The 117895-nt window shown below is 42.0% G+C and overlaps 6 protein-coding genes across 12 annotated transcripts; 2 read left to right on the top strand and 4 right to left on the bottom strand.

The window, feature by feature from the left end:
* Nucleotides 1-20868: 20868 nt before the first annotated feature.
* Nucleotides 20869-30977, bottom strand: LOC146717325 (progesterone receptor-like). 2 transcript variants are annotated; one of them, XM_085474374.1, is made up of 9 exons: nt 29989-30977; nt 28866-29002; nt 28495-28611; nt 28201-28347; nt 27864-28070; nt 27129-27273; nt 26094-26224; nt 25793-25944; nt 20869-22075 (listed from the first exon to the last, which is right to left on the bottom strand). In XM_085474374.1, exons 1-9 carry the CDS (start codon nt 30864-30866, stop codon nt 21911-21913), a joined length of 2079 nt encoding a protein of 692 aa, XP_085330500.1. In that variant the 5' UTR covers nt 30867-30977; the 3' UTR covers nt 20869-21910. The 2 variants fall into 2 exon arrangements, with proteins under 2 accessions (XP_085330500.1, XP_085330508.1); XM_085474382.1 differs by having other exon boundaries at nt 28204-28347.
* A 1748-nt stretch (nt 30978-32725) lies between these two features.
* Nucleotides 32726-47661, bottom strand: LOC146717324 (moesin a-like). Of its 3 annotated transcripts, XM_085474394.1 has the most exons (16): nt 47593-47645; nt 44717-44821; nt 43505-43552; nt 43213-43296; nt 43038-43133; nt 42810-42932; nt 42228-42379; nt 42041-42124; nt 41790-41936; nt 41259-41355; nt 40538-40701; nt 40251-40381; nt 39893-40053; nt 39540-39632; nt 38565-38798; nt 32726-33569 (listed from the first exon to the last, which is right to left on the bottom strand). In XM_085474394.1, the coding sequence occupies exons 2-16, from the start codon at nt 44723-44725 to the stop codon at nt 33405-33407; spliced, it is 1788 nt and encodes a 595-aa protein (XP_085330520.1). In that variant the 5' UTR covers nt 44726-44821; nt 47593-47645; the 3' UTR covers nt 32726-33404. The 3 variants fall into 3 exon arrangements, with proteins under 3 accessions (XP_085330520.1, XP_085330529.1, XP_085330538.1); XM_085474403.1 differs by lacking the exon at nt 43505-43552; XM_085474412.1 differs by lacking the exons at nt 43505-43552; nt 44717-44821 and having other exon boundaries at nt 47593-47661.
* A 35-nt stretch (nt 47662-47696) lies between these two features.
* zc4h2 (zinc finger, C4H2 domain containing) lies at nt 47697-60378 on the top strand. The gene is made up of 5 exons (XM_085474444.1): nt 47697-47867; nt 48516-48687; nt 48899-49071; nt 58015-58177; nt 59658-60378. Exons 1-5 carry the CDS (start codon nt 47812-47814, stop codon nt 59769-59771), a joined length of 678 nt encoding a protein of 225 aa, XP_085330570.1. The 5' UTR covers nt 47697-47811; the 3' UTR covers nt 59772-60378.
* A 287-nt stretch (nt 60379-60665) lies between these two features.
* On the bottom strand, nt 60666-61468 carry LOC146717322 (uncharacterized). The gene is made up of 3 exons (XM_085474456.1): nt 61181-61468; nt 60946-61090; nt 60666-60836 (listed from the first exon to the last, which is right to left on the bottom strand). The coding sequence occupies exons 1-3, from the start codon at nt 61466-61468 to the stop codon at nt 60706-60708; spliced, it is 564 nt and encodes a 187-aa protein (XP_085330582.1). The 3' UTR covers nt 60666-60705.
* A 1167-nt stretch (nt 61469-62635) lies between these two features.
* Nucleotides 62636-66998, top strand: asb12a (ankyrin repeat and SOCS box-containing 12a). Of its 2 annotated transcripts, none has more exons than XM_085474426.1 (4): nt 62636-63177; nt 63379-63702; nt 64513-65041; nt 65742-66998. In XM_085474426.1, the coding sequence occupies exons 2-4, from the start codon at nt 63418-63420 to the stop codon at nt 65885-65887; spliced, it is 960 nt and encodes a 319-aa protein (XP_085330552.1). In that variant the 5' UTR covers nt 62636-63177; nt 63379-63417; the 3' UTR covers nt 65888-66998. The 2 variants fall into 2 exon arrangements, with proteins under 2 accessions (XP_085330552.1, XP_085330560.1); XM_085474434.1 differs by having other exon boundaries at nt 62679-63182.
* On the bottom strand, nt 66707-115269 carry arhgef9a (Cdc42 guanine nucleotide exchange factor (GEF) 9a). 3 transcript variants are annotated; one of them, XM_085474355.1, is made up of 15 exons: nt 114991-115269; nt 111970-113651; nt 109669-110007; nt 108748-108874; nt 108551-108660; nt 89144-89323; nt 88136-88225; nt 86934-87134; nt 84763-84942; nt 84287-84519; nt 83025-83154; nt 81076-81207; nt 78937-79180; nt 76482-76550; nt 66707-72182 (listed from the first exon to the last, which is right to left on the bottom strand). In XM_085474355.1, exons 2-15 carry the CDS (start codon nt 113575-113577, stop codon nt 72007-72009), a joined length of 3819 nt encoding a protein of 1272 aa, XP_085330481.1. In that variant the 5' UTR covers nt 113578-113651; nt 114991-115269; the 3' UTR covers nt 66707-72006. The 3 variants fall into 3 exon arrangements, with proteins under 3 accessions (XP_085330481.1, XP_085330486.1, XP_085330488.1); XM_085474360.1 differs by lacking the exon at nt 88136-88225; XM_085474362.1 differs by lacking the exons at nt 88136-88225; nt 108551-108660; nt 108748-108874; ... (1 more) ...; nt 111970-113651; nt 114991-115269 and adding an exon at nt 94112-94176.
* Nucleotides 115270-117895: the final 2626 nt, after the last annotated feature.

The raw sequence follows: 117895 nt of genomic DNA, 5'->3' as shown, positions 1-117895 counted from the left end.
TGACAGTGATGTATACACAGCACTGATTAGAAATGTACAAACTGCTACATTACATGCATTAGAGGAGAAATAGAGACTGATGGATTGCTGTTTGGCTTACGAACTACAGTGAAGCACTGTAAATACAATGAGCTGCGGTCCAGAAGAAACAGGGCTATTTTTTAAAAGCTATTTCTTCACTTTTTTGGCACCAAACATACCCTACAAGAAGATAGTGGGAAAAGATCTGCAGGCTTTACACAGTGGAACAAGATATCTTAAGCCAGGACTTCCTATATAGTCATGTAACACTATCTAAAGGGGAATAAGTGTTTTTGTTATCATTTGCAGCGCACAAAAAAATCAGTGTATTGCATAGATTTCGGAAGTAAAACAACTTCCTGACCCCATATTCACCCATGACCCTGATGAAAAACATTTGCAGGCTTCCAAGTAGAACAAACAAAGTGCTGTAAGCTTAACTAACACTTACAGCCTCTGACTGAGTGTTACCTGGGATTTGTGTGCTTGGCGTGGCACTGCGGCATTATGGGTCACTACTCAACAACTTGGTTGAAGCTCCCATTTGTTGGGTTGGTTGAAATGCACATTTTCCTGACAAGCATCCTGCCTCATGACTGCTCCCTCTCTCAGAGGCAGAGGTGGAAATAGTGTGACGAATCAAAAATTAGACTTTGCACCAAAAATTGCTATTTCCTGTCCGCTACCAACAATCCGTGTCGGTGTCTGTTTAACACTGAGCACAGCCTCTGAACGCTTGTTGTGTTTAAACCTGGCCAATTCTTTATAAATGATAATCTCACAGAGGTGACGGATCAGAAAACACAAATAGGCCGTGAATGTTTTTAAAAGGGAAGAAAAAACAATTTTGGAGATGTTGGAAAGTGATGGTAACGGGATGGGAGCGCTATCTGAAAAGGCAAAATGAGAAAAATCATACGTACCCCAGAATTCAATACCAAGGGTGGCGGATCAGGAAAATAGCAGATGTAAGAACATGTCGAGCCACACTCCAAACAGCTACCAGATCAGCCTTTTTTCTTCCTTTTTTTTAGCTGTACAGTGCTTACAGTACAATACCCTGCATCAGACTTCTGGAGGTATACACTGAGTATCGTAGCCTCTCAGGGTCTTAATGAGGACTCTGACATTACACCATTTTTCGTAACTGAATACTTCATGACATGTTTCCAACAGTAACACTGGTTTTATGTCTGTGGAAGTCTGTGTGTTTCACTTTTGTACGCTTCATTTTTTGCCTATTGTGTTACGCCTTAAATCCCCTATCAAAAAAGATAAAGAGACCAAGGCTCCACAGCCTACAGGGGCTTTTTACAGAGCACAAAGCATTTGGGAAACACGATTTTACTATATATGTATATATGTGCACCTTGTCTATAAAATATTACTGGGGTACATTTATTTATACGCTTACATATTTCACGTGTTTTCTTGTGCTTGTCCTCCAAACTTTACACAGCTAATAAAATCCTTCTATTGGAGCTGTTTGGTGAGGCACCATCTGAAAGCTTATGGAAGTAATTTTGGACAGATGACAAAATTATACAAGCACCAAATACCTTTGTATTGCATTCTAATTGTCTAGGTATATTAAAATCTTGATCCAGTTATGATATATATATAAATCATAGGACTTTAAAGAGCAATTTTAAATGCTCAACAGATAAAGTACAGTTTTACTCTTATGTAGTGCAGACTGGGGTTTTTAATGGTTTAATTATAGGGAAAGCAACCCAACTCAAGAGTGACGACAGTACGTTTTTAACGCCATTGTCAAAAATAAATAAATAAGTAATAATAAATAAAGAATAAACCACAGATAGACAAAGTCAGGCTGGCTGTATTATATCCACCAGTGAAGAAGGTAAAAAAGAGGACAAAAGAGAATTAATCAACCTAACACAACAAGTTTTTCATTTGAAAACTTTATAATCCATCACAAAATCGCCCTTTGCTTGACAAGTGGAAAAGAAAGCAGGCGCTGAAGAAATATGACCCCTGTCACCGCGCAATGTTTAATTCTCTCCTCCAAGTCGGAGCAGAGTGGCACAGACACCGGTGGTCCAGAGGTGTGGATATTGACCAACAACAGCAGACAGATGAAAGAGTCCAGCTCGTCTGCTGTCCTTCATTAGGACTTGTCCGGGATGCAGCTGGATGTACTTACCTTTAATAGTGCTGATAATTAGCCCTGCCATTCTAACATTCCCCCCTCGACATAAACACACCGCCACTCACACACTCGCTCACACAGCAGAGTTTATTACTTGGACGGGAATCATTATCAGGGATAATTTGAAAGCAATTTTGAGGCTCACCTATTACCTCTGTTTTGGTTCCTTCTGGTCATTAGCAGAGCTGTCAGGAAGATTGAATATTACACATTTAGAGGGGGGTCCCTGACTCCAGGTGTCAGGAAAGGTTAGGCAGAGCAAACGCAATGACACACAAAGCCGCTGCACCGTCCCGTGAACTCCATCTACGTTTGGGCTTGGAGCTGAAAAATGAGTTTGGTTAGTAGTTTTGCTAGTTTGTGTATTTATCGCATGGGGATCGGGGGATGAGGGGGGTGTATTATGACTCTGGTCAAGATAATTCAGGATTCTGCTCGGTTAAGCCAGTCGTACAGGAGGAAGTTAAGCACGTCTCGCTTTTTTCTTACCGCGAAAGATTAATCACTGTTTCAGGTGATGTGCCAGAGAGGCTGTGGAATATCAATAAAGGGCCTAATTATGAATCTGAGGTGCGGCCATTGTCTGCAGAAGACTTCCTCTTTGCTGGATTAATTATGAGGCCGCGTTTTACCTGCTGATTTTATTAAACCTTTTCATGTCTCAACTTCCATCGACTCTTTGGGCATTAATATGCAGATCAAAAAGAGAGACAGACTTTCTCTGGCAAACAGTGAGGTCATGCTTCAAATTAGCATATAACTAATCTACATAAAATATCTCCAAAGACAGAGCCTTGTTAGAGACACAGCTCTGGGTGCAGTTTCGCGTCGACCGAACCATGACAAGGTTGAGCGAGCTTGTTATTCTAAATGTAACTCTATTAACTTTACACTGGTACATTCCATGCTGTGCGCTTGCATATATTTCGCTTTAATGGTGACGCATCCACAGTATGTTATTTCCAGCTTTTGCGTTGGGTATCGGTGTGTTTTAAACTTCGCTCACTCTACTGTTTCATCCGAGTGAAATCAAAGACAGAGAGAGATGTCTTTGGCAATGTCTGAAGGATTAGTGAGAGACACGTGTGGAACAGGAAAGTCTAAACCTATGAATAATCTGCCTGAGTGTTGTTGATATTTACAAGCTGAATGCAAATGTCATCGTCTCTATAGATCATCTTTTTACACCCCCCGCCCGTGCCTGGTGCTTTGGTCTGTTTTGTATTCTCTCAGCACTTTAAGGTAAAGCCAGAGAAAATTAAATCATGAAATCATTACTGAGAAAGGTCAGAACATAAATATTTCATAATCTGATATTTTCTGTGTAAGATTGAGTTTATGCATGGCGACGTTAAGGCTGGGAGAATACCGAAATATCAGGCTACTGTGTCTTAATCTCGGGTAAGCAGCTTCGTGGAGTAATGGAGGCAAATATTTTTGGACAACGATAGGCGGAAACCATAGTGGCAGTGCTTCTTTGTAGTCGCTGCTCCAGCTGCCTTGCATAAGTTGGTTCTTTTTACCACTTCAGGCAGATCAATAGGGCTATACCTGCTGGGCGGACTAATAAAATGGTCGAGTAACCCAAGTCTCTGCAGCCTGTCCTGGAGTGTCGAGGCCCACAAGTCTGCGCGCTCTGGCTTCCACACACCCTTTCCTTTCTTAATGATCAGGATTAGAGAGGCTGGGGCCTCTACTGTAGGAGGAAGCAGCTGCTTCCATGCTCATTATAACCTCACAACTCCGGAGAGTGGTAACAGCTGGAACACACGTTTTGGAAGGAGAGGGCTGGGATACTGAGAAGATCTCATGTGGCAAGGAGCATTCCACATCGAGCGGCGAGCCGAGGCGTCGCACGACAAGATGACAAGGCAAACAGAAGTGAGGCTGACTGATGCATTCGCTTGAGCATTTGTTTGGAGATTCTGCTCAACTTCCCATTATGTTCATGCCGTATTATAATCACCCAAATTTCTGTATAGATGAAGAGATGGATTCATGGCAAAATAACAACAGTGTGTCAGTTAATGGAGCACTTTAATCAAGGGCTGCGGCGCGGTTAAATGACAACCGTTATCTGCAGCAGACGATATCTGCTGCTGATGATAATAACAAGACGAGGTGGGCTAATGAAAGGGACGGTGGAATACGCCGATAAGGCTGCATATCCACGGTCCAGGCTCAAACATTACTTTAATGACTTGATCATCCTTTGCATTTATAATGGGATGGAGCTCGTCTGCCCTGGATTGATAAAACAGTTACAGTTGGCAACAGTGACAGGCCATTTGCTGCACGTAAAGCCTCACAGCCATACCTGCAGGGAATGTAGACGTATGAGTGCAGCTGGAGGAGAAAAAAAAGGAGTCAGACATTAGGCTTGATGTGCACACTTCTCACAGTAATGTTTAAGATTTTGAAAGGCAGGAGCCGCCTCACTCGACATCTCCTAAATACCTGTAGAAATGGAGTTTGCTCCCATTTAAGTACTCTGAGAGCATCCATTTTCTTTCTCCTGCCAGCGACTTTGCAATCTCCCCGCTGTGCAAAATGTGTAATATCCTTCCACGGATGGCAAGGCCAAGGCTGGGGCAGAGGCGAGACGGACTCTGTAAATTACCCAACGTCTCCCCTGCTATAATTCTCCGCTAATTGTCTGGAAGGCTCTGCATTCAGGTGTGGAATAATACTGGCCGAGTGGCGTATTGAAATTCCGCTGCTCTGCTCCCTGGGGTCACGTTCACAATATCCAGCCCTACAGAGCTGTGAATCTGGAGTTTAGCCTTTCTGCATGAGGTAATGAATAGCAGCATGCATTCAGAGGAGTTCCTCATCCGCCACGATGAGGCAGTGGCACCAATGGGCCTATTATCGCAGCACCGCTATGACAGGTACGTACGCCTCACACCCAGACACCCTGAACTTTCATTACAGAGAGACTCAGAAGAGATGCGGGAATCATAACAAGGACTTTTATGTTCCTACATTCATCGAATCAAGCCCGGGATAGAGAGCTCTAATAATAGGATGACACAGAAGGAGAAGAGAAGAGAAGAGAAGAGAAGAGAAGAGAAGAGAAGAGAAAAATAAGCAAGACAATAACAGAGAAGTGGGGAAAAAAAGATTTTGCATAATAAAGTAGCTCGTAACAAAGGCTCCACAGCAGACCTAAAGCAAGCCTCCTTTCTATTGTAACCCTGCCATTCAATGCATGGGCACCATGTGGGTATGCATACATCCTCCACCACCAACTCCCCCGTGATGACTAATGAAGTTGACACAGGGCTTTCAACTATTCATGACTTGAGGCCTGAATTATTTGTTGGGTTGATGTAAGAAGGCAAACTGTGTTTCCAGCGATCAGACCCTGGAAAAAAACAGAAAAGAGAAAAAAGGGGGAGAAAAAAACTGTCCCCCTCTGTGGGAATCTTCTGACTAGGCGTGCCTTTGATTTCAAAAACACTGTCTCTGTTTCCTACATCAGCCCCTCACAGTTTACAGCAGCTCCTTGGGGGTGGACGTTCTGTGCAGCTGTGGGCATAAGAGAGAGAGAGTGAGGGAGATGGAGAGACAGATAAAAAAGAAGGAGAAGAGGCAGAGCTAAAGCTCATTATGCATCTTGCTTACAGGCGTTGTGTGGATATTCTATTAGCCACATCTAAAGTGTAATTGTACCATTGGGGGGGACAGTGTTGTAGGGGTGCCAGGCTTTCTCTCAGCGACTAGCGAAGTGTGGTAATCTCACACACCATCTCATTACAGTTTAAACCCCCAGCAGCTGCTCGCATTAGACTTTTATTACACGCTGCCGCTCACAGCTGTGCTGGCATAGCCCTGGACAGGATGGTGAGAGACAGGAACAAAGACAGACAGACACAGGGATTCCAGCACAACATTTGGCTCCCATCAAAAAAAAGGGGAAAAAATTGAAATATCGAAGCAGAGGGTTGTAATGACCCTAACAGCCTCTCAGTGTGATAACTCTACACCCCTCCCTTCTACCCCAAAACCCTAAACCAAGGCCAAGGACAGTCGCACAGATGGACCAAGTCAAACTCAGTCAGATTGGGATTCAATCAAAACTGCCAGAGTGGTGGTCACGCAAAAGCTTCACGCAGGGACAGCTTTCATAAGCATTTGTCTCATTCTGAAAACAGTATGCGGCATCGCTGCTCTGTTATCTCAGCACATCACATCTGTTTTACGCGAAAGTGTGCATGATTAATGCGTCGCTGTCCTTCCGCACAGGCCACGTTCACGGAAACAAGAGCAACTCGGTAACATGCTGGTTTAGCAAAAAATACTTCATGTTCTGAGACTGAGATCCTTGAAAACACTGTTAATTCAGTTTTCTTTTTGGATGATTATGGGATTTCCCAGTATGAGGTAGAGCTCTAGATTAATACAAGTCAGATATGGGTGGGGTATGATCAGCCTGGTTTTCCTTCTATTTATCCAACTCTGTGAAATCCAACTACTCAGTTTTACAGCATTAATACTAGGCGAGCTATTTAAAGTAGACCAAATTTAATTCAACCTTTATTTTAAAAACTTTTGTACCATGGCGACATGCTGCAAAAAGGACCGGTAAAGGACACCTGGAAGAGTAACTGACCATGTTTTTGGTACACTTAGAGCAATGATAGTGTTTCTGGCTCTTCTTAAAAACATGGAGACATACCCGTGGAAATGGTTTCTCTGATAAAAACGACAGCATTTTATCCTGACATCCTCTCACTTGTGTTTCTGTAGTAATGCAATCTAGTCTCCTCAACTTTAGCTGGTTGGTTGTGGCAGATGGCTGCTGCTGGAAGTTTCTTCCTGTTTAAAGGGAGTTTTTCCTTCCCACTGTTGCCAACTGCTTGTTCATTGGAGTTCGTTTGATTGTTGGGCTTTTCTCTGTAGTATTGTAGGGTCTTATAGGACCTAGATAGGGCCATGCAGTATAAGGCAACTTGAGGTGACTGTTGTTGTGATTTTGTGTTATATAAATGAAACTGAAATGAATTAAAGCACAAAAACATACAAGTTTTTTGGATAGTTCCACTTGTCACGTCCTTCTCCCTGAGATTCTGTATATTTAATTTGAAATGAAATAATTTCAGCATTGATTTGAGTGGGTTTGTGTCAGTGATGAAAAAAAAAAACTGTGTGGGAGATATAGCTATTTTAACCACACGGTGCCCAGACGGCAAGATTCAAAAGTAATTGGAAACTGCCACAATATCCCTTTGAGCCAGGTGTGTGTTTATTCAAAGTTTCCTTCATGCATAAAAGAGCTCCGAAGTGGCTCAGAGAGAGAGAGAGAGCGAGAGTAAGATGAGATAACATGGCAGAATCTGTCAGAGAGAGATATCAAAGGTAAAATCAACAGTTGGTTTCCTTCTACAAAAAAAAAAAGAAGCCTGTGCACACAAGAAACTTGAAAATGGCAACCCATTTGAATAGTTTCGAAAAAAAAACCCATTTATGGCTGCACAAGTCCTCGATGGTCTCCAGGATGAAGGCATGCAACATCTGGTAAGACTCAGAAACAGATAGGCCAAGCATCAGTTCACAAAAATGTACAAAAGTGAGGCAGTGTTGTGGAACAAAGTTCTTTGGTCTGATGAAACAAAACGTCACCTCTGTCAGGCGGATGAAAAAGAACAGCGACATGATTAAAGCACCCCCGTCATCATTACGGCTGCCACTAGCGCCGGTACGCTGGTATTCATTGATGATTTCACTGACGCTGCAAGCAGCAGGATAAATGCAGAGGTTTGCAGGGGGATTTCTGTGCGCTCAGGTTGAGCCAAACGCATCAAAACATATTGGACGTTTCACAATTCAGCGGGACAACAATGCTGAAGCACACAACGGAATCGGCCTTAAATGTGTAGGCGGGAAATCCTCGTCTGCTGATCTCAACCTGATTGAGCTGCATTCCACTTTCTTGGAGCAGACTAAAGGTGGAGAGCGCCCACAAAAAAAAGCAAAAGCTGAAAACGTGTGTGCAGTAGAGAAGGTGGATTGAAAGGATCTGCAGATGTCTTTGTGTCAAAGACTCCAGGCGGTCACTGACTGCAGAGGAATTTACACAAACCTCCAAATATTATTTTAGTTCATCTGGTATAACTTTGGCCACACTTGTTTATATTGACATAACACTCCTCTAAGTGCTATTTGATGTAAAACTGGGTTGTTATAATTCAAATTGACTGAGCCTGCAGAACAATGCCAGCTTCTGCAAGCTGACTAAACTAAACCTTTGTCCCAAATGGAATTCATGCTACTTTGTCTCTCTTCTTCTATGCAGGGGAGATTCTCTCTGTGTGGATTTGAATGAGCCCCAGCACCGGCTCTGTGTGTGGGTACACTCATCTTTGTGTCTCACCTTGACTTTGCTGAAGGTGGCATACTTGCAGAGGACACTGGGACACAGAGCCCAGCTGGGGAGGGAGATGAGGCACAGCTGGGAATAATTAAACCCAGCACTGTCTCCATGAAGGGGCCGGGCAGCCAGGCTGGCTTGGTGTCCCCCCCAGACAGAGCAGCTTGTACAGAGACTGCATACACAACAGTCTCCCTTACTCTATTCCCCAGTGAGGTGAAAAAAAGGCACAAATCTGACAGTGACTCAGTGGTGGAATCCCAGTCACACAGCCAAGACACAACTTGACTCTAATGTTATTTCCCTAAAAGAAAAATACTCCTACATACTTATTGGCTCTCATCTGTGCCCCTGGAGTGATAGACAAGCGCACAAGTGGAGGAATCTGTACAGATAATTGGCCGGAGCTGTGATAACGCAGAGGTTCTCTGTAACAGACCTGGCCAACTTTATCAGCTCTAAATTTGCCTTGGCTCTAGAATGCAAGCTGGCCATATCACACAGCCAGGGTTTGCCGGCATCAAGCTGGGGCTGGGGTTTGTCTCATTTGAGGAATGCTTTCTTCCTCTTTCTCCTCCACAAACCTGATTAATTTACAATGGCATGGCTTTCTGTCTGTGCCGCGCTGATCCACTATCATTGGAAGTGAAAAAGGTTTACTTTGGATGTTGCGTTAGAAAAGTGAAACTCTCCCCAGATCACTAAATATCTTTTTAAAAACCTGCGCCGCATGCCAACTCAAACACTTTTAGGATGAATGAATTGACTTGTGCTACATTAAAAAAAAAAAAAGCCTGCTCTTGGTGCGATGATAAACAGCGCTTTTTCCAAGAGCCATCCAAGTCCTTCTCAGTGCCAGAACTGCTGAGGTGAATGACCCAGCGCGCAAAAATTCTAGCGCGATTAATCAGGAAAGGCTTGGGAAGAATGCACTGCCGGCTGTGGCTGTGCTATCACCGCTCTTTTCACTCCCTGCTGTTTGTTTGAATAAGTTAGGCCGTTGAATGGATTCATTTGATTACAAAGGCATTGAGTTGGTTCATTAATGATGCTGTTAATGGCATCCTCCATCATTCTGGGATCACTATGTTGTTGCACAGGCAGTCAATGCACCATGCATTTCACCGCCTTTATTAAGTTACACTTTACTGGTCTGTAAAATTTGACTGCAGACATTTTATTTGCCACTTCTTGATAGCTGTGTGTGAAATATGGGCCGTGTGGAGCATGTAGGGGCATCTCTTCAGCCCGTCTTACGCCAACTAAGTTGTAAATAATGCTTGGCTGGTTGTCTCCCATCTCGCTTTACCAACTAATGGCTGCTTCATTGCAACCTTCACCTGTGTGCAACTTTGTTGCCTTGGTTGTAAAAAGAGAAGAAAAAACTAGTCCAGTGGGAGATTATTAACTGTGGCTTGGTCAGTCATTTTCCTGATCCGAGCCTCAGCAGTTAGCATGAGAACATTCAATATATCTCCCATACAGAAATCATTATAATGTATTCCTCTGTAGTGGAGAGCCTGATCTCAACACTTGTAAGCGAACAGCTAAAGGATTTTTGATTAAATCCCAGGGTGCAGACTTAGATGAAATGAGCTTCATTGGCAGCAATATTACCGCTTATTGCCCGAGCTTTCACAAGAAATTAAATTTATAACAAAGCACAGCTCTTTTTACGTTGCAATCAATTCCACCAATGCGAACAGCTCTCATTGGAAGATACATCAGTAGCTCTGCTGTAATCAACACACACACAGAGACACAAAGACACGTGCACATACCATGACCAGTCAGGCACGGGTTGCAAAATAGACTCTGGATTCATTATCAGGTGGATTAGAAACAATACTGATAAACCCTGTGAGCAGAGCAGTTCACAAACAACTCATCTGTTTGTTCATTTGGCCTCCATGTTTACTCCGGTCTCTGTAACCGGGAGTGAATGAGTACAACACTCATTTCATATCTGGTAACTATAGAGATTAGCAAACACGCTCTCTGGCTTCACTTGCAGTCGTAGCGGTGATAACAGGGCTTCTCGCCTCAGTTTTACACACGACACAGCGCAAACCAAACATTTTAATTTAAGTGCATCTCCATGTCCACGGAAGGATCATTAAACTAAGTCCTAATAAATGTGTATAACCATGATGGATGGCTGAACAACACCGTAGTCCTTCTCCCCTCCCCCCCCTCCCACTTCGATGGATATAAGTTGCTGCTGCGTTGCTTCGTGTATTGTGACGTCTCCTTCGGGGTTCTTGCAATGAGGAGAACTCACTCCACCCATCGAATCCATCAGGCTTTGGAGGGAGGCTTTATTCAGCTTGTTAGAGTAACACGTATGACCATGTAGGAGCTCTAATGAGTGGGGAGCTAGCCGGGAGAACCGTGTCTGGACGACAGAGAACATAAATCTCCTGTCCTGCTCAGCGCCCTGGGGACTGCACGAACACCAAAATTGTATGAGCCCACAGAATGTGTGTGTGCATGTGCGTGTCTAGGTGGATGTGGATGCATTATGTGTGAGCATGCAAGCACACACATAATGCAGATGACTACAACAGTACCCTCCTGGGAGACTCATCCACCATAGTTGAAAGAAGCAGGTTGTCTGAATTATGATCTAACAATAGTGCTCCACTCCCACTCTATAAAAGAATCCAATACGGGCATATCTATCATTACTGCAGCCCTTGCGCTCAACTCGCTTCTTGTTATTTGGAATGAGTTTTGGAAATCAATCCAGCCAAACTTTGCTTTGCACAAACGCCCTGCAGGTTATGATAATTCTTTCACTCTGTTTTTTAGATTCCCTATACATAAACTGCAGTCTGTGGTACAGATCAGACTCGGTGCGTCTGACTCACTTCCTTCCTGCTTCCTGACAGAGAGAGCTGTGTCTGATATGCTTATCAGCTGTATCCAGTGATATTGAGTAACATATACACTGGTATGCTCTTCCTGAGGCATGCCTTTCTTCACCTTGCAGGACAATTAGCTGCAGCAAGAGGTGTGTAATGAAAGTACGAAACTCCATCAGAGTATTGATTTGTTGGCGACATTTATCTTCCCATGGCGGGATGTGAACTCAAATGCAGTTTTAAATAAAAGTGTGTGCTCATGCCTGGATTTTTTTCCCTTATTAATCCCCCTAGGGGAAATTGATTCTATGTATTTAACCCATCCTAACTGTGAGCAGTGATGCCTCTCTTCTGCAACTGCTCCCACACAATTCAATTTAGTTTTATTTATATAGGGCCAAAAATCACAACAAGTCGCCTTAAAGCCCTTTATATTATAAGGTAAAGACCCTACAATAATAAAGAGAACAACAAGAGAACAGCCACTAACAACTCCAACATCATTGTGAAGTTTGCGGACGACACTACAGTGGTGGGTCTTATCACCAACGGTGATGAGACGGCTTACAGGGAGGAGGTCAGCGCCCTGACCCACTGGTGTCAAGACAACCATCTCACCCTCAACGTCGCAAAGACAAAGGAGTTGATAGTGGACTTCCGGAGGTGCAGAGAAGTACACACCCCCATCACCATCAGCGGCGCTGCTGTGGAGAGAGTGAGCAGCTTCCGGTTCCTTGGTGTACATCTGGCTGAGGATCTTATGTGGTCAGTACACATAAACAAAACAGTGAAGAAGGCGCAGCAGCGCCTCTTCTTTCTCAGGAGACTGAAAAGATTCGGCATGAACCCCCACATCCTCAGGACCTTCTATCACTGTTCCATTGATAGACTGGATTCATCACCACCTGGTATGGCAACAGCACCGCCTACAACTGCAAAGCTCTCCAGCGAGTAGTGCGGTGCTCTGAACGGATAATTGGAGGTGAGCTTCCCTCCCTCCAAGACATCTACAGGAAGCGGTGCCTGAGGAAAGCGGGGAGGATCATCAAGGACTCCAGTCACCCCAGCCATAAACTGTTCAGACTACTCCCATCAGGAAGGAGGTTCTGCAGCATCCGGTCCCGAACCAGCAGACTGAGAGACAGCTTTTTCCATCAGGCCATCAGACTGCTGAACACGTCATAGACACCTCAGCTTACCTACTGGAACTTCAACATTATGCACTACATACTGTACAGTAATGCCACTGTTTTGCACATGTCTCACTCTGTATATTTTTATATATTTTATTTATTGTTGACTCTATTTAATTTGTAAAATATTTATACACACACACACACACACACACACACACACACACGTAGAAAAACATTTAGTATACACATCCAGAAATTATTATTATTTTTGCATATACTATTATATATTGTACATATATTTATTAGTTTCAGATTTAGCCATTCGTATATTTTGCCTGTTTATGTTATTGTATTTTGCACAACTCTGTTGCTTGTGAAGCTCGCACACAAGAATTTCACTTGCATGTGCTGTACCAATGTACCTGCACATGTGATGTGACAATAAAAGTGGTTTGATTTGATTTGAAAACAACAACAATCAAATGACCTCTTTGAGCAAGCACTTGGCGACAGCGGGAAGGAAAAACTCCCTTTTAACAGGAAGAAGCCTCCAATAGAACCAGGCTCAAGGAGGGGCAGACAAGAGACACACTGTGGAAGACAGAGATTAATAATAACTAATGATGAAATGCAAAGTGATGTAAGGATTTTCTGGACTGAAATGATGATGTTTTTGTATGAAAAATGTATTAGCATCACTTTACAGCACAGCTTTATACTATTTGACATTTGACAAGTGTTCCCAAGAACAATAGTTTGCATGCTGTTAAATGATTGTCTGTTTATATAACTCCCATCGTCATATTTGTACTTTTTGTGCCTCTTTTCTGTAAATTATTTATAACAAAATAAAGATTATTCAAAAAAGAGTTTAAGGAGCAACAGGCAACCACAACGAAGTGCCAAAACTCCAGCTGTAAGCCAGAGCCTTAGTTAAGCAAATACAGAGAAAATATTGATCTTGGCTTAATTATGGCGGAAATGGAGCCCCCAGATGAATCCGCACCAGCGCTAGGTTCAAACCCAGGAGTGACGTGCTGTGAGGTAACAGTGCTAACAGCCGCTGAGCCACAGTGCAGCTTGGGTCTACAGAATGTGCTATTAGAGAAAGAGAGCGAGACAGAAGTATGGACAGTGCGTTCCCATGTGTGCCACAGGAATGTATACCAATGTGTGTGTGTGTGTGTGTGTGTGTGTGTGTGTGTGTGTGTGTGTGTGTGTGTGTGTGTGTGTGTGAGAGAGAGAGAGAGAGAGAGACAGTTTATGTAGCCTCAGGGAGCTGCTATGGTCATATTTTAATAAGTTGCAGTATGTTGGATTATGTACTGCGAGCTTGTAATATCACACCGTCAGGGGCAAAGCCATAACAGATTCTCTGTTAGCTGGTCCTTAGCACAAAAACACACACACACACACACACACACACACACACACACACACACACACACACACACACACACATATATATCAGGGGACTCTCCAAAACATTGTTTTCTGTTCTGCAGCACTTGTGAAAATGTGAGCTCCCACATGATTCCAGTTCAAAGGTACGCCTTTGCCGTTTTGTCTGCCTCAGCATGCAGTAGGTCTCTCTCCCAGCCACAATGAACAGAGCTCCAGGTTTAATAGGCCTTAAGTAGCACACCCCTTTGCTGCCTTTGAAGAGCAAACACTTTGCTGCTCTCTCTCACACACACACACACACACACAGAGTCATATATGTACACGCACATTGCTGTGTGAGCAATAAAAAAACAGTGGAACAGTGGCTAGTTCTCTCTCTGACACATCAAAAGGGGAGCTGAAGGGAGTAATGTGTGGAATGATGTGTGTGTGGACCAAGGCTGGGATGCCATTCATGGTTGTAGTGTTGTGGTTTTAACTGCCTGAGGAGACTTTAAGGCTGTGACTGGCAAGTTCTTTACAGTAGTTTTAACACATGGCCTGTCGCAATCTCAAACGCTGTTTGCGTCTAAAAAAAAATGCTGCTTGCTTCAGAATCTTTTTTTTTTTAAAAACAAAATTTTATTTGAGCAAAGTGCAGAAGATATAACTATATGACTATCATGTGCTTGACAAAATAGCTGCAGTGTCACTTACCCTCATTAAAGCCACGTGCCTCTCTCTATAAAGCAATAAAGACCACAAACAACCTTGGGAATTGTCCCCGTTTTTGAGAAACTGAAAGTGAAGCTCGGTCGGGCGCACACGCACAGCATGGGTGCGTACGTGCGTGTTTAGGAGCACATATGCGTGTTTTCTGGGTCTCGAAGTGAGCGATCGCATAACTCAGGCACTGAAGGAGAAGGGCAAAGTTACAATTAGCCTGCTGCCGAGAGCGTAGCCTCATTGTATGTGGCATGTTTATGCTTTGCTCATGCTGTAATTACATATGTCTTCTTTTGTTTTCTATTCCCATAAAATGAGGAGCATAATGAGGGAAAAAGCTCATTTCTACACAGAACCGTGTAACGCTACACAGTGCTCTTTTTGTCTTCAAGCTCATTTAGGCCTAGGAGAATGTCTATGGGGTTTGAAATGGGAGGAGAAGGGAGGAAGAGAGGACTGTAAACAGCGACATTGCTTCTCCAGATGGGAAACTTCTGTTAAGCTGTAATGAGAATGCATAATGACACAAACGAGCTTGATTAAGCTAGACATGCCTGCGCCTTTGTTGGGGAACATGAAACCAAGAAACCTATTACAACTTTTCTTTTTCTTTTCTTCTATTATTCTCTGTGATATCCTTTTTCGAGCCATAAGAGGAAGAGAGATGTCTTCATTAAATGTTTGGGAACATGTTTCATTTCTCTCTTTTTTAAAAATTAAAAAAAAACAAAAAAAACCCACAGCCATACCCAATAGGGAGAGACGATGAAAAGGCAAGAACAAATGATTAAAAAACAAAGCAAAGGAGTGACTGCTCCTAATGGGACTGTTTTCAACAGCTGCATTAACAAGCCTGCTTGATTTCCTTTGCCTAAGTGAAGTTGTCAGCCCATGTGTCCAGTGTGCTATGTTTAGGATGTCTAAAAGAGTTGTGTTTTCTGGCACCAGCAGATAATAAATGCGAAATGGTTGACCTAACGTCTCTTTCCCCCGTGTTGCTTTACGGTCATTCTCAAAACAGACCCGAGAAATCCTCCTGAGTCGAGGTCAAGAATCCATCACCATCCCCCCCTCCCCTTTTCCCTACATGAACATGCATTTCCATACCGGCTCTGTGTGAGAAGCAGGCCCGAGGGAAAATGATAAGAAGTGCTTCTACTTGCACTGAGCCCCTCTCAAAACATCATAAAACCAACATATTGCTTCCAATTGAATCTCTTGTGCTTCAAATTAGGTTAAAATACTTGTACCTCTCAGAGTGTGGATCTTTACATATGCAAATGCGGGAATACCGAATTGTCTGCCTTCATTTCCATAATGTGAATCATGAATAGGCCTTAGATTTGCTTGGTTGATTTCCAGCTATGCTCAGAAACAAAATCCATATTTGGCACCGCAAAAAGGAACAAAGATTAGAGTTTTTTGAAGGAATGCTAGATTACGCACCCTCATACTGTATTAGACCCAGTGTATGCACAAAAACATACACTTTTCATAGAGCAGCATGTTGTGAAAGAGTCCTACGTCACGGATTACTTTACCATGACTCCTTTGATGAAAATGTATTGCTTTAACCTTGGAAACATGGCACGGCAGTCGATATGGTTTGAGAGACTTGGAAATACTCGTGCCTGTGGATTCAACAGACTAAAGACGCTCTTCGACTGATGAAACAATAGCAGGAGGAGGAGGGGAAACATTCTTCTGCCGAGTCGGCATTATTGGATTTGGATTGTAACATAGTAAGTCAGGCTGAGAGGGGGCCTGTGAATATCACGTTGGAATCATAATAGACAAGGGCCGATTGTTATTGCACCACACCTCCATTAATAATTCAATCATTTGACCCGTGACATGATTTCCCGTAAAACAATCTGATCCTCTGAGGGCTGATGGAGATATTCGAAATCTATGAGTGTGTGTGTGTGTGTCTGTTTTTGACCTTCCCAGTATGACACAGAACTGATGCCCGGGGCGGCCACTCTTAGTCTAAAATTCAGAGGGAAGAAAAGACAAGATACCAGAAAGTGTGCACGCTAACTAAAGTGTGCTGCAGCATTCCCCCCCCCCGAACTAGATATGTGCCCGCCCCAAGGGTGCGCCAATAAGCACGCCACAGGAATGGAGGGTCTCGCACGAAGCGTGCACTTAAAACTGAGCAGCGCTCTGAAAGTTAAGCGCAAAATCAGAACAACGTATGCAGAGTCCATTAGATATAAAAACACTGCGTGTGAGTAAGTGGAAGCAAAGCCCGGTAATATCATAACACATTGTTTCAGCGATTACTACTGACAGGGGAAACGTTGCTGTTCTAAGTTCAGGCCTGCTGCAAACACAAAGACTAACACAGGTGCAGACGTAGATGAATGTAGGGATGTAAAAGCACACACAACTGTGTGCACGCCCACAAAATAACAACACTGGAGCATGCACGCGCAAGAAAAAAGCAGGGGTACCATTTATCAGGCTGCAGACGGGAGCCTTGGAAGGGGAAATCTGTCCTGTGATGGCCCTAAATGAGGGCTTTGGCGGCGCTGTCACATTGTATTTGGCTGGGACATAGGCGGTATGAGGGCCTACAAGAGATGGCCTGTGTGTACAGATATAATGAACTTGGGAGGTGTGTGGAGCATGGGCAGGCAGTGTGATTCTGTCACAGCTAGCGGTGCTCCGTGCCTGCTGTGAGGATGGAGGGAGGGAGAGATAGAGAGAGCGGCGGAGAGAGACGAGACGTAAATTGAGTGCGGAGAGGGAAAGAGTGAGGAAGAGGCGAAAGCAATGATCAAGACAGAAAAAAACATCAGAATGAGAGATGGAGAGGGGCCGGGAATGAATAAGCAGCCCTGCAGAAAAACACTAATCGCTGCCGGATTGGTGAGGCAATACCGCTGTTATACCAGAAGAATATTTGCTCTAATTAGAGCCAGCTAATGTGTCTCCAGGTATAAAAGCTGTTGGCGTTTTCCTGAGAATAATGAGAAACACAAAGCTCGCAGTGTCCTGGAGAGAGGTGCAAAACTCCCTTTGTACATCATTAACAGTTCACTGACAACAAAAGTGGTCTTAATAGAATGTAATGTGGTCTCCTCACCTATCTGTTTGTTCAAATGTCCATTAGGGGAATGCAGAATAATTCTCTCCTTCTGTGCTTCAACCACAACCCATTTTATTTCCAAAGTTCTGCCTCCATTTGCTTCTCTCACCTCTGTCCTCCACATTAAGATGATAAACATGATTTCACGGAGCACTACAATCATCAGTCTTTGTAAAACACGCCAAAATCCTCGATAAAAGAATTAAGCTCGCTTTGGAGAGACGGGGCCAAACGTATAGATTTACAATTCCACACTCAAGTTCCCCGCCATGTTTTAATGCATCATAAACACTTGGTGTTTTTTGGTCTCCGTTCCAATAAAAACAGGAGTGCGCGGGGGTGTAATATCTGGAGCTGGGGGAAATTAAAGCCGAAGTTCCTCTCGTCTCCTCCTCCGGTGCAACTCCCGGCTCGCGCGCTCACACTTGAGCACGCGCGCACGCAAACACGTACGCACGGCTAATCAGCAGCCCGGAGAGAAATCTAAGACCACATCTACACCCAGTGGAGGAACCTGATACAACCACGTCGCCTCCTCCCCCCTGCAGCCCCCCTCCGCCACCTTCCCACATACCCGTCTTTCTCTTAATCATCAGCTCACACACACTAAACGCTCCCGCTGATAAATTAGACGCGAGGTTCAGTATGATTAACTAAAGTTAATGAAGACTGAAAGCGATCGCAGGCGATGTAACCATAGAAGGGAGAAGCATTTGAGAAAACATCAAGACTACATTAGAAAACCAGCAGACATTCTTTTTTCCCCATTTCTGCTGCTATTTCCAAAAGTCCTTTCAGTGCGCGGTGACAAACATAACCCTTCTGACTGCTGGAAAAATAAATCATACTTTCAAGTGAAGACAAATGCCTTATCCGTTGGGAGTAGCTGCAGGCTATAGTCATAATGGCCTTTCTCTCTCTCGCTTTCCTCTTCTCTGAAGGCAGGGAGTTTCCCTGAACTAGTTTGAAATGTCCACAAAAACCAGCGTTACGCAGCATAAAGCAAGTTTAGGGCTGATCGGTAGCAGGAATGTTGCTCTTTAAGACTTATTTTACGATGAACCCCGTGATGGTGAGAAGCACTTATGGTCCTGGAAGCAAAACTGCTACTCAGCCTCCCCCCCCCCCCCCTTCTCTTCTTTTTTGACCAAACAGCAAAAACGCTCATCGCTGACATCTTTAACCGATAAAACACGCTTACGCTCAAGATCATTACTCATCATGTCTGATGTGGTGTCACAGTCTCAAAATTCGTGGATTTCCTATCACTGCAACCCCCCTCTACACCCTCTCTGTACGTTTGGCCCTGCTCAGGCTTGGCTCGGCTCGGGGCAGACCAGCTGCAGAAGTCTGTCTCCTCTCCTCTCTCCCCTCCTCTGCTCTCAGTGCTATCAGGTTGCCACTCCTCCTCCTCCAGCCCATTACACAGGCCTCTTTATGCTGCGCTAAAAGCTGCTCATGTTCAAACACTCCTGGGAAAAGCTCCTTAAAAACATGTCAGGATGAGAGGCCCTGTCTGGTAAAATATTAATAGGAAGTTAATTGGTTGTTAATGGACTGGTGCTTGGGTAGGAATCACCCTCCATTAGATAGGCCACTGAAACACCCCATTCAGGGGTGTCATCTTACCACCTCCACCATCTAATTGGTTTCCGGTCACCGTAGCAGTTGAGTTGCGGTAACCTGGTGTTAAAGACATTATCGCTTGAGTTTTATATAAGCTCTGGCAAAGAAAGTATTGTACCAAGCGCAAAGCGCGTTTCCCCACCACTCTGGTATTGTGGGTGTTCAGTTACTTTGGGGTCAAGCTCGGCGCGCCCTTTCTCTTTTAATTGGGCGCCCTTTTTGTCTTTCCTCGTGTTAATCTTTCCTTCTTCTACACATAAGGAAATAGTTTTAACTTTTGTTGTTTGTGGTCAGAGTCACTGCGCTTTCTGTGGTCGTCCTTACCCGAAAGAAAAAGAAAAAATCCCCTCCTCTCTCAGAGCAGACATGTAATATTGATGCGGAACAGACTCGGAGAAACACAAAAAAAATCAAATGGAATCCAAACTAAGTTCAAATGTCGACTTCAGCGCATACATTTTTGATCATTGCAAACCTACCAGATGCAATTCCCTTCAAGGGAAGCCACAGGGGCACGCCGAGCAAGGGACGTATTTAGAAATAAGTGATATTTCAGCGTGTCTTTCAATCCCGACTTCGTTCAGCTCCGATTCATTTATGAGAGGGACAAATACTTGCTGAAAGAGGTGGTTCAGGAAATGGGACTAAAAATGGCGGCAGAGGTTACCCATGTTTTTATGGATGAGGCTTTCAAATGTACCACGTAACTAAAATGAGCCAGCTCTTAAAGTAATCTCATTGTTTATCTAGACTTACAGACGTTATGTAAATGCTTTATATATACTGTTTATAGTGTCTCATACCTGAGTCTTTCTCTGGAAAAGGAAAGAAAAACATTTTTTAAATCAGTTATTTCAACATCACAGCCTGGTTAAATGTGAGGGTCCTACACTCAACATTTATATTAAGTTTTTCAATCCTGAATCATGCTTTTCATGCAGCCTTTACTTGCTGTTACTCTTTAATGCACTCAAGTCCACTCTCGTGCCTCGGTCTATTTAATGGTAACCTCACTCAAACATTGAGTGAACCCGTGTCCAATTACATTACAAAGCAAATGTCAATGGATCCAACAGATGTTGTGCTACTACACAACTTCCAAGTTTCATTTCACTGGTGCAGGTTATCGCAGCCGCCACTAGATGGTAGCGAAAGGCTGGAGTTACTGATTGGCAGACAGGCTCAACTGATGAAAGAAATCCTCCAGGCCTGCTATTAAATATCCAGCTCTGTGCCGTGTTCTGCTGTAATGTATTACTTGACTGGATGGAGAATGTGTGATAACCCCGACTGTGGGTAATGCAGTAGTAGAAATGTCTGCCTGATGTTTCGTTCGCCCTGCTCAGCCAGTTAAACTCCTCGCGGGCTTGAATTGAATGAGGCGGAGGGGAAAAACTGGAATATTCACCCGTATAATCATCAAGACAATGAGATTAGCAAAAAAGAAAAACCCATCAGGTATGCACTCAGACTTTGGCTTTATTTTGTTTTATTACATGTCAAGCTGTAAATGTTGCAACAATAGAGCGGGTTCTTGGCTGGACCTTTAGCAAAAACTGTCATAAGCTACGAGGATTACATGGTAATACACAACAAAACATTTGCAAAGAACACTTTAGGAAACTGTAGAAAAGTTACAACAGTATGAAACGTCCACTGTGGAAAAACTTTACTTTAATAATATTTGGCACTGAAAAACCTTTTTTTTTTCCTGATAAAAAAAAATAAAATAAAGTCACCCGTGGTGTTTCTCGACTAATGGAGTCATTTTGTCCAATTACGTCCTTCACTGTGACTGCTGTGACCTTTTTGGCATCAAAAATGGATAAATATACATTTGAAATTTGGTGACGCTCCAGTCGCACCTTGAAAGTGCTTTCATTTTGACAAAACAGAAATCTAGTAATAGTCCGATATTTTTTTAATAGATGATGACAGCTGTCAAAAAAATGTTTTTATATGCCTCCGGGCCAGATAGCTTTGCTTCCAAGCATGAACGTCACAACCGCTTATTAACTGTCAGTCACTGATTTATTAATTTTTTTCCTTTTTTCATCTCAGGTGCACACAGTAACATTCATTGTGAAAAATAGCTAGTTCAAAATGTCATGCTAATGCACACAGACAAGCTACCGGGATGTGCTGCCTTCAAACTTGGCCCCCTGCACCGCACGCCCCAGAAGAGTTTGTGATTATCCACATGAAGAGCCGAAGAAGTTCACATGCCATGAGGTTCACCATTAGTATGTGGACAGAAATGCATGCAAGTATTTTAATCAGCCCCCAAAAAGCATTTGTGTATGTGCGGGATACATTCAAACAGGCAATAAGAAGAAGAAGTGAGAAGATGAAATCAAACTACATTAGACTGGAAGAATGTGCTGTCTGCCCTTCTGTTAACATCTGCTTACACCTTGACTGCACCCTACTCTCAGGACAGAAGTGTAAAAATCATTGAGAACTCTTTCCGGTCGGTGTGGCTGATGAAAAGACAGTCTTGGAGACTCTCACTCACTAGGCCGCGTTGTGGAAAAGGATGGGCTTGACCATCCCAGAGAGGATTTTGGGCACGTGGACGCTCACAATCTCCGAGATCATCTCTGGGAAGCTGACGTGCATTTGCATGGACTGAGCTTGGATGAACAGATCGTAGGTGAACTGGTGTAATTTCCTCACAACCTATGTCAAGAGACAAACATGATACATACATGTGTTGGGGTTATTAGAAACAAAGAGATAAATAAATATGTAATGTGGAAAACATGTAGATGCTGTCTATTGTCCCTGTATAATAAAGACTAAAAATGCCCAAATAATAATACGAATGAACAAAAACAAACGAGACTTTCATGGCACAGCTTAAGAGGCGGTTTTAGGAGATAACACTTATTGTGACACTAAGCTCCACAGACAGGGCAAAGCTGAAGGAGTCCTCATCAACTCTGATCTTCTTCCTAAAGGGCCCTTCCAGACAATCTCTGGCTGCCCTCCAGCTCAAAAGCCACAAAGCCGAGCATTTAAAGGTAAATCCACAGTGAAAGACAGGAGGCTCAATCTGTTGTGGCTCCTCTCCACATAGCGCTTTAACTCTTCTGGTCATACTCATATAATGATGTAAGGGGTTTTTCCTTTGATAGCTAATTGTTCTCATCATTGAGATAAAAGTACAAAAAGAAAAAAAAAATCCTAAAAAGGGTTAAAAGTAGTGCATTTACACCCCCTAGTGGTTGCACATCTACATCAACACACTTCCCCCTCCTAAACCTCAGTAAGGATGAGATGAGTGATTAGTGTGTATTACAACAACAAAAGAAAGTTCACCAAATAAAAAGAAAATAAAAATGCAAGAAATGCACATCGAGAAGTCGTAACAGGAAAACTACATGTGTTTTTAAGTAGATACACCTGCGTACCTACAATACCACGTCAGTCTTTTACGGCTTAGAGGTAAAAAGGAAAAAATATTATTAACAAAATAAACAGAATATAAATCTAGAAATACACTGATGGCTATCAGCGTGTGTCTTATTTAGGGTGAATTTAAACTAAATTAAAGACCTTTTATTACTCATTCAAATCTACCTCAAATGCCTGGACTTGGACTTTTATGCCTTTTTTTTTGGTTCATAATCTTTCCATTTTCTTTTTTTACTGAAGGTCACAGCACAACTTGACCTTTCTATATTTTGTTAAAATATAATAAAAAGCGCTTTTAAAAAATCTTTTCAGGTGTTGCTGATTTTGCTGGTATTGGGTATATATGTGCACAAATGTTTGACAGAAATAACAATGAAACTCGTTAATCAACCTTCTGCATGGTCGCGCATATGAAGGCAAATCTTATGAACCTGCTTTTTTATTGCTTATGCATTTGTTTCGAGGTTTAACACTACTCTTATGACATCACGTCAAAATTATGGCCACAGATTAAAGTGTTTGGTGTGTGAATAGGTACATGTGGCTTGTAGTGAAAAGTGTTTTGAGTGAGAGTAGAAAAAGCAGTCAGATGCAGTCAAATTCAGTCAGAGGTTGGAAGTAAGGAAGTACAAATACTTTTTATACTTAATACTTTTTCTAGCAACTTTTTACTTTTACTCACTAGATTTTTAAACAAATATCTGAACGTTCTACTCCTTACATTTTCAAAACAGGCTCGTTACTTTTGTTTTAAAATGATCATTTATAGCATTTACACTCGGGGTTAAAGTGGACCGATAGAAGTGCAGGTTCACGGTACGCGGTACAGCATCTAGCTAGCGCTGCAGAGGAGGACAAAGAAGGAAGGAAGTGACATGTTTTTTGGTTTTCTGGTGGTTAAAAGGTGGTAATTTCAAATTCAACGTTTCTATCAGCTAAGATAAGAAAGACAGGACAGGAAGAAGAGAGGTTTGAAGGTAAGGACTGCTCAGTAATACTTGATAAACTGCAAATTTAAAGCTTCATTTTAATCACATATTGGATTTGCATATGATATGTTTTGATAAATTATGTGTTTTCATGTTGTGAAATGTCCTGCAACACAAACTAAGCTAAACTCATTTTGTGTTGCATGAAAATATTAGGTAGTTTCGACTTTTAATTCCCTGTCACTGCACAACAGATTGAAACTGAGTGGATTTCTTAAAGTTAGACTCTAGATTCAATAGCATTGGTATTCTCATGTACTAACATTATTTTATTATATTATTATAGTGCAAAGTTCAGTTGCCTTTGTCCAAAAATGCTTTTTCACATTTACTTGAGTAAAGTTGTTTCAGTGCTTCAACTTTTACTGTTTTTTTGACAAATGTATCTGTGCTTCTACTTAAGTAAAGAAAGTCTGTACTTTTTCCACCTCTGTATTCAGTCATGTGAAAACAGCCCATAATTTGGTAGCTTGCAAAACCACATTAAGCAGCAATAACTCAAAATAATAATTTTCTGTATGAAGGTCATATGAGAGAGGCTGATAAAGGTTATCAGCCTCTCACATAATTCTGGAGGAATTTTGGCCCTGTGTTCTTTGCAACATTGCTTCAGTTCTTTGAGGTTTGCAGGCAATTGTTTAAGCACAGCTTGCTTATGTCCTGCCACACCATCTCTGTCAGGTTAAGGTCTATACTTTGGCTGGGCCTTTGCAACACCTTGATTATTTTCTTTGTGAGCCATTCTGTTAGAGATTTGTTCCGGTGCTTGACTCTAGAAACCTTTGGTATACTGAAGAGTTCATGTTGAACTCAATCACTGCAATGTGTCCAGGTCCTCCGGCTGCAAAACAAGCCCAAATGAGTACTATGCATTATGACCAAACATCTCCAGTTGAATTTTTTTGACGTTGAAAACATTGTTTCTCAAAATCTCCAGAAGCAAAATATTCAGTTGCACCTTTTCAAATTAAGTTATCCTGCCATGTTCTTTTCAGAGAGAAGACTTTCTCCTGGCACCCCTTCCAAACAAGCTATACCTTTTCAGTCTTTCTCTAATTGTGCTGCCATGAACTTTAACATTTAACATTCTCACGGAGGTTTGAAAATTTGCTGGGACGTCCACTCCTGGGAAGACTGTGGCATTGTGTTAACACACATGAACACTTTCACAGAGCTACTCACAAAGCAGTAAAGGCCTCTTTAAACTTTATTTTTCACATGACTGTAGTTAGCAGTTCATTTACTGTGTCTGGGTTATTCTTCAGTCCATATAAATAATTTACAAATGGAAATCATCTTATTGGCTTTAATACAGCAGCATCTGGCACCACTATTCTTTTATAATTGTTAATTATCATGGTAGGCTGTTATGGATTAGGCGTTTCAAGGAAGCAAATCTCAAATCCAGGTTATCATATAATCCGAAACACAGATACACAGTAGCTAAAAGAGAATAAAAAAATAACAGGCTTAAACCTGTGGAGAAAACAAGGGCTTAGATATTAAATGCAATGGCTGACAGATTCGGTTGAATGAATCCAGCCGTGAAATTTTAAAACAATAAAAATCTTGCTTGTGTGTTCATAATAAGTTTACAGTTGTATTGCAAGCCTGTATAGTGTTGTGTCTGTCATTTTGTGCGAGAGGAAGGAGCATTATTTTAAGATAAGATAAGATAAGATAAGATAGAACTTTATTAATCCCTCGGGTGGGTTCCTCTGGAAAATTCGATTTCCAAAAAGCACGGCACCGACAGAAGTTACAGTTACAGAATATTATATATATATATATATATAGACACACACACATACACACACATATATAAATACAGAGAAAAATATAAATAAAATATACGAAGGGGATAAATAGAATAAATAGGAATAAAAATAAAAATACAAGTGATTTGCGCTCACTCTAAAAAAATGACATGTGCATCCATGTCCAGTGTCACAGCATGGTGCATTTTTTGGAATGCGGTTGTGTGTATTACCGACTGGAGGTAGTCCAGCAGCTGCGTGAGCTGAAACAGTCTCTGCGTGCGGGTGGTCTCTCCGTGGTGGCTGGCCAAACGGTCTAGCTCCTTGATGTAGGAGGTCCGCAGTTTGTCAAAACAACTCTGGCTCTTCAGGCCCTGCACTGGCACTGTGACCACAAAGCCAGAACACAACAGTAACTCTCACAGACTTTATCCAGCCCATCAATTCTCTAAAGTATGGCTGTACTCTATTGCAGTTGTATTTCACATGTTGAGTTGACATTCGCGTCATTACTCATGGTCCCGGGTGACTCACTGATGCTGAGGAGGACCAGGGCCTTCATGCAGAGGAACTCCTCCTGGGTAACCTTGAGCATGCACAGCCTTTGGGATAGTAGCTTCATCCTCACACAGTGTTCATACATGCTGGACACTTGCATCCGCTGGCTGTGAGGAGGGATAAAAAAGAAAAAAGGGGAAAAAAAGCGTGACGCAGGAGGAGGGTCACGTAGTGAGAAATGTAGAAAGGAGTAGTTATTGGGGACATGAAGGGGAAAAAGGGAGAGAAAAAAGGCACCAGAGGTGAGAAAAAACGAGTTAGATGGATAATGGAAAATAGAGAACGACAGTGAGGCACTGAAAAATGAGGGTCAGCAACAAGGGCATGCGTATCCATTACTATGCAGGTCAGAAGCAGCCTAATAGAGTGACATGGGTGTAACACAGACAGAATGAGTGCTAACGTCACGCAAAACACTGACCAATTCAGAGCTGCCATGAGAGTTGGCGAACATCGTCATACCTTCTTTGTTCTTGACACAACAATTTACTGATAACAGCCTGGGGGGGGGGACTCATGTGCAGTGATTTTTGTGACACAAACTCTGTTGTCTGGGTTTCTTTTGGGAGTAGAAAGAAAAAGACAAAGGCTGGAGTTGAGGTGTCAGAAACATTTTGATAAGGGGCCGAGGGGGTGAGGTTGGAGTGTAAATTAAAACTTGTCAGAGTGGAAGTTCTTGGACACTGATGAATGGTTATGCGATGATGAAAAAGAGCAAAGCATTTGAGACGATTCCCTCCGCCAGCCGCATTTATCAAATGCAAAGTGACGGGTTTGCTGGTGTGCCCGGAGAGACATTCGCTGTTTGTTTTCCTCCTGCTGAAAAACACCAGAAAAGTGTCGCACCGTGCCTTTCATCGCATTTCACGATGACAAGTGAAGTCTCATGGCATCGCAGCAAACCCCATGCCACAGTGATAATTTCTCGTTTCTTAGTTTGATAAAGATTTTGTGTCTCCTTTTTTGTGAATTCGTTGTTTGATGTTAAATTGAATATTTGCTGAAACTCACTCATTGAAAACCAGGTCTGGAGCAAAGTACAGCATAGAGCTGTTAGTCAGCGTGTAGGATCTCCAGCCTAAGGCAAACACCATCACCCCCATCCATGACAGCTGAATCAGTGACATCTGGTCATCCACATACAGGTCCCGAAACCCTGTTAACAAAAGTCGCTGTTATCAAGCTCTCCTCAGGGTTAAGCATTCACAGTTTTATTATTTTTAAAAAAAATCAGCTGATTTGGCTTAATTAAATAACTGTTGAGGCAAACATGGATACAATGATGGCCATTCTCAGCCTTCCTCTATTTTATCTTTTTTGTTTAAATGGGAAACATCCCCCTCTAGTGGCTAATATTTGAACAACTTTGTTTGTTTTGCATGGACACTAAACCAGCGCAAACTTCTGGAAAGGTATCTCATCTTTTGACCTAGGTACTGAGGCCTTGCTCAGTGCTGGCAGATTAAATACATTTCCTAACAGTGGTACTGCTCATCCAAACCGCAGGGAATTCTAATGTCATTTTTGATTGAATTACGCTTATTTCTTCTCAAACTGCCCATTTACCATCCACTGTCTTAGTCAAAGTTGTTTACAAGTCTGATCTTTCAGGGTTTTGCTTAACAAGGAATGCAAGTGGTATGTTTGACTAGAAACCAAAACGGAAGCAGCCATGGAAATGTGCTCCCTACCAGATTCTCTGGAAGAGCTACTTGGAATTAATTACCTTGGCTCAGATTAGTTTACCTGGTATTGCCTTGGCCCAGTGGACCACGGTTACCAGCTGCCGTTCTCCCAGCTCGTTCAGGCTGGTGAGCAAGGACACGGGGCTGTCTGGCTGGGCAGGATCATGCCCGGCATTGACCAGTGCTGGCTCAATAGCCTGTAGGATGCTGAGCAGCGACAGGCAGGAGTGCAGGGGTGGGGGGATGGCCGCAACCAGGGCCTGGGAAGCTGCTCGAGATATGTAGATATGTAAAAACAACATGAAGCAGAAAGTGTGGCAAGATCGAGTCTTTTCTGGCAAAAGTAAATTTAGCGTTGAATAAACGTGACATTTGAGCTCTGTGCAACTAATCCTTACCACCTTGAGCCCTGACAGCTGCATTTCTGGACTCCAAGACTGCATCTTTCTTCGCTGCCCTCTCTTCTTTTTCTCCGTGTCCCCAGCTAGCTGGCTGTTGCTCCTCTTCTCCATTACTCGCCTGCCCGGTTCCCTTCAGCCTGCGACCTAGAGAGATGATTCTGTTAGAATTCAGATGGAGGGCTTCTAATCTAATAAATGTAAGGAATCTGACCATGCTGACCTATTTTTTTAAAACTGCAAAATACTTTCCTTTATTTATGTCTCATTATTTCCTCGTCTCTGGTAGCTCACCTTTAAGGCTCATTCCCGACATGAAGCATCTCTTTAAGCGACACGACGCGCAGTTCTTCCGCCTCAGTTTGTCGATGGTGCAGTCGTTTCGGCTGGCACACAAGTGGTTCTGCTTACCTGGAGGCACACAAGAGTGCTGGGGGATGAGGAGTGCGAGTTCAACAATGCCTAGGCTTCCACTCATAGCAACGATATGTGGGCGTTTACTGATAACAAATAACTCGACCTCATAATGTCAGGGTCACTGTGCCCTGTCTACAGGAGAGAGCAAGTGGGTGTAAGAAATTAAAATCAGTGCGTGAGTAATTGTGTGTGTGTGTGTGTGTGTGTGTGTGTGTGTGTGTGTGTGTGTGTGTGTGAGTTGCACCCACCTGCAGCGGCCCTCTTGAAGAATACTTTGCAGCTGCCGCAGGTGACTGCTCCATAGTGACAACCCGAGGCGTCATCTCCGCACACTTGACACACTCTCCTTTCTGACAGATACACACCTGGAAAAAAATCCTCATGCCTGGGCGCGCGCGCACGCACGCACGCACGCACACACACACACACACACACACACACACACACACACACACACACACGCGCACGCAATGGTGTTGTTTTAGTGTCTTCCCTCAGTTTTTAAACCCTTTTACTGTAAAAACTGAGGGAAGACACTGATGAAGAATTGCAGCAGACATTAAAAAGCACTCACACAGACGCTATCGGTTTTGGGTGTGGTTGACAAGTTGTCAGCAAAGGGAGTCAGTTTGCTCCAAAGTAAAAGTTGTGATTAGCACATGCCAGAGTGAAGTTTTTTTTTAATGAATCCGTAACTTGTAATAAAATAGAAGGTTTTCTTTCTAGAAGCAGAAACAGCAACAGGTGCTGTATCTCTTCTTTATAGGGACACTGATACATTTCCTACTGCTGCAGTCCCAGGGCTTATAAGGACATTTCTGGAAAATCTTAAGAATAGGATAAACTTTAAGTTGCTGTAGCTGCATGCTATAACATGATTTAGAGAAAGCCAAAACAAACAAAACAAAAAAAAAAAAACCCCCACACCATGCTGTTGGAGGACAAAGGGTTCAGTGCTGCTGAACATTTCAGGACTCCACAGAGTATCAATAGAAGTCATGGCTGATATAATATAATAATCGTGTTCGCTGCCTTTGATTTATTTGTGCTGACACTTATCCAATTAGCTTATGCTTTGTGGCTCTCACAGAAACGTCAAGAAACTAAGCATGAAATCCGGAAAGACAGTGCACCGTTAAACATCTGCGAACTTACGTCTAAACTCATTACAGCACTCCTTTTAGAAGACAAAATGACCAAAGCCCGACTGCATTGAGCGCAGTTACTGGCACGATGCTCATGCTGTGTGTTTCTCATTAAAGAAACGTGTGAGAGATGGGAGGGATCGGTAATACTGAATGTACTGTACTCAGTATGAATGGGCTTTTGACCTGACGCACACAAAACAAATCATTCGAATCTGATCTTTACCTTAAACTGCGATCTGTGCAAGTCATCCACACCGAAGGCTCGCTCTTGATAGTGGAGAAAGTGCTTTGCCCCTGAGGAATCGCACTTGGGTAACTTTCCATTTGGCCATATCCTTGTGCCGTCGCTCGCATGCGACCTTTGCCACCCTTCTCACCTCTACCGTACCAGATACAGCGGCATTCCTGCCTGTTTCCGCGAGGAGCTTGCCCACAATTACAGTATTTGCACAAAAAATTATGTTCCCCTGATTCTCCCCTCTGTGGCTGTGGCTGTGGCTGAGGCTGGGATCGGTCGATGTATGCGCGCTCATTTGCGCACCACATTTGCGGTGGGAAATCCCTATATAGGTCTGAACTGGCATAGTAAGACGAAGGTGGTTTTAAGGGTACGACCTCGGCCACCTGAGGGGTCGCGGGCAGCTCCAGCGTGGGGTTCATAAACACATTTGACTCCCTGCAGACGTATCTGGATATCACCGAGCCACGCGTCACAGTTTGCGCACCGTCCATTTCGCCCGATCCGAACAGATCCATACAGCTCACCTGCTGTATGCCCTGGCACACTTCTCCAAAGTCGTCCTCTCTAAGGCTGCTGTCACCCAGGACAAGCAGGCTGCTGTCGGAGTTCATATTTCCAGTCCTTCTCAACTCTGGCACTCCCCGAGAAGTATCCGCCACAGTGGAGTCGCATTCTGCGAAGGCGCTGCTGGAGCTCTGGTTCATATTATTGGGCGGAGAAGACACCGAATCCAAACCCAAAGACACCGACACCGCTTTACTGAGCTCATAAGCCGGACACGCATAGATGGTGGTATCCAACCGATCCCCTTCATTCATCGTTAAAGAGTTTGTTCCTTCCAAAACCGAGTGAAAGGACATTTTCGGCTCCGGTTCTCGGAGTTAGAGTGCACTGGGTGCGCGGCGAGCAAACAAAACAACACTTTCCAGGCTAGAAAACGCCTACCCAGTGACACTACTCTCGTGCGTCTAGGCGGATGGGAAATGCACATCAGTCGTCGACGTAAGTTACGAAGGGGAAGGGACGTCCCGCCGGTATGATTTACAAATGACGGGGGCTTTTCGACACTTTTATAGTAACTTTCTTTTTTTTTTTTCAACGCAGGATTAAAATTCACCTCACGAATTACCAAAAAACAAAAACAAAGAAAGAGAAACACCAGCATAGTGAGAATTGGTTTTCGCACAGACTCTTCTTTATACAGTGATTAATGAACCCAGTGTAGGTTAACTTTTAGCAATTTTAAAACCCAGCTGCGTGCCTCTCACTATTTTACGTGCAAATCTAATGGCGTCTCAAGAGCATAGCTGCGATTAATCATTACATGTATTAGTACGTTCCATGTGTAGCTCAGGCTCAGCGTCGGGTTTCTCTGCAAGCACTCTGTGCAGTAGTTTGTTTTCCTACTTAGAGTTATATAAGCTTGCTTGTGTTTGTCGGTCTGATTCACACAGAGAATCAGGTTAACAACAAACCAGAATGCACAATCATTGATGTGTTTAAACCATATTAAAATAACAACTAAAAAGAACGGGGTGGTCAGTGGAGGCTCTGATAGGTAGTCACGCAGTGCTTTCAACTATTTATTTTTGGATAGCTTGTGATGACTCAGCACACGACAGGAGCTGGGGACTGCAAATTAATTTTACCCAGTATATAGAAAAGGTCTGGATTGGGTTGGGGCGTTTGTGGAAAGCTTCCTTTTTGGATTGCAGGAGGAGAAGAAGTTAGGCAGACCCTTTTTTTTAATGGGGTGACACAAGAGGGAGTGAGTGGCGCACACTCACATTCAGGGTGGGCACATGGGAAATGAGAAAATCCTATCAAAAATGTTGTGCTTTGCAGGACAAGACAAGATAATTTTGTCCGGTTTTAATCAGAAATATGGTTTATCGTACTGAGTTGGCGAAATAAAAAAAAAGTCTGTGCACTCATCTTGTTTTAGGTTCCTCTTTGCAGAGTGAAAGACTTAATGAACACTGTAAGAAAAACCCTGTAAAATTTAGAGTAAAAATATTGGCAGCAGGGTTGCCTGCCCTGTAGTTTTTGTAAACGTTTTTTTTACAGGATGATGCTGTATTTGTTTTACAGGACAATTATGTAAAATCCTAAAGATGCTGTTAAAATAAATATAATGAAAAGGTTTGGTATTACTTGCTGAGCACATCAACTTTTATTAATTTAACCATAAACTAAATTCGTGATTTGCAAAATTATGATTAATGCTGAAAGCTGACCTTATGTATCAGTGCCAACAGCTCCTCTGTATTCACTTATTATTACATCAGCAACAATCAAGCTAACCTTAACCTTGTTAGCAGAAAATGAGCGGTGATATAACATTACTTTCAAAAATGTCGAATTTAAAGCTGCTAAACACAAAGAGTGAAATATTAAAATTAAGAAATGAATTAACTAAGTCACTTACCACCACTAGAAATCCCTCCACGCATTGCTGGAAATTCTCACGACTACTCTAAATCCCACAATGCATCTGTAAATATGGAATTTTACAGTAGCCTATAGACTTTATCCAAGCTCCCAGAATGCATTGCTGTTTACAGAATATTACTGTATTTTTTGAAATACTGAAAAATTATGTTGTAAGATTTTTATTTTTACAGCAATTTGTTTTCATTTCTCATATCATAAAAATCAAAATCATCAAATAAAGTTGTTGTTTTTTTATTTATAAATATGCTTACAAAGGTGCATTTATACCAAAAAGGTTCATTTCTTCCCTTGTTTTCATTGACAGGGCCAGTTGAATTTAAGCCCCCTTCAGCCACATCCCTGCTCCACAGTGGCAAGTTAACTTCGCCTATATCACATTATATTACACAAACATGCATTTAAAACTGATAACCAGCAGCAGATTTACTCATTAGACACCCAATATTGCTCATGTGGAAAATAATGCACCCAACCCACATCAGTTGTGTCTCTCTATTTTATTTTTTACTTCTATTTCCAAGATAAAGAAAAGATGATTTCACATTTTGCTAGAATAAAAACATTTGCCTTAAATGTCACTGCTTCAATTAATCAACATTAATAAGGTTTTCAATAGGACATATTGGAAGTGCAGTAAGATGTAATCAGACTGATAAGGGCAACAGCAAACCTGTTTATAAATGAGAAGTGGGAATGTGGGTGTGTGCAAAATTAAAAATGCATCTAGAAGAACAGCTGCTACATTCTCACTGACTTGCTTACTAAAGAAATCGTCAACATTGTCTATAATATAATTTGTTTTCGGGTTCACACTGTCATTCTTAAGCTAAATTTACGATTAATGTGATAATGTTTCGCCTACACTTCTAAAATCTGTGTGTGTGTGTCCAGCTCATCCGAACTTAGTCTCTCCTGCAGGCTGAGCCAGCCGACAGCACTCCCGCTCACATGGACTCAAACTCATCGATGCGTTGTTTAGTGTTGCCCTGACGAATCTGACGCAGGGTCTTGTATTTGTCACGGCCCGCCCTCACATTCTCAGCGTGGATCAGGTCATTGGGGGTCTTTTTGCTCTCGTCTACAGCTCGAGCCAGTTCGGTGCTCAGGAACTGGGGAAAAAAAAGAACACAAACACAAAGTGAATAAAATCCTCTTACCTCAAAGTACAAGACTGTTCACAAGCCTTACCCCACTCCCCTAGACTCCCCCTCAATCCCATCTAAAAAACACTCTATTGTGCCCAGTTATAAAGTCTATTTTTGTGTTGCGTTGTCTATGCAGCATCAATTCTCGTCACGTCTGTGAGATAGGGGCACAGACGGGATTTGCAACTTGAATAAAAACAAAAGAATGATAATGTACCGACCCACCAATGTTTAATTATGTAAAGTGCACTTAGCTCTGGTGAAACACAATTTGTGGCAGTAATTATGTGGCACGTCTTTACAGCAGAGTCAAAACCTCCATACAAATGTGTCAACAAAATGTACAGAAAATTTAACAAACTAGTTTAAATGTTTGTGACAGCACAACAGGACAGCAGGAACTAAAGATGCGATTTTCAGACTGTAGGAAAGAACAATCAGCTGGTTGGCGGAATAGGTAAGAGTTCACAACTCCAAACCAGATTGCAATGGTTATTTAAAATGAACATGACGGCTAGGTGAAGAACAACAATCTACACTAGAGGATGAGGCTCACTGAGGATTGGCTTGATATCTATCGAAAAGCATGACTAAGAGAGAATTTGGGAGGGCAAGTGGAACACGGAAACGAGAAAAAAATGGCTGCGGCGGACAGTTATGCATTCGCTGCTGGAAAGGGTCGGTTTGAGGTGTGGTCCCACTGTTAAATGTCAAATAAATAATCTCTAAAAATGTAACTCAGCCACTTACTACAAAGTATGTAACACCAATACAAATTTAATAACAGATTAGAATTCGTTTTTTTTTCTCGCAAAGTTAATAGTTGGAGCTGGATGGGTGTAGGCTCTGGGGAGTTCCCATGATGCAATGAGTGTTTTTTCTTCACTCACCTTTTTTAACTCTCTGTGTGCTTTCACACCACTCTGCGTTTACTCATTAGTTATTATTAATCTCTGGCTCTCTTCCACATCTTGTCTTTGTGTTGTCCCCTACCCCTAACCAACAACTTGCAGCTGCAGATGGCCCCGCCCCTCCCAGAGCCTGGTTCTGCTGGAGGTTTCTTCCTCTTTAAAGGGAGTTTTTCCTTCCCACTGTCGCCAGGAGTTGTACGATTGATGGTGTTTTCTCTATTTTCTGTATTATTGCAGGGTCTTGACCTCACAATATAAAATTGTGATTTGGGTCAATATAAATAAATCTGTATTTATTATATTTTATTATATTCACCAAGTGGCACTTACAAGTTTGCAGTTTTTCTCAATCGCTTTCACACATTTCTTGAAACATGTTTGAAAATATTATAACTGATACACAAATTAGTTAAACTACAAAAGCCATAACTTGCTTAAAAGCTTATTTTCATGCTTCAGAATCCAAAGTTGTGTCAACAAATAGAGCAACAGGGCAAGTAACTTTAACATGACACCAAAGTGGTAAAACAATTGCTGATATTCTACGATAATGACAGTGTACTCCTATCCTTCCAGTCTTGTCCTACACTGACATTGAGCGCTGTGTATCAAAGGAAATACTGATGGTTTGAGATGCATATGATTTTACATTGTGTTTTGTAAAGCAAAGGAGCCCTTTGCATATAATGAGAGGAACAAAGTGTTTATTTTGGAGGCACACAATGCAATGGCCACTCAACATATTGCGATGCAGTAAAGAAAAAACATAAAAAAACAAAATAAAATGTGCAAAAAAAAAAGTGGACAGAACAAAAACATTTAAACTATTAAGACTAAAAAGCAAATAAATAATAATCGGCACACTCTGTGCTACACTACAGCTGCTTGTTTCGGTCACAGAGTCCCAGTGACCTGACCTCTAAAGCTGTCCATTGCAAGGTTATAGTTGGTTAAGTAGAAACTAAAACTAGATGTGAAAAATATTTGATGGAAGTTAGAATGAAAATAAAAACTAACAGAAGTTATTTTGTAAAACTTGTAAAATTAACTAAAATAAATGTATGTATTCAAAAATGTATGATTTTATTGCTATATCTTGTCTCTGCCTCATGCTTTTATAAAATAACTACAAAAGCTAAAAGTAACACTGAAACTAATTCAAACTAAACTAAAACTAAACATCCTGAAAGGTTGGTTTTGTTCATCTGAACGTAACGTTTTCAGAGGGAGAAATGTTTCATCACTCGTCCAAGTGACTTCTTCAGTCTCAGCTGACTGCAGGTGTCTCCAGCCTTATAAACAGTACATTTGCACAATGACTGAAACTAGCACCGAATGAATGAACAATGAGGTCAGTTCCTTGATTATTAATATGCAAACTGTCATGTCCATTGATAAACAACATCAGATCAAAGCTGACTGATCATTGCTCATAAGCTGCCAAAAGTGAACACCCTTAATGTTCCTGTACGTGTCAGGAGTATCGAAACGGCTGAGACGCATTTTTTCTGAAAACAGCGTTTCCGTGGATTTTAAACCCCAAAACCTGCTCCACCAAAAACTGTTCCAGCCCAAGGATCGGGTCACCTGACACAAACAGAGTAACATAGTGTACGCTGTTAAGTGCCAGGAGGATTGCCAGGATTTATACATCGGGGAAACCAAACAACCTCTGGCGAAGCGGATGGCACAACACAGAAGAGCTACCTCGTCGGGCCAGGACTCTGCAGTCTATTTACACCTACAGGCCAGTGGACACTCTGAGCGTACACATCTTGGACAGGGAGGAACGCTGGTTTTAGCGCGGACTCAAGGAGGCCATTTATGTGAAAAGAGAAAGACCATCTCAGAATCGAGGAGGGGGCCTAAGGGTACATATTTCACCATTGTACAATGCTGTGACTGGAGCCATTCCCCAACTCTCTGTGAATGGATCTCATGGGTTTTGATTAGTGGGCTTTGATCAGTGGCTGTTGATCAATGGTCATGACAATTTGCATATTAATAATCAAGGAACTGACTTCACAGCCTGTTGCTCATTCAGTGGGCTGGTCACTCATTGTGCAAATGTACTGTTTATAAGATTGGGGAAACCTGCAATCAGCTGACTGAAGAAGTCACTTGCATGAGGGACGAAACGTTTCTCCCATTGAAAACACTACATCCAGATGAACACCACTAATCGTTAACTGTGTGGAGAGGGTGGCAGACTTTTGCTTCTTGGGGAGTTAATATAGAGGAGAACCCTTCCAGGAGTGTGAACACCTATGAGTTGCTGAAAAAGGCCCAGTACAGACTGCACTTCCTGAGAATTCTCAGAAGGAATTACATCAAACAGAGACTGCTGGTGTCCTTGTACAGAGCCTCCATCGAAAGCATACTAACCTACTGCATATGCACCTGGTACACTGGCTGCACAGTGGCTCAGAGAAAAGGACTCCAGAGGGTCATTAACAGCGCCCAAAGGATCACTGGCTGCCCTCTCCCCACACTGGAAGACCTACACAGCTGTCTGTCTTAAAAAAAGCCCAGAACATTACAAGAGATACTACTCACTACTCACTATGGCCACTTCCTGTTTGAACTGTTGCCCTCTGGCAGACAGTACAGAGCAATCAATGTAAGGACAGACAGACTCTAACACAGCTTTTACACAACTGCAATAACAGCTCTTAATGTTGCTACAAAATAATGGTCATTATGCAGCTTATATGGTTTATGCACTGAGTGAGGTATGTGTGTTTGAATGTACGGGAATTGTTTGTTCAAACTGCTATATTATTCTTATTAGCACTTTAAGTTTTTTTTAATTTTTTATCTTTATTGTTTTTATTTAATTTTAATTTTATGGATGATGCACCGATCGGAGACCACTTTCATTGTACCTGTGACAATGACAATAAAGACATTCTATTCTATTCTATTCTATTCTATTCTATTCTATTCTATTCTATTCAGAATCAACCTTTTGGGATTTACTTACCTGGATGATTGAGCATCCATCAAGCCTAAAACTAAACATTTTCAACCTGTAAAAACTAACCTGAAACCCCTTGTGGAAACGAACTGAAACAAAACTGAACCAAAATAGAATGTCAAAACGAAATTATAAAAACTAATTAAAAACTATTAAACTGTAATAACTGCTCACATGCAGTCTAACAGGAGGATGGCCACCTGCATGTCTCTGCGTCTTCACTGTTGTCTTCCCCTTTCTTCACTGTCACACCCTTTTACTCCTCTTCCTTTTCTTTGGGCAATCTGTTTCCCTCCTAAAATCTTCATCTGAGCAGTCCGTGCATGGTCCCACACTGCGACCGTGCTCTCTGTTGTGCATATGCTCTGTAAATATGTTTACTTTGGGGCAGATTTTGACTGTTCAGTAGGACTGCTCTGAATGTGATGTCTAACACTGTGTACATACACCATTACATAATACCAGCATATTTGAGAGTAAAGACATTAAACTGAGAAAAAGTACATAATCTATTTCAATCACAAAGGTTTATACAACCGACAGTTTTTCACCCTGTAAACAATTACGCTGAGTCTTTTACTTAAATGTGCTAAAATTTGCAAACGGTAACAAAGAATGAGAAATGCTTTAGGTTGTGCAGAGGACAAAGGGCTTTGAAAGACTTCAAATCCTGTCGTGTCAACAAGAAAAACTGTAACATTTGGATTTACTAATTAATGCAAAAGGAATTAGAATTGATTGCATGTGTGTGTTTGTGTGAATTGTTCCCACATTGGTAGAATGGGCTCATTTTAATCCAGACTCATTTTGCAGGAACTGGCCATTTACTCATTGTCACATTAGTCTCAGTATTCAGCTTGAGTGGTTTCTAATTTACAGAATATTATTCAGAGAACCTAAAGCTTTTCAATTAAAAACAACAACAACAACAAAAATCGAGGGTATTTTGTGAATAATTTGTCCGCTCTCTTAAACAATCCATGACTGCTAACTTCTAGCTGAATAGGACCTCTGGCCAGACTAGGTGATGTGTTACTAGACAGACATTTGACTGTGTTCAGCTGACCTCACCTTTAGGTTTTTCTGTAGTCTCTGGTTCTTCTGGGCCTCTGTGACTCTTTCCTCCTCGCTGCGATCTCGGACCATCCCCGGAGAAGTCAGCTCAGCGCTCGCTTCTGCGCTGCTCTCATCCGTCTCATCGTGGTCGAGGATGTTAGAATGGACCGAATCCTGGATGTGGACACCCATGAGTTTAGTCTTCAGCTCTTCTTTTGTTTGCTCCAAACCAGCTTCTACCATCACTGCCTGTTGACAGACATGACTTGTACTGAAGTGCTGGGTTGGAATGTTACATTAAAAGTAACTGAGTAATTGAAGTAATTATTCACTATTATAATATAACTAACATGGGAGTCCCATTCTTAAAAAAGGTCTTATGGATGTACAATCACTGAAATAGCTGACCATGACATCTATTTATTATTTTGCTTGACATTTATGATTATTTTTATTAATGATATATAAGGGGGTAATGACTGATAATTGTTAATGCTTCAGATTCCCTCATCAAACGAATTTTTTTTTTTTTTTAGAAAAAAGTCGCTAAGGGGTCTGAAAACTCGCTAAATATAGCGACAAAGTCGCTAAGTTGGCAACACTGATATCAACATATTTTTAGTATTAAGGCATGGGTGCTATGTGATAGTAGACTATGTGGACTCACAGCTAGTTTAAAAGGTTTTTCATAGAAGCTCTTAGGTGATCAAAGAAGCCAGACCTTAGCAGAATAAATAAAGAACTATGATGATGTACAGTTTATGGTTTGGATTATCTGTTTCATGTTTTCGTCTTTCATGCAATTACATTATAGTATTTGCAGTATAGCATTTATAGCTAGATAGAGAAATAGATAGATATACTGTATATGATAGTGCAGTGATGTGGGTAACACTGTATTTGTCTTTTGTACTCAGGTCTGTTGACAGATATGTGTATAAGCTTGAAGCCCTTCTTTATTTCTCTCATGATTCTTTAATTTACCCTCACCCTTTTCTGCCATCTTTTCGCCTCTTCATCCTTTTTCTTCTTTGCATCTTCCAGCTGAGAGATCTTAGAAGTAAGGTCTGCCAGCTCAGTGGCCTATACAACAATGGTTAGGAATGGACAGAGAGTTAGAAGCCCTCCTGGTATTAGGTCATTGTGCTCTTTTAGTGCAACGTGTAGGAGAGAACGTATGCTTGCATGCACTTTGCATTTAACTGAAATTGAAATTAAAAATCAGATTTTATAAAATAATCTCTTTCCTAGCTTCACGGATTGAATCTGTATGTAGGTTCGTCAATATAGGATTCTGTGAATTTGACTGAAAATGAATAAAAGGCTGCTGTGTGCAGTTGTACCAGGTTTTCCTGATTTTTGATCTGGGTCTCAGAGTGGTGCAGCAGGGCTGCTTTAGCCTCTACTGCAGCTCTGCGGTCTTTGTCCAGGCGCTCAGCCTCCTCCAGAGCAATTTTTCTTTCCTTCTCTAACTCAAGCGCCCTACGAGTTTGCTCCTCCAGCTCTGAAACAAACGTGCACGTTCACACAGACACATCCAACACACATCCGTCCCAGCACACCCAAACATGCCCGTTTAAACTTTACAATCACGAAATATAAAGTGTTTAAATTCGCACAGCCATGCTTCAGTGTTTTGTTTTTTTAACAGAAAAATAAAACCAAAGTTAAGAAATATTTGCATTCAGAAAGTCGTCAGACCATCTTGAGCTCGCTTTGTCTGTTCCTCAATCTGTCTCAATCTCTCCATCAGCTCCATGGTCTCCCGAGCAATCTTCTCTGTTTCCTTCTCAGCATTTTCTCGCTTTTTTTTCTCACTCTCGAGCAGAGCCCTGACAGGAGAATTGTGCATAAATACACATCCAAAGAAAAAAAAACATCATCTCCTGACAGTCCTTTCTTAAAGCAGAGAGAACACACTGTAAACTGTAAAAATAAACTTTCATTATTCACTCCCTGCCCCCCAAACACCACCACCACTTTCTTACCTCTCCATTTGTCGCTTGTTTTTCTCCTCACGAGCTTGGGCCTTCATCTGCTGCACCTCAATGGTGTCGGGCTTGCGTCTGCGCATGTACAGATCATGATTCCCCATGCACAATGCCAGGATGCGTTTGTTGATGCGAAGACGAGGTACATAGAAGACAAAGTCCTATACCAAACACAACGCAGCAATCGTTGAATGTCCAAGGGTTGGTTTGTGATAGGCCCCTAGCACATCAAATCCATTTTACCATCAAGGATGGGTTTAAATATTCAAAAAGGATAGTTTTGTTTTTGAGGAAAGCATTAGTTTTTCTAAACTCTTGGGCACTTTCCAAGTCTCTGCATGCAGTCAGAAGGCAAATTGGACTGAGGGTCTAAACTCATGTTTGTAAATGAGATCAAGCAGAAGCTCATTACACTACTTGCTGTAATTTATGCGTTTGCAAAGTTTTTTATTTTGGCAGTAATAAAAATATGGGATTCGCTCACACCTCCTGTTTACAGTCACAGCGAAATATCGTGAAAAAAGCCTATGTTTGAATACTAACATATTATGTACCCTCCCTGGTACACAAGGAAAGACTATTTAATACCGTCCATGAGCATCTATGAAGTGAGTTACGATAAGCACACCATCAAGCTGAACAGAGAGGTTGTTGCCAGATTTTAGTTTAGCTTCATGGAAGGCGATGTTGCCACCGTTAACGATACCGTTTCGCATACCGGAGCTTTCCTGTCGATGGGCTTGATGACAAATTTCTTGTCGTTGAAGGAAATATTTCTGATCTCACTCCAGGGAAAGCCAATCTTTGGAGTCAACCTGCAAAAAAAATGGTGTGTGGTTTTTCATTATACTGTGGTGTACAGGGAATGTAACAGATGTTAGCATGTTGAAAATACAAAACAGACGGAAACTGATTGCCTACTGATAGGAGCTCTGTGACTTTAGCACTAACATCAGCATGTAAATATCTTCACAATCACTTTAACATATTAGCATGATAGAATTTGATAATCAAACAAGAACCAAACTACATGGTAGAGCCTTTTTCAAGCACTTGATTATATGGATAGAAAAATCGACAAAAAGTAGCTCATTTCATTCAAATGAAAAAATGGTGTCTCTAGGATAAAGAAAAGCAAAGTCATCTGGCCACCATGAATGCCAGTGGTTGTGATCCACCAGTGAACAGAAAGATTTACAGACTGTGATGTATGTAAATGTCTCAGAGGCATTCATGAATTATGACTCACTTGTCCTTTTTGTCATAGATGTTTAGCCCCAGTGCGTCCACCCCTAACCACAGCTCTGAGCCTTTCTTGTTCTTGATGTTGAAATAGTTGACCCCATACATCTCCAGATCCTGTGCTATCTTCAGGTACTCTAACATTGCATCTTCTCTGTGTGGAAGAAAATATCATTATGAACAAAACACCAGAATGCAAAAAAAGTGTATTCAAACCTTTTGTTTTGTTTTGGTTTTTTTGCAGTAAAACTGTAGTACCTGAGTATCCCTTTATGCTCTTTATGCCACACCTGGATTCTTTCCTCCCACTGACTCTTGTTCAGCTTGTGCTGCTCCAAAACCCTGGTTCAGTCAGTAGAGTAGGTACGCCAGTTAGAGTTAAGGTTGCAGAAACTCGAAATTAAGGTGAACACTGGCTAATGCTAATATTCACAGGATGTACTACCTCTGTGGCAACAGCTTCTCTTTTGCGAGATATCCCGGTACATGATAATCGTCCCTGTAGTCTCCGAGCTTGACCTGAACAGCGTATGAGGCCAAGAGCACCGCAGTCTCAGGTGGACAGTATATATCATCATTTAAGATGCTCTCCTTTACCTAAAATAGAGAACAAAAACTCACGAATAACCCATTTTATAGTAGGACAAGGATTGCAGTATTGATGTATAAATACACAGAGAGAAACCCTGTGTATTCTTGTCTTTAACTAGTGCACCCGAATGCACATTTTCCAAGGCAAGCACTCTCTTATGGAAACAATGCAAAACCTGCTGTTTCTTTTTACTGAAATTTGTATTATTCCTATTGTTGTTGTTTTTTTTTTTTATCTAAATGCAAATGTTTCTTATGTTTCAGTAAATTTGCCATTTGCAATAAACTGACAGGTGTGAGTCGTCTTAATGGAAAAAACAAATGGTTCCACATGAATTAGAATGACTAGGAATGCTCATCATTGCAATTTTTGGTGCAAATTTACATAACCTTCCTTTCAAAAGCTTGGGTTTTTGTAAATGTGCTCATCTCCAACCTGCAGAAAAAAGAGCCGCTGAGTTGCCTCTTGGATCAGCTCTTCGGCGACATCCTCGGGGTAAAACTTGGCCCTGAACTTGATCAACAAAGGGTTGTCCCGCTTCACATCTTGAGCAGTCACCTGATTTATTTGTGTTTTTTTTACAAGCAGAGGGATGAATAAGTAGCTAATAATTAGCCTCACAATATGACACAGTGGAAACAATTTACATCTCGTTCACCTCACCCTCTTGTTCAGCTTGAGCCAGGTGGAGAAGCCTTTGCTGTCCTTATATTGAAGCCCAAAGAACCACGTCTCCCTCAGCCCGATTGTCTTCACTATCTAAATACATGAAGGAACACAATCAAAGTCATGCTTTTGCAAGTCAGATGATGTCTTTGACTGTACTTGCACGGCATACCTGGTCAAAAAGCTGTTTGCCAGTTGTGCTGGGCAGGATGGCAAACTCCAGCTCTGCATCCATGGTTGTAACTCGGACATTTATCTGCCAGAGAAAAACACTCTCACTGAGATACAGGGGGAAATGCTCCCTGCTGTGCATTCATCTGCGTCACTGGAGAAGCATCAAGGAGCATGGAGAGCAACTGGGTGGAAAAAAAGAGCACTACAAAATCTGTACTAACATTGTTCGTTAAAAAAATGCTAAATTTCTTGGTTCTTTTACAGCAAAACAAAAAGAGAGTGTTCCTTACATTCTTCTGTTCAACCAGGAGCATCCAATCGCAAGAGGTTGGTGGGGACTACAATCAAAAAATGAAGCCCACAGTGTATTTTAGACTTAACTTGCAACATGTTGGGTTTTTTCCATGATGCATTAGTAGTATTTATAATGACGGGTCAAAGTAGCGACACCATATATATAGCACATATTTTTTGCAGTTGTTGATATAGACCAGGGGTGTCAAACATGTCGTTTGGGGGCCAATAAAGATCCCACTCTGGTCCACTAGCTGACTTTGGAAAATGTGAAGGAGTGCATACATTTTAAAACTTAACTGTATTTTCAGACGTTTTATGTTTTTCCTCCTGATAAAGACATCCCTCATGTTACACTAAAGTAGTTAAACAACAGGTTTTTCACTATCTACTATTGAAATGTCTGTTTTTTCCAAATTTGTCGACAGTAAAAACAACATTTTCTGTGACTTAACAAAAATTTTCTGCTTTATAATTACAGCACAGTCCGGCCAATGAGCTGCTAGATGCTTTTCTGTAATTTTGCACATGTATTTCTCACAATTTAAGCACAAAGAGCTGACAAATTTCTCTCACTTACTACAGCAGCGTTTCTTTATCATGTAGCAAACAAAGATAACTCAGAGATTAAATGTGTAGTTAAATTTCTTTAGACCCACAGAAAGGGGAGTTTCACTCTTCCAGGCCAATCAAAGTGGGGTGTATGTGGCCTACAATCTAAAATGTAAGTTTGACATCCCTGGTATAGATTGACTTGTAAAATAGCGAAAAAACAAAAAAACACCAACGTGGGGGGAAAATTGTTTGCGCTGTTCCCCGTAAGGCTTTTTAAAGCTTTATTAAGCTTCCATTAGAACCTGATTTAATTATGACAGAAACAATAACAATGTCGCACAGCTGATAGTCTCACCGAACACACTGTTTCAGTGAATAGGCTACACATGAAAGAAAGAACAGAAAGCTCAACTTTGCAACTGTTTTGTTTGTATAGAGAAAAAACTGAAACAATAAGCTTCGATACATGCAGGAACACAAATGCAAATAATCAGAAACACCTTTTTAATATCACAGCTTGATAAGAGAAGCACTAAAAATACCTCTAAGAATCTTGTAGCTTTTACAGACGAGGTCCAATTGCCATACTTAAACCACTTATGTAGCGCAGTATAATAAAAATATAGAAAGATAATAAAAGTCAGATTACTTACAGTTGACATTTGTATTCTGTTTTAACCTATAGTCAAAACACTTCTTCAGAGAGGTGCTTGTAGTTGCCTTTTTGCTGCCGAGTCATATGAAACTGCTTGCAATACCTGCAAGGATTATACTGAATGAGAATGGGCCATTGTATTATTCCCAAGTACTTTTCATTTAGTTAATCCAGTGGCAGCCCTGGCCCACAGGTTTTAAAGTGGCAGCCTTCACCCACTGTCTACGCTTTTCTTCAGGAATCATTGAGGTTTTGACCTTGTATCACTCGCAGTATCTCAATGAGGCATGATGTGCGTCTGCCAAACCTGTCTGTAGACGGATACAAATCACCAGTAACTAACCACAGGCCATTATTTCTCAGTATCAGTGAATGCGGCAGTGCATTCCTCTAATCTATTAATCCTCTCAGAAATGTTCAACGCATATGTTGTTATGGCATACAGTTTAAAAAGGGATGAGTGTTTGTTTTTTACTTCACCTGGAAGTAAACTGCAATAAGCCCCCCCCCCCCCCCCCCAAAAAAAAAAGTTATACTAAATATTCCTTGTTTATGCACTCCATAGACTCTAAGATCATACATTTTCAAAAGTACATTTTTCTCAGCTTTACAAACACACACAACCAAGTACAGAAAGTTTGAAGAGTTAGAAACATCTAAACTTGTGAAGTGAAAAAATTATGTTTCTGCAGTATTTAAACACCAGCAGTGTGTTTTTAAGTAATTCTATGGAACTGATCCCTCTAACCGCCTTGTGCACATTGTCAGAAGTTACTGATTTGCATCCCTTTTGCTGAAGCAGTGTTCAGATTACACTCGGGGGGATTCATCAGAGTGTACTCATCAGAGCCTTGTTAAAGAAAATGAGTTTCCAGCCGTTGTTCTTGTGGTATAACAAGAGAAGTCTGGGACTGCATACCTCCTCCAAGACTGAAAATTTCCTCCATAACATGAGTTTAGTCTCCCAGATCCAAAAGGATATCTTGATCTGGATTAGTTTGTGTTATTTCTTGAAGACATCATGATAATGTCTCCCATTTCCCTCCGTATTTCCATAACTTTTTGATAAAACCTTCTCTCAAATTAGAACAGGCAGCTCAAACTAATCACACAACCTCCTTGGCTAAGGTAAATTTGGTTGTCCTGCCAGTTTACAGCAGAAAATTTCAAAGGGAAACCATGAGCAATGTAGAGTTTGACAAAATCAGCGACAGTCTGACCAAAGAGTAGCACTCAGTTATTTAGGGACATGCTCCAACTTCTGGCTTGCACCTTTGTAGAAAAGGATTCATACTGCAGTGCCGTAATAAGCCCAAACACACTTCCGAGCTGTGCAAGAACTACTTGAAAGAAGACCAGAGAGTGCTGTCTTTTGTGCGCTTTTCTTCCACAGTCACCTGACCTCAACCCCATCACACTTTCATGGAGCATAACAAGCATCAACCCCGCGGGAGAGCTTGGGAAGTACAATAGAGAAATTCTTAATTTCATGAACTAGTTTTCAGAATACTCTCTTAATTTAAACTATTAAGCTGGTCTTATTTGTAAAAACTGTGCATGCTATGGATTCAGTACTGCAAATTAATGCTTGGAAATAGCACTTTAGACTTTGACATTTTGGCTTAGATCTGATGCTATGTTTCCCACTGCCAGTGCTACTTCGTAAGCTGGAAACTTGAGGCACAGCCATATTTATAACAGGTGGTGAACAATGACAGCATGATGATTTAGCTGAATAAGACTCTGATGAGTACATCAAATCCATCTGAACCTCAGTGAAAGGTTACAACTTAAGGAAACGTGATCTGTTGCACAAAGCACTTAACACAGTCACAAGTATATATATATATATATATATATATATAAGAATACATTGGGAAGATGGCCCCAACTGACCGAGTGCTCAGTGAATACCTCAGGCAGCAGAAACCCAAGAAAGAGGAGGGAGACGAGGAACCATCATGGAAGGACAGGCCCCTGCACGGTATGTACCACCGGCAGATAGAGGAGGTGGCTGATATCCAGAAATCCTACCAGTGGCTGGACAAAGCTGGACTGAAAGACAGCACAGAGGCACTAATCATGGCAGCACAAGAACAAGCTCTGAGTACAAGATCCATAGAGGCTGGGGTCTATCACACCAGGCAAGACCCCAGGTGCAGGCTGTGTAAAGATGCCCCAGAGACAATCCAGCACATAACAGCAGGGTGCAAGATGCTAGCAGGCAAGGCATACATGGAACGCCATAACCAAGTGGCCGGCATAGTGTACAGGAACATCTGTGCCGAGTATAACCTGGAAGTCCCGAGGTCAAAATGGGAGATGCCCCCAAGGGTGGTGGAGAATGACCGAGCTAAGATCCTGTGGGACTTCCAGATACAGACGGACAAAATGGTGGTGGCTAACCAACCGGACATAGTGGTGGTAGACAAACAGAAGAAGACGGCCGTAGTGATCGATGTAGCGGTTCCGAATGACAGCAATATCAGGAAGAAGGAACACGAGAAGCTGGAGAAATACCAAGGGCTCAGAGAAGAGCTCGAGAGGATGTGGAGGGTGAAGGTAACGGTGGTCCCCGTGGTAATCGGAGCACTAGGTGCGGTGACTCCCAAGCTAGGCGAGTGGCTCCAGCAGATCCCGGGAACAACATCGGAGATCTCTGTCCAGAAGAGCGCAGTCCTGGGAACAGCTAAGATACTGCGCAGGACCCTCAAGCTCCCAGGCCTCTGGTAGAGGACCCGAGCTTGAAGGATAAACCGCCCGCAGGGGCGTGCTGGGTGTTTTATATATATATATATATATATATATATATATATATATATATATATAGTTCTTGTGCTTTGTTTGTTTGTTAAATAGCTTTTATATAGTTACTTTAGAGAGAGGGAGTGGACAGTTTGTACTTGAGTGTCTCGCAGGTTGCTTGGAGCAGGGGGCTCGCGGTTCCACTTGTCATTACGTAGCCACGCTTTTACAGTACGGACGCGTGCTCGTGTGCGCGCTCGCGTTGGCTATTGTGTTTTTATCAACAAGGGGACCACCCTGGCCTCGCGGGTAACTGAGCTGGCCAGCTGAACGACTAGTGACTGGTGAATGATGGCAGACGAACAAGAAATAATGTGCAAACTGGAGAACATCCTGGAGATACGGTAAAACTCAGATGTCGGATACAGTTAAAGGTTGCCTGAATGTTTGGCACGTACTAAGTATACGCTATGTTAGCTAACATTAGCCGACCAAGGTAAAAGCCCCTTTGGCTTCGCTTTTGTTACTGAGCTAGCTAATATTAGCCGACCTGCTCTGTGTCCTTTCTTTAAACAGGTTTGAGCGAGTGTAGCTCTGTGTTAACTTGTTTTTGACCGAAGTGGCAGGCGGGCTGAATATGACACATATAAGCAAGTTGTAATTTAACCGCATATTTGAGCCATGTGCATCCACATTCCAGATGTGTGACAACAAGATGCCAGATGTGCGTTGCTAATTGTTACTGTCTGCCAGGTAGCTCCTTAGCTTAGCAGGCTGTCGGTGTAATGTAGTGTAGTGCAAAGTAATGTTTCCCTTGCTATAACGCTTTGATAAAGTAATTATGTATGAATTAATTACAGTGCAGGCTCACTTAAATAGGTCATAACATTACTGCAATTAGAGCTTAGAAATATGCACAAATTCAATACCGCAAAGCAGATGGAAATGTGTTTGTGTTTGCTTTTATGTTTAAAATCTTTTGCGCCGTGTGCATAGGAGTGACTGAGACAACCTGGCAGCTCATGTCTTTTTCCTTGTCCCACTGCCTGCAGGAATAAGACTATCCAAATGCAGAAGATTAAGTCTCGTCTGAAGATTGAGTTTGAGGCTCTGGAGTCTGAGGAGAAACATTTGAAAGAGTACAAACAAGAAATGGATCTCCTGCTTCAAGAAAAAATGGCCCATGTGGAGGAGCTGCGCCTCATCCATGCAGATATCAATGTGGTGAGTGGGTGCTGTTCTCTAGTAAGTGCCACTAAATCACTGGTGAACTTTCATGTGATTTTACAACAACTTCTAGTCACTGCAGTGTCTGCTGGTGTAATGTAGCAGGATGAAAGATTCCAGTGGTTATATGTTACTACAGATAGCTTAGGCTGAGTATATTACATGTGCATTTCTCAAAAATCAGCCCCTGCTTTGCTTGTGCTTTTAGATGGAGAGCACGATCAAGCAATCAGAGAATGACCTCAATAAACTGCTTGAAACAACTCGGCGCCTGCATGATGAGTACAAACCACTGAAGGAGCATGTTGATGCCCTGAGGATGACTTTAGGTCTACACAGACTCCCTAACTTGAATGAAGAAGAGGAGAAGCTCTCCTTGGAGTCAGTAAAAACACACACACACACACACACACACACACACACGCACACACACGCAGTGCATCCAACGTCATAATATTTATGCAGTAAATCTCATCAAATTTTCTTGTCAACATTAAGTAGTTGTGCATACTACTACTTGTTCAGTAGTTCAGCTGTTGAGTTTGTCTATTGCCCTCTTGAGATATTGCTGTCTAGATGCAACAGGATGGAAATGATAACAAAGAATGCAGTGCTGTTAAAAGACAATGTGATCTACAGTGTGTCATGGGTAGAAAAAATACAGCAGTTTGAAAAACTGAATACAAATTTAGTGAGAATGTTATGACTTCATATTGTTTTAGTTGTGCAGCTAATATCCACCAACTTATCTCCACTTAGAGGGAAGCTGCATCACGTAAACAACATTAAATATGATTTCCTGCTGGAACAGTAGACTTGAGTGACCTCTTGTTTCTTTAGTTTCCTTTCAAAGACCCAGACTTTCTTGTACTTTTTGTAAAGTGGTATTGAGCAATAGTTCTCCAGGTTTTCAGAATGTTTTTCAAACTTATTCTTTGGATACTGGCTGAATTCTAGTCCTTGTACATAGGGCTGGACAACTGATTGAAAATCAATCAAAGCTGTCATGGATGTGACTTGTGACTTTTGATTTGTGGTCATACAGCCCAGCCTTACCTGCCCATTTTCAAAGGACTGTTGTTTATTTTTTAGTTAAGCCACTGAACACTGAATCATTCAAGCATAGACACCTAACCCAACCAGACAAACCAGTGCTGTATCTACACATAATAGATAAATTAGCAAAACAATAATTTTAAATGATTACTAGCAACCGATTCTTTTAGTTGAATCTACAAAAATACCATCGTTACCACAGTTTGACAGGCATAAAATAGCATTTTTGTACCGACAAGCTGATTCCTAGATATTAGCCAATAACTTAGCATATTTGTGTCCTTTAAAAAAATTGAGGAAACTGATTAGTGGGAATTGCATTTGGCCCTTTGAACTGGTGCCTTGTATGCCCTGTGTTGATCCACAAAACAAGGCACAGAAAGGCAGCCAACAACCAAAGAAGAGCTTTGGAATGTCCTTCAAGAAGCCTGGAGAAGTATTACTTTTTCAAATTTCAAGGAAGTGATTTCAGGCTCTGTTGAAAAGTAAAGATTTCCATACAATATATTGACTTTAAAGCTAGTTAAAGTGGTAAAAAAACGTTTTGTATACTTGCATGTTTCATTAAATCGCTACACTTATTTCCCATTTCCCAACAAAATATAAACGAACAAGGCACAAAACAAGAGTTTTGCACAGTACTCTATATGCATACACCATTTTTTTTATGCTACATGTGGGAAATAAATGACCAGATGTTTCCAGTCTCAAGTATCCAAATCTGAACAGGCAGCATTTGAATAAAACTTCAGGAAAAGGTGACAATCTCACTTTAGCTGATGTATTTCGGTGATGTTAACAGACTGACATTATGTTTTGTGGAAGTGCTACCTGTTTACCTTTGGATACTTGACACTGGATTGCGGCTGATGGATTAAGACTACAGATGAGTATGCTAGGAAAGCTCATCCTCTTCAGAGATTGAATTAGCAAATTCCTTGGTGTCTCTCTTTGGCTGCTTTTCCAGCATTCAGAAGGACACATAGATCTGACCAACCACAATCACTAAACCTTAACTCCCTTATCACAGCCATCAGGTCTAATAGAAACCCTGTAGTCATTTTACTATAATGAAATAGAAGTATTTACACATTTAAATGTTGTCACTTGCAATGCCCAAAGGTAACCAGAATCATAATTAGTAGTTAACTTTATTATTGCATTTGCAAAAAAAAGGTCCAAAAGTGGAACCTTGTGGAACACCTCGTGTAATCATTGAATTTCAAATGGATGCAAATTTCCATTTGGTAAAAAAGAAATAAAAACACTCCAGTTCAAATCTAAGAGTCTGTTGCTTCAGGTAATAATGATACACGGGTGTTCGACATTAATCATGAAACACAACCAAGCAGCAGGTTCTATTTCTCAACAGGCCCCAACTTGTAATTAATGACCCGATGACAGGATCTGTTTCAGAGACACTGTGTCAGAGGGATGAAGCAACAGCGGAATTCATACTTGAAATTTATTATTGCATTATCCAGTCACTAATGGAAAGTGGTTTGTGCAAAGGCATGTTGTTATTTTTTAATTTTTAATTTTTTTGGCAAATGTGGCACATAAAAATATTCACACACAACCAAAGGACAGACAGCAATTTGGTTTCTACACAATTTTAAATGAGCGGGATTCTGTTGAGGTATTGCTGACGGGGCTAGAGGACTTGTATATTGGGATGAATTAATTCACACAGAGGGATCAGTCTAGTGCATCTCACTGTATTTTGATAAGGGTAGGGAATGTCAATAAAGAGATCTAAAAACACACTCCTAAATTTCTAAGATTAGAAAAATTTCGCTGTCAGTACTTAAAAAGAAAATGACACCAGGATGAGACATAAAATAGTTAGCCTTTAAAAACGTTTATTGTTCTTGTTGCTCTATTGCTCTACTTTTGCTGTAATTAAAACAGAGATTGCAGTAGTTACAGAAAGGAAGATTTACTTCTGGCTTTGGATCGCAAACAGCATTATCTAAGCATCAGGCTCAAAGTCTATTCAAGTGATTACAAAGTTATCAAAGTCCAAGACGTTATCTTTTGAGCAAACAGGATAGTATTTCAACAGTTGTGATGTAATGTTCATGAGAGAATCTGCCTGATCACGAAAATGAAAATTTAGTTTGCCCCAACCATGGTGAACTTAGTACAGTCAGTGACTTATGTGGCTATAATTGGCAGAGTAATGGCTCTCCTGTGACTTCTGTGCCTTGGCTTATTTAGTACCATCACACAGTAGTTAAGTCATTGGAGAAAACTGCTGAGATGAAAGACCATTGGATTGGATAAATATCTACAGAGAATGACAGCTGCCTTTCCCTCTCATCAATATGGTGGAGCAGGTCCTTAAAGGAAGACTTGACAGTGCTAAAACACAGATGCGAAAAAGGAGAAAATTCTTTTAAGAGCAGAAATTTGGCATGCTCCAGTGGCGAGGCAGATGATTTCCTGGAATACTGCTTCATTGTGTGGTCTCGTGGCCATCTCTGGTGTGTTGGATCCCTTAGTGTTTTTAATATTTGGAGTATTTGGTTTATACTAAGTTTAGTTTACAGTGGGGCAAAAATGTATTTAGTCAGCCACCGATTGTGCAAGTTCCCCCGCTTAAAATGATGACAGAGGTCAGTAATTTGCACCAGAGGTACACTTCAACTGTGAGAGACAGAATGTGAAAAAAAAAATCCATGAATTCACATGGTAGGATTTGTAAAGAATTTATTCGTAAATTAGGGTGGAAAATAAGTATTTGGTCACCTCAAACAAGGAAAATCTCTGGCTCTCACAGACCTGTAACGTCTTCTGTAAGAAGCTTTTCTGTCCCCCACTCGTTACCTGTATGAATGGCACCTGTTTGAACTCATCATCTGTATAAAAGACACCTGTCCACAGCCTCAAACAGTCAGACTCCAAACTCCGCCATGGCCAAGACCAAAGAGCTTTCGAAGGACACCAGGAAAATTGTAGACCTGCACCAGACTGGGAAGAGTGAATCTACAATAGGCAAGCAGCTTGGTGTGAAAAAATCCAGACCTCAACCCCATAGAAAATCTGTGGCGGGAGTTGAAAGTCCGTGTTGCTCGGCGACAGCCCCAAAACATCACTGCTCTCGAGAAGATCTGCATGGAGGAATGGGCCAAAATACCAGCTACTGTGTGTGCAAACCTGGTAAAGACCTATAGTAAACGTTTGACCTCTGTTATTGCCAACAAAGGTTATGTTACAAAGTATTGAGTTGTATTTTTGTTATTGACCAAATACTTATTTTCCACCCTAATTTATGAATAAATTCTTTACAAATCCTACCATGTGGATTCATGGATTTTTTTTTTTTTCACATTCTGTCTCTCACAGTTGAAGTGTACCTCTGGTGCAAATTACTGACCTCTGTCATCATTTTAGGTGGGGGAACTTGCACAATCGGTGGCTGACTAAATACTTTTTTGCCCCACTGTATATACACTGCCAGTCAAAAGTCTTAGAACACCATATTTAAAAAAATAAATGGTACAGAGGTAAGTGATGAACTAACTGAAGTTTTTTTGTTTTTTAGTAGTAAGGTTATCCAAAACTGAAAACGATGTATATTTCAGCTATCCAAAAAGGTTTTTATTTCAAGGAACAAGAGATGGGTTAACAATTTATAGCTGTTCTGCAGCAATGGAGGTTGATTGAGCTTTCAAAGTTAGTGCTAGCGATTCCTACAGGTGTCCCAAATTTTCTTGATTACTTACAACTCCATATGTCTCCATAAAAGTACAAACACTGTGGTGTCGTACCTGCTTGAGCATTATTTGAACAGTATTGTACTGCAGAAAGTAGTGTGTTATAAAAATGGTGAGGAAAAAGGCAATTACCAATGCAAGAGAGACAGACCATCATAACATTTGAAAGTGTAAGTTTTTCCTACAGAGAAATTGCGAAGAAAGTCAAGGTGTCAGCGAGTACGGTTTCCTTCACCATCAAAAAGCACTGAGAAACTGGGGGAAACGATGACAGGAAACCACAACAGAATCAGAAGACAGGTTTTTGAGAGTCAACAGCTGGTTTGCTAGGCGGCTCACAGGAACACAGCTTCAAACACAGCCTAATAGCAGTTGTAGGCACATCTCAGTTTCATCTGTGAAGAGAAGCTTCATGTTGCAGGTTTTACAAGTCGATTTGCAGCATGAAAGCCATCAGAAACCTAAGACATCAGAATGAGAAAAAGAGGCTTGTCTGAGCCATGAAACATCACCAATAGACTACTGAAGACTGGAAGAAGGTGTTATGGACTGATAAATAAAAATTTTAAATATTCAGTTCATCACTGAGGATTTAAGCAAAAGGATGGTTCCACACTGTGTGACATCAGCTTTCAAACATGGAGGAGGAAGCATAATGTTCTATGGCTGTTTTGCTTTGTGAGAGAGTGAGAGGCACACACTGAAGATGGCTACCACAGCATTCTGCGGCGCCATGCAGTTGCCTCTGGAATGCGCCTAGTTGGTGAGGAGTTCATTGTACAGCAGGAAAATAATCCAAAACATAAGTGCAAGCTATGCCAGGACCACCTTAGGAAACAAGGATAAGGTAGTAAGCTTGAAAACGTGGAGTGGCCAGCACAGTCTCTCACCTTAAACCCCATCGAGCTGGTTTGGGATGAACTGGAAAGAAGAGTGAAAGCAAAGCAACCTACAAGTGCCACACATTTAACATAAGCCATTGCCAACATTGTAGTCTATGAAAATAGTGGATACCACAGCAATTGTGCCAGCTGTCTCAAACAAAATGGTAATATGAGGTGTAGTCCTGCTTTGGATGTTCATGCAAATCAAACTTAGTTACAGGCTTTTAGGTGCTTCGCTAAATTGGAAGTATTCCTCTCTTGGTTCTCGAATTACAGTAAAGAAGTAACAGTAACATTTTTTACATATTACGTTTTGGGAACTCAGTTAACAGTTCTGCAAAATATCTTTGTACCCCACTCTGCCTTTCTTATCAGTAAGTCTGGGTGGAGCCATTGCAACACATCTTCCACGTGTATTCCTATGCCTGAGCGTGTCTGCCTCCTTCTTCTTTAACTTGTACAGATAGATTCAAACACTTAGGCCTGTGCTACCTACAGCACATATGGAATTGGGGAAGGAAAAAGCAAAAAAACAAGTTCCAGGACATTTTCAGTCTTTCCATTTTTTAAAGTTGTTGTAAGTATTACGTCTGGTGACATCCCTAGACTGTATTTGGATGGCAACAGAGAAACAACTGCAGTTATTTGTAAAGACTGGCAAGTTAAATCACCTCAACAGAATCAGCATGACTATATAAAGAGTAACTGGGGAAATATGTGCTATTAGAAGCTGGCACCTAAAATAGGGGTTATTAGAAACTGGCATTAAAACTCTAAAGACCAGTATTTACTTTTTTTTTCACACACTTTTAGAGCCTCTGGCAAATTTTCTTGTCTTAGCAGGAACCTTTGAACACTTAGGTGTTTAAACATCAGATAGGTATTCTTGTGATCAACAGATTTGTTAGCCTGTTCAGACATTTAAGTCTAATATAAAATAATTCCACTTGTCTAGATTCCAGTTTCAGCTGCTGACAGAAATTTCTTGCTTCAAAAAGTTCCTGTTATCCACAACACCAGAGGTACATCTTTGCGGGGTGGGGGGGCTGATAAGTAGACTCCCAGCAGCACAAACTGCAGGCTGACATCCATCAACAGTAGGTGATTGTACATTTTACGATGTGGAGGAAATCATAGTTAATGGTCCTAATAGTGCAGTGGATCCCATTTTTGGGCTAGGAAGTGAAGTATTCCACAGCTTTGGCTTTGTTTATTGTATCCTCTACATTTTGCTGTATAGGTGCAAATATTTTAAAGTGATTAAATTAATACTGCAAATGCATGTTGTTTTTTTCAGGTCTGTGCTAGCACAGCTGTAGAAAAGCAGTCTTCAGTGGAGATATCACACTTGTGTATTTTCACTAATGATTCTACCAGACTGATGATGATCTGGGCCTGTATCCCTAAAGAATCTTTGTGCAAAAAGTGGCTCCTAGCGGCCAAATTCTAAGAAAATTCTCAGAGTCATGACGTTTTCTTAGAATTTCCCCTAAAAGTGACACGACAATCCCAGTTAATATAAAAGCTATTCCTCAAGATTCCTAGCGCTTAAAAGGGCTCCTAAGGCGAGATCTGCTAAGAGCAGGGAAGAGGACTTTTAGTGGCTTAGGAGTTCCCCTAAGCAGCTGCACAAAATGGCCAACAGAAGAGGCAGGAGAGATGTCCTGCAAACACTGGATGACAGAGAATTATTGAGACGCTACAGATTGGATCGTGCAGGAATCATGTTTGTGGTGGATCTCCTTAGAGATGCAATTACTTCACCAACTCGACGCCACAACACTATTACACCGGAGACGAAAGTAATCACAACCCCGAGGTATTTGGCAACCGGGAAAATGCAACAATGCAGCAGTGATGACTTGGGTCTGCAATCACAGACATTGCTAAAAGCTGAGCCGTGTTACCCTCGTTAAGACCACACTGGACTTGTAACGTTGTGATTTCTACTTCATTAAGGACAGCCCCTTGAGATAGGCCATCTTGTTTTCAACAGGGTCCATATGGGAGTGAAAGTACAAAATATGTCAGCTAGGATATTAATATGAGCAAATAAGACACAAATCATTATTTTAACAGGGTGTAATGAGTTTAAGTTTTCACATATTTTAGATTCTAATGGCTATAACCCCTACAGCTTACTATTCATTTTCCAGATATTTTCTTGAATGTGAAATATTATTTACAATTACAGTCAGCATAAGATTAGAGTGTATAATTATGTTTATTGATTTGAGGGTACATCCTTTGCTCATTATCACCAAAAGCTCATTTCCATCAAACTTGTAGGATCAACCAATCACGGCTTTTGAAATGATGACTCATACCTAGCAACGGGGTCAACCACACCTCCTCACTAAGATAGGATTTTCCATCCATTCCTTGCTCAGAGTTCACTGAAAATGTTCTGGAATCACTTCTAAGCTAAAACTCCTGGCAAGGAATTTTTAGGTTAAGTTAGGAGCTCTCTGAGAGGATTCTCAGAATCTTTAGGGATACGGGCCCTGGTATTTCTCTCGCAGTATGTGACATTCCTCCCTATGCAAGGAAAAACTTTCTAACTTGAAAGCACATTGGGGGAAAAAAAGAAAGAAAGGGGTGTCAATATATTTGCTGTTGGGGAAATTCGGCAGGCTGACATTGTTGGCAGTTTGGATTCTTAATTTGGCCGCGTGCTATGAGGAAGCTTAGCTGATTAATTCATTTTTGGCCAGGTGGTAATCTTCCTTTTTTCTTAGTGGCATGCTCCTTCATGTTCATCCTGAATGTATGAGATACTTGAATACCAACTTTAGTACTTGGTAAATGCAAGTTCTGGCTTATACCGCTGTTGTTCTTAAGTGCTTTTCATACACACAAGTCACCACAGTGAGAAAAAGATTCATGAGATGTCGGAGGAGACGTTTGAAGCACCATTTGCTCGAGTTTCGTTGCGTAACCGTACTTAGTAGTAATAGTAGCCACTGTAGTTGTATCACAAGTTGTGTTGGAGCGGTTTCTGAGAAAATTAAATCACACCTCACAGGCCTGTGGGGTGCTGCTGGGTATTTTTTTTTTAAAGAGACCGTATAAGAGTGATGTCTCAGCACACAAATGAGCACGCTACACCTCCATAAGAGCAAGAAAACCTCACACTGAGGTATTAACTTGTATGAAAACAAAAATGGCACATAAACTTTTAGCGCATGAATCGATGTGTGTGTTAATGTGGTGCTTGCAAATGATCTTTATTGTTCGGAGCATTGGTGGATCATCGAGTTTGGTTTGTGAATGCTCAAAGTTCTGCTCTATCGCAGACTTATTTTGAGAAAAATCAGAGCGTAATGAAATAGGATATCACTTTTTTTTTTTTTTGAAAACGAGCCAGTCAAGCATAAAGTCCAAGGCCACATTTCTTTTTCCAGCCCTCCCCTGCCCACACACACACACACGTTTGTATGCATGCAGACAGTCTCACATGACTGTGCTTTTGCTCAAAGTTGTGCATAAAAAGAGAACGTGTGAGTTCCACTATAATGTTCAATTTAAGTCTTCCTTTTGTTCAGTTTTTGCCGCCCCTCGTCTCGTGGTGCACGGTGTAGATGGGGTAATCTCAACTGGAATATGATTCATAAGCATTAAATAGGACTCACTGCTAGCCAGGTTTCGCTTTTCCTTTTGAACAGTTACTTTGAGAAGCAGAAGGCAGAGTGGCAGAAGGAGACGCATGAGCCTGCCATTCCAGAATCCCTTGCTGCCGCCGCAGCCGCAGCACAGCAGCTTCAGGTGTCCAGGAAGCAAGATGCCCGTCAGACAGCCACCTTCAGACAGCAACCTCCACCTATGAAGGTATTACCTACACACAGATAATGATGCCAAAGCACTGTGAATTTAACTGACATAAACTTCAGCTATTTATACACCAATCAGGCATAACATTCTCACCACCCGTCTAATATTGGGTCGGTCCCCCTTTTACTGCCAAAACGGCTCCGACCCTCAGACCCGATCCGCAGACCCTCCACTAGACCCCTGAAGGTGTGCTGTGGTATCATAGCAACAGATACTTTCACTCCTGTAGTTGAGAGGTGGGATCTCCATGTATCAGACTTGTTTGTCCAGCACGTTCCACAGATGCTCGACTTTGGAGGCCAAGTCAACACCTCAAACTCGTTGTTGTGCTTCTCAAACCATTCCTGAACTATTTCTGCTTTGTGGCAGAACACGTTAATGGTCTGCAACAGTGGTAGGTGGTACGGGTCAACCTGGCAGAACAATATCCAAAGCATTGCGCTGCTTCTGCTGGCTTGCCTTCTTCCCATAGGGCATCCTAGTGTCATGTAGTCCTTGGGTAAGTAACGGACATACACCTGATTCATCAGACCAGGCCACTGTCTTCCATTACTCCGTGGTCCAGTTCAGGGGGGCAGGGATAGCTCAGTAGGTAAAGTGGTCGCCCCATGATCGGAAGGTCGGCGGTTCGAATCCACTTAACGGCTACCCTGAGGTACCCCTGAGCAAGGTACCGTCCCTACACACTGCTCCCCGGGCGCCTGCTTAGTGGGCTGCCCACTGCTTCACTGAGTGAATGGGTCAAATGCAGAGAAAAACAAGTAATTTCCCCATGGGGATCAATAAAGTATCCATTATTATTATTATTATTATTAATGCCAATCTTGGGTCTTTCGGTGGTGGACATGGGTCAGCATGGGCAGCCTGATTGGTCTGCAGCCCTGTAAACAACAAACTGTGATGCTCTGTGTATTCTGACACCTTTCTGTCAGAACCAGCGTTAACTTTTTCAGCAGTTTGAGCCACGGGACCTCGTCTCTTGGATCAGACTAGACAAGCCAGACTTCACTCCTCACATGCGTCAGTGATCCTTGACCGTCTATGACCCTGTCAGTAGTTCACCACTGTTCCTTCCTCGGACTTTACATAGATACTGACCACTGTAGACTGGGAACATCCCACAAGAGCTGCAGTTTTTTAAACTCTGACCCAGTCATTTAGCCATCAGTTTGGCCTTTTGTCAAACTCTCTCAAATCTTTACACTTGCCCATTTTTCCTGCTTCTAAAATCAGCTTTGGGGACAAAATAAGGACAAAAGATAAATTTAATTTGTGACCTGCCCACTTTTCATTGCTTGTGGCTATTTCTGTACAAGTTGATGAGTTTCACTCGTGTCTTTCTTTAGTGGTGCTTCAGTCAACAGACACTATCCGATGGATTACGTAGCTGCATGAAACCTGTGGTGCTTCTTATCTGTACAACACAAGAAAGTCCTCAAATTAAGTTCTCGCACTAACCACCTCCACCTTTCTCCAGGCTTGCCTGTCCTGCCACCAGCAGATTCATCGTAACGCTCCCATCTGTCCATTATGTAAGGCTAAAAGCCGCTCCCGCAACCCAAAGAAGCCCAAGAGGAAGCCAGATGAGTAGACTCCCACCTTTAGCTTCAGAGGAGTATAAAGACAACTGGTCCAAGACACTGACCTTGAATCAGCCGTGTACAGTCCACGACTGGTCTGACAGGTCTGTGTTTCCAGTTTCCACACAGTCCCTCCAGTTTAACAAACTGTCTTAGTAACTTGCTCCTAACCTGTCAAGATTTGGTTGAGCATCTAGTAATGTTATTTTGTAGTTTTTCCAGTGCTTTGGATGTGTTTATATGTAATGTACGATTTCCATGGTAGTTTATTAGCACCTGACAATTGTAATTGTAATAATGCAGAAAATTTGAACTTGTCTGAATAATGTTGCCCGTGTTGCTATTGGTTATTGCCTTGGATATTTTACTGTATTTTCTCGTTTCTTTTGCAGTGCATGCCTGCTGCCACGGCTGTCTGTTGTGTTTTTGTTTTGTTTTTTTGTGCCAAGATAAAATCGAATAGGTTTAAAAGTGAAATGCAACACAGTGTTGTTTTAATGTTTACAGTGTTTCAGTAACAACCAAAACTGGAGGGGAAAAAAGGCCAGACTCATTTGCTTTGAATAGTTTTGTGTGTTTAATACAATGATAAGAAAATAAACTGCTGTTTTGTACTAACCCTGTTAGTGTGCATTTCCCCCCCCCCCCCCACCACTATTACACTCAAAACAAAGGCTGGACATTTGTGTTATTTAGGGGTGTGAATGTAAACAGCTGCTGCCGAGCAGTGCAAGTTGGTGGGTTTAGCCTGTGTTTGAAAATAAAGAGGCAAGAATATGTTCGACTGCACTTACGCCACTGTCCCTCGCTCCATTAATACCGCAGCTGTCATGTCTGCAGCTATCTGTCTGAAAAAGGACAGCGAGGTCTCCTAAATGAGTTCCTGTAGCTTTTTTGTCAGGGTAACCCCTCATTTCATCTGTTGCCAGGGCAACTCCACGTTCCTTAGCGGTTGCTAAGGAAACCCAGGTTGCTGTGACCTGCATATCTTTGCCAAGTAGTTCCTCTCAGATCCAGAGAGGGGCATTGGAGGGCTTTGAGAGATTCTGTGCCAACTCCCCCTAAAGTGTCCAATCCTATAAGAAAAAAAAACCCAGAATCAGATAACAGATGTGATCAGTTACTCTGACATGCATGTAAGCTGGCGGGTTAGCTTAAGATGATCACCTCTTAACAGTCACTTACCCAAACGTGTGTTTAGTCTGGACTTTAGGGCTTGGATCTGCAGTTGTGTCTTTTTCCTCCTGATAAAAGTTTTCAAGGCCAGAGAAGCCTGTTCCTGCGCGCACACGCTGCACACAGCGGGACCGTGCAGCTCCACCTCTGCAACCTGTCAACAAATAAGAGCACATGAAGGCTGAAACAGCCGTAATGACATCCAGACAGGGCGAAACAGAGTCACACAAGGATGTTTCATAACCCGTCTCATCTCCTCCTTCAAGGTTTTGATCCTCAGCATCGTAACTAGTTGAAAGGGGGCGTGTGGGACAGCGGGACCTTGACCCACATGAGGGGAGGCTGGGTCTATGTTGCGTTCAAGAACATGGAGGTTACTCCCTCTGTGCGCTGATGCAACTTGTCTCTCAGTTTCGGACCAGTTGCTCCCTTTGGCTCCTCCATGTTTGTGCTCCCGGGGGCACTGGCGCTTGTTCCGGACACGAGAAATCATTGTTCTGCAGTAGTTTCTCAGCGCTTCCTCCTCTTCCATTCTGTGCCAAACAGACGCAGAGCTTCACTGTTATCTATTTAAACGATAAAGTGGCATTCAAGAAAATGAATACCGCAACCGATTAACCTCGACTAAGTTTAGCTTATGGCGCTAAATTAAGTGTTGGCACCAAGTGTTTATTTTTTGGGAGGGATAACAGAGTATCGAAACCAATCGTTGTTGTTTAGCTAAACCAGGCCCTAGTAAAACAATTGAAAACGTGGCACACGGCTCATTAAGAAAGTGGCTTTCCCAACACGTCACTCGCTTCTTTAGTTTTTACTACAGCTGCACTTCCTGCCATCACTGCGCCACTACCTCCATCTGGCGGTCGACGGGGGAATTTAAAGGGTACCAATAAAGCATATTTAGTTTTTTTCTTTTCTTTCAATTCAATTAAATTAAGAAACTATTTCTAGACTTTAATAAAACAGAACATTATTGTTCTTGATGTTATTATTATTATTACATTATTGTTTTATTAAGGGCTAGGTGAAGTTTCTTAAATTTCTTTGCAAGCTCCTTTGACTACGATGACCTGGATGACTGAGAACCTTCACAGACTTAAATTAAGAAACTTCTTACTTTAAAAAAGAGAGCGATGTTGTGCAGTTAGTTACACATATGTTTATTTAAAAGAAATTTAAAAATGGGACTGTTGTGTTTAAAATTTGGTGCTATTTTGTGTGCAATGTATTAATTATAAAAAATTATAAAAGTAGTACAGTCAAGTTTAGTGACACAATACTTTTTTGATGTGATATGTCACAGCAGGGAATGTGACGTGAAGGACTAAACATTTCCAGCAACCGCATTGCTTTCATGGTCTGCATAGTTTATTTTCAAACTGTCTCACTGATGTTATTAGTTTGGCTGTGGTCAAAAAAAAAGCCCACTGTATTTCTTATTGCATTTTTATTCCAGCTTAGAGATTGCGCCATTTTTCAGTCCGTGTTCTTGAAGTTTGCATTAAAAGCCAATTCTCCATGTCTGTATTTAATTGCTCTTTGTGCTCAAATAAATTAAAACCTCTTCGTGGGGTTTGAACAATGCTAGGAATCTGGTATCTTGTGCCATCTGCTGAAAGAGTGCTGTGTGTCAGAGCCTCCCTTCTGAACGTGGGACAGCATGAAGACATGGGTGGGTTTGGCAGGGTAACAGTTGACTGGCTTCCTCTCTGAAGACCCTGACAGTCACACAGCTGACACTCACCAAAATGGCTCCCTCAGTGTGAACCAGGCAAAGCGGGGTGATGACAGGACACATGCAGCAGAATAACCACTCTTCTTAGAAAAGAAATATAGAAGCGCAGCACCTTCCAGCTTAACATGCCACACACGCTGACCTGTGGCAAAGAGACAGCAATGTCCCAGAGATAAGTCACACTGGGCAATCGCTAAGTGTCACAACTCTATCACCTTTCTAATTTTAAACATGAGACTCAAGTCTCCAAGAATGGAAGTTTAGTCAGGCCCATCTGTGGCCTAAAATTAGCCCCCAAACACCCCCCGCCCCACCCCAGAAAGGAGCTCTGGCACCTTTGTCAGTTTAAGCACACACATACACACACTGCACTTTTCTCAACTCGTTGCACCAGTGGAAGCATTGGGCATTCCTCAAGGACCTTTACTTCACGTGACTTGTGTTTTATTGGAGCTCTGAAAGGGTTTCGACTTATCCCGTTGGAAACACCATCAACAAGCAACAAGGTGAGGTAGGTGTCTTCCCAGTGTAAATCCCACACTGCTGCAGTTGCAGTTGGCACAAACTGATTTATCTCGTGATTGCGGTGTATGCTTGTGAGCCTTATTCTTTCATGTTTCTGCTATTCTGATGTTAAAAAATGAGTCTTAACAAAACATAAGCCGATAGACAAGTTATGGTGTTATGGTCTTTCTCTGCTGTTGCAGATGAAAGGGTTTTAACTTGAACTAGCCTGGAGTCCCAGTATGGTTCTGGGCCGAGCTGCCAACATGAGTTTGATGGACATTTCTAAGATCTTCTCCCTGCTCCAGCCCAAGGAGGAGGATGAGGACGGCGAGCAGAGTCAGGCTCTGAACAACGCCGTGAGCAGCGACGATGTAGCTCTGCTCTCAGAGCTTCTGTCTCAGGAGGATTACAGAAAGTCTATCAATGCTCGAAGTGGGTGGGGGGTCCCCGTAACTCCCTTGCGCACTGCTGCTGCACTGGGACATCTGAGGTGCCTGGAGCTGCTACTGGGGCATGGAGCAGAGGTGAGACTTTGTAGAGAGGATGATGAAATGTTGAGGGTGTAACAAGTTGCCTTCATTTTTTTATTAACAAAAATGACATTTTGGACTTGGACATCATGGATTTTCTTTCTTTTTATTTTGTTCAAAGGGAAGAGTAATAAAACAAGGTGTGATATTACAATATATTGCATCATTACATTTTACAATTTGGGCATTAAAGCTGGCGTAATGATTTTTTAAATTCGAACAATAGATCAAATTTTTAAGTGCAGTGTGGAAGCAGTTACTAGGAGTCACAAGACCAACACAGTCCAACTTCGCAGCACGTCTCAGTTCTGCAGAGCATCTATTAGATGCTTCTTTGGGTTTTTCAAGCTATTAACAATGTTTCTCTTTGTTTCCAGTGCATTCAGTGCACAAGCCAGCAGACGTCTATCAACAGATTTGCAGAATGAATTGATTATCTTCAGTCAAAGCCTAATCAGTAGCCTTGGGGGGTTAGATTTCCCACAGCAGCAGAGCAGAGTCAACATTGTCAGTTCAGCATTTCACTTACAGTGAGCTACAGAGCTGCTAACCATATCGTACTGAAGTAAAGGTGACAGCTTGCGGTGGCACACATGTGGATGTTGGGTTGTGCAAATGATACCTTCACTTAGAAGGGTGTTAAACTGTGATCCAGTCACTTACTCGCATGCACACAGGACGGTATTTGATACTTACTCAGGGGAAAAGTACTTGCGGTGATAAATCAGTGGCGTAATTTCTTGTATCAACAAACTTTGTTTCTACTTTTAAAAAAGCCTGTTGGTTTCTTATGTCTGAATCCAGGTTGACAGCTTGGACGTGAAGGCCCAGACGCCTCTGTTCACAGCTGTCAGTGGGAAACATCTGGACTGTGTAGTTTCACTGCTGAATGCTGGAGCAGATCCCAATGGCAGCCAGTACAACAACTGCTCCCCGGTGCTGACCGCTGCCCGAGAGGGTGACGTCGACATACTCAGAGAGCTGCTTCGGTTTGGAGCTGAGGTAGATGTGAAGCCCAAAGTCCCCGAATGGGCCTCCAACGCCACAGCGTGCAGAGGGCCCCTCTACATCTCAGCTGTGTATGGACACTTGGACTGCTTTAAACTGCTCCTTCTTCACGGTGCAAATTCCAACTACAACTGCACAGATGAGAAAATGTTGGCCAGGATCAAACAGCCGAAGACAGTTTTGGAGGTGTGTCTCCGCTACGGCTGTGGGGTGGAGTACATTCAGCTTCTTATAGACTTTGGAGCAGACGTCTATCTGCCGACACTCATCATTGACAAAACCACTAAGCAGAACGAAGCTCTGCTTCTTCTCCTCAAGGAGAGAGGTGAGAGCGAGTCACACCCGAATTTAATTTAAAATCCTTCTCCTCACATACAAAATCTTGAATGATCAGACCCCATGATGATAGAGCTTTGCTTTCACGCTGCAGCCTAACTTATTGTTCTTAGAGTTTCTGAAGTAGAATGGGAGACAGAGCCTTCAGACCCCTCGCCTCTGGAACCAGCTCCCAGTTTGAATTCAGGGGACAAACATCCTCTGTGCTTTTGAGATTAGACTCAAAACTTTCCTTTTGGGTTTTTTTAAATAAAGGTTATAGTAAGGATGGATCAGGTGACTTTCAACCATCACTTAGTTATGCTGTAATAGGCTCAGGCTGCAGGGGGCTGTCCCGTGATGCAATGAGGATTTCTTCTTTACTCTTTACATTTCACATGTGTTTATACACCACTGCTGCATGCCATTCAATTTTATATTCTCTCGTCTTTCTTCTTTACACGAACCAGTCATGGCAGAAGTGCTGCCCCTCCCTGAGCCCGGTTCTGCCAGAGGTTTCTTCCTGTTCAAAGGAAGTTTTTTCTTCCTACAGTCACCATGCGCTCGCTCATAGGGGATCATCTGATGGTTGTGGTTTTCCCTTTAATACTCTGTGGGGTCTTTACCTAAATTGTCATAAAGTGCCTTTTGTTATGAGTTGGTGCTATAATACCTCAGCATACAAATGTTGTTTTCTGTTTCTTCAACAGTTTGCCCCAAATCTCTGATGTCACAGGCTCGACTGGCAATCAGAGGATACCTCCCTTTTGCTAACAAGGAGCCTGCAATTGACAGCTTGGACATTCCTCTGATCCTGAGAAATTACTTGAAACATGAAACCTCAGACGCCATGTGATGCTTTTCTTCTTTTTTAAAAATTTTCTTTCTTTTATACATTTTTTACATTTTTACCAGAACAAGCTAAAGGACTGTTTTACATCCGAATTGTTTATAGCTGTGAAGTCAGATGATTTTCTTTCATGTCTATGAAGCTTTTAGAAGCAAAAGGAGGGCTCCATGTTGGAAAATCCACTGTATCTTTGGTAAGTGTAACAACATCAGTGGCCACTAGAGACCACAGTAACACCATACGTTGTGGATATCAAAATCTGAGGCTCCTCACAGGCACTATTGTTATTCTGATATTACCTCACTAAATCCACTTTGGCTCACTCCTTCACTCGGGTAACATTACACAGACACATGTAGTCACCTTACTTATTTAGACACACACACACACACACACACACACACACACACACACACACACTGTCTGCACCACAACAGGATGTCTTAGATCTTGCCTGAAAAACATTCTTGTGTCTTTGGACTTCAAAACACCAGGAAGCAGAATGAAAAGCCTCCACTTCAGTGCCTCCAGCTGGGAGAATATATTTCCATAACGCTCATTACTTATTGATTAGAGCATAATTATTTTCAGGATTCAATTTTAGTGTTTAGAAGTTTGTTGATTTAAAAAAAAAAAGTTTTCTTTTGTGTGTGTGTGTGATTAGTGATTACCACTGTAATATTATTTATCGTACATAATATATCCTGGAGTTAATGTGTCAACTGTTAGGAATGGGCCCTACAAACAAACAGGAGATGATGTCACACGACAGGAAGGCCAGCACAATGCTCTCACTCACAGACTGATGCCTCGAACCCTCCCCCCCGCAGTTCTGTAGTTTTATTTTCAACAAAAAGTACAGCTATATCAGATATGGATTGATTTTTTTTTACAGCAAAGTACAACATATTCCCAGTGCTTCTGATTACATCAAAACATATAATGTACATACAGTTGACATTTCCACTCTCCCATTCACAGTTTCTGGATTGAATAGGCATTATTTTTCAGGTTTTTCATCTCTACAACAAATAATCAAACTCAAAAGCCAGCAAGAAAGAAAATGACAAATGTTTGCATATGATGACAAAGGATATGGATTCTGTGAGTACATTTTTCACTTGAGAAAAAAAAAAAAATCCAGACACCCCCCCCTCCCAAACCAAACCCTGAAACCAGATGGTAATATACAATGAATAGTGTCCAAATGTGGGATGTCAGTCTTCTGTTTGTTGCCATTGAACACCAACATCGGCATATGGCTCATTGAAGACTTTTACCCTGACTATTCTGGAACAGCACAGGACTGCATAACCGACTCCAAGGAGTTCCTACTGAAGATGTTGCTATGCTAACTGTGAGTGAACGCGTCTACTGGCTCACCCTGGACTAGAAGGAATTACATAAATCTGTGCAACTTCTGATGCATTCAACTAACTTGGCCTTAGTTATATGACTGGAAAGAGAAAGCGAAAAAACAGAAATAAATTTGCACAGAAGGCTATCCTCTCAGCTCGGAGCACAAGGTCAGATTGATAGCTTTATAAGAAAACTCAAACCAGCGTATATACATCATTGAAACCATGTGGCCAAAATGGTACTGTTTAATACTGCTGTCAATAAATACAAGCGAGGAACTGCTTTGTAATGTCAAGTCATTGTACTTAAAAGGAACAAGAGTGTGATATGAACAGCTGTGAAATACTGTGTGTGTGTCTCTTCAGGATTATGTTTATTTTTAGCCCGTCCCAAGAGGTTTCGAATTTATTCAGCTCTAAATCTATACACAAACACCCAAGATCAGTGCTAACTCATATTTGGTTCACTGTTGTCGTAGAAAAATGATTACCCGTTTTGCCTCTGCACATAATGGCACTCCACAAAAAAATAAAACAAACCAAAAAAAGTCATATATTTAGGAAAAAAATATTAACCAGCAGTCTGTAGCATAGCAGTGTGGGTTTAAAACGATGCTAGAGTTTATAGTACCCATCATATCTGGGCTAAGAGAACATCAGTGCCTTTGATTTTCCCTATCAGCAGTTCAGTGTTTTATTCAGGAAAAGATGTTCCCCTCTTATGTGTCAATAAATAATAATAATAGTAATAATAGTAATACAAAAAACAGAAGCTACAACCTGTAATGCCAAGTGAGCAGGAGACAGGTGGACAGAGAAAAGAACTCCCTTTAGTGAGATGGTATGGGTACACACAAATGAATGGTTCTGTGTTGCCGGGGGGAAAAAAAAGAAAAGAAGATTCAATTGGAAGTTAAACAAAACTAAATGATCTCGTTAAGTGTTGCCTTAAGTCTCATGCAAAATATTGGATGCCACAAGCATGCAATTACCTGGTACTGAGATCTACCGCACGCTAGAACTGGAACAACATTCGTCTCCAACGCAAAATACCGATATCCAAATATATGATCTGTTCTTTTTACAGTATTTACAGTGTGTAGCTGATAAAGGTAAAATAGATGACTCTTGATTCATAACTCACTTTTAATAATATAGATCGACACGCGAACCTAAGTTGACCAATGGAAATCTGCTTCCTACTATATATTCAAATTAAACTGTTTTTCAGCGTGTTAAATACACAATAAAAGAAGTCGATGTTTCTAAACATCTGAAATTGGAATACATTTCTAATGTGCAATAAAACTGCTCCTATGTAAATGTGCGATAATATATGAAAATGAGTCGTCTTTCAATTTTTAAATGGGTCGCAGTCAAACAGCACAGTATCTACTTATATGGAAAAAGTGGCCTGACCTCTAAGGCTACGTTCACACTGCAGGCTAAAGCACATCAAATCCGACTTTTTTGACCCTATGCGACCCATATCCGATCATGGTATGACAGTGTGAACGGCACAAATCCGATATTTTCAAATCCGATCTGGGTCACTTTCGTATGTGGTACTGAATCCGATACATATCCGATGTTTTAGAAAGCGACTGCTGAATGGTCATTAATTAAATGGTCATGTCGCATTAAATCTGTCTTTTATGTCACTGACACAAGACAGACACCAATTATCAGCGCCCGAGAAGACATCGCGAACGCTTCCTGGCCATCCAGTGTAGATGTCAGTGAAACTGTTGGGAAGACAACGTTGGAGAAATGTGAACATTTTATTAGTACTGTATAATCTGCAGATTCTGACAGAAGTCTTTAACTATCCTTTGAAGCACCGCTCCTCTCTAAAACAGCAATAAGGATAATTATTAGGCCAAATGTAAATAACAAAATAACTTTATAACTTAAAGCAAAAATGGGAAACGTAAAGTCTGAAACAGTCAAACAATACTGTTTGCTCTGGGTCTAAACAGAGCGCGTTGTGTGTGACGTCTTCTTTTGTGCATGCGGCCGCTTTGAGGGTTCACACTAGAGCGCGTTTGCTGTCGCATTTTATTTGTAGTGTGAACGAGCAGACAAAAAAAATCGGATTTGATCAAAAAATCGGAATTGAGCATTAAGACCTGCAGTGTGAACGTAGCCTAAGTTTCTGTCCGAGCGGCTCTCGTGCACTGGGGAACGAGGAATTCCCAGTGTGCATGAGGGAAGGGGCGGGGGTTGTGGGAACAGAACGGAAGAGAGAGTGAGAGATGCACTGAAGGGAAAATACATGACTAATTCAAATCTGCCTGTGAAACTGAATAGATAATCACTAGTGGAATGCTGGAAGGCACTGTTAGATAGCATCTCTCCTCTCCGCAGCAGAACGGGCCAGCAAGTAAGCATGATTATTAGTGTGTGCGTTTGCCTGCATGCTTGTATCTGTATGTTGGTACTGGTGGTAGTGTTAAGCAGGGAGTTGGAGGGAGCAGGGAAGGTAGGCAGAGCGGGCCATAACAAGGGACCTGAGGTTACGATAGCCTAGGAACCATATCTTTTTTTGCCGTCCCAGCCAGGAGAACTATCTTCCAAAACAATCTCACTGGGAGCCATCTCTACAGACACCAGCAGCCAACTCACCCAATTTCTCAACTTCCTTTACTGAAACAAAACATAAATTACAACATACAAAGCAATTGTAAGGTCTGTTTTTTCTCCAACAGGTTATAAGGCCTATAAGAAGGCAAACAAATGACATAGAACAATATAACTCTTTCATATCACGCTGTAGTGAATAGTGGTAGATATAGAATGATATATCACATTGCACAAATTGTCAAACTGTATATGTACTGTCCATCTGGTGATATAATTCAACACAAAATGTACTCCTGTGTCTGAGGTCAAAACGTGGTCACAAACCGTGGACAGATGTTTCACTTACATTCCAAGTGTGGGAAAAAAAGAATACGTCTTCACGATGCATGTAAGATTTTCCTCTTCACTTCCTCAGATCTTCTCTTTTACTGCTGAAGGACTCTATAATGCTAGGATCTCTCGCAGACCACGGCTTCACACACGTTTTTGTTGATTAAACAAAACCAATCTGATCACGCCACAGTCCTTTGGAAATCACTTAAGCAGAGCTGGAGCTAACTGCCAGATCTGGGGGGAGTGGGGCAACGTGAGGAGGGGTGAGGCAGAAAGCAGAGGTTTGGAGCTGGAGTCTATAGAGATGTATGAATGTGTCAGAGGAAACCTGCATGCTACAGATTAAATTCGCCTTTCTACCTCCGTATACGGTATCGACTTGCGCTGCTGCGGTGGACTTTTTTGTTTCCCCAGTTAGTTTTGGTCCACTTCACAAATCATTATCACTTTTTTAGACACCCCCCACCCCCTTGAATACTGGATGGGCTTCTTACTTATTGGTCACACTGACGTGTTGATATTTGTATCGCTCATACTCAAAACGGGAGTACGTGCTGTGCTTTTTTACAGTGGGAGTGACACAAAATAATCAACCGAAGTCTTTTCTTTGACAGCTGACATGTTATTCTTTTGGCCAATGCATCACAACTTCACTTTTACCGCTCGTTTTCTGGAGGTAGGCTGTGCTTTTTTCTCTCTTTTCCACCCAGGTGCCAGCACAGTGCTACAGGGGTGGTCTCTAGGGAGGGCGGGATGGGAGAGGGGCTGTGGCACAAGGGAGGCGGACCGTTGCTGGCCTATCTCCTGCTCCCAGCTGCTTCATCTAAGCTCACTGCCAAATCCAGCGCGCGCACACACCCTCTCAGCGCGATCGGACATGAATACCCTGTCACGAGTGGTTGGTGAACGGATGTAAATATACTATTGATGTTCCGCCTATTGATTTGTTCCCTGACCCATCATCACATCACGGCCAATGGCAGGTTTACAAAAGAGTGAAACTCTTCCTCTGAGAGCCACTGACTCACAGAGGCAGAGCAGGTGGATGGAGAGATAGAGAGGACGAGTGGGATGTGGAGAAGGAAGGGAACACCTAATGTCAGACTGTGAAAAGAAAGAGAGAGGAGGGGGCTATTATATGCAAGCTGCTACAGAGAAGAGAATGAAGCTCTGAGTGCGAGGAGGAGGTCCAGACGCAGACATCAGCAGCGCAGAGATGGCTGGATGGGTGCATGATCAGTGGCAGGATGGAGCTAACTCAGAGGTGAGGTTGACAGCCGAGCTTGGCAAGTCCTTCACAGGCCGCGGCGATCGGCTGAGGTCGTCGTCTCGCATTCAGAAGAATGCATCAAACAATCTCTCATAGCAGCACAGCAAGATCTCAGCTTTTTTTGTAGTTTTTTTGTTTTGGTCACAATCATACTACTGGGAATGACTTGGCTTGGCCTCGTGTTTCTATCCAGAAGATGGATTGAAAATGATCTCATGTAACAATCTCGATGACTTCAGGACATTCAGATGGCGTGATTATCCAGAAAGGGGGGAAGAGTTTGTGACAGTTGACTCAGCCGGAGAAGCATGATAACTAAGAATGTTACTAACATATATGAACTGTAAAGTTGTGTTTATTTTTTTATATGTTTTTTCTTTGTTTTAAATCCAAGTCTTCAGTCCTCTCGCAGCTTCCAATCACACTCTATATTAACATTGGTCCTTAACTTCAAAGTCTCGTGTTTGTGTGTTGTTTTTTTTTTTTTTTTCTTCATCATGGGGGGGGAGGGGGGACATGATCATCCAGTGTTTAGTGCTTCTAAGAAAAATAGCTGGTCCATCGGAAGAGTCTGTGTATCTCTATTTCTTAAATGGAGCTAATCTACTAAAATTCTGCCAGAAAGGAGCCTGGCCTCTTTTGGATTGACTGAATTCAAAAACCTCTCCTTGTGCCATGTCCTCCGTTACCTCATACTGCCCCACACTGAGGGGGTCCTGTGGGGGCGGGTATGAAGGGGGCGTGCACCTGTTTACACCTGGGAAGGCAGGCGCCAAAAAAACAAAACAAAAAAAAGAGCAAGAAGGTTTTGTGGGGGAGGGAGAGGGGACAAGGAGGCAGTGCAGGGCACAAAGCAAAAGAGAAAAAAAGAAGAAGGAGGGAGGCAGATAGCAAAGAGGAAACGTTATCAGTACTGCATCTGGAACAGGCACAACAACACAACATCAAGTCATGCTTCCACAAAAACAGGCACATAGACATACAAAATGGGTCTTCACTGTTAACATTCCTGCATATTAATCCCGAAAATATGATGAATATATGATGAAAGCTGAATTGGGAGATTCAGCTCTAGCAATGACACAAGGGAGACTAAGGATGCTATTCAATCAAACTCTGTGGCGGGCAAACAAGAGAAGCAGCAGATTACAACTGATACGCCGATGAAATCGAGCATTTGGACAAAGGGGCGCTGTTCCACCATGTTTGTTAACAGCACGTTTGTTTGAATAGCACCCTCGACACTTGAGAACACAAGAGTGGCGAAAATAGAGCCAACAGAAAGCTGTTAATATGCATTTAACTACAGTCTACAATGTCGTCGAGCTACAGTCTACAAGCATCACAACTATGCTACTGTCATTATTAAATACAATCGATATTTGGAGATGAAATATTCAAAAGTTGCCATGGCATCTTAGGAAAAGAATATGAGAAGATGAGAAACAGTGTCTTTTGTTTTTGGCCAGACACTGTTTTAGCAGTTAGAAGGGTTCGATCTCTTTGTGTTAGTGGAACCTGTTTATCTGTTTATAGACAGCATAATGCTTGTAAACAGATTGGACAGTGACCGCATGCTCCAATGCCAACGTTAGACACAACACCTCCCAATGCTGCTTAGCAGTTGCCATGGCATCTTATTGTGCTAGCTCTAAGGAGAACTCTAATGCATATACCTTTATCATTTTCAAACCATGTCCATACAACATGGCCCTCTTTCTCAAGATGAAATCTATAAATGAATCTGAAATTCAAGAGAGTACTTCACCTTGTGCCAGCCAATGTACACATATAGCACTTAGAAACAGACAACATTTACTTCTGACAGACATCTACTGGGTTCCTAATGTCAGAGAGAACATTCCAGCAGTGGTCATTAGTTCATTAATACCTTAATGGATGGTCATGCTTATTGTGAAACTGGCAAGAACATCAGTAATGGTAAATGTACAAACATCTAGCCTAGCACTAAAATGGCTAAATAGTAAAGGATGATACCGGCAGTTTGGACATGTGGGTGCTTTGTCGCCGATGCTTCGTCGAGAATTATCATTCTGAATAACTTGTTCAACGTCTTCCTTCTTTTACCGAGATAAGTGGCAAGTGTAGGTCTCTATGCAGTTTTTGATACCACACATGTGTCATAGATTTTTAATGTCACATATGTAGCATTAAAACAGAACGCTTTCAATCTGTAAATTAGAAGAAAAGGCATAATCTCCCTATTTTATTATAAATCATGACCAACTGTGGAACATGTTACGAGATATCACAGCGTTCAGTGTTCATCAAAACAGCTATTGTTTTGTTTCTGTTTGCACCAAAAGCACCAACAACCACTCTCATGGCCAATTCCCACTGAATGCAGCATTTGTCTTATAAAATTGCATGAGACAGACAATAATGTCTGATCATTAAAATCAATTGGATGTCACTGTTTGCATTTCAACAATCCTTTCGGTAAATATAGGATGAATCAAAAAAAATCATATGATTTCAAAATGCTTTAGTCGTTCACTATCAAAACACGTACTTTTAGAAGGAGGAGATTCGTGAGTCTCACATGGTTGTCAGTAGAGGCTGCAGTGACTCCACACATGCTAGTATGTAAAGAATGGGATAAGTTTGACTAATTTACACACATATGTATTGTGTCTGGGGAACAAAACACGTTTTGTATGCAAAAACTTTAAATCAAGCCATGTATTTTAAAAATCACTGCAAGCTTGTGTGTCCATTCCTTAAAAAAAGAATTCTGATGATTCTTCTCATTACATTTTGTGAATACTGTGAATACCCAGTCTGTTATTCCAATGCTACACTCTGCAGGCTTTGCATATTTAAGCTATTGTATAACCTCTCGGTCACATGCAGCATCTACTGCAATCAAGTCCCTCTGTGATGATATAAAAGTGTGGATAGGAAGTAGGGAAGCTCACCCTATCAAACAAAAGAAATCAAATAAGCTAAGTTTTGATCATTTTATTAGATTTTCTAATAATACTTTTACTCATACATAAAAATTACGTAATCAGGTTGCCCTTGTAGTTCCAGTATGAGCTTTGGGATCAGCAACATGTGAAGCATCTAGTAGGATTGGTGAGGCACTGTTATATACACTATATTGCCAAAAGTATTCACTCACCCATCCAGATCATTGAACTAAGGTGTTCCAATCACGTTAATGGTCACGGGTGTATAAAATCCAGCACCTAAGCATGCAGACTGCTTCTACAAATATTTGTGAAAGAATGTGTCGCTCTCAGGAGCTTGGTGAATTCCACCGTGGTACCATGATAGGATGCCACCTGTGCAACAAGTCCAATCGTGAAATTTCCCCACTTCTAAATATTCCACAGTTAACTGTTTGTGTTATTATGACAAAGTGGAAGCGAAGTAGTAGGCCACGTAAGATCACAGAGCGGGGTCACTTGATGTTGATGTGGGTAGAAGTCGCCAACTTTCTGCAGAGTCAATCGCTACAGACCTCCAAAGTTCATGTAGCCTTCAGATCAAGATCAGTGCGTAGATTGCTTCATGGAATGGGTTTCCATGGTCGAGCAGCTGATGCGTCACATGCAGTGGTGTAAAGCACACCACCACTGGACTCTAGAGAGCTCGATCAGTTCTCTGGAGAGACAAATCACGCTTCTTGGTCTGGCAATCCGATGGACGAGTCTGGGTTTGGTGGTTGCCAGGAGAACAGTGCATGTCTGACTGCATTGTGCCATGTATAAAGTTTGGTGGGCGTGATATTGTGGTGTGGGGTTGTTTTTCAGGAGTTGGGCTTGAACCCGTAGGAACTCTTAACGTAGTCCAACATGACTGTGCACCAGTGAACAGGCATGAGCGAGTTTGGTGTGGAAGAACTTGACTGGCCTGCACAGAGTCCCGATCTCAACTTGAAAGAACATCTTTGGGATGAATTAGGGTGGAGGCCTTTTTATCCAACCACACAAATGAGCTCCTGGAAAAATGGTCAAAAGTTCCTATAAACACTTCTAAACCTTGTGGAAAGCCCTCCCAGCTGTTAAAGCTGCTAACGTTGGACCGGCATTAAACTCCACGGATTAAGAATGGGATGTCACTCATGTTCATATGCGTGTGAAGACAGACGAGTGAATACTTTTGGCAATATAGTCTATATCCTCAATTGTAAAAAACAGGTTTCAGGATTTTTTGTATAGGGGGACTCAAACTGGATCCGGATTAGGATCACTTTTCCTTCAAAGAGGGATCAATCCTGCTGTTCCCGAATAATTGGATAATAATTCACTATACTACAGTGTGTGCTTTGCTATGTTATGAGTCCTGAAGTTCTTATATTCTATACTTAGCAATGCAAATTAACTTATTAGCCCATGCTGTGCTGTGCGACACGGTTCATGCTATGTAGTCCCTATTCGAATAAACAAATAAATAAAAGGTCTGCATTGAATAAAAATAGACAAAACAGTAGTTGGCTCAGAAACCAAGCAGTTTGTTTAAATCTAAAACAGGGTTTTGAGTGTTTCAGCATTAGAATTACAAGTGATAAAACGTTTTTCGGCACCTTCTGCGAAACATGTGCAGTGGGAAGAGGCCTTTCCTCAGTAAGAGAAGAAAAATTCAAGCTCTGTGCGATATTTTAAATCACTTTCAAGGCAAGCGTGACACAGGACCCACATGTCATGAACACCGGCATCCTCCTTTAAACTCAATACTTCATGCAAACAGCCCTCTGTCTTTTCATTGATGCTTAACAGCTGCTTTACAACTCATATCAGGTCATATCTTCAACGTAGTCTCATGTATAGGCTGACAGACATTTAACTTAAAAGGAGATACATCTGAAGTAATATAGCGAGAACGCGTGAATGCTCATGACTTTTCTAGCTTACCTAGACTTACAAGGCTAGTCTAGGTCCATCCATAAACAAAGTATGTGTCAAAAAAGGTGTAGAAAGCAAAAAAACAGAGCAGGTAAAGGGAAGAGTAAACAGCGATGAGAAGACAGAGCACACCAGCGAAGAAAAAAAAAAAAGGGAAATCACCTGATATCTTCTTGTTGCCTCACCTTTCTGTTTGGTCACTTTTCTCACTGTCATGGCTGCCTGTCGCTTCTGGTACTCAGAGATCTCAAAACCTAAAAGACAACAGCGTTATGTGCTGGAGAGAAGTTTCACACAGGGTCTGCAGATTAAAAAAGTTTTATTTAAATAACTTTAAAATACAGTAAAACTTCTTTAATTTGGAATTCACAGAGCTCCTGAGAGCTAATTTTACTGTATGTGGAAACTAGAGGAAGCATCATTCAGTCCCAGCAATAAACAAAATCCTGTCCAGTCTGAAGAACACTTTGTAGTTTATCACCTTCTGCTACATTTTGATCACAGCCCAGCCAGCCGGAGAAAAAGCCCAATTATCACTTTGGTCTTTCAGATTCAAAATCTATAAACCTCAGAGATAAAAAAAGGTGCATCACCCTGCAGACAGCAATGGCCCTGTAACCATCACAAGAGGCTCATGCTTGTGACAAGAAAACAACACTGATGTCTGCATCTGCTGAACTGTAACGTTACCTACAACCACGCTCCTTTTGGTTGGAAAGAACAGGTCGCACATGAAACTGCTGACAACAAGGTTTGTAGACATTGTGGGCTATGCAGGTCATGATTTCTAGGAAGGGGCGCTGCTGCAATGTTTTCAAAAATTGTTTGATTACCTGCATCTCCATTCAATTCAAGTGAAGGCAGATAGTTCTAAAACTTGTATTTTTAAAACTAGACAACTTGCACTGAAACGATCTAAATGGTTAAATGGCCGAGGAAGAAAAAATGTAACTTTTTGGGTGAACTGTCCCTTTGATGTTAGCTCATGTTTTTTGCAGTGAATTCCAGCAAAGTATTTGCCCCTTTCTTATTTTCTTTCTTATTTTTTTGCATATTTGTCACACTTTCATCTTTCAGATAATCAGGGAAATTTTAATATTAGACAAAAATAACCAGAGTAAATACCAAATGCAGTGTTTAAATGAGCATTTCATCTATTAAGGGAAAAAAGTATCGAAAGCCTACTTGGCCCTGTGTGAAAAAGTAGTTCCCCCTAAACCTAATAATTGACCGTGTGACCCTTGGCAGCAAGAACTGTAATAACGTGCTTGCAATAACTGGTAATGACTCTTTCACATCACTGTGGAGGAATTTTGGCCCATTCTTCTTTGCAAAATTGTTTTAATCCAGCCACAGGGGAGGGTTTCAAGCATGAATGGTCATGCCAAAGCATCTCAATCAGGCTGAAGTGATTAGGCCACTCCACAACCTTAATTTTTGTGTTTTCAGAAGTGGACCTGCTGGTGTGTTTTTGGATCATTGTCCTGGTGCATAGCTTAAGTGCTATTGAGCTTCAAGGCATGAACTGATGGCCAGACATTCTCCTTCAGGATTTTCTGGTAGAGAGAAGAATTTATGGTTTCATCAATTACGGCAGGTCATTCAGGTCCTGAAGCAGCAAAGGTAAATGGCCTGTATTTGTATAGTGCTTTACTAGTCCCTAAGGACCCCAAAGCGCTTTACACATCCAGTCATCCACACACACATTCACACACAGGTGATGGCAGCTACATTGTAGCCACAGCCACCCTGGGGCGCACTGACAGAGGCGAGGCTGCCGGACACTGGCGCCACCGGGCCCTCTGACCATCACCAGTAGGCAACGGGTGAAGTGTCTTGCCCAAGGACACAACAACTTAGACTGTCCGAGCCGGGGCTCGAACCGGCAACCTTCCGATTACAAGGTGAACTCCCAACTCTTGAGCCACGATCGCAAAGCAGCTCCAGACCATCACACTACCACCACCATGTTTGACTGTTGGTACGATGTCCTTGTTAGCTCCTTGCCAGATGCAATGGGGCTCAAACTTTCCAAAAAGTTCCGCTTTTGAAGATATTTCCCAGTTTTATGGATCATCAAGATGGTTTCTGGCAAATGCAACAGAAGATTTTGTGAACTTTTTGGTCAGCAGTGGTTTTCGCCTTGAACATTTTGCCGAGCCTCTTTCTTATTGTTGAATCATGAATGCTGACCTTAACTGAGACGAGTGAGGCCTGCAGTTCTTTTTGATGTTGTTCTGGGTTCTGTTGTGACCTCCTGGATGAGCCGCTAATGCATCCATCCTTGGAGTAATTTTGGTAGGGCAGTCACTCCTGGGAAGGTTCACCACTGTCACCGCTTTCTGAATATTAGTTCTCACCATGGTTCGCTGGAGTCCCAAAGCCTTAGAAATGGCTTTGTAATTACTTTTTCACACAGGGCCAGGTAGACTGGCATAGCTTTTTTCCCTTAATGAATGAAATCACCATTTAAAAACTCGGGATTTACTCAGGTTTTCTTAGTAAAATATTAAAATGTGCTTGACGATCTCATCTATGTAAATGTGATAAATATACAAAAGAATAAACTGAAGTTCCAGCATTTTGTGAACAAAACTAATAGTTTTCAAACAGGGAGGTGTAGAGCGGTGTGTGACTAACCAATTTTCTCATCCTCCTGCACCATCTTCCTCTCCTCGGCGAAGGCCCTGAGCCAGCGGATCTTCTCCTCTGGCTTCTTGGCCAGGAAGATGTGGATCTCCTCGCTGTCTTTGTTGCACAATTTAAAGGCATTCTTCACACTAACGTTGAAGTCTTCGTCACGCCCGTCTATAGTGTCCCGCACCTCGTAGCGATCCATGTCAATGCGGCCCTTATAGTACAGGATGTCCCGGCGTATCAGATCCTGGTGAAGAGCAGATAGATTTTTGTCATTGTGTGTGTGCTGAATCATAGAGGAGCCGACAAACACGGTATCTCGAGAGTCTGCCTTACGTGACACCTTTCACTCACACGCTGCAGAAAACAGCCCTATTTTTCAGTTCTTTGCCTAATATCACAAAAAAGGACGCATGGCACTAGATTATCAGATACACACTAAAACCAGACGAATGACTGTAAAATGACACCGCCATGAATCGAATATTTGTATAGCAGGGGTCTCAAACTCATCTAACATCACAGGGTGCATCCAGTGTAATTTCATATTAAATGGGCCACATCAGTGAAGGTGCCTAATAACGCCTGATAACAGTGCCTAGTAACTTTTTAAAAAATGTCCATTTACTAAGCACATGAAGACGTTCAACTATAAATGTAATTCCTGAGCTATCTTAAGATGAAAAAGCTTAATTTTAGCAATATCTTTGTTTTTTCGCATGAAAAGAAAATTTTATTAAATCAGAAATGTTTCAGGACGGCCCATTGGGTTTACACTGTAAAGGAAATAAAGAAATAAAAGAACCTGAAATTTAAAAAATACATCTCATGTGAATTCATAGAAAATATCATATTTTTTTTTACTGTGTAAAACTGAAAATTCTGTTGTAAATTGTGAAAAGGGCCTTTTTTTGGTGTATGTCAGGTCATGGAATATGTCCTTTTTAGTAAGAAGAAATTTCAGTTAAAGGTTCAAAATTTATGTTCTGAAATTTCAACTTTCTATCTATTAATTTCTGAGCAACATGATTTTTGAGTACCTGAGCCCAACACACCAGCAGCTATAAAACACATACTGCAAAAGACACAAACACAACTAATGAATGAGTATTGACTGACATTGTTATTGCTTTGCATTTCAGCTCTCCACGCGCGCACACAGCACAATAACTGTAACCCTTCTAACTTTCATCATTTGCAGGAACAAGATGGCCACGTGAAAAATTCTTCGCCGCGACCCCTCCCTCAGGAGGAAATGAACATCCCGTTACGCTGCGAGGTCGACGAAGGTACAAAGAAAGGATCGGGGCGTCTTTTAATAAGCATGCAGAGGCAAATGTGCATCTTTGTGCTGATAAGGAAGAGATGAGAGGAAAAGAAGGCAGGCAACATGTAATGTGCTCCTCACGCATCTCGAGGGCTCTTAGGAGCCGATACATATGTAGCACTGAGGATGCTGGATAAGCAAGAATAAAAACAAAGACTGGAATTTATAATGTAGAATGACTCGGAGCAGATTTTTGTTAGTGGACCAGAACAGCAGGCACACAGAGAGGTCTGAGGACACACCTGAGTTCATTTCTGGTGCCATAGATGTTCAAATGTGACAAGTCAGGGGAGGGCGTGTGTGTGCGTGGAAAGACAATATAACTCCAAGTCTTTGTTTTTTGTTTTGTGTGTGTGTTTGTCTGTGTAGTGATAAAACTATTGTTCCTCTGCTTCCACACGTGTGTGTTCGTGATGTAGTTTTTCAGCCTCTGTGTGTGTTTGTGTCTAAGTGTCTGCCTGCATTTGTGTCTGTATCTCTGTGCGTGTATTGAGTCAATCCAGGCGTGAACATTCGTCTGACAGGCGAGCACAGCCTTGGTGCATTAGAGCCTAAACTACCAAAGCTCCATTTTGTGAAAGGCACTGAGGATTTGAACGCATCTTCAGCGAGGGCTGGTGCGTCTCATGCAGCATTATATAATCTGTTTTCAGGTTGTAAGAATTCACATTGTCTTCAAGCGTCTCTGTCACCAGCCATGTGATCTTGCAACTTCCAAGAACACGAGTGGAGGCTACATTTTAGCTTCCAAGCATGTTTTCACTCAATAAAGTCTTTAAATAAAGGGAAGACGTTGAAGAGAGACACAGCCTTACCTTCTTACAGAGGACCAGCTGGTGATCAAAGAGGAAGAAGACTCGCTGCTGGCTGCGTCCATACGGCTGATAGATCCATGACAACTCCCCAGTGTAGATGAGCTCTGAGCTCCTGTCCAATATATCATCCCCCTAGACATAAACACAACAGTTAAAGAGTTAACGAATGAAAAGAATACTCCTGCTACAGCAAAAATTTATTTACTCATCACCGTTAGTCGCACTCAGCCTGTGGAAACAGTTACATAATATATTTTGTGGTTCACAAAGAAGTCTTGGAAATTAAACCTGATAATGTCATAATCATGTCATCAGGGATAAATCGGAATTATGGAACGTTTTTTACAGGCTGAAACATCTAAATGTCTCTCCAGGTTAGGAAGGGGGAGTGCTTGAAACCAACCAATCTTGAAACCAACTAGTAAATAAAATAAAATCTTATTACAAGCTGCCCAACTTTGCAAAGTGCAGTAGTAAACTGCTGGATTAATCCTTTGGAAATCAGTCAACACACAGTTACGTCCTGCTCTGAAAATCAAGGTGTCTTTTTCAGTTTTTAAACACTCGCTTTCCTGCTGTGTGTGTTTCAATCCTAGCTCATCTGTTTTTTGGTATGTTAGTAAAAAAGCACTCGTTGGCCTACAGGCATTTAAAAAGAGACTAAGACAGTCACATCATTTAAACATAAGATGGCGGTCCAGAGTGTTCAGCTGGCAAAGCAAGTCAAAACAAACTACCTTATTTATGTTATTTACATTACTGCAGTCATTACTTTGAAGGCCAGCGTGAGAGTCTCTGCCTTATTAGTCTCCTCTGCTTTGTGTTTCACCGTGTCTCGACTATGTGTGTAACAATGAAAAAGGAGCAGAGGAAAGATGTTACTCAACTTCAAGTCAAGCCACTACGTTACTGTAAGTACAACTAAAACTTCCCAACAGGAGATCATCTGTCGACTAAAATGCACCAGGATGCCTTGAAGTAGTTATAAAGACATTATTTTGTTTATTATTTCTTTATTATTTAAAAAATTACCGGCACAAGTAAATGTTTAAATTTAAGATTAAATACAAAGGACACATCTGAAATGCAGCAGGAGACTATAACGTAACCTTTGGATTTTATTTTTTGCGTTTTTGCTCATTTTCTTCTGCTTGTTTATGAAAGAGAGAGCATAAATATATTATGATATATTCTTATTGTTATTATTGTATGTTACTGTTTTTGTTGGTGGTAAAATAAAAAGTATGCTCTGAGTAAGTGTGTGTCGCAGTGTGAATTTCTGCAAGTGAAACTACTACCATCAGAGTAAATTAATTATTATCAACGAGCAGCACTGTTGCCCCCAGGAAGGCCTGTGCTTGATTCACAGAGTTTCTTGAAAAGAGTCTGCAGATCAAATCATCTGCATTCATTTGTTTCCCTTTCTCAAACAAACACTTTCTCACACACGTCAGTCTCGAGCACGTTAACGGGCAATTTAACCGCTTTAATCTCTCTGTATCGCTGTTCTTAACATTTTTTCTCCAGTTTGACACCTCATAGTTAACACTAAACGTCTGAAAATGCCGCCAAAATATCTCAGTATTTTAAACTCACTCGACCCGAATCTGCCATGAAAAAATTAGAGAAAAGCCCACAGGGAAAAGCAGTGGCGGGGGAGCTTACTGTAGCATATCACAACCATTCAATGTAATTTACATTGCTACTACGGGCTGCTGGCCATGGCTGGATTTCTTTTATTGCCATTTGTGCAAAGACCCTTTCTGGTGGTAAAATGAAAACAAAGGCATAGGTGTTGCTGATGGACCCTTTTCTTTAGTCTGAGATGCTTTGGGTGTAAATGCTGTCTACGCCCCACATTTTAGGAATTAATGGCACCATTTGAGAAAACATAAAAACATAAACATTAAGCTTTTGTTCAGTACAGTACGGTACATTCATACACATACCTCCCAGTCCAGAACCGAGGCTTGCCACTGGGCGATCTTGTCAATATTCTCCAGCCGTCTCTTCCTCTCGTTGATTTGCTGGGTGACGTTCCGCATTACTGCCAGCGCTGCTGCCACGTATCGATAGTCACTACAGACACAGTGCACACATAATTACTCTTGGGTGTTTAAGAGGGTTGTAGTTCTTGGTGGTTGGCCACTCAAAGGCATGTAATGTTGTAGTAGTTAATGATACAGAGTAGCCTATTAAAGAGCGGGGTTATAAACTCAAGTAACAGTAGTAAATCTGCTGGAACACACTCAAAAAAAGGGAAAAAAGACACTGCTATTTAATTTTAATCAGCCACTTTCTCTATTCACAGTTAACTCCGGCTGCGTCTTTGCTAACTGAGCTGGATTTATCCCTCTGGCTTAGATGTGCTGCAGATCCAATCCTCACTTTGGAAGATAATATGTGTGTGTGTGCTTGTGTGACAGAGAGAGTCCTATATCTGGCAGATTCTCCACTGCTCCTAACAGTCAAACACTGCGATCTGGCAGGCCTCGCTGGCAGAGCTGGCACTTGTCCCTCTCTGGCTGAGAACGCGTGGTTTGTGAATGACCTGGAGCTGGCTGAGACATGCTGAATCACTTACACCATGTTTCCGTGGGTTTGCACGCATGAGTTTGCACATCTGGATGCGCACATATGCGTTTAATGCATGAAAGCTCATCAGCAAATGTTTAGATTACATACTCTGCTTCTGTGCTGCAAAAACATAGATTGTTGTGTGTGTGCCAACACCCGAAGAAAATAATCCTCAATTCATATTTAACCTGTTATCTCTCTCTCTACATATATATATATATATATACACATATATATAGCAAAGTTATTTGATGTATATATATACACACACACACATATATATGTGTGTGTATATATATATATGTGTGTGTGGGGAATGGAATACTGTATATATGAACAGTGGAATTTAGTATTTTCAAGACAACTTAGAGTTCGTAATGAGATGTTTTCTTCAAAAAAAAAAAAAGGAAAAAAAAAAAAAGAGTACAAAACAACATTTGCTCCAGTTCATGCATGGATAATTACCGCTTCAGTGGTTTAAACCCAACACCTGCAACAGCTGCATTGCAACACAATGCATCTGGAACAAAATGATGCATCAGTAATGACTTCACTTTTAGAAGCAAATGCATTTCTATGAAAGGGCAACAAATGAAACAGCTGAAAAGTTATTCGTGGCCTTGGCGTACTGTACCTGTGCTCCTGTGCGGTGTATTTAAGAAGCTCGGCCAACTGGAGTGGATATTTGCAGATTTTCTGGACGGGCGTGAGCAAGAAGCCATCTATGGCGATGTCAATCATTTGCTGGAGGAGGCGACAGGCTTCGAAGAAGTGCTGGTACCTGCCATCCCTCATCAGTTTGCTCAGCTCCATACAGGCATCCAAGTGGTTGTTACAGTATTCTGAATAAATCCAGAAACCGTCTTGCTGTAGTGCAAAGGAGTAGAGATGGACATCGTCAGGATAATTAAAAAGAAAAATCATATAAATAGGGGAGTGATTATGGTTTCTAAAACATTAATTTCTTCTTATCTTAGGATGCTGTTAGCTGGTTAATTAGCTCCACAATTTAAATATTATCTCAAGATAACGAGACGAGATAAAAGAAAAATCTATTTTCTTCTTCTTCTTCTTTCATTTTTGGTCGAAGTTTGTCTAAAATATACTCACGTGTTCTAAAAAGCACGGCCCGATTTCAGAGAGGTGCGGCTCCTCTGTGTTGTACTGTTTCTCCAAATCTCTGACAAAACCCATCTGAAAGCGGTAGATGTCCTCGATGTTTCCAAAGATGACCTTCAACTGGTCGTCGTTAAACATGTCCACGCGCTTCCTGCACTGGCGCAAGTAGCCCTGCAAACAACACCGGTTACAGCTACAGTGAGGCTTTGACAGAAGATCCTGTTCAGATGAGCACAAGCATTTTTCAAAATGAGTATCAGGTCTCGAACTGTGCCATGGCTGCTTGTAGTTAATTAAATGCCCTGAAGCTTTGGCACTTTGGGAACAGATCTGATATAAGATAGCCAGACTTCTCCCTGCTGTCATTGTGAAATATGCATGCTAATCCTTTTTGTTTTGTTTCTTAAAGTCAGGCTCAGTTCAAATATGCATAATCACAACAGGGACTTCACATTATTGTATCTGAGAAATGTGACATTTCAACGATCAAGTCATTTACTGGTGATGAATTAAAACATCTGAGAAACATAAAAAACATTACAGGCATCTAATAAATAATTTTTTAAATAACAAAAAAAAATATCTTAGCATCATTTTGAATTCAGCAGTGCAAAATTTCTTCTTCTTTGTAACTTTTCTAAAACACTGAAGCAACTTACTTTAATGAACTGACCGGCTTTTTAAATCCAGAATATTCTACATCTGTATTTTTGATTGCTTGGTCTGGTTTTTAGCTCTTCAACTTCAGTTTTTATTATTTAAAAGTGAGCTTGTTCAAATCTGTTCCTCAGCTCAGAAAATCCTTTGCCCGTGCATGTCCTTGAATATTTGGAAGATCAAAGTTGCTTACATTAGCAAGACGTGCAGAGGTAAAATCCACGCTTTATTGCAACTATTCTTAAACAAGATGCTTACCTAGATATGATCTGGAATACAAACATGTATAGAGCAGTTTAGGGAAAGATGATTGGAAAATATGTGATGGAAATCGTCTAAGTTCAAAACTGTTTATTCTAGCATAGAGCACTGCTGTGTGCTGTGCATTACGGCCAAACATCTCCACTTTGGTCTTGTCTGTTCAAAGGACATTGTTGCAGAGGTCTTGTTGTTTTTTCAGATGCTTATCAAAACATAAGCATGTTCTTTTTAAAGAGAAGAGGCTTTCTCCTGGCAAAGGTTGCAAACAAGCCATACCTGTTCAGTCTTTCTTTGATTGCACTGTCATGAACTTTAAACATGCTAACTGAGGGCTGCAGAGTCTGAGATGTAGCGTTGGGGTTTTTACGAGCATCACGCAGTCTGATGATGGAGTGAATATGCTGGGACGTGTACTCCTGGGAAGATTGTGGGATTGTGTGAGCACACACCTGAACAGCAAAGTGCCAAAACGTCTTCCTTTAGGTGCTCACACTTGCTGATGATTAATCAGTCAAGTGCCTTTTATCATTAGTGTGGTGGCCAGTAAATAACAGTGATTGTCACTTAGATTAGTGAGTTAGATACCACTGTTTAAAGACCAGACACATGCCAGGGAAAAGCAGGCTGTATGTAGTGTATGTTGTAAAGACATTTAAATCAAATGATGCAGCATATAGAGGCAAAATTGTACTAGCTCCAAATATTTTAGAAATTAAGTTATTAATATATTCAAATGTTACAATGTGTGCACTTTATAGAGGATACATGCCTGTTTATTATTTATTAGACTGAGATTCCTGGCTTGGGAGCATTTTTAAAGAGCTGCAATTCTAATAATATAAAAATGGCCAGGGTTTTGTTTATTTTTATTAGGTGTGAATTTTAGCTTGTCACTTCAGGATGATTCATAATATAATGACAAATTTGGTCTGGACTGCTGGGACCACTGTGTACAGCTGACATATTGCGGTTTTGCATTTAGCTAAAGAAGCATTATTTTTGGCCTGTTTAGCAAACGAGAAAGAAAAAAAATGCCTGGAATAAAAGTGTGAATGTGGGAGTGTTACGAATTTATGCAAGATACTAGATGCGTAGCATCAAAAAGACTGCTGCTTTTTAATTAATTCAGCTTCATACCATATAGTTTATAACCTGCCCTGCTCTTACTTGACATATTAAAGCAAAGCCGGGAACAGCAGTGTATATAGATGTGTGATTTATGAATGTGTGCCGGTGTTTAGTACCTCACAGATGTCCTTGAGGTGTTTGATATAATGTCTCTCTGTGCTCATAATCTCATTTATAACGTTAGCCCTCATCTGGTCTCGGTTTTGGAGGGGTGAGCCCAGACATAAGCAGTCATTGGTTGGATCCAGGTGCCCGTTCTGTACCTCGCTGGTTCCTTCAGCTGGCTCTGCTCCACTGTCTTCCTGGTTCACCCACAGCTGAGGACAAATACATTCATGCACACACAAGAGCCACATGCATTCGAATGAGTAAAGAGCTTTCTTAAAGGTTGGGTGGGGAAAAAAAGGATTAGACAACATATTTATATATAATGATTATTGTTAGTATTAACAAGTAATATTAGCTCTCCTAATGTGTTACCAGTCACACATGAAAGCATACACACCCAAACATCCCACACATAAACACAGCGCTTCATTAAGAGGTCCTCTGGTAGTTTAGACAGTGAGTCGCTCTCCAGCATGTCAAAAAACACACTGCCAAACACTCCAGAGTATAAAAAAGCCTCTCTCAGAGACCGAGCACATATTCTGAGGGCATTTAATGTGTGACTCAAAATCTGCCCCCTACACATATGCATGCATGCGCTCAAATACCACCTCGTGATTTCACCGACACTCACGCACACACATAGAGATCCACATACATCGTGTATTCCACTCTCGCTCGTAGAAAGGGCCAAGTGAGCGTGTTTTCAGATGCCCAGCAGCCAACACCTGATGACACACAGTTTGCCAAGAGAACATCAAAGAACCGACGGGTAGAATGTCAAACACAAGATGAGGAATGTAGCGCCACAGACAAGCAGAGTGACGGGTGGTAGAGCACTGACTGCAGACGAGAACTAGTAGCACAGCATTAAGACTGAGAAATAGTCAGAGTCAATAGTAAATAGAGTACTGAAGAGAATGATCCATAATTGAACTATAAAAAAAAAAACATGAGTAATTTTTCCCAAATCCATCTAATTCTACGTGAATACATCTGTACAATTTTTTTTAGAATGGCCCTTTAAGGAGACATTTCACATTAGCTTTACTTTTGACTCATCAGTTCTGCCTCTCTATCGAGCCCGTTGAGGAATGATGTGATAACGTTAATGTTTGGTAATGTCGAGGGCACGTTGCGTGGACAGACTGGAGCGGGCGGGTGGGCGGGCAGGCTGGATGGGTAGATGAAGCTGGGAAAAAAAACGCACCTTTGACGTGGTGTTTTGGAACCGTGGAGTTGCTATGGGGTTGATATAGAAAACCTGTTTTGTTTGGGGCTGAGGAGGGTGGGGTTCCACCTTGGAAAGAGAGAATGACAGAACAGAAAGATACTTTTTGGTTGACAGTCAGTCAGCCTGTCTGCCCTGCCCTCTCAGGAGTGAATATGGAAGGGTGGACAGGTGGGAATGACCATGGAAAGTGTCTGGGTGGGTGCTCTGCTGTGGGATCCCTTCAACTACAGCAAAGATGCTAATTCTTCCTTCCTTCATAAAGACACTAAACCATATCAGGAATGTTCAACGATATATTCTACTTTGCATCATAAATTGTGTCTAATTAAAATATTTTTTATTATTATATGCCTTGGACTAAGACTTTAGGCGAGAAGCCTTCTGCTTTCATCCAAAGAAATTTCAAAAACATATCGCAGAGTTAAACTATGAATATACATCTTCCTGTACAGTCACGCTTCACCATTCCAAGAGAAGTGCAATTACAGAAAGCAGAAGTAAAAGTAGTAGGGAAAGGCATTCAGCGGCAGCGTGCAGTTTTTGGATTCAGCTGAACTAAGACATGGGTGCTATTACATAATCATGATGTAATGCGAGGATGTTGTAAATTTAATTGGATTTCAAGGATAGAAGTTGAAGGTGATGCTACGCTAAAAAAAAAAGAAAAGGGGGCTCATCAGCATCTTTGTTTTCTTGTCCCTGAACATCCGATAAAGGCACCTAGCTAGCTGTTTTCTCCTCTCTTCAGTGTTATGTATTATTAAAATAAAGCAGCACTTAACAGTGGAACTGTGGAAGAAGCATATTAATGTGTGTGCTTTGTGAAAGTGTGTTTGTGTAAGGCGGAATAATTGTGCATGTGTACCTTCCAGTATGTTTATTTATCAGCTCGGGTGCATATGTTCATGTGCCTCCATTTGTGTACGTGTGTGGGTGTCTGTTGTGTCTGTGGTCGCTGGCCAGCCATGGCTGCAGCTAACTCACCCGTACAAAGCTGGCAGGGAACCATCCTTCCTCCTCATCAATCTGGCCCCACCACCAGTCCTTGTTGGAGGCGTCCAGCACCTTGATGACGTCACCGGCCTTAAACGCCAACTCCCGGTCCGCCATGGTCACATGGTCCCATACCGCCTCAGCGTTGACGATTGAACCTCCACTTATCAACTGTAGGAATTGGAAGGAGAGACAAGAAATACCTTATGTATTATTCTGATCACGTGAAGCTGTGAAGCAGGAGTAAACACTAAACATTGATCAACAGAACACAATCCAACGTGATCCAAAACGGTAAATGAATCAAATCTGAAACTGAATGCAGTACAGTAATATGCCAGATTTTGGCTCCAGTATGTGTGAGTCCTTGTTGTTAAACCCACTCAGATTTCTAATGGAGTTAAACATAGGCCCTCAAAGCCAGGGCCCGCTAGCAGCTCGGGGACTGCACAGCAAATAGAACGGCACAATAGCCAACACAGATCATAGAACAACACAACAATAAAACAACGATACAAAAAAGGCAGAGCCGTTAGTGGGGAAAACATTCTGTGTTCAGTGGCACAGCACCAGTCTCCACACAGGGACGGTAATTGGCCCATTATGACATTAGAATAATTACATGTGTTACTGTAATATAAATGCTAAGGAGCAAACAAATGTGAAGGGATAATCTCCTTTCCTTCATGCTGTCACTGGGGCTTGTTATTTTATCTGCAGCAGTCTTCTACCAAACATGAAAGGATGACTCATCAAATCTTTTCTATTGACTTTAAAATCATGAATAAATAATGTGGACATTATGCGACACTAAAAATAAAGATTGAATTTGTGCAACGTACATGAGCAAAGTTATTTGATGTGCATCAATTAGAGATTGTAAGGTGATCAGTAGTCTTTAAGGGGAACCGGAGAAGCTAAAGGTTGTTCTCATTAAAAGACATGTTCTTTAGTGCCTGAAATCATCAATCTAAAGCGTCACCATCTGTCACACTGATCACTTAGCTCTGTTACCTTGTGAAGCACAACCCCATGCATGCGTGCAGCCCCACGTTTTTACTCTGTATGCATGAAACCTGTGTATGCATCCGTGGAACAAATCCAACTGTTTGTCCCAATTGTTCTCTCCACAGTAGTGTTCATCAGCATTCTCCAGTCCGGAGCTTAACCACGCATCCAGTCCCTGGGGCTGTGGGCAGAGCAGCCAGCGCTAACCAACCCTGACAAGGGATGCTGTGGCTCTAGGTAAGGACTTATCAAAGGCCTGCAGAAATAGCTGTCACAGGGATGGCTACAAAATTAGTTCCTTACTTCTCTTAAGGCCTTTGCATAATCCTATTGAGCTACTTTCATTTTATACGTTTAGCTAATTGTTTTTTTTTCTCTTTAATTATCTAAGATTATTTTGTCTATTGTAAAAGACAAAAATGACCCTCCTACCTCTACCTCAGTCTAGCACAAAATTGCTTTTCTACCTTCCTGCCGATGCAGTGAGTTTGCAGGGTGTCTATAAGAAACAACACAGTGTGTGCATGTGTCAAACTCAGAAGCTACATGGGCCCTCCAACCTGTAGACAAGACCACCACCCTGATGGATTACTGAGACAGCTACAGGGGCTATAAGCCAATCAGGGCAGAGAAGTGAATACAGGGAGGGACGGACTTCCATGCCTGGAAGTGAAAGAACAGCCGTCGTCATGGTGACAGATGAGGATGCTTCACTGATATTGACAAGATGATGGGATGAGGCAAGGACATTTCAGGGTGCACCACAATATTTCCACATTTAGGCGCGTGTGCGCGTGTGAGAGAGTAGTCACACACAAAGAGTGACCACCGAATAACTGCAGTGTCACTCAGCTATTAAATATTAAAATCAATCACAAACTGCAATTTCAAATTAAATCTAAAAATGCAAAGGAAAACAGCACGGGCCTCTGCAGACAGTTCGGAGATCAAAGATGTTTAGCCAGGCATCACTTTGGACAGGTAGCTGGGGTAACAATAGCTGTAGCCTATATCTCAAAGCGCTCCACTTCAGGAAGAGAGGAGGGTTACCGCAAAAACATGTGTCACGCTGCCATGGAAACAGGATCAATAAGTAGTGCTCAAAAACATTAAAAAATCATTGCTGGTTCAGGAAAGGGAATTTAAATGATCTATTAGGGAAAAAACACCTGAAGGAATAACTAGTGGAAGCCAAATCAGCTCCACTTGACTTACACCATAAAAAGAAGCCCATAGAAGAGATGAGCCTTGGCACTGAGGTCAGCCTTGCTTCTTGCCCTCCCACCCCCTCGTCGTCCCTCCAGCACCACTCCATTTTCAGCCCCATTCACTACAAGTGCAATCTCTCTTGTCCCCATCAATCTGCTGTAATACGGGCAACAGACAGAAAGAGCAAAGGAAAGAGGGATGGAGATCCATTCACAGTGTTCCTCCCTCCTCAGTTCTTTCCGTTTATCCCTCCATCTCTCTAATGAGATCAGTACTGCCCTCTCCAATATATTGCATCCTTTTTTCCCTCTACATGTCTGAATAAATTAAAAGCATTACATAATCAATCTTCCCCCGTTCCCGCCTAAGCACGGCCCCATACCTAGCTGGATAATACAGTAAACACACAGAGCCAAGCACAGAGAGGGCTTGCTCATCATACTCATCATTACATGTGTGTCTATCAGCTGTCATGACCTATGTCATCATTATGGGCACACTGCAGTTCCTACATGAAAGATCAGAGGGCTAAGCAGATATCTCTGAACTGCAAAACCCGTATTTGGGTCAATGCAAATGAATGCAGAGGAATCTTTCCCTTTATATAGGCGTTTGTGACAGGGCTTTCTGTTACATGTCAGAGCACAGACATGGAGCCTGACACGGAAATGTGTATGAATAGAAAGCAGATTCACTTGCTTATATCATCTTTGCAGCGCAACACATCAGCATTCACTGCACTGGCAAAGCCACTGCATTCCAACATCCTCCTCTGTATCCAACCTTAGCACAGCTGCACCAAAGTACCAATAGCATCCCTGAACAAGCACGCATACACACACACACATACGCCTTTAGCCAACCTTACCATGTTTGTGGCATGTAACTGTTCGGAGAGTGTATGCATGGAGAAGTCCGGTTCATACGATCATGATAATCGAACTCCTGTTTTGGAATAGGTGACGGTCCTCCGCGAGAGCCTGAGCCGTAAAGTAACAAGGTAGTGTATTCCAATGCACCGAGTGAGTCTCGCGGTCCGTCCTCCCTGTGTCTGCCAACCCTGTTATGTAATACACTTATACCCCGAGTCTGGGAGCCAATCAAAGATGCTCTGCTTAAAACCGGTGAGAAATGCACACACATCCTCACACACGCCGCTGTCCCACTCGCGCACACCATCTGCACATTGACACTTCTGACTGCACAGCATTTAACAGAACTCTATTAGAAGGCACCTGCCCTGGTGGAATTACAAACGTGTGAATGCTCGGGATGTGCGCAGGATGCAGACTGAAAAGGCACAGCACATAACACCCACTCGAGACTACCTCTCACCCACATCACTTAACATGCTCGCATACTTACATGTGAGCAACACATCTGTAATTAGCACTCCGTTTGTTGGCCATGTGACCCATAACCACTGCGGTGCACGTTACGATCTTGTGACGTTGCGACGATTTGCATGCTTACAGTCCTGCGAGGGTCTCCGAAAGGGGGATGCTGTTTATGCGTTTGTACCAGCCACAGAGATGAAAACACCAGCCCTCATGCAACAGCATGTGATGGAGGTATCTGTGTTCATAATACACATCTCACAGCACCTGCAGTCCAACATTTATCACTTAACTGCACACGCACAGAAAACACACAGCACTTAGCAGTGAGTGTGAGGAAGCACATACAGTATCTTCAGAAAACCTGGTGAGTCTAACATCCCTATTAATAGGACTGTCATGGACAGCTCTGGGATAGGGCTTTCAGAATATCTATTTCAGACGTTCATTCAACATTCATGACATCTGCCTCCAATCCTTTATTAGACTATGGCGATGCACTTGGAAGGGAATGGAAGGAAAAAGACTTTTTTTTTGTCATCTCCAGCTGACAAGCCTTTTCACTTGGACTGCATTGCATCTGAAAGAAATATATAATGATGCATTTTTTATTAGTCACCATTTAGTGCCTGGGTGACATAACGTGTGGGCTTCAGAAACAGGTGCTACAAGTGCAAGAGAGAAAACAGGGCACAATATGGGGTGGGGGGGGGGGGGGGGGCTGTGAAATGGGAGCTCAGTTTAGCTGAATCTAAAATGGGGGAAACCTGGAGTGATGAGGCCCTGCTTTATTAGGCCTACCCTGCCATGCTGTTGGTTACTGTTCAGCTGAGACTACAATGATGCTCTAGAGTGTGTGATCAGCAGCACAAACCTCTCACTTGCACCGCTATTTGCTACAAATATCACACTGACTTGTGGGGAGATATCACAGCACAGCTATTAGCTGCCATATTGTGGATGAGGCTACAGTGGATCACAAAAGGGAGGAAAAAAAACAAGTCCTTATGCAGCAGTAGGACGTTGTTAGAATAATTTTTAAAAAACACCGTCACATTCATTTCCCATCTAAAAGTCATATTATTATAGAATAAAATTCATCAATGCGCATAATCCACAATATTCAACATGGAGGAGAGGGGAAGATCGACGTGGGGTTGGGGAAGGTGGGTTGGAGAGGAGATGTTTATACTATTATGCGGGGAAAATGAATTTCCAGTCACCACAGAAAAAGGTAAGCGCATCACAGATCTGTATCCGCACAACTACGACCACCACCAGACAACACTAGCTATCACAAACGGGGGGGAGGAGGACACAAAACATAACGAAGGATTGGAAGGAGGGAGAGGGTGGGGGGTGGTGGTAGGGTGGTGGGAAGAAACAGAAATACATTATGTTGTACCAACGTCATTCATTTCAACGCGTAGCCGTGATGGAGCGCCGGGTGTCCCCGCTCTCGACCAACGCGCACTGCTGTTCTCTCCTCTCCTGTGTGAAAGTGCGCTGCGCTGCGAACCGGGCCCCAAGCGCAGATCCATTTAACGAGTACCGAGGATGAACATCAACAGCACGTTCACAAGCACCAGAACCGCGATCACCGTAAACACCGCGCAAGTCTGGACGTCCAAGGCCATGGCGCAGCGCTGCGGGCCGATGCTGAGCTGTGCTCTCAGTTACGGGCGGTATTCAGCTCTCCACACTTAGACACGCAGCCTCAAAGCAACCAGAAATCCTCCATTACAGTTAGGCAAGAAATGACGAAAAGATTCCCCTACTTCTCTCCACACAGCGCGATGCGATTCATAAAGATAACGGGAAGAGATGCATCATCCTCACCATCATCATCGTCATCAGTCTGCACCGCGATTTCTCCCCGCTAGTCAACACCTGCCGGTGTTTCGCCTCTTCCCTCAACCCGACCGTCTCTCAGGCCAATAGATTCTCAGAGCACACAAGAGGGAGGCTGTGCGCAGGCTGTTCGCAGCTGCTGAGCTGCCTTCCGGTGAGTGGGGGACCAGGGAGAACGGCTGTGAGCCTGAGAGGCGGTCCTGTGTTAATAGTGATCAGCTCTCTGCCGCTAGACTACCGGCGTCAGCCATCACCTACAGCCGGGGGAGGGGCACAGCCAGCCCCTCGCTGACTACATCGACCACTGAGACCAGAATCATAACCTCATTCATCTCCCACCCCATCTAAAAATATCGTGGTGGTGCCGTGGTGATTTATCATTTACCATTAACAACCCCGGCATGAAGGAGAATAAATGTCAGAGTAATGGATGCATGTTCCTCAAAGTGATCACCATCTTATAATTTTATTGGCATAATGTCTGCCAATTTATCAGTGGCAGCAGATTCATCGACAGGAGCTGGTTTGATATTCAAATACATGCACTTTCTGCATTACCACTGGTGCACCGGGCGCACCTCACTGATGCAAGAAGACCGTTTAAAGGTGCCATCTCTCGGACATGCAACGGTTTCTCGGGGATCAAAGGTGTCCAATTCAGTCCTGCTGGAGTGGATGAACCTCAAGTTTTAAGTTCTAAGTTCGTGTGAAGACCGGTCCAGCGTGCACTTAACTGGAGAACTTGGACTAGATGTACTCTGTGGAGCTAACCTTAAAAGTTATTTCTTTCATTTGCAGTGCAACCTTTTTTGCATATGCAGTTCAAAGTCCAAGCCACATCTATGCTACAATAATTCTGCCTGATGCAGACTTACCTTTGCTCTAGTATCTAATAAAGTGCTCCAAAAACAAAGGAAGTGCATCCATAAAGAAAGAGTTCCTTACATAAAAGGACACTGACACTACTCTCTATAGAGGGCAGAGATAAAATTAAGACCACCATTTCCTTGCAATTATTTTTTTTTTCAATTTCTGTACAGTTTTAATATTACCTGTTGCTGTTGTTGCTTTTTTAAAATGGAAGATGCCTCCACAAATGTAGTATTAATCAATTAAGTTGCAACAAAGTAAATTTTTTTCCACTAAACTAGATTTTTTCTGAATGACTTTATTGTTACATCATACACGTTTAACCATGTACAAGTCTTCAGTAGTCTCACTATTTCTATGGGGTTTGTCACGTCTCTTGGGTGGACCCTTGCACTCCTCACTGGTGGCAAATTTCTCACAGGATATCTGCCCCCATGAACAGGATATCTGTTCATGGGGGCCCAGGATTTAGAGTGGGTTGCATAGTTTTCAGAAGATTGGTGAGTCAATCCCCAGCTCCTGGATCTATATGCTGAAGTGACCGCGGGCAAGAAACCGAACCCCAAGAATCCCCTGATGTGTGTTAGCATTGAAAATGTATCTGTGGATGCAGCCTGCAGTGTAAAAAGTGCTTTGAGGGGAAAAAAGGGGAAAACTGGTACTACATGAACGTTAATGAACATGCTGTATGTGTCATTGCCATCATTTTATTTTACTTGAAAAGAAGAAGCTCTTAGGTGCTTAGGTTTCTAAGTTATAAATTTGACTTCATAGAAATTTTAAATCAAGAGAAATACCTGTGAAATGTATCCAGTGGTTGAAATTGTGTAATAAATCAGTTTCCTTAGATAGAAGTGATGGGTCAGTTGGAAAACTTTGAAACTTCAAGCAGCTAATGGGATTTATAAAACTAATGGCTCCAGAGGGACAAACGTGTAAATTTCAGCACTGGTATCCACTTTTGAAAAATTATTTCAGTTGCCTGCTGCAATAAAAAGGCTGAAACTGATCTCACGGAGGAAATGTCAGTTCCAAGCGGTGCCTAATTAAAAGAAATCACCCATTGGACGTTTTTACATTTTAATATCTTAGACATCAAATGATTGGGTATTTGATGTGCTTTGTTTGACAATGATCTATGCAAACATGGATTTATGGACATGATATGTCAAACCTGACAGTGCTGGTAGACCTCAGACCCCCAGCTAGAGTTGCGAAAAACGAAACAATATACATCACTTGTAAAAGAACCAGATCATAGTAACTGTTTCCCAAAAATAAAGGATATTTTAAAAAACAACAACTGTAATTATACCCCAAAGTGTATTTTAAAGGCCATAATGGGCCATGTGACATCATCATAGTCTTAAATTATGTTTCTGTAGTAGTAATAACTGAAGGTGCAGGCACTAGAAAGGGAGATCACAAATCTCCCGCCCACACTGGCTCAGCGGCTCCCTGTAAATCACTTCTCCTTCGATCCCCTCCCCTCGACACCAAATGTGCTTAGATGCCACAACTGCATGTCGTTTCTCTGTCTTCTCTCTCCTCTTGTTTGCGTGTTGTCCTGTTTGTTACTTGTGATCTCTGTGCTTTTCTTTTTGCCCCCCCAACCGCTCGTGGCAGATGGCCTCCCTCCCTGATCCTGGTTCTGCTGGAGTTATTTCTCTCCACTGTTGCCAAATGCCTGCTCATTTCTCGTTTCTGTCATTTTTGTAGCTTACACTGTAAAGTACCTTGAGATGATTACTGTTGTGATTCGGTGAAGCATAAGTAACAAAACTCAAGAACAACTTTCTGACTCTACGGTCACTGGGAAATGAGGAGGATTTCAACAGCAGCCCACTGTAGAAATAAAGTATTTAAAAGTCAGTAGCAATATATTCTAAACTGTCACATTTGCAACAGAAATATGTGAAACACAGACTGCTGTTACTGCTAGCTTAGTTAGCGTTTTACACCCATGGCCAACATAAACAAGTGCAGCTGTGGTTTGATATCTTTTAGTGTGACTGGAGCATTTTGAGCATATTGATTGAATGGTTGAAAAGGAGGCTGTGCTTGTGGGGTTGTTCTGTTAAGTTTCTGCGGATCAAAATCAACTCTAACTGCTAGAAGTTTGTGCAGGAAACAGGTGAAGTCCTCTGAAAAAGAGAGAGGAACAACTACTACAACTACAGAGCAGCCTTTCAGACCTAAAGGAGACTAGTGTCTGGTGTGCAGTGCAATGTTTTTCAGTGTTGAGTTGTTTTAAGTTTATCGAAAGTGACAGGACAAAATGGCCCAAGCTCCGATCTGATGCACGTGTTTGCCATTGGCATGCACATAATTTTGGCCTTCATGTTCACAGTGATACCTTAGATGAACATGAGCACATCCCAGCCTGCGGGATTGTTGGCAGATTATGAGTGGAGCACAACGTGATTGTGAATAAATTAACATAGGAGAATCATAGGAGTCAACCATCCTACACACGGATACACACTCCCTTTCCAAACTACACTCCAACTTCACATTGAGCTGTGAGCTTTGGAATGAATCAAAAGACCTCAGAATAATTTTAAGAGAATAACACCAAAGGAGTGCAATATATCAGTATTTTTAAAGCCATAAATAATTTCCAGGGCACTTTCTGCACATACATGCTGATAAAAGCAATGGCTCCTGAAAGCTTGGCTTTCAGAGAACCATACAAGGCATCACAGCTGAGATATGACAACCGTCCTCAAACAAGCTTTTTCCCCCCCTTCTCTCTGCTTGTGTGTGTGCAACACAGAGTGAGGAGATTACATAAGCCTACCCTACCTCTGTGGGCTCCCTCTCCAATCTCCCTGACATTTAGACAACAAAGGTCACATCTGAAAGTCTAAATCTGCACAGACACCAATGCTAATATACTCATACATATACAGAAGAAAAAAAAAGATGGTATAAACGGCAGAATATTTCCCACTGGCAGAGAATTACGTTAAATGAGTCTGAAATTACACTTAGTGAATGTGCATTACTTAGGGAACGAGCACAGACGCAGCTCAGTCGTATGACTTGCACCAATTTCAGGACTGTCAACCACTAAACCAAACTGACAGTCAATTTAGTGACATCACTCTTCATCCTCTCATGTGAAAATGACCCTGAACCGCTTTCACAGAAGCAGCTGCTGGCTCCCCACTTCACTGGGACATGTTTTACCCATGAGAGAACAGCTCACACAAACAAAGGTCTATTTTACTAATCTACAAATAACTGCCTTTCATATTTACCCGAGTAACAATTAGGAAGTTCTGGGATTCTGCCTACAGACATTAAAAACCAAACCAGATCAGTATTTATCCGATCCTACTCCGAAGGTGATCTTATCGTGCACCTCTGGACTTTCTCCAGGACTGCTGCTATATTTAGATCCCATCACGACTACCTGCACTGCACGGTTTGCAATTTTACAGTGAACCTCAAATTTGCATCTAAGGTTAGAAGCAAAACCAGGACCATGGTTATAGTTTTTATGAAGTATTCACAGGGTTGTACAGTATTAATTCGTTCTAGAGGGTCAGACTGCAGCATCTGAGGGAGACAATAGTCTTTCTGTGCACTGAAAACATAGGTTACTTAAGCCACACTAACACAATTCAGGGTTCAAATTCAAGTTGAAATGTTGCTGTTTTCACATACTCGGGAAGATCCACTGTGCATACCAATGACACAAGTGCAAGGGGACAGAGCAGAGTGATCTAAAAATAGCATCTATGTGGAAAGCAGTCCAAAGGGCAATCAGAAGATGACCTTGAAGGAGAGATGAGTGAAATTTATAAAAGGTAAATTGTGGGAATTCTTTTTTTTAATGGGTGAAATCCAGCCTCAGTAGGTCTGAATATAACTACTGATTCATTTGTATATCGAGTTGTGAAAAAGAAAGTGCACCCTTTTTCTATTCTATGGGTTTATTGACAAGAAAAAAAAACCATTGTCTAGACCTCAGCAGATCTTAATATGAGATCAATAATAATGTTTAATATTTAGTATTTACAGTTATAGTCCCATATATCATCGTGATGTTGTTTACTCTATTGCTCTCGTTTTCTTCTGCTTGTTTTCTTTTTTCATTCTCAACAGGTGAAATTAAAAAAGTATCTACTGTTATCTATTGTTAGCTAGTTTATTGTGATGGTGTTGTTTTTATTATGTTGCTCTTTGTTGTTTGTTTTTGTTTTCCTTCTGGTTTTTTATCTCCATACGGTTGATCCAGGTGTTTTGTTTGTTTTTTTCTTCTTTTTTTTTTCTTCCCCCCTTTCTCACCATCTCTTCTCCCCTCTATTTTTCTTTCTCTCCCTCTCTTTCTTTCATTCTTTCTCCCTGTCCTATCTCCCAGTCATGTCTGTCCTGTCTTTAAAAAACGAAAATAAAATAAATACATAATTATAATAAAGGTCAATCAAATGGACCAATATGGCAAGGCCATGATGATCCACTTGGTAAAGTAAATCCACTTGGCATCTTTCTTGGCCTTCAGACAACAATTCTGATGGCTAAAGATCCAAACGGGACAGGCAAAAAAAAAAAAAAAAAAAAAAAAAATGAGTTCAATACAACCTTATAACATGATGTTCATGTTCACAGTGACTTTGTACTCTCTGAAGATATTATTACTGTAAAATGTTTTTTCTGCTTACTGTGTTTTAATAAAAAAAAAAATTAAAAGTCAAAACTAAGCACCAAAGGAAGAAGATTCCAATGGTGACAAGTTTTTGTAAAATATTGTGTTATGTTGCTAACGAGTCCCAAACTATGTCCATGACACACTGTTGACAATCCATTTGCATGCAAGTGATCAAGTTGTAACAGCATGTAGAAAGCGTCATTCACACAGACTCATTTACTGTGTAAGTTCCCAGAAGTTAGTAGACAGCAGCCTTGATAAAAACACAGTGAGTCACATGACTTTTCAGTCAACTGTTGCTGTCATTACACACCCAAAGACTTGACAAACAACTCAATGCAATTAAGGAGCATTTTTACATTTCCTAAGCATCTTTACAAATTTCCTGTGAATTGCTTCTTCTTCCTTCGGCTGATCCCTTTAGGGATTCCCGCAGCAGATCATCTGCCTTCATCTAACCCTAACTCTACCGTCCTCCTCTGTCACACCAACCCTCTGCAGGTCATTCTTCAACTACATCCACAAATCTTCTTTGAGGTCTTCCTCTTTTCCTTCTGCCTGCCAACTCCATCTTTAACATCCTTTGTGCAGTATATCCACTATCCCTCCTCTGCACATGTCTAAACCATCTCAGCCTTTTCTCTTTAACTTTGTCTCAAAGCCACTCAACCTTAGCCGTCTCTCTAATATTCTTGTCCGTTTACTCCTAATGAAAATCTTAACATATTCAGATCTGCCACCTCTCTTTTTATCAGTGCAACCATCTCCAAACCATACATCACAGCAGGTCTCAATACCATCTTGTAAATCATCCCTTTCACTTTTGCTGCTGTTCTTCTGTCACAGTGTAAATTGCTAACACGTGTAATGCTTATTAAATCTAATACTAAACATGTGCTGTTTGAGATAAACTGCTTAAAATAGGTAGACAGACTTTTTTCCTACAGGTCTGAATACATTAGGGGATACTGATGCCCCTGAACAATATGGTAGCTGTGTAAACGCGTCGGTCCAATGAACAGCAGCTAATGCAGTGCGTGTTTATATATCAACTTGGTGGTTAAATAATATTAGAATAAAGCTAAGTAAAAACTGCCGTCCTTGAACAAGGCTTGCACAATGTGGAAAAAACACCCTGCATATGACAGAACATTAACCAGTAATTTATGCCCCAGGGTAAAAGCTGGATTCTACATGATATCAGTTTAAGACAAGTGCTGCTCATTTGCTGGTCTGGGATCAGCTCTTTTGAGACTTACTTTAATTCTTACTTTTCATTTTTGGATTAGTTAAAAGCCGCCACTATCTTATGACCTCTCTCTGAAAAAGACTGCTAAGTTTCAGTGCTAGCAAATGAATCTGTTTGTGGTCAGTAGGTATTTAGTTAATAGGAGGCAAAGCCCACCACACCCATTTCCCTTCTGTCTGCTCCAATTCTTTTCTTCTCCTCCCATCCCCACGGCAACCACACTGACTTCCTGCTTCCTCCCAGGCCTTTCAGCCACAAAAGCGCCCTAAAAATAAAGTGCTGGACTTTTCCTGAACGCAGTTTTGTCACCATTGTTCAGGCATCAGCTGTTTATTCGTTCAGCTCAATTTGGCTTTTAGTGTAAAGTCGAGTCAGTGGGTCAGCGCACGGAGATTTGAGAAATAGAGTAAGATAGATGCCAAGTAGGGCAGACAAAATCACGGATACATATTTCAAAAGTGATATCAAAACACTCCAGGGCCTAATAGCTTCAAGAGAAATAGTCCTGCTCATGCATGATACAGTCACGAGAATGAATTGCTATTTAATCACAAATCAATACAGTATCTGTGTGTTCTTGAGACTGCAAAACAAACTGAATCTGTCCAGCGACTGTGGTCTTTGGGTCAGTCCCTGGTGAGACTGCATAGCATTGTGCAGCACTAGCAGAACTAAAGACGGAAAGTCTTTGAATAAACACAGGCTGAACTTAGGGAATGCCACATCAAGTCTCTCTGTGGAATGAAAGCAAGCCTTTGAAGATTTTTGAAACATATAAAATTAGAAACTCATTTGATGCACGCCTCACCTGTTTTCCGCACTTCTGTGACAGAAGCTTACCACGCTACTGTCATAACCGTATAACACAGAGTAATTTAATTGTGCATTGATAGCTTCAAAAATGCAATAAACAAATGAATCTCAGCATTATCCTCCCGCACCTCTATTAAGAAAAAATCCTAATGAGATTGAAAGCACTTGTTCAAGCTGTCACTGTTTGCTGTAAGCCACACAGCTGCTGGCTGTAGCTTCACATTTATGTGAGTTGTAACGATAGTTTCATCTCTCTTCTTTGAGAAATACGTGTAATTTCCCAAACAGAAAAAAATGTTTCTTTAAAGACGATTAACGAAGATAACAGAAGTGACTATTTCATTAAATGATGCCATTAAATTATCATCTTGATATCCCTTTCACTCATTAAGCTGCCTCCCTGAATCATCTCAGTGATAAAACATGCATTTAAATGACCGCTTTCAAATGTCTTCTAATATAGGGGAGAACTCTGTTTCTGTTAAAATATTTACTTAACATAACAAAGTATGTAATGGTGAGGCAGCTTTTGAGACATTGCAACCAATACGAAGCACTGTTGTAACTGCAGTTTCTTAGTTATGGTTCTGTTCAGCGTGAGAGTCAGTGTGTGGTTTCATGAAGCCCACAGACTCGTCGCTGGAGAGACCCCAGCTAAGGTGTGAGGGATAAAGTCAAGTGGCATTTGCTAGGTTGGTTGTAAAAACTGGCATTGCTTCACTACACTCAACTGTGCTGGCTGTGTGTGTAGTAAGCATGTGTTATTGTCACCATTCATCAGAGCCACTGGGTGCCACCTGCAGCCCAGACCCCCCCGGAAGCATGTAGAGAGAAGTGCCTTCCTGTTCTTCCTGACTTTTCCAACTCAGGATGATTTGCATGCGATGCTTGTTGGGCACGGCTTTTCAGGAGTAAAAAAAACGTCCATGTTTAGATTTTTCCTGTAAAACATTTCTCACATAGTCTGTGGGACAGCAGTTAGCAGTGATGAGTCCATGCTTTCACTCTAATCTACTATCACACAGTGCATGCCATAGATGTGCGACTAGCTACAAACTGCAGGGATGGTTAGAAACCTCTACCTGTCCTCTGAGCGAAAACGATTTTACATTCTCACTGCTTCCACGCCACAAGAGTTCAAAAACAGAACAGCAGATTGAAATGCAAAACTCTGCAGTGAAACCATATTTGGGTGAAAGCTTGTTTGGCTTGTTTTCTGTTGCTGAGCACCTTATTTCTTTTTTTTGTTTTGTTAGGGTAGCTCTTGCCATCAAAGACTTAATAGGCTGTCTGATAACCATCTTCCATTGAAAAGCTAAAATATACGACTGCACACAGCCATGGATGCGCACTAAAACTTTGTGCTCTTGTGCTCACACACAAGCTTTCACATCCACACAACAGGCCACAGGAAGCAGGTGTTTTCACATGCCTGGAGGGAGGAATAGAGGAAGAGGGGGGAGAAGGTAAGCAAGCACAGAAAGAAGTGGGGGGGAAGAAAACTTGATGTGAACAGAGGAGAAAACAGAGATGGACGTGATGGAGGAAGGGATGACGAGCGCTGAGGTCATGAAGAAAGGCAGGCGGATCGAGACGGGGGGGGGGGGGGGTGAAGAAGAAGAACTACAAGGAGCAAGGAGATTGCATAATACGTGGATGTGATGGAGGGTTTTCTCTGATGCCGCATGTGGCGTAGCTGGGAGTCAGGGAGGTCAAAGGCAGAAAGTTAAGCTAAATAATGTACACAAGAAGTGGCAGCTGCCAGAAAAATACACTCCATCTTTCACAGAGGCCTGCAGGATACATTCTAACTAGGAGAACACTGTACAGACAGTTAGCTTCTGTCTCATTATTTTAATGCAGGATAAAGTGACCAGGGCCGGAGCTATTTCTTTATTCAGACTCCAAACACTCAGCAGAGTAAGTTAGTTATAGTAATTCAAATCAGAGAGACTGTCTCTAAATGTGCACAGAGAGAGTAAAGAATCACAGATAACATAGGGGTTTCAAAGAGCTGACCATCAATATTAACTGAATACATCCAGGGTTAGCTCTTTTAATAAATTGTTAAATATAATAAATATATTTTACACATATTCCTTATGAATATGCGTCATATTGAAAGTTAGCTACTTTTTATTTATTGACATTTGTATTTTCTAACCTATTTCTGTATAGGCGATTCAAATTACAGCTTTCTCTGCTAAACCTGGCATCATTACAAGTCTCTCTCACAAACTTAGTTTAATTGGTTTTATATATTATACAGGACAATGCAGTGCACCTTCAAGGTGCTACAGTAGCACTAGCAGTGGATAGTGATGGCTGTGGGTAAAATCAGCCAGGGAAGACTTGTACACATGGAACTACAACTGGTGCTGGATAACAAGCCCTAAGTCCTTTAGGTCTGAAACGGTCTCATAGGTGAAATGACTGCATGTTGTGATATTGCTGAAATCATCCACCAGTATTTCTCCATTGTCCCACACTGTCAACAACATATCACAGTTTGAGAGATAGAACGGTGGAGTGTTTTTCAAGAAAGCATGAACGCAAATCAGTACTTGCACAGGCATGCATGCTCTGACAAAATACAGAGTGTAATGCGGAGCTACTGTAAAACAGGATACACCAGTGACTCAGAGAATTAATACGCAGGCACTGTTCTTCCAGTCCCAGGGAACGTGCAGCCATCTGAAAAGTGGAAATGGGTTTTGTAGACAGTGAAGGCAACGCTCTCCTCAGTTATATAAGAGAAAGGCCCTTAGCCTCTCTGCCTCACTCGCTGACACGCAGAAACACACACCCATACATGTAAGCACAGTCACATGGGCATTTATGCGCCATTAACAACAACATGCACACACCTGACAGGCAGAAAATCATTCTTAAGAAGAAACAGCCTGGGGAGGCTCTAACACAACCATCTACTCGGGTTTAGTCAGTGGCACTGCTATTTATCAGATTCTACAGCGTCCTACAAAACAGCATTAGCTGGTGGCTGCGGTAAGTTACAGCACCTTGACTGAGGAACAATGCTGAATGAACACTGATAAAGGATTCTAGGTCGCCACTGGCTCTGAGTGCAAACTGTACAAACGTGCAGTTATTTTGAGGTGGAGCTATTCCCATGGTTTCTCTCTCGGGACTCTAAAAGAAAGCCCAGGGTGAAACAAACGCTACACATTCATAGTGTGGTTGACAGAAATATCACTAGCTGGTGCTGTTCATTCCACACCAAATAATGAAGTTGTCAATGCAATGACTCATACATCCTGACAGATGAATACTGAATACATCAGAAGAGCATGTGAAGTGTGTGTGTGCATCAGAGGGTTGCAAAGAGGGTGTATCACATGGGGGCCAAAGACCCAGGATGCAAATACAAACGAAATCTGCGAGTGTGTCCGATTAAATTAGTGAACAGAAATTTTGTGCACTGTTACTCCCCGCGTGTGTTTAAGTGTGTGCATAAGGACGTTGTCCTTTTTTATCATTGCTCCATTTCTTGCCCAGCTAACCACTGCCTGCTGAGTCATGCGTTCATAATAAATAGATAGCATTGCATAATATGATTATGTCCAGACAGACCTAGGTTCGCCCAAACTTAATCATAGAAGATTTCTGTTGAAACTCTTAATCTGCATGAAGCTGTTAATAAGACAGTCCCCTTCACTGACAAGCTGACAGCAGAGCTTCAGGCACAGCATTAGTAACACACAGGAAACTGTCCTCTCATCTGCATAGGAATTAAAGACGCCTATTGCCAGAGTTTGTCAGAGGAGAGGAAAGGAGAGGAGAGGAGAAGAGAGGCGAGACGAGGAGAGGAGGTTGACTGGGGGAGAAATCCATTTAAATGAAAGGGAGAAGAGAGGCGTCAGCATTAGCAGTTAATCCACTGCAGTGAGAATGCTTTCTCTGTGCCTGCGGCCTCCGGCCTCTACCAGTCATCCAAACAGGAAGACTATAATATACACTACGCTGTATCACAAACAAGAGCTTTTTAACAATGAAGACCTGGAGAGATCCATCCATCAATCATCTATATACTATCAGGTTAAGTCACCATGCGCCCCTTTGCTTTTTAAGGAGTCATATGAAATTTTGTTAAACAGTAACTATAATGACAATAAAGCTATCGTTACTGATTTTATTTGGATCCCAGCGTTTGAGCCTGCTCCAAATAAACTTTTCTCACCACTCAACCGCACACATAAGACACTGCCAGTGTTATGTGTCCATGTTCCCTACCCCAGGGGAGGACCACGACAAAGGGAGCATCTCTCTTCTTTTCTCTCCCACCCCTTTTTCTCTGCCTCTCTCTCTCTCACCCACACACTTTCTCTATTTAGCTCACGCTTAAAAAGGCTGCCTAAAGATAGAAGCAAGAAGATGAACTGGAGCCAGTGAGTGTCATGGCAACAGTGCACAGTGTTTCACAAACACTATTTAGATCAGCAGGAGAAAAAAGTTATAATCAAAGCCTATAAATGCAGTAGTGTCACTTCTTCAAAGGCACAGCTTACAAAATTTCAATGGGAAGACATGCCAGGACCGAAAGCCCGGGGATCATAATTCAGCAGCTGAGCAGACAGCATTACTGCTATGAGAAGAGACTCCTTAATGTAATTCATATATTGTAGTCAGTCCTCATTGACTGCTTGTAAATAACTGGAAATTTGAGACTGATGTGGAAAATGCAACTTGTAGCAATATACCTTTGCAACTAAAAGCATTGAATTATGTGATTTCTGAGTAAAATAAAAAAATACTTTTCTGATACTACAAATAAATAATATTCGTTGAAGTTTCCATATTTACCCCAAAGCAGGCTGGTAAGCTGACTTTTAAACATGTAGCTCCATTCTGATATAATGTAAGAAAAATCTTTAAAACAAAGAGACTGTCACAGTGTGGTCTAACCGGTTTTACACCGCAGGAAATGCAGATTCTACATTCAAATTTTCGCCCTCTAAAGCAATGAAAAGGCTTAAGAGCTGTCTCATCCAAACTGTGATGTTAAAGAACTGAAGGATACATCTGATCTGAAAAGAAGCCTTTTTTTTATTTTGAGCTTTTTAAAAACACAAACATAATTCACTCACTACACTTGTCGAAATAATGATGACAAAAGACTGTTTCTGGGGAAAAAATATCTTTTACGAGTTTATATCGAGTCCTTTAGAGACCTAGAAAAACTGAACACACATGGAACAAAGACTTGGAACCTGAAATCTCAGCGGAGGATTGGAAATTAGCTACTCAGATGCGCTTCAGATTAAAGCACTTTAATTATTACAATAAATGAATGATGCACAGAGGTGAAAGGAACAGTGAGTTTGGGAGTGCAGAGAGATTAAAACATTCTGGAAAAAGTAATGTGAGCAAATTATTAAAAGTTTCATTAGACCCAAAGTCATTTCTACTTGGATTGTACCCACAAAAGCACAGTTATATTAAAAAAGGAACAAACATCAGTGAACCTAATTTTTTCCTTTTTTGTGTCAAAAAGCTAAAAGCATAATTTTAGTGGTAGAAAAAACCCTAAAATGTTGCTCAAAGTTAGACAAATCATGGCAAGTTTGGGGGTAGAAAGAATAACATAAAGAAGACAACCAGACAACGTATGAAAAGGTTTGCAGACCCTTTTTGGGCACTGTTTGCTATATTGGGTCACGTGTATCAAAAAGAGGAGTGGTTTCCTGACACTTTATTTTTAGTCTTAATATTTTTCAAAACAAAAAACAGTGTTTGTCTTGTGCATTATAGTTCTGTAAGTAGAGCTGCTGGACCCAGCACTAGAAATGTGTGCCACTACCCTGTCAGGATGTATCAGAAGACTCTGTATCTCCTTTCACTAGAATCCTCTAGAGGCCACTTCCACTTCAAAGCATCGATTCCGAAATGCCTGGTTTCACCTCCCGAGCAGCGTTATTCCAGCATACTCTACAGCCAATTTTACACAACTGACACTCTAGACAGTTTTAAGAGAATCCAGCATGCAAAGAGTATTATTTAGAATTTACTGCTATTTCTCTATCTGCTGTGAAAATTAACAATTTGGTCTGAGTGAATTGCACTCGACACATTAAACAACACATCTGAAATGTTGGGTGTGCAACTCAGGATGAGTAATGGCCAAAGAGTACTGCGTGACATTAATCCACGTGGCCACCATCTTCACGGATCAGTCCCTTCATTATCTGATGAAACACTGAGCAACGCCTTGTAAACTCCAATATTAACGGTATCAGAGAGAAGCTATCAGTCATCATACCGTCCACTGTGTGCAGTGTTTTTTTTTTTAAATAAATCTGTCCAAAGGCCTGAAAAGTCTAAAAGGAAATAAAAGAAATAAAATTACGCAATGCCATTATTTGCAAGCGTGTGTATATTATACTCACTATGTTGACCTGTAGCGGTTCTGACCCAGGTCTTAACAGCCTCCTCCTCCTGCAGCTACCAGAACCTCCAGACCGCAGGCGCACTGAAGATGAGGACTGCCCCATGTCTGCTGGATAGAGACAAGAAGACATGCAGAACTGAGCATACATCAATTAACAATCTGCATATTTAAACGAATAAAAATATGGAACAATACCTGACTGTGGCAGGAGCAGGGCCAATGCAGTGAGAGTGCTGGGGGGGAGAGGCAGGGAGCGACACCGCTGGAGAGACGCCCTGTGTGGGGGCTCTAACGGTGACACACCCGGGGGGCGAGACAAGGCCTGGAGAACACTGACTAGTCAGGACACCTCAAATATTCCATACACGGTTACTCAGATGCACGCACACACACACAAGGCTGAATGCACACTCTCTCCTGCCCTTCACATTACTGCCTTGTCCCCCTTTTTTTTTCTTTTTTTGTGCAGAGAATTAAAGTATTTCACATCCAGCAAGTCTATTCTGGTGCATTGGTCAGTGTGCATGCCCTGCAGCAAACCATGAGAGACTATACATCATGCCAACCAGGCAGTCTCTCAGGTTAAAATGAACTGACTCTGAGTTAGGGCAATGAGAGGTAGAGCTTATGGAAGCGATGAGGCAGAAAATTGGCCACAGAAAAAGAATGAGAGTGAAGGAGAGAGAAAGGGGAACCACAAGGGAGGACAGAAGAAAGTAAAAAGAAAGAAAGAGAGAGAGAAAGGCAGAAAGGGAGTATGAGAGCTAGGGATAAAAGCTGCATCCAAAAATGCAGGCAGAGGCTGAGCATTGTTGCAGCTAAACAGTGAGTGGTATATAAATACTGGGTTAGTACTGGGATGCCCTTCATAGTCTGTGGTGTGTCTTTGATTCATTATGGGCTTGTGCTATATTTGTCAGTGAGTTGGTGGAGACTACTAGTGAGACTTGGCCTACCTATTTTCCCTTTTTCAGTGTAAAAATGAGATATATTTATGTGTAATAGACACACCTACATAGACTTTATATAGCTGCATGTGTTGGTATATATATGGGACTACTTGTCGTGTCTATGTTCATATTTATATGTTTGCTTTTAGTGAGTTTAACATCTTACTCTGTGATGCAGTTCCGTGGACTGCGTCTCCCTAGTAACACTGGTTTCTATGACAGAGCAAGGCCTGGCGCGGGAAGTCATCCCTCTCTGCCCCAGAGAGTGTTGCACTGTGGTAGCAGGCCTGCGTCTCCTTCGGGAAAGTGAGCCGACCTCACTGTAATGGCTGTCGAGATCTCGGTCCGGGTTGGGTCTCCAAAGGTCCAGGACAGCTGATGCCGGGCGAGGACGAGGGCGCAAGCGCTTCTGAGGTACAGAGGTCTTCTCTGTGCTCGAGTGGGGCAAGGCCGGGCCAGGCTGTCTTACACTGCAGCCTGTCTGGCTGGCAATCTGCTCACACAGCTGCGATTGGCACAGATACTCAGCAGTTTGGCCCAGATAAAGGTGCAACAATACATTTCTTGTGTAGGGAATTGAGAAAAATGTCTCTGCAGGGTCAACAAAATATACCTCAAATTTTTTATATTTTAAAAGTTTCTACCCAGTAGCTTAATTGCAGTGGATCAGTAGGTAACTGAATGACAAGACTGTTGGCAAATCAAGGGAAACATCAGCACAACAGACATGTGGATTTCATTTTTAAATAATTTGTGATTACTGAGAAGGATTTTCTTGTCACACGCCATCACGTCCCCTAAACAGGGCTTTGCAGTGTAAATGTGACAAATTATTTTGGCACAACTTTGAGCTGTAACGCTCTTTTTAGCAAAGCTCGGTGTACACAGCTTCACAGTTTTTGCTGTCCATGTGCAATGCTCTTGCCAAACTTGTGTTAATTCAATAACTTATCTTGATGACAGGCCAAAACACATTTGTGCTGCTGTCAGGTTTGTATCACCTTGACAGCAGGTGATACAAACCTGATAGCAGCAAAAACTTTGTAACTACCAGCCTCTCACGTTCAAAATCATGAGTGCACGGCTGAATTAAATAGATCAATTTCACTTAATGAGGTACCACAATACTTGAAGCAAGGCTTTAAGTATTATGGTACTTGTATTAGTAGGGAAACAAGTTCCCCCAAAGCCAGTGGGTTGCAGTTAAGTCAGTGTGTGAATACATAATCAGTGTTTGCAGTTTCTCTTCTACTGCTGATCTGTGTACACATTTGGCACAAACAGTTCTGCAAAAAAATGAAGTTGTGTTTTATTCCATTTTCATGCCACAGCTACTTGGCTTGTGAACCTTAATTAGGCTGACATTTATCACCCTACAGATTTCAGCTAGCTCTTTTAAGGCTTACTTGTTTAGTTTTTCACTGACTTCAAAAAGCAGAACTCTCAACACACGCAGGTTTACTAAGCCCTTTAAAAAGATTTGGGTTAAATAAGTGAAATTCTGCCCTTCTTAAGGCTCAAAACATTTTACATCTTGTAATACTGTTAAACATGAATTATTTTTATCTGCTAATTCCTCCTTCTGCCCCTATTATCTTTTCCATTTAAGAGTGGTATCAGCGTAGAACCCTGCTAATTTACAGTGGGACCAAACATTAGCACCCGTCCCAAAACACATGCTCCCAAAGCCCTTGCCTTTGCATAATAAGCCCCTATGAAAGTGTGCTGAGTACTGAGATGTCATATCTGATTTTGTCATTAGGAGCTGGGGCCAACATGTCCTGACTCGTTGCTGTGACTAGAAGGGAGATGACTAATTCTGCCACTGGAGTGAGAAGGGAAGGGTGCTGTCATGATGCGCGGATGTCACAGAACTCTGGGCTGCCGCAGTCCCACACACACACGCCTGGCTCTGTGGGAAACGTGGGGTTTTGTTGCAGGCTACAAAAGGCCGACTAAGCAAGAAAAGGCCAAATTCCTCCACTATGATGTTGTGCACCTTTACAGTTACTATTTCCTCTTTTCTCCAACAGATGGGGCAAAAGGACAACTGCAAAGCAGGTGCCCAAATCATGTCATAGTCTAGCTCTTTGAATGATTTTTGTTTTTTCCTGACACGTATGCTACCTGCATGCAACCAAATCACCCCTGGTCCCTTTTAGCTTCTATGTTTGTTGTTTTTTCAGAAGCAAAAGAATGACCATGATTAAAGCAGTTACATAAATGATATTTCCAGCATTTATGAAGTAATGACATGACGCATGCTTCTGGCAGTGTTAATATTGTGAATAAAAGCCTGCAATGGAATGTAGTTATGGCATAAAAACGTGACCCTTTACACATGAAAATGCCTTTGTCTAAAAAATAACAGAAAACCAAAGGTGGTTTAACAACACAAAGTATACACTTGTTTACTGAATGCATTCATTTGAATTCGGTGGCTCATTAGCTATTTAAAGTTACCTACCTTAAATATTTCCTCTGTGGAATCTGATGCTGGTACGCTATTGGTTGTGCTCTCTTTATCACCTTGTTGTGATTGGACATTCACTTCCTGTATCTGGTGGGAGTCAAGCGGAGCATCTTGGGAATCCTGCTCATTTCCTGTCTGTCCCGCTACATTTTCCTCTTGACAGAGAGAATCTGATTGGTCCCTTTCAACTTCTGCTTCACTTTCAGCCTCCGTGTTTAAGCCTAAATGAGGGACATGATTTTCTACTATGGCCTTGGACCGGAGGTTTGTCTCTCTGTCAGCAGGTTTGTCTGTAACTTCAAAACTCTGAAGGCCATTGACAGCCTGAGGTCCTGAGCAGGGCCTAAAGGCTTTAAGGACCACTGGAGGTGATCGTCCACCTGTCACAGGTGCTGGAGTGTCACCATTAAAGCTATTGGAGTGTAAGAATTTACTAGTCACTGGTGATGAAGGGGTAGGCTGGGATGTTGGAAGTCCTTCATTGTGAAGTGTCAGAGACACACTGTGAACATTGTCCACTGCGCGCTGTGGGGCCCGTGGGGAGCTCATCGGAGTCTTCTCCCCCTCCGGAGGAGAGAAGGAGCGTGATGTTGTTCGCCATCGTCTAGCTGTCTCTGCAAAGTTGTTGAAAAATTTGAAGAGACCACCAAAGTGCCCCTTGGTGTCCGACTGTTTTGGGGGAGGTGGCTGAAAGTCTCTGACACTCTCAAAGTCCACAGAGCCATAGTCTGAGTCTATTGTTTTGTCCAGTGAGGGAAGCTCAGAGTCAAAGCTCCTCTCTGAATACACAGGATTGGTCTTCCCCAAAAGGGAAATCCTCCTCAGGTAACTCCACACATCTTTGTGCCTCCTTCCTCCACTCCGGTGGGTCCTCGGGCTATCTCTAGTGCTTAGTTCTTCACAAGCTGCAGCAGTTTTGTTGCAGTTGGCTGAATTGTTGTGGCTTCTTTTAGTATAAGAAACTTTTTCAAATGGTTTGCAGCCATTCTGAGTCACAGCCTCGCCCGTTATAGTGGATTGATGGCCATCCATAGAAGTTGAGAGGTCAATGTCTTCAAACAAACAGTCAAACTGTGCTGTATAGCCAGCATATGAATGCCTCTGGCCACGCTGTCTAAGCGTGCCACCACTGGGCTGCTGAGGTGTGCCAATATCGCGGCAGAAAGACTCCTCATCCACCAAAGAGCTGGTAAACTTTGCAGTGGACAATTTCCCTGCCTTCCCTCTGAATACAGCCGGGGATTTAAGCTTCTTGAAGGATCGAACTTTGTCAGCGAATGAGAGTTTCGGGATGGAAGCCTCCCCAGGCAAAATCATGGAGTGGGGTCTCCTCTCCAGCTCTGAGACAGCTCGCTTTCGGTTCAGGATCCTCCAGATGCCCCCTGTGGCACGAGGCCTCCTGTTGACCTCCTGTCTGTCCTTGACAGGGGTCTGAGAAGAGGCAGCCTGGGTCTCTCCCTGCCCCTCTGCAGGCCCTGTTCCAGTCTCCTGAATATAAACACTGCTGGTCTCATTCTCCACATCCAGAGAAACATTAAACACTCGGTTGACAAACCCATTAGGGTTGTTGCTCTCAAGGGCAGGGTTGCCTGTCTGCTCCATCCTCTCTCATTCTACGGTGTCAGCTATCAGTTCCAATGGACATCATGTTTCAGGCCCTTCCCTTTCTCAATCACCTAGAGGAACAAAACCACATTTTTATTCAGGAGTTTGACATTAAACTGACTGCCTTGTCATTTTATATCATCCTTACTCCAATGTAACTCGCTCAGAATGCCTGCCTGTAGATGGGCACCACAAATTTGGGAAATATCAGCGGAGGATATTAAATAAACTGAATTTTATTCGCAGGTCAAACATTCAAGAATAACCAATACAATGAGCTTAAATACTGAAACGCCATGACACTATTCAAAGTCTTATTCTGTGATTGCGAGAGGCAGACGTCTGTGCAACAAGTCAACACCCAGCTCCCCACTTTCCCAGTATTTTGCCCATATTATTCAAAGTAATTATTTACGACACAGTTGCCATCCACCATTTAAACCGAGAGGATGTGTTGTCATGGAAACACCCACTACAGAGATGTGTGGTTATTTCAGGACCGCTCCAGCTGTGACATCATCAGAGCTCAGATAAGCTCCCTCTGAGGAAGAAGATGCTCGGTGACACAGCGAACCCACCACATGCTAATAGCACCCCCTTCTACTGTAATCCCTTTAAATGTATGGAAGCATTTTGTGTAATTGGAGGCCCCCCAGCACAAATCTTTGTTGTTCCCTCAGATCACAACGAAAGATGCGTTTCAATTAAGCTGGCCTCTCAGCACAATTTTACAATTCAATTTACTGATAAGCCTTTCAGAGGGCTATTTAAATAAACAGTAGCTGCGCAAAAAGTTTTAAAAAAAAATAATTAGAAAAAGAAGAAATGACAGTTTTACAAGCGCTGTCTAATTACACACATGAGCTAGTATTTATTTTAGCATTTAAACAGAAAAGTTCATGTACTTTTTTTAAATGGCTTTAAAAGACTGTTATTCTCTGATAGCAGCATTATGAGTTTTGCTCAGTGTTATACACCCTGCTTGGTAGTTATACTGTAATGAGATATACACTAAGTTTCACTAAGTTTTGGCTTTCAGTATTTATCGTGTCACAAAAGTTTTAAGGGCACCAGCAGCTCGCTCTACCCCGCTGTCAGTGAACGACAGACGGCTGCCGCACTGGGCGTTTAAGTCATTTTAAAAAAAATGGCGTCAATAAAATTAACGTTTGCCTAACGCTAGGCTGAAGTGTAAAACGGTCTTTTAAGTTTTTAACCACCTCAAAAGTGTTTTAAAAAGTGAAAACAAGGAGTCGAAATAGCGCAAAAGTCAGCCGATGTGGGCTTCGCTGTGAAATTCACGAACTTCATAAACTTGCTTGTCAAGTAACACCCGCGAAAAACGAACTGTCTTTTTCTCCCTTACAAGTCCTCCTGAAGAGAAGTTAGCTGTTGGAGCTCACAACTTACCTGAAAGCAGAAAGCTTCCCCCCTCCGTGTCAAACAGGCATCGTCGCTGCTGTCGTCAAAGTCAATAACAGCAGTCGCTATTAACGTCAGCCAGACTTATCCGCCGTCCTCTGCGGGCTTAACTTCTATCCATGAGTTAAGTCGTGGACTGCAGCGACTCCTTTGCCGATCACGTGTGTTTTGGGGCTTTTTTGTTGCCTGTGAAGTCCGTCCGCTATCCTCAAGACTCCGAGAACGAGTTGGACAAACCGGTGAACTCTTGCCCTGTAAGCTTCTACAGACGCCGACACTCTGATTTGTGATAAAGCTCTCACGCAGACAGAGAAACACACACCAACACCCCCTACACACACACACACACACACACACCTAGACACACATGCCTGCACACCAGCAGAGCAGCTGTAATTATTTGAGTTAAACAGGCTCATAACAACGCGTTTAGAGCTAAATTATGCTGGAAACATTTCATTTTATAAATAATATTTATCACATTTTTAATCCCATTTTAAGTCTTCAGTTCATTAAAAACCCCTCATCTGTTTTCCACTCGCTTTTTAAGCACATATTTATGTATGTTTTGGTTTTTTCTCTTCTCTTCTATTTGTTGGGTGGATTTATGAGAAAGCACTTATAATTTCTAAAGGAACATCAGTGAAAACAAGTGATTGACTGAACTCTGGTCTCACTAGCTGATCCTCCTTTGGGATTTGCTCTGAATGTGAAAATCCTTCTATTGAAATGACACAATGGGGAGAGGGAGCTCTGGAGAGGCAGGGTGGTGGGGGGGCTGAAGGAATTCACAAAACTAAACAGCTCCAGAGCTCCATAGCTGTGAAAGAGGAGATGGTGGAAGAAGGGGCCTAAATTTAAACATTTCCTCTTTGTCCTGTTTTTGGGCCCATTGTCATCACATAGCGTTCTCCCTTCTGCACAGGAAGGAGTGGATCTGACATCAACGCTCTCGGGCTGACAATGCCAGGAAGTCTGTCTGACTGTATGTAAATATCTCTGCGTGTCCATGCTTCCCTTGCTTGCCCATGGAGCCGTACTCCTCTCCTCTGCTGTCCCTGGAGTGCTCCAGGGTGTAGCGGTTGTAGTAGCAGCAAGACGGTGATTTACATGCTACACTTCCCCAGATAACTCATAAGCAGCTGTCACTGCGAATTAAAGCCACCTCATCTTCATATGACCCCCTCGTATGATGGAGCATCTTAGGTCATTTGCCGAGCTAATGGCTTGCCCCCCCCCCCCCCCTTTTTTTATACTATACATATAGAAAGCTACATTTGACTGATTTAAATTAATGCCTTCTGTCATTTCTTATGTGTTCTGTTCATCTTTTCTCATAAAGTTAACTTATGTCTTTGTTCCTCTCCTTTGCCTCCAGTCCCTCACTCCTTTCCTCCCTTCCCTTACTCACACTTCCTCAGAACCCCAAGCAGTCTTCCTGCTGTCCCCGGGCCATCACAAAAGACATCCTGGCTGAAACGGGACAAATGTTTCAGCTCAGATCTGGTTTGTACAGACAGAAAAAGCAGCCTCTGATCTTTGGAAAATAAACTCATTAAAGCAGCATCTTGTATGAGGGAATAGAAAGCGGGGAAATGGGCGATGAATGGAGATGGGCTTCTGCCTGAAATGATAAGTTCTGTTGGTGTCTGGCGAGCCGCGTGCATTACAGCGAGTTTATTTTGTTGCCCATTTACCCCGAGTGTTGAACACTCGGAACAGAGCTCTTTGAAATGATGTCACTGGCTTCTCGTTTTCAGAACAATCAGCCTCTTCCTCCTCTTCCTATGACACGGTCCGCACTCATTGGTTTTTGGTGGAGATTACTGGAGACAAACCCAGTTTAGGCCCAGCTGTAATTATTTCGCCAGTCTTTGTCAAAGCCGCTGAGTGAAAACAGGCTGCCGTGAAAAAGCCAGACAGACAGGGAAGGGAAGGAGGGAGGGAGGGGTTGGCCGATATGTTGTGATATCAAATGAAAGGCTTACTAAAAGCCTGGGAACTGGATTCGGGAGGTGTAGGTCATGTGAGAACAGCTGGGAAGTCGGGGAAATCTTGTTTTTCGGTGCAGGTGTTTGGAAAACACTGTGGAACTTTAGCACATGTCCCTAGATGGCGCCGATTGCTGTCACGACCGTGTATAAGACTCCTTATGCATGACCATGCTCTGATGTAAAGTCACACACACACCCATATTTGCCCACTTTTGGTGTAAAAACTATTTCCAGGTAGCACTCGCCTCCGGTGGCAGACAAGAGTTTGAATTACACTGACATTCCTGACATTCCCTCTGCACTGACCTGCATATTTCCTTGGCTTGGGTGCACATGGCACAATCCCCAAATCTCACTCACACACACACATCTGAGCTCATCCTACAAGCTAACGCTTTGACATTTGACTCTTTGAACCTTCCAATCACTTGGGTTAATCAATCATGAGCCTTTTTTTTTTTTTGCACACTTACACACACACATAAATACCACCTCAGTCGGCACACGCATACGGACAGCTGGAATGTGCTGAAAGGTCTGAATGTTGCTGGTGATTGGAAGGTCTCACAAAATGACTTATCTAGCAGTGATCTGAGAGACAGCAAAAGGGAGAAAGAGGCGCAGGGAGGGAGGAAAAAAAAGGAATGAGGGGGATTTGACAGTGTGTGTGTGTGTGAGAGAGAGAGAGAGAGAGAGAGAGAGGCTTTCAGCTGGGGACTTTCAGCCATTATCAGGATGAATCTGAAAACAGGAAGGCGGGTTCCAATAAACAAGACGAGCGGAAGGCAAGCACAGTTCTACTTCCTGTTTTAGAGCAAGGGAGGAAACAGCAGATTTTTTAGGAATTTAAGTCATAAGTGCACTCTGGATGGACTTTCTTCATAAAACATTAAATGTTC

This window comes from Copadichromis virginalis, linkage group LG2 (assembly GCF_057382275.1).
Source record: "Copadichromis virginalis isolate Kocher_CV1m ecotype Utaka linkage group LG2, C_Virginalis_male_GT1.1, whole genome shotgun sequence".
Classification (NCBI taxonomy): domain Eukaryota; kingdom Metazoa; phylum Chordata; class Actinopteri; order Cichliformes; family Cichlidae; genus Copadichromis; species Copadichromis virginalis.
The sequence above is the reverse complement of the archived record's forward strand: the minus strand, read 5'-3'. Positions and strand labels throughout refer to the sequence as shown.

Coding starts and splice junctions, on each gene's coding strand:
- zc4h2 (XM_085474444.1), top strand. CDS start 47,812: ATGATGGCAGACGAACAAGAAATAATGTGCAAACTGGAGAACATCCTG. Junction 48,688..48,898: donor TCCATGCAGATATCAATGTG/GTGAGTGGGTGC, acceptor TTGTGCTTTTAG/ATGGAGAGCACGATCAAGCA. Junction 58,178..59,657: donor AGCAACCTCCACCTATGAAG/GTATTACCTACA, acceptor ACCTTTCTCCAG/GCTTGCCTGTCCTGCCACCA.
- LOC146717325 (XM_085474374.1), bottom strand. CDS start 30,866: ATGTCCTTTCACTCGGTTTTGGAAGGAACAAACTCTTTAACGATGAAT. Junction 28,612..28,865: donor CTTCAAGAGGGCCGCTGCAG/GTGGGTGCAACT, acceptor GTGTGCCTCCAG/GTAAGCAGAACCACTTGTGT. Junction 25,945..26,093: donor CCTGGTCCTCCTCAGCATCA/GTGAGTCACCCG, acceptor TTGTGGTCACAG/TGCCAGTGCAGGGCCTGAAG.
- LOC146717324 (XM_085474394.1), bottom strand. Junction 42,380..42,809: donor AGCGGCTCTTTTTTCTGCAG/GTTGGAGATGAG, acceptor TCTCTATTTTAG/GTAAAGGAGAGCATCTTAAA. Junction 40,382..40,537: donor AACAAGCGACAAATGGAGAG/GTAAGAAAGTGG, acceptor TTCTCCTGTCAG/GGCTCTGCTCGAGAGTGAGA.
- LOC146717322 (XM_085474456.1), bottom strand. CDS start 61,468: ATGGAAGAGGAGGAAGCGCTGAGAAACTACTGCAGAACAATGATTTCT. Junction 61,091..61,180: donor TGAAGGAGGAGATGAGACGG/GTTATGAAACAT, acceptor ATTTGTTGACAG/GTTGCAGAGGTGGAGCTGCA. Junction 60,837..60,945: donor CAGACTAAACACACGTTTGG/GTAAGTGACTGT, acceptor TTTTTCTTATAG/GATTGGACACTTTAGGGGGA.
- arhgef9a (XM_085474355.1), bottom strand. CDS start 113,577: ATGGAGCAGACAGGCAACCCTGCCCTTGAGAGCAACAACCCTAATGGG. Junction 89,324..108,550: donor AACCGCTACAGGTCAACATA/GTGAGTATAATA, acceptor CAATTCCTACAG/TTGATAAGTGGAGGTTCAAT. Junction 79,181..81,075: donor AGCTGGTCCTCTGTAAGAAG/GTAAGGCTGTGT, acceptor GCTCTTCACCAG/GATCTGATACGCCGGGACAT.
- asb12a (XM_085474426.1), top strand. CDS start 63,418: ATGGTTCTGGGCCGAGCTGCCAACATGAGTTTGATGGACATTTCTAAG. Junction 63,703..64,512: donor TACTGGGGCATGGAGCAGAG/GTGAGACTTTGT, acceptor GTCTGAATCCAG/GTTGACAGCTTGGACGTGAA. Junction 65,042..65,741: donor TCTTCTCCTCAAGGAGAGAG/GTGAGAGCGAGT, acceptor TTTCTTCAACAG/TTTGCCCCAAATCTCTGATG.